Below are 140,232 nucleotides of genomic sequence, written 5' to 3'. Positions count from 1 at the left end.
ACAAAGGTGGGTGAGGTAATATAATTTATTGGACCAACTTCTGTTGGTGAGAGAGACAAGCTTTTGAGCTTACACAGAGCTCTTCTTCACCCACCTTGTCTCCCGTATATCATAAGAACAGCCATACTGGGTCAGACCAAAGGTCCATCTAGCCCAGTATCCTGTCTTCCGACAGTGGCCAATGGCAGGTGCCCCAGAGGGAATGAACAGAACAGGTCATCCTCAAGTGATCCATTCCCTGTCGCTCATTCCCAGCTTCTGGCAAACAGAAGCTAGGGACACCATCCCTGCCCAATCTGGCTAATAGCCATTGATGGACCTATCCTCCATGAACTTTATCTAGTTCTTTTTTTAACCCTATTTTAGGCGTGGCCTTCATAACATCCTCTGGCAAACAGTTCCACAGATTGACTGTGCGTTGTGTGAAAAAATACTTCCTTTTGTTTGTTTTAAACCTGCTGCCTATTAATTTCATTTAGTAACCCCTAGTTCTTGTATTAGAAGGAGTAAATAACGCTTCCTTACTTACTTTCTCCCGCCGATACAGCTTCCGCCTCCCGCCGATATAGCTTTCGCCTTACTCTATAGGTAGAGTAATTACGTAGACAGGAAAGCGCTCACCCATCAATGTAATGTGTCTTCATCAGACACCATAAATTGGCGCCGCTGCCATTGATGCGATTTAGCACGGTAGTGAAGACGAACCTTGAGACAAGGTCACTGCCTGTCTCTTAAAGCAGTAAAATACTTGGACAGCATCAACTTAAAAATCACACTTTTCTCTGAAGTCTCTTTTACTCACCACTGAGTAACTGAAAGAGGTTAGAGGAAAAATGTTTTGCAGTTTTTTCAGTTTGCTTGCTTTCTGCATTTGACAACTCTTTTAGATTAAGTCCTTTGTGGGAGTAGCCTTGTACATATTTCTGCAGAGCTAAGTACAGTTGGGCCCCAGTCTTGATTGGGACTCAAGTGCTAATACATTTTTTTTTAAGTCAGTCTTTTTGCCCTGTTGTGGTGGTGGAAATGTGAGGGAGTAGGTTTATAATATTGCTCGGGCATGTAGGAATGAAATCAGGAGGGCCAAATCGCACCTGGAGCTGCAGCTAGCGAGAGATGTCAAGAGTAACAAGAAGGGTTTCTTCAGGTATGTTGGCAACAAGAAGAAAGCCAAGGAAAGTGTGGGCCCCTTACTGAATGAGGGAGGCAACCTAGTGACAGAGGATGTGGAAAAAGCTAATGTACTCAATGCTTTTTTTGCCTCTGTTTTCACTAACAAGGTCAGCTCCCAGACTGCTACGCTGGGCATCACAAAATGGGGAAGAGATGGCCAGCCCTCTGTGGAGATAGAGGTGGTTAGGGACTATTTAGAAAAGCTGGACGTGCACAAGTCCATGGGGCCGGACGAGTTGCATCCGAGAGTGCTGAAGGAATTGGCGGCTGTGATTGCAGAGCCATTGGCCATTATCTTTGAAAACTCGTGGCGAACCGGGGAAGTCCCGGATGACTGGAAAAAGGCTAATGTAGTGCCAATCTTTAAAAAAGGGAAGAAGGAGGATCCTGGGAACTACAGGCCAGTCAGCCTCACCTCAGTCCCTGGAAAAATCATGGAGCAGGTCCTCAAAGAATCAATCTTGAAGTACTTGCATGAGAGGAAAGTGATCAGGAACAGCCAGCATGGATTCACCAAGGGAAGGTCATGCCTGACTAATCTAATCGCCTTTTATGATGAGATTACTGGTTCTGTGGATGAAGGGAAAGCAGTGGATGTATTGTTTCTTGACTTTAGCAAAGCTTTTGACACGGTCTCCCACAGTATTCTTGTCAGCAAGTTAAGGAAGTATGGGCTGGATGAATGCACTATAGGGTGGGTAGAAAGCTGGCTAGATTGTCGGGCTCAACGGGTAGTGATCAATGGCTCCATGTCTAGTTGGCAGCCGGTGTCAAGTGGAGTGCCCCAGGGGTCGGTCCTGGGGCCGGTTTTGTTCAATATCTTCATAAATGATCTGGAGGATGGTGTGGATTGCACTCTCAGCAAATTTGCGGACGATACTAAACTGGGAGGAGTGGTAGATACGCTGGAGGGGAGGGATAGGATACAGAAGGACCTAGACAAATTGGAGGATTGGGCCAAAAGAAATCTGATGAGGTTCAATAAGGATAAGTGCAGGGTCCTGCACTTAGGACGGAAGAATCCAATGCACCGCTACAGACTAGGGACCGAATGGCTAGGCAGCAGTTCTGCGGAAAAGGACCTAGGGGTGACAGTGGACGAGAAGCTGGATATGAGTCAGCAGTGTGCCCTTGTTGCCAAGAAGGCCAATGGCATTTTGGGATGTATAAGTAGGGGCATAGCGAGCAGATCGAGGGACGTGATCGTCCCCCTCTATTCGACATTGGTGAGGCCTCATCTGGAGTACTGTGTCCAGTTTTGGGCCCCACACTACAAGAAGGATGTGGATAAATTGGAGAGAGTCCAGCGAAGGGCAACAAAAATGATTAGGGGTCTAGAACACATGACTTATGAGGAGAGGCTGAGGGAGCTGGGATTGTTTAGCCTGCAGAAGAGAAGAATGAGGGGGGATTTGATAGCTGCTTTCAACTACCTGAAAGGGGGTTCCAAAGAGGATGGCTCTAGACTGTTCTCAATGGTAGCAGATGACAGAACGAGGAGTAATGGCCTCAAGTTGCAGTGGGGGAGGTTTAGATTGGATATTAGGAAAAACTTTTTCACTAAGAGGGTGGTGAAACACTGGAATGCGTTGCCTAGGGAGGTGGTGGAATCTTCTTCCTTGGAAGTTTTTAAGGTCAGGCTTGACAAAGCCCTGGCTGGGATGATTTAACTGGGAATTGGTCCTGCTTCGAGCAGGGGGTTGGACTAGATGACCTTCAGGGGTCCCTTCCAACCCTGATATTCTATGATTCTATGATTATAACAGCCAGGAATAGAAAATATTTTTAAAAAGGAAAACTTGGTTGTAAAACCACAAATTGTCAGGGGAATTCAAGGGCAGGTGTAGAATCTGAAACTCCTTCTAACTCACTTTTTGAACTGTTACCAGATCAAGTTGATGGTGATCTTTGAGAGCTTAGCAGGCATTACTCTAAGAGCTCAGCAGGAGTTCTAGGTGCACAAGGAATATGGGATTGGGACCTAGATGACTTGGAGGACACCAATCCCTTAAACTGATCCACCTGGCTAGATACATATGCCTGTTGAAGTCAGTGGGTCTCTGTGAGTGGAAGAGTCTGCCTGAGATAATAAATTTGTAGGAATGGGACCACGCCACAAGTCAGCTCTTTAAGAGAAGGATTTAAACACATCTTTTACCAAATGTTACATTGTACAGTAGATAAAATTTAGCAATTTAAGCTAAAGGACAGTGTTGACACAAGAACAAATGGCTATAAACTGACCATCAACAAATTCATGCTGGAAATTAGAAGATTTCAGCCATCTAAGCAGTGAGATTCTGGAACAGCCTTCCTGTAGGAGTTGTGGGGGGAAACAACTTAATTAGTTTTAAGAGAGCTGGACAAATTTGTGAGTGCAATTGTATGGTGGGGTTGCTTGTGATGGGTTTAGTGTGTGTGTGGGTGCTAGTTGGTGTGGATGGCCTGTGATATATAGGTGGTCAGACTTGATGATTTAGTGGTCTCTTCTGGCCTCTGAGTCTAAATTAGGAGGCTTATTGGTGTTTGTCTAGAACAAAAATGTGTTCGAAGTTTTCCATATTGACAGCAAGCTTCCCTAATTTTTATAGGTAAAAACACTGACACAGCTGTGTTTGAGGAGAAACAAAATACATAAACTATGTGGAGTTTTAAGTAAATATTAAGTAAAAACAATTGCCAATTTTGGGTCTACCAACCTTACCATTTTCCATTTACCTGCTTTTCAAGGTTTGAAACTTGCTGGCCAGCTCTGATGAAAGACTCCCATGGTGTTGTAATAGTCTTCAACCCAGAAATGCCCAGTCACCTGAAGGAAATTGAAATGTGGTACTCCTGCTTTGTGCAGCAACAGCAGTTACTAGATGGCCAGTGTCTGCTAATTGCACACCATAAGCCAGGCAGTGCAGGGGACACAGAAAACTTGTCTTTGGGTAAGAAGATGAAACAGAGGTTTTTAATTATCACTTAACTTTCAAAGCTGGTGACTCTTTTTGACTTTATGCATTTCTGTAATTTTTTCTATCTGAGAACCTGAAAGTGTAACCATGACATGACAGGTAGATAGGTAAATATATCCCCATTTCACAGATGGGAAAACAAGGTTATTCAGAGAGTTTATGGCTGAACCAGGAATAGATCTCCTGATAGCAAGTCCTAAATAACACTTCATCCCTTGCATGAGGGTTTCTAACTTTAATATGGTCCCTCTGTAGTTTTGTCTATATAGCAACGATTTGTAGAGTCATTTTAAATCAGCATTTTATGAGCACCCCAGGAGTAGCTCAATGAAATAAGAGATTATCTTCCTTGTACTTACAAAGGTGTCTTAAAAACTCAATGTTACATACATCTAAATTGAAGCCATCTAGTCCAAATGAGAGTAAACTGCTATGTCACTAGTGAAGATGGAAACAAAGATGGATTTGAAAAGTTAGGGACCTCATGCTCTTTTCTGTTGTATTGCATTACACCAGTATAACTGACTTAAGTGGCAGTGCTGTGATGTACACCGGTGTAAGGGAGAAGAAAATCAGTCCCCAGATCTTTTGATGGAAGAAGCTTACTGCATCCATGAGACAGAGATTCTATCAAAAGGTCCTGTTTTAATTTGGCTTTACAACAGGAGTTTCAAAGAAGCCATCTAGAAATGGTTAACATGAAGAAATATGGAGGAAAACATATTTCAGAAAATGACATCTAAATAAAAGATAATAGAACTATACAGTATCAGAACTTGCAAGGAGAGGCTGTAAGTATATAGTGCACAATAAAAACTAAAAAGCAATTCTGGAAAGTGTTGTGTGTGTCCACAATAAAAAGCATATAGAATAATCGGACCAGAAAAGTAAAGCTTCAAGAACTGTTCCCACATTACAGCAGATTAAACCTCCATTGACCTGTACTATACACTTTGTGTTTACTTTCCCCTCATTGCCGCTTATCTAAGATTTTTCTGAGTTTGGTAGTGCATAAGCAATTTATAATTTGAATAGTTAAATCACAGTGGGTAGATCTACTTGTTCCAAACATTTTTAAGATTTAAATGTAAAAATACTTTATAATTTCAAAGTGATTAAATAGTATCTTAAATGAATTGATTAAAATTCCTACATATTGGCTGGATTTCACTTTGTATCTAAATATGTGATTGCAAAATATATCCTTTCAGTTTTTCAAAGGATTTATCCATCAATGAACTTAGTTCATTGTATTACTGATGCATCATTTTTTAAATGTTATATGTTATGCTGGACAGCAGTATCTTAATGCATCTGGATTTCCAAATGCTTTGAGTAGGATAAACAGTCCTGTGAACTCAAGAAAACTGTAAATGCATTTGTATTAAAGTGAATATAGTAACCTTTATTTTTAATTTTTTGTGTGTAACTTCAAAGCTTCACCACTGAACAAACTGAAACTAATACACTCCAGCCTGGAAGAAGATCCTGAGGATGTCCGCATGGAATTTGTGAAATACTTCAAAAGCATTATCAGCTTGCTAAATGAGAGCAGAGACAGGGAAGAGATGTCCATTATTACCTAATGCTGGAAGAAATACTGAAGTAAGAGAGATACAGTACTTCTTTCATTATGGAATCTGCCCAATCCAGGAAACAGGAATTAATCTTCATCTCTGGCAAATGATAGTCCACAAACATTATTGAGTTTATTTTCCCAAAAGCAAGTAGATGCACAACTTAAGACTCCTCATGAGAACCCGCTATTGACTTCTAATGAACTGCTATCCCCAAGAATTGCATGTAAGTCTAGGAATTTGGGTAAATTAAGCTGCCTCCTGGCATTAGATGAAGAGAACAAGAATGTATTTTCTAATAAAACATTGATCTAGACCTAACTTTATTTAATCATATTTTTTGGTGCAGAGACTAAGGGAGTGGTCACTTTTTTTCTTTTCTTTTTTTTTAATTCACTCATTTTAAAAATATTCTTATCCTTTTCTATACAGTGCTTTAAAAAAAAGTCCCAGCCTGCCCGTAAAGTTTATGACTATCTGAAGCAGTTGCATGATGTGTCAGTGTCAGCTGTGAGCTTACATGGATAAGACATGCTTTTGGAAATCATTAGAAAGTAGTGGGAACATGGATCTGTGAAGTAGTTCGCTTGTGGAATCTCTGTTTAGTGTCCCCCACCTTTTTTCTCCAACGTGGGAAGCAAATATAATTTTATAGATTTGTGTTCTGGTAACAAAAATTGCAGTCTTTATCCTGACAAGTCTTTCTATCCAGTTCCAAAAAACTAAGGTAATGCTGGTGATAGTGTTTAAAGTCTGGCTGTAGGAGTGGGAAGGGGGTGTGCAGAGAGGGCATCACAGGTAATGCGGCAGCTGGAGGAGCCAAATGCCAATCACCAGCATTTGAGCTTTCTGATTGGCTGCGCCTGGGAGCCAATTAAAAAAAAAAAGTGACAAGATGCTTTAAAAACCTTAACAAGCCCGAAAAACTAGCCAATACGCAATGCACAAGCCAACTCGGCATAAAACAAATTTCTGCTTATTTTGAGCAGCTTTGGTGTCTCATCCAGTAGATCATCTTGCTCAAATCCAGGGGCTATGAAAGGCAAAGATTATTGCATTGTCTTGCCAAGGGAAAGATATTTATCAAATGTATATTATTTTCCCTTAGGGAATTTACTGTTTGATTTGTTTTGCTTGCATTGTCCCATTTCCATTCAGTGCGTTTGTTGTGAAAGACAGCCCTCTATTTCTCAGCAACTTACAGATATTGGCATGCTGCAAACTGAAAACATTTTGTTTAAGTGCATATCTTGTTTTGAAAAGGAAATCTAAGAATGGATTGTCATCCTCATTGAACTCTACCATTTGAATTGCTTTGCTCATAGTCAAATGAATGGGCAAGTTTTAATGTATTTCATAAAAACTGTCCAAAACCAGAATGCTCTACTTAGTTAAGTGATATTACCACAGAGATACATAGCAAAGGAAGAGATGGAAAAAAAAGACAAATAAACATAGGCAATAACTTTTTAGAAGAGACTTTTAAAAAGAAGAGTTAGTGTCATAGCATGGAACAGGAACTGCAGAAAACAGAGGCTTTATCTACATTGTCTTTAGTATGTCCCATTGTTGCAGCTCTAACTTCTTTTGCCACCTCTGCTTTTTAAAATCCATTGCTTATGAGAGCTGTATCTTATCATGCATACATCACTATTTCTACAAGTTATTTTGTCTGCTTTACACTATTATGCTGGGTATTTTTTCCAGTTGTCCTGAACTCTAGGCACATTAAAAATACAACAGCCCTTCAACTTTAGCAGAAAGCCTCTTTAATATCCCTTACTCCTGAGAGGGAGAATACTAATGAAGAGGAAAATCCTGCAATGTCAGTAAGTTCAGCATAAGTTAGCTGGGATGAGGGCTCTGATGTTTCTCACTGATGTAGTAGTAGGCTGTTGGTATTATGTTCACACTTCCTTTTTGAGCTCTTACTTTCATGATCTTTATAGTAAGTGTCCCATTGTCTTAGATAAACCTGGAGACTTATGTGTACCCATCTGCAATCATTGCCTTAGGGTGCATTTTCACACTTATTTTGAAATTTTCAATTTCATCATATTGCTAGATTTACTATGAGAGCTACTACCCAGCTGTTGGTCTGGAAGTCTAACTATTTGCTTCCCAAGCTTTCCTTGTTCTAAAATCTCAACCATGAATACTTGAAACCAGTCAAAGCAAAACCTCTGAGAAAGCTGCATTAACCATCCTTTCTTTGTCCAGCTTATCGAGAATGTACACAGGCAGATCTGTTTCTGGCCATAGTCTTTAAGTTTATAAAATGCTTATTTCACAAAGCCTTGGAAAATGCTAGGGTTGTATCCGAATCTCTGGATTGTGTATTAATTATATTGGATTACTTAAGAATTCCCAGTTATCACTCCGAGGGTTGACAGGTTCTTAGCCCACGATCAGGCCCAGTATTATTGAAATTAGCGTTCAGTTGCAACACTCACATTTTAGGAACCCTTCTGTATTTACAATAGTTTATTAATACATTTAGCACAGTCACAAACACACTAACCCAGCAAGGTAGATCGAGATAATACAGAATATACATCTGAACATCCATATACTCACACCATCCCTTGCAGAACAACCTGAAATGTTAGCCATTATCTTCCTCATCACCAGTGGCCATCATCCTGGCACCTCCCAAGAGCTACCTCACTCTCTCCTCCCACACCCAGGCTGGGATACAATTTTTGCAATATGTTAGGCTGATGCCACTATGTGTAATGCCATATTCAGTAAGGGTTTCTCCCTCTTCCTTATTTGTATTTCCTCCCCCTACTAATGTTGGGGTGCCCTTCTCCTATAGGTTAGTATAGGAATAATCTCAATTTATTATCATATACATCAGTTTGTTGTCATGGCACTTTTGTGGTTAGACATCTGCAGATGTTCTATCCTAAAATATCCAAAAGCTGGTGTTAGCTCATGTTTCTGTCCTTGGTTGGTGTCGCTATGGACGAACTTCTCCCTTAAACGCTCTATTCCCAGTTCCCCAAAACTTAGGGGTGTTGGTTAGGCCATTTCTGTGCCAAAGCCATAGGCCTCAAGCCTTTATGCTAATTGCTGAAGCCAGTGTCTTACAGGATATGGGCCGGTAGAGTCCTTGTGTTACTGATAAATAAAATAAATGCTAAAGCTAGCTCTATGGGCTACAGGGGACAGGATGCTTCAATTTGACAGTGACCAGCTCGTTGTGGTGTCTTAAAAATAAGATATCTTTATTTTTGCTTCAAAGTAGCGAGTAGCTTTTTCAGTTAATTTCATACACTGTTTCAGGCATTGCATCATCATCATATGCTGCAACAGGATCCATATAAATGTAGATAGATTCTAAAAGCTGCTTTTCGTTCCTCGTGCCTTGACTTCTTTTGGAGAACCTTCTCTCTGAATATCAAGCTCTGTGGATGTAAAACAAAGAATGAGACAGAGGTCTTAAAGAGCTCTTATAAAGCCCTCAACTCTTGCAGTTAACTACAAAAAAAACCTATCAATCCATGCTGTGCAAATCTGGGGATTGCTGTACAACTTTCTGCAGAATGTGCCAGTTTGTTCAGGCTATTGGCAAAACTGTGACACATGAAGCCAATGCCAGGGGAAAGCAATGTTCCTTCAGTGCGTGCATGTCTTGAGCTCTGTATGTTTGCAGTCAGTGACATAAGGTAGCTGAGAGAGGGCAGCCCTTGGAACATTCACAGATTAACTGAAGAACAGGTTTATTTCTTTTTGTGTTGGGCTATTCCCTCCACCCCTGTAGCCAGCTGTGCAATGCTGAAGATCATTAAGAAACTCCAGGAAAGGCTACCAGCTGAATACTCTGGGCCCCTATCATCCCTTCCACTTGTGAGTGTGAAGAGGACTCAAAACAGGTGAAAATGAAATGTTGGGGAGGCAGCAGAGACAGTGGAGCTGCAGCTGATCTCACAAAAGTCCTTTTATGGATATGCCACAGGACAAAAGGCTCTGTAGCATAGGAAAGGAAGCAACAGAAGATTATCACTCTCCTAATCATCCTCCTTCAAAGCTGCAGAGAATTTGCAGTATAAACTTTTTCCTTCTTCACATTGGAAACATTGCCACCACAGCAGGGGACTTTGGGGCAACTGTCCTCAGGAAGTCATGCCACCATGGGAAAGTGGAGAACCAGGGTAGTGTGAAGACAATGGGGCCCAGATCCTCAAAGGTATTTAAGTGCCAAACGCTACTGAAATCACTTTGAGGATCTGGGCCTGAGCCTCCAAGCAAATGCCACCATCCTCTGTGATGTCCCAAGATTCATGGGATCTTGAGACATCCTCTTATTTAGTAGGTCAAGTTTCATTCCAATTCTGTTTGGGGACAGCCCTTGCCCCCTGAAAATGATATGCAAGACACCTATGCAAGTTGAAATTTGCTGAGTTTCCTGGTCCATAGGTTTTTTTTTTCCCCTTGTATATTCAGCTAGTAGCTTTTCCTCCATTATTTTGTCAGCAAAATGACTCCAAGCCCCCAATCTGTGATTCAATGGGATGGATTTCAGCCCCTTTGATCAAGGAAATTCCCTATGTTGGCTTCAATGCAGGAGAGTCATTTTGCACCATAAATATGTTCCATTCTTCTGTTTGAACTTAGGATGAACTTATATTGCTGTGACTTGGGAGGGGCTAGTCTAGAATCAAGAATTTAGAGGCAGGTTTTGTTTTTCTGACCCACTCACAAACAGAATATTTAAAATGTTAACTTACGTATACATCCGTTGGTGATTGGTATGATATTGTAATCTTATCGTTCTACTGAAAGCCCTCAAATGCGCTGGCACTGAGCTAAGAAAACAGTCTTATTTAAACAGAAGTTGTGGAGATACTGTATTCTGTTACCATCTGCCAGTGAAGAATTAGTCACCTTAACAGCCTAAAAGAAAAGGAGTACTTGTGGCACCTTAGAGACTAACAAATTTATTTGAGCATCAGCTTTTGTGAGCTACATCCGATGAATGCTACATCGTGAATGCATCCGATGAAGTGAGCTGTAGCTCACAAAAGCTTATGCTCAAATAAATTTGTTACTCTAAGTTGCCACGAGTACTCCTTTTCTTTTTGCGAATACAGACTAACACAGCTGCTACTCTGACACTTAACAGCCTAGTGATTGTTTATTTTTGTTATTCAACAACATGGAAATGATTTCCAAGGATTTTTCCCTATAGGTGAGATTTTTGTCACCTATGCACTGGGATCCCAAGGAAGTGGTGTACCTTGCATTGCTTTGGACATTTAAAACTAGACTGGACAAAGCATTAGCACAGGGTAGGGAACAGTCCAGTTTTATTCAAAGGAATTTTCACTGTTGGGGAGGAACAGTTGAATTTTAAGACTCTAGGTTTGGACACAATGGGAGGGACAAAGTCTGTGGCCATCTACTTCAGTCTACGGATTTAAGACCTTTTCAATCTCCAGTCCAAGCCCCTCAATAATAATATATATATTGCTCATTTACCTCTTATGAGGTGGTTTTGGTACACACAGCATATTATACAGCTAGCTGTTCCTGTGATAAAGACCAGAGCTATAAGCATTGTGATCCAGATGTATGGCTCCCATGATGGCATGGTCCTTGTTTGCAACCAAACCCTGGGAGTAACAGAAAAGCACCATGAAATACATTGGAACCCATTCTGGGAGGCAAAAAACTGGGGCACTGGGACCGTCCCTCACAAGAGGGGCATTCCTAGTTTTCAGGGACACATGATATTTTTAACACATGAAAACATGGCCCCTAATTTATTTTCTTCATTGCACTTAGGTGTTTTCAGTAAAGGTGGGCCTGAACCAGACATCAGTTCCAAGCCTCTTTGAACTTTGGGAAATTCTAATCCAGATCCAAAATTCACAGCTGGAGCCCAGCGCCAGTAGTTAGGTTCTACTTACACTTACTCCATGAAAGCAGATAAATTCCATCAACCCAGCACAACAAAAAGGTAATGTGAACTCTCTCAAGCGTGCCTTACATTGAATAGAGCATTGTTTGAGGATGGGTAGGGAATTTGGCTTGCATAAATCCCAAACAGGAGCATAATACAAAATCCTCTGTTTTGCTGAGTTCCACTGTCCCTTCCTTATTTAGAGAAATGAAAAGCCTGTTCCTTTATACATTTCATGAAATCCATCCCAGGATTCTGAGAATTTATTCAGAGGGAGTAAAAGACACAGATACACCCTCCATTGCTATGTTACTGTTCCATGAGTTCCAGACAAAGCATTTATTGTGGTTTGGCAGTAACCATCTATTCCCAGAACCCTGGGACTGAATTGTTATTGAGTCATCAAAATAAAATCAAATTTAGTACTCATGAGCACCGATAGTTAAGTTCATCTTTGCAGCATGAGGCTGGAAATCTTGTAGACTGTTAAGAGTCTCCTACCACTTAGACCCCAGAGAAACCAGACAGTGAAGTTACATTGTTGTAAAAACACCAACACTAAGCGAGAGGCGAATCGGACCCCTGGCAAGTCATGAGCTCTGCACCAGTCCTTAGGGCAAACACCAATACTAGGGAAAGTGAGCAATCCATCACTGTACCTGTAATAATAAATATGAAACATAAAATAATTATATGGCATATAGAAAAAACTACTGATGTGCAAAAATTATGTGTGTCTTTTGGGGGATGTGTGATAACAGAGGAGGGGATCAATTGTGGCTCCTAAAGACACAAAGATTCTTAAATTCTATCTGCATCTGAGGTAATGAGGCTGGTACAAAAACCAGAAAGCTCTCAGGAGGCCCTTCTGCTGCTCCTTTGCAGATCATTAAAAGCAATATTCAATCAAAACACCATCAGGTTTCCATAGAACATATGCTCTGAATTTTTTTCCTCAAGGGTTGCATGGAAATGTTGCTGCAAAGAGTGCTGATACCTTCACAATACAATGGGACACTTCAATTCCTGGTGTAACTCTGTTGACTTCAGTGGTGTTACACCAGGGATGTATTTGGCTAAGTTAGTTTGAAGCTGAGTTTTGGACTTTTAACTCCTTTGTTTCATGACACATTTGGGAGTCACTAGGGAGATTTGTTAAAGTATTATCGTATCCACACATCTCTGATCACCTGGGACTTCACAATTCATGCTATGCTGCACACTATGGCCACTTTACAGAAGCAGTAAGAATAGAAGCCAAATCCTGCTATTCCACATGGAGAATCTCCATTCCCTGTTAACATAGGTGGCCTATGACACAAAATAGAGAAGTTTTGATTCCAGCCATTAAAGGGTACACAGACACTCGCCAGTTCATTACAATGCACAACAGTAGTCAGTTTCTACCGGTAAGTAGCCTGCTTGCTAACCCCAGCAAAAAATCAGTACATACTAGACAAAAAGGTTAGGGGGAAGATGCAGTTATTAGGAAAGGGTGTTACTGACAACACGTATTTGTGTGTGTGTGTATCTAAGTGGGAATGCGTGTGCCTATAGTATGTGGATGTGTGTGTGAGATGTGGTTGGGGATCACTGACCGACCTTTGGTTTATCACATCGTTTGTTAAATTCTATTATTCTAAGAGCGACACAGGATATTCCCCCCTAACAAATCTGATTATCTGCAGCCCTGTCAGAGTCTTGAGGAGCCATCCATTTTTTCCTCCTACCGTACCCCACGAGGTTGCATTTTAGCCACCGCCTTTCTGATGAATGAGGATGCAGAGAGCTCTGGTACAGAACCTTGGGCCTTGATTCCAGGCTGCATTCTGCATATGCCACTATTGTGGCGTAAAGGGGCCACAAAGCTGCCAGATTCACCCCTACCCTACAACCTAAGGGGTTGCCTGGGTGATGGCCTATGATACACATACCACTGGAACAGGGGTGTCTCAGGAGCTGGGTGGAAGAAATATGGGAGGTGGGGAGTGTAGCTAGACTTTTCTGCACTCCACCTATTTTGGGGTGTCAACTGATTTCTTGGGGACCATTGCAGACTACGTATCACTGACTAGACTATCCCCCAGCAATCCCTAAATTCCAGAGATGCAGAAGTGGCTTAATGACCCACCGCAGCTTTCGGGGCTACATAAGCAAGAAGCTTTCTGGGTTACATAAGCAAGAAGTTGGACTACCCTATGGGAGCAGATCAGTGAGCCCCTGGTCTCTTAATCTTGCTTTGGTCCAGTTCTTACATGATATTTCCCTTCTACCAATGAGACATTCCATCCTTTCCAAGTTTACATCAAGGAAGAGACTTTTTAACCTTTTCCTGGGCACTTTCATCTGATCTACTTCTTCCTTTAAACTATTCCTTACCTTCCCCATGTTTTCCCCTCATTTTTAAATGAATCATATACTTACATTAAGCTCATGCAAACCATCAAACTAAATAAGCCTGGAGAACTTTTTAAAAAGAGCGAAATTGGCAGGATTTCCAGCATCTTACCTACCAAACCAGTTGTATTACAGGACTGGAGGGTGGCCTGCCAAAGAAAGAAATGGGTTAGTGGGTTCTTTGGATTTTTTGTGGGGGGGCGGGGCTGGGTGCATAAGTGTATCTTTGTAACGTATAAGGAAGCTCTGAAAGAGGCTTTTGTTTGATTTTTTTTAAGGTTTTTTTTTTTTTTTAACATTTAGAAATTTAAATTTTGCCCACCCTACGAGACTTTATGGACATTACGAGAACTAAGAAGATGATGTCATCAGAAATATGATGCCCATGAAACAAGCTTAGTCAAGATGGGGAAGTAATTTTTATTCAGAATGTTCTTATTAACTTCTCTAACTCAAACACCTGAGAAAGAGTTGAAGAAAAAGATATCTGTTAAAGATCCAAAACTCTTGCCCCTTGAAGTGGGACCCGTGAAAAACCTCAGTCAGCGGCAAGTCATCTAGCAATCAAACTCCTGAAGCCCCAACTTGAAATTCCTGACATTTCTAAGGTAAAAACCGGGAAGGGAGCAGGGGGGAAGAGAAAAATAATACCCCAACATGCTTCAAGCCTTTTATATACAGCACAAAGAAGCAAAAAAGGGCACAGCCCTATTATTTTACTTTGGGGATTGTCGTCTTTAAAGTCACCTTTAAACAGTGCTGGGCCCCTCATTGTCCAGTGATGGAATTTCATTAATTAAAAAAGAAAAGATTATAGAACACCTATTTGCCTCCATTTATAAAGCTAAATTTGAAGGGACAGAGGGATGTTCTTAATACTAGATATAAGAAGAGTGGATACCAAAAAGAAGTGGTGAGAGTTAGGGGGTAAACTAAGGCACAGAGCAGCTGAGTGACTTGCCCAAGCTCACGCACGAAGTCTGTGGCACAGCAGGCACTTAAACCCAAGTCTCCTCAGTTCTAAGTTATTGCCCTAACCACTAGACCAGTGATACTCAGACTGAGGCTGCTGAGCTGCAAGTGGCTTTTTAATGTGTCTCCTGTAGTTCTTTGCAGCACATGATATGAAAACATTATGTGATTTAATTATTAACCAAACCGGATGTTTTTACTATGTCGTTAACCAATTGTAGTTGATAAAATAATAATGGGTCAGTCACTTTGCTATGAGAATTTTTATATATATATACAGTGACATTACCCAGGGTACAGTCTGGACTGATGGACAACTGTGTCCTTTAATTCTCCAAGCTGGACTGCCTTTTACATTGTTTGTCTGTGAGAGCAACCACTCCTGGTTTGCAATCACGCAGCCTCCACCGTGTAAATCACTCCCAGCTCTACTATAGCCAGCCACTCCTGAATTACACTGCAGGGCAACAACAGGAAACTCCCAGTACCAGACTTTCCCACAGAAATGTGCATCTTGTACTGCCCGACACCCTCCTGGACATAGACATATTCTGTCATTTATTAATAGAAAATGATGTGCACAAATCTTGTTATCCCAAATGGAGTTTCCCAAACACTTCAATCCAAAACACACTGGTTTAGATAACAAACAAATGTATTAACTACAGAAAGATAGTTTTTAAGTGGTATTAATACTTCTCTATCTCTACTGGAAATGCTTCACCTAATATACCCTAGGATTGCATTTGCCTTTTTCACAGCCGCATCACATTGATGGTTCATAGTCAAAGATTTTTTGGACTGGCATGTAGCTCCACGAGACCCACCTACTTTAAACCTTTGTGTGTAGCTTGTAGGGGGAAAGTGAGCAGCAGAATAAGAACGAGTGGGTTTGTATCCTTCCATGATCTCAGTTAAAAGAAAAATAGTACCTCTTGCTGTTAATATTAGTTAACAGTTAACATCTGTTAATATTGCTGTCAATATTGATACTTCACTGTAGTCAAGGAACTTCCCTTTTTCATTTTCTGTGCAGATCATTGAAATACCTCAGTGTATATATTTAAATGTTCAGACCATATGTTGAGAATATACGTTTCTTTTGAAAGTTTTGTTTACTTCCACTTCTTTCCACTGATTCACAGGAGGTTTATGTATGTATAGGCTTTTCCACAACACTCATTACCATTTTATTTGAGTGACACCCTGAGAATTAGGAAAATGTTACTGACCCTGTTTACAGGGTGGGGAAACGGAAAAACAAAACAAAACAAAAACTTTTTAAGTGACATGCCCAAGGTCACACAGGAAGTCAGTGTCAAAGCTGCAAAAGCTGACCCAAATTTCCTGATTCCCATGCAAATGCCTTAACCACAGGATCATCCTTCTTCTTAAGTGTCTTGATTCTTTGTGATCCTGCAGTTCCTTCTGGACACAGTTTCTCCAGCAATACTGCTTACCCACATTCTCCCACTCAGAACCTAAGTCTTCCACCAGCAGAATGAACTCTTCTATGAGACTTTGGATGCACCTCTCCAAGCACCTTCGGCCTTAATGGATTCCTTTTTCTTCCACCACCCTGAATACTGATGCTGAGTGCCTCTGAGATGCCCCAAGCCAGCGTTTTCAATTCAGCCCCATAGATTTTAAAGTGATTATATATTTTTCCAACCCAAACAATTTCTAAGCCCCCTACCTGGTTTGCATCTATCCTGCCAACCATGCCAATTTTGTATAAATGGTAAATGTGGCCTCTCCAGCACGGAGCATGTTTCCCAAAAAGTCATTTACAAAATCATTTTCCCATCACTCATATAAAATTGTAGGCACAGTTTCCCTTCCTACTAATGTGTATTCTTATCCTGGATGGGACTGGTTTAGTGCTGTTTGTCTAAGGTTTGAAATACCTAAAATCCTTGGTTTGAATCATAGTAGAATTGATTCAGCCCTTTGCCTTCTAAAGCAGATATAACTAGTTCTGTGTAGTTTATTTTACTGAGTACGTGCTACCTGAGCAATCTTTCCAACTAACAGCCAGTATCTAATCTCTCTTTCTTGGGTAAAGTCAAATCCTGATCTCAGCTACACAGTGCCATACATTCCACCCTGGGTATGGAACTCAAGCTATGTTCATTCTGCCTCTTACCCACTCACCATAGCTATACTGTACTATCTGTTTCTCTGTTGCTGAAATGGGGGACGATTGGAGATGTGACTGGGGAAAACTGCGTGTGGCATGAAATCCAAGTTTGCTCCACCTCAGCTGCGCGGGGTGTAGCAGTGGCACAAATGAGGGTCAGTGCCGGGTTTACAATGGCACCATGGAGCCGGGTCCATGCTCAGAAGGGGCCCCATGAAAGTGGCCAAATTGAGGGCTGCCGTGAATCTCTGAGGCGAGCAAAATCCGCCAATAAGCGCAGGACTCACCAAGGTAGAGAAGGAACTTTGTCACACTACATTTTCAGTGCTCTCACCACTACATCTGGGTACTGCAACCACAGGGCACAGCATTCCTTAGCATTAATCAAAGAGCTGCATTCTGTTTTGCAAGTCCATTGTAAAGAGAATAAGAAGGAACACACGCGTAAACATTCCTGGGAATGCTGAACACAACAAAGAGAAGAGCTGTCTTGGATTACAGCATTTATAATTTATACCAGCCCATCATATGTCTGGTTCTAGGCAGAATACGTTTGTGCTATTTTAGTTTGAACATTGTGCTGAAGTGGAACATTCTGTGTGTCTTTGATTAATAATAACCCCGTTGGTTATCCACCAAGCATTTATGGTTCTGTATTCGACTAGCATTTTACCAGCACTTTGCATGTCTTTTGGCAACAGGAAGGTGTATCTTTCTCTCAAACACCTGTTTGGGCTCAATTCTCTGCAGAGGATCCCCAAACCTATTTCACCATTTTTCTTTTTTCTTTGGGTCCTTTCTGCAGATTTTTGCCCTTTTCTCAACGTCATGTACTCTGAGTTCTCCCATAATTTCCTTCTTCTCACCCAATCATAAACCTATTGCAGAACTCTGTGCAAACTCTTCTTATTATTCTTTTCCTTTCTTGAAACCGTGAGCCACATCCTTGGGTCTAGCCCCGCTATGTTTGATGCAGGGCCTGAGGGGGTGAACAAAGGTGGTTTAAAGTCAATTTGCACTCCCACATTTTCTCAGATGCCCACTTAAGGCAGCTTTCCAGACTTGTGCTGCTCCCACAATGCAAAGGGGATGGACCAGAGGCCAAGGATCTGGACCCTGTCTTTACAGCATTACTTTTAATTATCAAGCCCACTGTCTACATGGCTTCAATACCACACTTCTTTTTTGTCACAGCTGTCCTCTTGTGTTCTCTCTGCAGTGGGAGTAAGGACCTTCTCCCACACTGTCACTTCCATTGGGAACAAACTCCCTGCCTCTTTGTGTCTACTTTGTTCCTTGATTCTTTGAAAACTCCATCTTAAGATGCAACTCTTTCCCCAGCCTATGACTTTTAGACCTCCTTCTCATAAAAACCAATCTAACCTTACTCCCTGCACCTCCAAATTGTCTCAATATTCAGTAATTCTTACTGAAATGTGGCCACTGTGCCATTCTTCACTCCCACCGTCTTATCTACAGGTGTTATCTCTGCAATATATTGTAGCTTACATAGCCCATGATATCTTGGCTGTAACTTGGCTGTGAAATGCAATGAGACACCTTAGTATAAATGCTATGTAGCAATAAATCATGCCTCTGATATTTTCTGCAGTTACTCTGCTTAGACACTTGAGGGTGGTCTTTGCATTTCACTCCAGATAAATTACTTTTAAAGTAAGAGTTCTCCCCTATGAGAACTATGCAGATTCCACCAGGGTACGATACAGTTACATGTCTAAGTTTCTAAGTTCTGTGGGAAGAGCATGTTTTGACTGCACAGCATGTGGCTGATGCTGCAGTGAGAGAGGCTCTGTGAAGTTACAGCAAATGCTGAATAAAACATTGTCACTGCGCAGTACATGAAAAGTCCCTAGGTAGTGGTTTTCACATTCCTTCTGAAATATTTTATTTGCTAACTGGTTGTTTATCAATCTTCTCCATAGTGACAAGAGAAGTGGAGGTGGCATATAAATGGGCTGAGGGACATTAAGTCTGCATGTAAATATAGGACGGATTGCAATATGTCTGGAGGAGAAATCTGCAAGAGGCTAAAACATGTACTGTGAAATCTTTCCTGGTGTCAATGGAGAAACAGTGCTTCTTAGTGTTTGTTTTATTGAGGAGAATGTAGCACAAAGTCAAGAGTGCCCCAATTCTAAACATTTCCTGCATGCGCTGACTTCATATTAAAATATGAGTCATTTTAATCTTTGTACTTTGTAGCCAAGTATTAATTTTTACAACATATGTTTGCCTTTGTGCATTTTTCAAGGGAGGTTTGAAGCTATTTGAAGCTGTAATAAATAAGCAAAGGGAGGAAAGGTGGTTTCATGGCAAAAACACAGGACTGGGAGTCAGAAGATCTGGATTCTGTTTCCATCTCTGCCACTGACTTTCTGTGTAACTTTGGGCAAGTCACTTTCTCTCTCTCTCTGACCCTCGGTTTCCCAGTCTGTAAAACTGAAATAATACTTGCCTCACAGGGAGTATTGGGGGGGAGGAAGGGGGTTCATTCAATTATGTTTGTGAAGCTCTTCCTCAGATGGAAGGTTCTATTGAAATACAAGATATTTTGTGTGAGTGTGTCTGAGACGTAGGCACAGAGAACAGACTCCAGGAAAATAAAGAGGTAGGTAGACAAACCTCAGGAGCACTCAGGAAAGGCACCTGTGGGAGGTGCCTGCCAAGGCTCAGGGCTTCTGCCCTGCTCCTGTTGAAGCCCTGTGCCCCGGCAGGTGCCTCCCATGGGACTGAAGCCCCAAAACCCCCCTCTCCCCACTGGGCAGAAAGCCCTAACCCCTCCACGCTGTTGCGTGACTGAAACCCCAAGCTTCCCCCCTTCAGTGAAGAATGGGGTGGGGGGGACCTAGGGGGCTCTGCAAGCCGCACTTTAACTATAAAAGAGCCACATGCGGCTTGCGAGCCACGGTTTGACCACCCCTGGCTTAAGCTATCCCTTGTCAGTTGTGGAAGGGACACAGTGGGAGTTATCATTGCATCGATTAACAAAAACTATCAACCCTCCAAAACAAAAGCCTTCATAGTCTTAAAATGAAAGTCTAGTGGCTACACACACTTGAGACACCAAATTTCACACGGTGCTTGCAATACTCCCTCTTCCTCTCGGCAAGTGGGCATTGTTAGCACTAGAATTAACAGGATATCTAATCTGTATGTGCCTCATAGGGTGATTAGATCTGAAAATTTTCCACAAATAAAGGGCCTAATCCTGTAATCCTTACATGAGTAATCTCACCTGATATTAATTGACTGTTCACCTGAACAAGGGCTGTAGCATTGGGTCCAGAACAAGATACACTAGGGTGACCAGATGTCCCAATTTTATAGATATTGGGGGCTTTCTCTTTTATAGGCACCTATTACCCCCCACTCCCCACCCTGATTTTTTACACATGCTATCTGGACACCCTAAATTACACTGGGGAAATGAATGCACTGGAAACTACTGTTAATATGATCTATTGTTTTGAAAGATAGTACAGCATGTAGTATGTACCAAATCTTCCAGTTTATCCAGAGTGTGTCTGATTGCAAAATACCCATCTTGTATATGTCCTCAAAATTTAACCCAGTGCCATTAACTTCAATGATCACGTTCATTTTTTTTTTTGAGAGGATGTATATAATGGTCAGAGGGGACTATTTGGGAGTTGGAATTCTGAAGTTCTGTTACTTACTCTGTGTCTAATTCAGTACACCTACCCTGAGTAGGTCATTTTGCTTTGCTCTGTGCCTCAGTTGCCCAACCTTTAAACTCAGGAAGATAATTACATACCTCTATTAGAGGAGTACTGTTGTTTTTGAGTCTCTTTAAAGTTAGGATTCTAACTAAATGTGTCTGTACAAGGTTGTCCAAAAGTGTATGTTACTAATGTGTACTTTGTTATGGGCCCATAATGAGTTTCTGATTCTGTGGTTATTTTGCAACAAGAAAAATTATTTGGTTACATGGTACATCAGAGTGTCCAATGAAGTAACCCCATGGGAACTAAAAGCTTTAGAATCTTAATATACACAGGTTTCAGAGTAGCAGCCATGTTAGTCTGTATTCACAAAAAGAAAAAGAGTACTTGTGGCACCTTAGAGACTAACAAATTTATTAGAGCATAAGCTTTCGTGAGCATACAGCTCACTTCATCGGATGCATTCAGTGGAAAATACAATGGGGAGATTTATATACATAGAGAACATGAAACAATGGGTGTTACCATACACACTGTAACCAGAGTGATCACTTAAGGTGAGCTATTACCAGCAGGAGAGCAGGGGGAGGCGGGGGGAAACCTTGATTATCACTACAAAAGGTCCCCCCCCCCCCCCCCCCCCGTAATAGCTCACCTTAGTGATCACTCTGGTTACAGTGTGTATGGTAACACTCATTGTTTCATGTTCTCTATGTATATAAATCTCCCCACTGTATTTTCCACTGAATGCATCCAATGAAGTGAGCTGTAGCTCATGAAAGCTTATGGTCAAATAAATTTATTAGTTTCTAAGGTGCCACAAGTACTCCTTTTCTTAAATATACACAGCTTTCAAATGAGATCATATTTATGAGCCTATCTAGATTTGAAGCCAATGCAAGCAGCCTAGATTTTTGCCTGCCAAATGTCATTTTTGGCTTCATCTGCTTTCCATATATTCAAAGAATTGTACCACATGGAACCCTTTAAACAATAAGGCGGAAATAACATAATTTTTCAATTGACCTTGAAATAGATTTTAACTAATAAAATATTTTTGAGTTCTCTAAGAAGTTACAGTTGCAAGGAATAGAATTGTTCAATACTGAATTCCCAACACTTTTGCAGGAAAGAGAGTTGATGATTTGGGAATTGTAACCAATACCCGCATGGCAAAGCTTAGACCAATCTAAATTCCCAAATAACATTTTGTGTAGAAGAGAGAGTTAAGGCCCCAATCCTGCAAACACTCACATATGTGTAACTTTACTCACACAATCAATTTCAATGACAAAACAATTGTGATGAGCAAAGTTATTCACATGACTAAATTTTTGCAGGAGTCAGTCCTAATGTTGTAAATAGACCATTAATTTACCACATTATTAGAACATTGTAGTTATTGAGGAAACAAATGTTTGAAAGTCAGGAAATTCTGAATGATGGTTAAACTGAAATTTGAAAGGTAAAAAATTGGCTAGTTCAGATCTAAGATCTAAAGTCTAGAAATATTCAGTTAAGGTACTCGCACCAACTTCTGTGCTGTTCCTTTCTTCAGTTTCTCAGGTCCTCTCCTTCCAGCCCTGGGAGAACTCCATTAGCTGCTACTTGACAGAATTTAAGCTGCTTAATGCCTTCTTTGAATGCTCCCTTTGGCTTCATTTCGAGTTGAGGATGCGTAGCTGCTCCTCCATGATGCCTTGTCCCCTGTATGTTCAGATTCTAAATCTTTCCCTTGTTGCATAGGTTTAAAGATAAAACATGACAGCGTTTTTATTTGTGGTTAGTCCAGTGAAAGATTGTCCCCTGGATCTTCACACATGAAATCATCTGGGATGCCTGAGCTGATACTCTTTGGATTTGTTCATTTGGTATCTGGGAGCACAGCATTCTCAAGGGAGGACCTCAACGCTGGAATTTACTTCCCCTTGGTGCAACAGAATCCAAGTTTGTTGACCTTGCAGGCAGATTGCAAAACCTGTCTTGTAACTCAGCCTTTCTCTGAGATGGGATGAACTAAGCTGTGGGTGTTCCTTTATCAAAGGGGCAGGAACTGTCATTGATTCTATATTTGTACCATGCCTAGCATAATGGAATCCAACTTGCTTGTGGCTTATAGGCACTATGACTATAAAAATGATAATAAATACTGGCTTCGAGAGCTGCTCTTGATGTGAGTTTTGGTGCTATGTGTAGGCTGATTTATGCCAGTTGAGAATCTAGCCTATCTGCATTGAAATCAGTGAAGCTACATTAATTTAAACCAGTTAAGGACTTGACCTTGTATGTCTGGATGACTACTCTAGTTTGTGTTTTGAAATGTCATGTTTTGCACACCCAGCACATTTATGATGGTTGCCCTGTACCTATCAAAGAATAAAGAAATAAAAATATTAACAAATTATTCTGATTTTTATTTATGCTTTTATTTCTCTGTAGAGCCCAAAGAAAATCCCACTTCTCTGTCTTGAAGCTTGTCTACACTGGAAATGCTACAGCGGCAGCAGTGCAGCTGTGGTGCTTCAGTATCGACACTATCTACATATAGACAATCCACCTCCCCAAGAGGTGGTAGCTAGGTTGATGGAAGAATTCTTCCATTAACCTAGCACTGTCTACACTGAGAGTTAGGTTGGCTTAACCACATTGCTCAGGGGTGCAGATTTTTCACACCCCTGAGATACATAGCTGTGTGAATGATTTTTCTAAGCTCCTTTCCTTCCCTCCTTCCACTCTGAGCCTCACCTGTAGACATCCACGGGGACTACACACTTTGGTTTAGTTTAGCTAGTCACTTGATGTTACTATTGTTTCACCAATAGTTGCAAACTAATATCTTTGGTTAGTCCATGAAGTTCAAATTTTAGGCAGGGAGGGTCTGAGGTGTTAGCCTCATCTCTAATCTGTACTAACATACAGAGTGCACTTTTTCAAGTCAACCATGTCTCCCTTTATCCTGTGTCTACTGCATGTTCTATGGATGCTGAAATATCAGTGTTAGGCTCTGAAGCTAAACAGGTTTGGCAGAACTGCAGTTTCTGACAAGAAAATCTGCCAGACCATGATTAATTCTGTGGGAACCTTCATCTTATCATCTTCTTCAGTGGTGGAAATAGTCAGTGACCTCCTGCTGCAGTCTGATTGGTTCATTAATATTGGTAATGTTGTCTAGAACTAAAAGTGTAGGATTGAGCCTCAGAACTCGAGCTCTACTCCTGGTTCTGCCACTGAATCACTCTGGGTCTGTTTTCGTGTCTTCAGCCTGCTATTAATATTTACCTAACTCACAGAGCTCTTGTTAAGACTCAGCTGAATCATGTTTGTAAAACCCTTTGAGATCCTCAGTGCAATAGAACTGCAAATTATCATAATTAAATGGGACATTTGGGAAGGCAAGAGGGAGTGATCCAATTGTTCTAAATTCCAAGACACTGCTATTATATACTGTGTAACTCTTGGCACCTGATAGGTTCTATCACCCTCCAAAGCAGACAACAAAGCAGAAGTATGAAACTTACTTATAAAGTTAGTCAAGCTCTAGATAGAACAGGAAAACAAAGTTCCAGCCCTTCCTCTTCTCCCAGCTACAGTATTAAACCCTGTAATGTATAAGCACTGTTCTTGAGCATGTCATAAGACCCACTAGGTGTTTTGATGATCTGGATGGTTGGAGGGATTTTACACTCATTCCTGATTAAGCACCTGCAGATAAATAAGGTTACAAGATGGAGATTATCTGAATTTCTGTTTGCAGCAGTGAGCGATTCCTTGAGGGTTTGAGCCTACAACAATTAAGTCAATGGGAATTATGCCATTTTTGGGTGCCTACCTTGAGACACATGAGACCAGATTTTCAGGTGCTCAGCACGCACAATCAGGGCCAGATTTTCAAAAGAACTCAGTGATTACTGTGTCAAATACTTGTAAAATCTGGCCTTTTATTTAGGCGCATAAACAACAGCTGAGCAATTTTGAAAATATGGCTCTATTTGTGCAGGCTGTGCTCTCCTGTCTTTAGTGAGGTGAGATGAAAGGAGCTCAGGGTCAAATGGGAGAGGAATGGCAGAAAGAAGCATTCTGGGACAAAACCTGCTGTGGGAAGAAAGAGTTGCTAAAGGTGAGGAAGGAGTAGGTTGCCAAAGGGATGGGTGGTTTCAGTAGCTATATTTTCATATCTGTTTGTGAAGCTGGATTAGTGGCCAGTATCCATATGTAAAATAACCCACTCTAGGCAGTGTATAGTATAAAATATGTTAATGTGCAGATGCAGAAAAGAAATGAAGTTCTATAATCCGAATCCATGTCCTCTGAGCACCAGACCTTGTGTCATAATATAGAATAGGTTAGTTTGTTCTGTTTGATCACAATAGTCTTTTAAAATAACTTCCTAACACTGAGAATGTGTTTTCCTTCTCCTCCTCTACATACAGTATGTTGCACTATTCACCTTCATCTGCAGTTTAGGACCTTCATATGGCTTCCCCCTCAGTGTCTTCCTACAGCTGAGGACATGGGGATCTACATGGGTGTTCTTCCTCTTGGGGATTTTGACATTCAATTTAATTTTCTATCACTTTATGGGCAAGAGCTGGCTTGCCAAAATTGATGTATCAGGTATTTAGGCTAAATTCAGCATGGATGTAATTGATGGGACTGCAGTGAAGTCTAATGTACTAGTAAAGGCAATCCTTTTAGCAGACCCCTTCTGAGTTGTGCCCACTTATGCTAGCAGTAATTTGGCCCTGGGTGTCTAGGGCAAGTTTTAAAGGAGTCATGGGGATTCACAGGGTGACTCCATTTTCTATTTAAAATAAATCCGACACTTGATTCCCTAGTGATACCAGAACTAATAGGTCAAATTTTATATTAGTACATGTTTGAATGCTTGGGTTTATTTTAATGTGGTTTCTTGACGAAGTGAGGATCCTACAGAACAAACCCATGACAAAGGCAAAAGCTTGTGGAAATTTGGCAGGTGACGCGCAGGGCGCAGCATCAGGCCATCGGTCGATCAAATCCTGTAGTATCCTTGAAGTAAACCAACAGCGGATACCTCAGGAGCATGGTGGCAAGAATAACCATAACAGTGCTGTGGAATGGGATCGCAGGGGCTTCCTCATCTGCGGCCCATCAAGCGCTGCCCCCGCCCAGCAGCTGGGATCCCAGACTATGACTGGTGGTCACAGAATTAGACCAGGGCCCCAAAGCCAGGCCCCAGCTTGATGGTCTCAGCTCCACCTCGGCAGCTGCCCCATCTCCCACTCCTGCCTTCCCACCTCCCCGGGTTCCCGTCCCCGGCTTGATCCCAGGGCGGGGCGTGCATGCCCCTACCCTCTTCTCCCGCCGCTCGGCCTCGGCCCGGCCCAGCCCGCGCGGGTCCCGTGCTCTCCCGGGTCAGGCCCCGGCGCCTGCGCGCCGCTCCGCCCGCCCCCTGCCCGCTGTCAGGATGAGGCGGAGGCGGCGGAGGCCCGGCCCGGCAGCTCCCGTCTTTCGCAGCGGCTCCTGGCGTAGCGGTTTCAGCCCCCGCGCCGCTGCCTGAGGGGAGCGGGGGAGGCCGGCGGAGCCATGGCCCAGCCCGGGGCTGCGCCGCACGCAGACGGTAAAGGAACCTCGGGGCCGGCCGCGCTCCCGAGGCGGGGCGGGCGCGGCCTGCGGAGCCCCGGGCTCGCCTGGGGAGCCGCACCGGCCAAGGGGGCGTGGACGGGGGGGGGCTGAGCCCGAGCCGTGGGGAGCGTGTCAGGGCTCGAGTGACAGGCCCGGGGCGGGGGGTTACAGGCCCTGTGGGGAGGGGGGCATTTCTCGGGGTAGGGGGTGACAAGCCCCAGGGAGATGCTAGTGCGGGGCGGGGGGGCATTTACTTGGCATGGGGGTGGGAGTGACAGGCCCCAGGGAGATGCTAGTGCAGGGGATGGGGCATTTCCCAAGATGGGGGGGTGACAGGTCCTGGGGGTGATGCTAGTGGGGGGGGCATTTCCCAAGATGGGGGGGTGACAGGTCCTGGGGGTGATGCTAGTGGGGGGGGGGGCATTTCCCAAGATGGGGGGTTGACAGGTCCTGGGGGTGATGCTAGTGGGGGGGGGGCATTTCTCAAGATGGGGGGGGTGACAGGTCCTGGGGGTGATGCTAGTGTGTGGGGGGGCATTTCCCAAGATGGGGGGGGTGACAGGTCCTGGGGGTGATGTTAGTGTGTGGGGGGGCATTTCCCAAGATGGGGGGTGGTGACAGGTCCGGGGGGTGGTGACAGGTCCAGGGGGTGATGCTAGTGTGGGGGGGGGGGCATTTCCCAGGATGGGGGGGGGGTGACAGGTCCAGGGGGTGATGCTAGTGCGGTGGGGGGCATTTCCCAGGATGGGGGGGGGGGTGACAGGTCCAGGGGGTGATGCTAGTGTGGGGGGGGGCATTTCCCAGGATGGGGGGGGTGACAGGTCCTGGGGAGATGCTAGTGTGGGGGGGGGCATTTCCCAGGATGAGGGCGAGGTGACAGGTCCTGGGGGTGATGCTAGTGCGGTGGGGGGCATTTCCCAAGATGGGGGTGGGGGTGACAGGTCCTGGGGAGATGCTAGTGCGGGGGGCGGCATTTCCCTGGTATGTGGAGTGACAGGCCCTGGGGTTGGGGAGATGCTACTGCACGGGAGGGGATATATCCCTGGGATGTCAGGGATGACAGACCCTGGGAGAGAGGCTCGTCCAGGGGGGAGAGCATTTACCTGGGGGAGGAGAGTGTGACAAGCTGTGCATGGAGATATACTGAGAGTAAGGTTATCTGGGCAGGGCTGTGTATGGAGGATGTTTATTCTGATGAAGAGGTGAGCCACTCTCTCCTGGGTACTTGTGCACGAGGTAAGAGTAATAGATCCTTCAGGGAGATGCTTATCAAGAGAAAGAGGTGATGTGCCTGGACATGGGGATAGGAAGTGCCAGGTCTTGCAGGGAGATGCTTACCTTTTGAATGGGGAGACATTTACCAGGGCAAGAGTGTATGGGGGAGCGACAGCACACCACAGGATGATGCTTGTCCAGCAAAGGGTTGTTTACCAATCAAGAACCCTTGCCTAGGTAATCACAGACCCTGCAGGATGATGCTTATACTGTGTTGGGCATTTACATGGGTAGGGGAATGGTGTATGTGTGGATGACCAACTCTGTAGGAACATAAGAATGACCATAGTGGGTCAGGCCAATGGTCAGTGTAGCCCGGTATGTTATTTCTAGCAGTGGCCTATGCCGGGTGCCTCAGTGGGAGTGAACAGAATGGCAATTTTGAGTGATCCATCCCTTGTCATCCAGTCCCAGCTTCTGGAAGTTGGAAGTTTAAGGGCACCCAGAGCATGAGGTTGCATCGCTGACCATCTTGGCTAATAACTATTGATAAGACCTTTTCTCCATGAACTGGTCAACTTGTTTTTTGAACCCAGTTAAACTCTTGGCCTTCACAACATCCCATTGCAATGAGTTCCACAGGTTGACACTGTGCTGTGTGAAGAAGTACTACTTTATGTTTATTTTAAACCTGCAGCCTATTAGTTTCCATTGAGTGATCACTAGTTCTTGTATTATGTGGTGGGGTAAAGGTGGGAAGCAGGTTACTTGGACAGGCATTTCCTGGTGGAGAGTGACATTTACTGCAGAGAGGGTCTTATCTTACGGACAGTGGCAGTATTTACCTGGGCATGGGAACAGGAAGAATTGCCCTGGAGAATTGGGAATTTGTGATAGACTTTGCCTGGAAATTTACACGGAGTGGGTTATGTCTGTTTTGGGAGGGGGAGTGACAGACATTGCAGGGAAATACTTGGAGGCAGTACTGTCTTTCTGTGCAGAAAAAGCATGGAGTGGGATGGGAGTGACCCTATACAGAGATGACTATCTTGAGATTGGTTATCAGTTTAACTGGACAGGAGGGTTATGGGGGAGGAATAAAAGACTGTGTAGACATTGTTCTGCAGGGTGGATATTTGGTGGGATTTATGGGACATGGATGGATAGACACCATAGGGAGCCACTTATCTTGGCAGCAGGGCACTTAACCTATGCAAGGATTTTCATAGAAGAGGGTAACTACCAGTTTATGGTGATGCGTATCTAGGGGATTACATTTTACTGGGGTGGGGTCTCCTTATGCAAGAAGGACCTTATCCTGTGGGGAGGAGAGCGGTGGTGTTTACCTGGTCAAAGTTTAAGTAAAGAGGCAAACTCTGGAGGAAGATATGTGTATAGGGATGAGGGTGTTTGCATTTTTCCCCTCTTCAAGGTGAATGGCATACTTCAGGATTTTTGTCCTTCTGAGAGGTGAGTGTGGGTGTTTACCTATTCAGATGGAGTTGTGTGGCAAGATTATTTTGTCTGTTCTTGAGTTGTGTGGAGTGGGCTACATTTTCCTTAGTTAAATTGCTGTCCTAGGAGTACTTGTGAAAATGAGTAGATATGAAGAATGTGAGAACGTTAGGGTGCAAATAATCAAGAAGAACAGTTTACGTTGAAACCTGCATTATTGGGCCCTTTCAAAATCTGTTACGTAATAAAAGTACAGTAATTTGTGTGTGTAAAATGATATATAAAATTAATGGGGATTTTTTTAAAGTGGTTGAAGACAAGGGATATTTCCAGTTAGAGGCGGCTGTTAGTATGGGTTTCACTGTGTATTCTCTGGGAAGGAACAGCAGCAGTGTTTCTCTTAAGTCTTTCCTTTGGTTATAAGATCTACCAACTTGTTGTTATGATTGCTGTTTTTGCTTTTTCAGAGTAGCCTGGTGGGGGTGTGCAGCAGACTCATGCACTGTGCAAATGCTTGCTGCTTCTATATGGGGAAAGGTAGTGTTGTGTCAGTCACTGTACCTACTGTTGTTTTGTTGCTTCTGAGCAATATTAATCTGGTGACAATAAAGGTGTATGAAGCTTTGGTGATTTGATAATTTGATCAGTGCTCACTCTTATGAGATGCAAACTTGTCTCCTCTGTTTTTCTCCAACTGCTCGAAGATGAGGACAGGTAACTAAGCTGTGGCTAGATGGATAGATGCTAGAAGTGGTTGCTTTGTTTTCATACTGTAGTAGTCAGAGCTGGAAAACAGGCTTGCTCTCCCTCTTCATTCGTCAGCAACAGAAGGATCATTCCCTATATTTTCTCCACCCTGATTGCGATTCTGCTGTTCTCAACAACTTGCCTGTTTTATTTTTAAATAGTCCACTGAAAAGTGAATCATGTACAACTTCTCCATTATTTTTGAACATGAGGAAAAATGTTGGAGGAAGGAATTATTTAGTATTTTATTCAGTTACTTACATTGAATGTGCTGCTTGGAAGGGCTGGCATAAACTTTATTGGTCTAAGATAGCTTAATACTTTGTTAGTGTGTGTGACAATACAGGAGAAGTGTATTTTTTTTCTTCAGGGAAAATTCCAAGCTTTTGATAATTAGTAATATTCTTTGCAAGCAGCTGTTGTACATCTTTTGTACATACAAAAGAAAGACACTTGTGTTGTGGTGTTCAGAAAAGTCTAAAGACTCTCTTGGAAACTGCATTTTAAAAACCGTATTTAGGGGCAACATATGAGTAGTTTATTTATCCCACATTATTCTCTAAACTCATAAAGAAACAGGTCCAAGAAGAAGAGAAGTTGAATAGCTAGAAGAAAAGGATAAATGTCAAATCTCTGCTCTTTGTAATTTGGCTTGGCAGAGAAATTGAATTACCTCTTTAATTCTTTTGTGCAGGCTAATAAAGTTTCCATGTGATAGCAATCACAAAAAGGCTAAATTGGCTGCCAGTGGTGTTTTGTGCAATGTTCTGTCAACTGAGTCTTTAGTTAATGATTTGAACCTGCTCTACAGGTAGGTTTGTGCTTTTCTTGTTTTTTCTTGGTCAAGGTATTTTGAAGTTTTAATGAATGTCTGTAGTGCTGTATAGATTGTTGGACTGTGTGACAGGAATGATAATAAATCAATGCCTTGTTGGTTGGTTTGTTGTTTGTTTGAGCATCCAGCACTCATTTTGACTTCATTCAGCGATGGATGCTGATCACCTCTGAAAAGCAGGCTATTGGTCACTAAACAAAACTTTCAGAAATAGCTTTTTTTGTTTGTTTGAATACTTAGGCTCTAACAAAGCTCCCGTATTCATGTCTGTAAGATACTTTGAAGAAAGTACTATTATATAGAATATAGATACTTATGAGTCCCCTTTAAGACTGCTTAATGTTAGTGTTGTAATGCTTTGTATAAATGCCTTGAACTTAAAAGTATAATAGCAAATGAAATTTGTTTCTCAGTCAGACTGCTTCTGTTGATAGTATTCCCTGACAAGGGAAAACTTACAATTTCAGTCAGTCATACTGAATGGAAAGTTCAACTACCAGGGTTAGAATGCAGGAATCTCTTGCTTCTGTGCTTAATCTGGTAGATACACTGTTTCTTTCTTGCATGCGATGAAGTGAGCTGTAGCTCACGAAAGCTTATGCTCAGATAAATTTGTTAGTCTCTAAGGTGCCACAAGTCCCCCTTTTCGTTTTCTTTCTTTCCTTGTGACCAGAGTGAGATTACATTGGCTCTCATTAGAGGAACCTGCTCAGCTGCAGGACGTAGGTTGTGAGAGCTCTTGTGACGTTAGTGCCATCGGTAGCAGTGCTGTCCCCCACACTGACAAACCAATTTGGGACCCTCACAAAAAATTTAGAAACTTGTGGCTGTAGTTTCCACAGATCACAAAGGCTGGACATAAGTCACTGTAAGTGGGAATCTCTGAGTAACCCATTGAAAAATCAGTGCCATACTTCAAGCCCTAATAATCAGTTACGTTTTCAAGGCTGTTACTTAAAGGAAAAGCGCTAGAAACCAGCCTTTTAAAATGGAAGGAGATTAGCACGGACACTTCGGTGTCATTCAAATGGGAGATTTCAGAGTAGCAGCCGTGTTAGTCTGTATCCTCAGAAAGAACATTCTTTTTTTAAAGGGGAGAGAGGACAGGAGCCTGAGTTTGGCTTCTAAAAAATAAAAAGTAATTCTGAGTTATAGAGATAACAGAACAAACTTGACAGATTTAAACCTTTTCCTTTGGTTGGATAGTAATTTCCAAATGATTGGGATTTTCCAGAAAAAAAAGTCTTTCCACTTTTTATGATATAGCATAATAGACTGGAAGTGATCAAGTATTTTTTGCCTAATAACATAAAAAGTTCTAAAGTGCATGTTGTGCTTTCACAAAAGTGCATGTGTCTTTTAACAGCTGTACACTTCTTTGATCAATGCAGTATATAGGCTTTGTGTTTAGCTGCTAAAAGGGAATCTGTTGTTCTTTGAAGGGAGGTAAAGACCCTGAATATGCATATTGCCAGCTCTAGAATTATTAGGCAAACGTATCTTTATTTTGTAAGGCAGTGTGACCCTGTTCTTTAAGTTCTTGATAATTAGCTTGTCTCGTGGCCTGAAGGCAAAATACAGTATGCATTGACCCACCACATAGATTGAATCTCTCTTTTGTTCTATACTGCTTCCTAGCTACCCGTTCCTTAACTCCCTCTGACAGCAGCACAGCTTTAGTAGGTACTCTGCTTCCCTGTTGGCTGGTGCCCCAAGATGCTGGTCCTTTCCCCATCAGGTGGGGTGGATTCTCAGCACAAAGGGAGAAAGTGGGTAAGTAATGATGACAGAATCAGAATGATCTCGCTGTTTCATGAGGGAATTGGAGGAAGGCATAGAACTGTGGAGAGCAGCCAGCCTCCATATCCTTCTACCCACAGAGCCAGATCCCTATGAAAGACCAGTCAGAATGGCTTCTGTGGCATGAGAACAAGGTGAAAGATGTTGCTGCAGAAGTGCCATTACTGATCCCTTCCTTGGTACCTTTCAGGGTCTTCCAGATTAATCCCCTCCACTTGCAAAGGGCATGATTTGGCTTCTTTAGTCTTTATCTTGTAGGAATAAAGTATGTACAGTAATGAGCAGACAGGGTTTGTATAACAGTTTTTTGTATTGTGAGTGAAGCCACCATATTTTTCTCCCAAAGTATCAATTTATCTAACTTAAGAGAACATGGTCAACCTATTGAGCTCCTAAGCCTGAGTCTCTAACCTGAATGAGAGTGTCCTCAGTCCAGGTCTGATTTTAAATCTGTGTCGTTGCCAATAAAAAAACCTACTTCTGGAAATTAATGGATTTTATGTGCATTTTTTAATTTGTAGGGTATGTCTATACAGCAAAAACAAAGTGTGGCAACACGTCTCAGAGCCTGGGTCAAACTTACTTGGGCTCATGGGGCTTGCACTATGGAGCTTAAAAATACCTCTGTAGATGTTGCGACTTGGGCTGAAGTCCAGGGTCTGAAACACGGTGAGGAGGATCTCAGAGCCTGGGCTCTCGCCTGAGCCCGGACATCTATACTGCTATTTTTATCACCTTAGCACAAGCCCAAGTCAGTTGACCTGGGCTCTGAGACTCACTGCTGCGGTGTGATGTTTGAGGGAGGGTCGGTGTTTTGGCTTTGTGGACATACCCGTAGACTACAGTGGATTCACAGGAAAGGTACAGTATGGGTAGCAACAGTGCAAATTTTACCATGTTACCGTACCAGTGTGGAATTGAAGTTTTTATATAGCCAAAACAAGATTTGCTGCGGAAAGGAATCTTATTTTTAAACTTCTAAGAGGCTATTGTAAACAGTGGAGAATTTAAAACAAACAAACAAACATGCAGGCTTACTCTGTCTTCTGATTGCCTAGGTGATGGTTTCCTGTTTTTATTTATTTATTTGCTTTAAAATATGTTTTTAAAAATATTAAGTGATTTCTTAAGGTACAGTAATGGTTTTAATTATTTGTACTACATTAGGGTTTCTTTAATAGAACAATATGAATCAAGGAAACTATAATATGTAAACATTTTATTTCAAAATTATATTTGATTTTACAGTTACTGAAATCCTCAGGCATAAGGCTGATAGCATTGATAAGCAGAACTTGAGTAGTATGCAGTCTTCTAATCAATCTAAGATAATAAAGTTGAAAGAACAGGCACTATAAATACTGACGTCTATATTTAAGGAGTATATCTTGGAATCCAAAGGTCTAGTATTTCTGTGAACAAGAATTATGAAACACAATTAGAGAATTGCCTTGAGTACCTGAAATAATGCCTACTGAGCCTAATAGTACTAGTCTCTTCAAATTTCTCCTTGTATAAATAGTATAAGTGTCATATAACCTTAGTCTTGGTATGGTCAGTAAAGCATGATGGTGAATTATGACTGGAAGCAGAATTGAGTCCTTGGAAATCCGTTTCTTCACTGATTTTGATGTCAAAAGAAGAACCAACAAACTATGCACATTCAGTTTGTTCTTATGTCTTTCAGTAAAAAAAAAAAAATGTATATATTACTTCACCTTTAAAACTTATATTTAATTCTTGTCAGTCCTGGAAACTGAAGTCCACTGTTGATCAAAATACACAGAGTAAATATACATTTGTATGGTGTTGCTAGTTTGCATAGTAGTTTCACAAGCATTGTTAAGACCTGCTTCCTTCTCCAAAAAGTTTGCCATCTACATAAGGTGGGTCACATCTTCACAACTTCTCTCCTTGTCCAGCCAGTTCCAGCCCCAATCTCCTCCTTTGAACAATACTCTGACTCTTATTGTCTTTTCCCACTGTCTTCTGTGCGCTGCCCCTTATGCTGGACTCCTCAACATCCAGCTTTGTCACTGAGGTAGGCTTTATTGTAGCCCTGTTTGAAGAGGACCGCGTTAATAAGTAGGAACCCTTTAGTTCTCACCCACATCATCCACACGGAGGAGTTACAGTGCATCACTTTGGTACTCCCTGCTATTTGCATCACTGTGGTCCAAACGGGGCAGTGTAGACATAGCCATAGACTCTTGGCCATCCGTTTTCCACTCTTCACAGTTTCTGACCTTTTACCCTTGGCAACCTTCAGCTTCCATACTGATGTCCTGTCAGACCTGTTAGCTCAGCCTCACCACCCCATTTGACCTTCAGTCCTGGATTTACTCTCTCACTGACCAAATGACCAGTCACTTTGACCTTGTGTTCACTAAATCCTGTCCCTCCTCTGACCTTTGTTTCCTCATTCCCTCTCGTCAGTCACTGCTTCATCTCCTTCAAACAATGCAACCACTGTTTCCCAGCCCTCTTGCAACCTTCAGTGCAGTCCATAGCTCCTCTGTCTCCTGCTCTCTCCTCCATTGACTCTTTTGTAGAATTCCTCCCCTCCTGTTTCCCCATCCCTTCCGCTTTGCCCCATTCTCATAATGACAAGGCCTGTCTTTCTAATGTTGGCACATCCTTAACTTCTGCTTCTTCCATTCCTGTTCCTTGGGATAAAATCCCAGGACCACACAAACTTCCTCTGCTGCACATTTGTTCATTTTTTTTTAATGTTGCCAAATAGCCCTGCTTCTCTAGCTTCATTGGTTCTCAGCTGCTTATTTGCTACTTTTGATTGCCTCCTGCCTCTCTGTAAAGTCTAAAGAAAAGGAGTACTTGTGGCACCTTAGAGACTAACCAATTTATTTGAGCATGAGCTTTCGTGAGCTACAGCTCACTTCATCAGATGCATACCGTGGAAACTGCAGCAGACTTTATATATACACAGAGAATATGAAACAATACCTCCTCCCACCCCACTGTCCTGCTGGTAATAGCTTATCTAAAGTAATCGTCAGGTTAGGCCATTTCCAGCACAAATCCAGGTTTTCTCACCCTCCACCCCCCCACACAAATTCACTCTCCTGCTGGTGATAGCCCATCCAAAGTGACAACTCTTTACACAATGTGCATGATAATGAAGTTAGGCCATTTCCTGCACAAATGGGCTATCACCAGCAGGAGAGTGAATTTGTGTGGGGGGGTGGAGGGTGAGAAAACCTGGATTTGTGCTGGAAATGGCCTAACCTGACGATTACTTTAGATAAGCTATTACCAGCAGGACAGTGGGGTGGGAGGAGGTATTGTTTCATATTCTCTGTGTATATATAAAGTCTGCTGCAGTTTCCACGGTATGCATCTGATGAAGTGAGCTGTAGCTCACGAAAGCTCATGCTCAAATAAATTGGTTAGTCTCTAAGGTGCCACAAGTACTCCTTTTCTTTTTGCGAATACAGACTAACACGGCTGTTACTCTGAAACCTGTAAAGTCTAACAGACTCTTCATGAAAAAAATTGACAGGATCTACCATCATCTCCTACAGTTTCTTCACATCATTTTCCTCTCTCACTGACGGTAAGGTCATTTGTTGGCTTTCCAGTTCCCCTGCTTCATATGTCTTCAGGATCTGGTTGTTTTTATCAATACAGATTTCAGTTTTCAGAGTAACAGTATTTCACTGACGTTTGACTGCAGTCCAGTCACATGCATGTTGTAAAGTTGATATTCATGTTCAGTAATTTCTTTTTGTAATAACTTTTCAGGTTTTCATTGGGAAAAACTTATTTAAGATGTAAAAAAACAACAAAGTTGGGAGTCGTTCAGTAGCTCAGGGGATATATGAAGTCTTTCACAGCTAGCTCTTACATTTCGACCCTAGGGATTGACCAAAAGACACTAGTAGCTGATAGTTGTTTGGTGTCCTATATTAAATAAGTTGGTAGTCTCTGTCTGTTCTAGTAAACATTTCACATAGCAAACCACCTGTTAGAGTGGGAGAGAGATGGTGGTCTGAGCACACAGTGTGGGAGAGAGATGGTGGTCTGAGCACACAGTCTGGAAGACTGGAACTCCTAATCTGAACTCTGAATTCATTGTAGATTTTGAGCAAGTCACTAATATCCCTACCTCAGTTTTTTAATCCTTAAATTGAGGCAATGTTTACTTCGGCACATTGTTAGGACAGGGTGTAGGAATCTTGCTCTGCTACTTATGCTCCTCTTGTTCTGTGGACACACTGAATTTTATTTTTCAGTGCTGGATCAATAACATTGTTCATAACAACTAAATTGTAGGGGCTTAACTTCAAAAGTTATGGGGTTTGGGTTTTGTTGTTATGTCAAAAAGTAGTAGACAGGGCAATCTCATCTCCGTGTGAGGCCATGTTTGTGAAAACTTAAATTATGCATGCGAAATGCTATACAAACTGTCTTCAGAAAGCATACATTATTGGATAAGTAGTTAGTACACACCTCATTGCAGAGGAGGAATAGGTGAAAAGGAGAATGGTGCATAAGTATAAATAAGGCAAAGAGAAACAAAATAAGTTGTTGAAAGATGATAGAGCCATTTTAATGTACGATATTCAGTAGAAGAAAGTTTTGGTAGTTTATGGGTGAAAGGGGAAAAGAAAATTTTGAGCTGATCAGCGTTGGTGATTTATAGCTATTTTACAGATACTTTTTAGAAGGTGGTCTGAACAGATCAGCTTAGTAGTGATGATGCCCTTTCTTGTATGCTTGAGTTTGCTGATCTTTTTAACAAGTGTTAAGATACTACCTACTGTGGTGGAAAAAGAGAGCTGAGAATATGTAAAATTCCAAAAAAAAAAAAAAAGTCATTCTTTCCAAATCAGTTAACTAGCTTTCACTTTAATTTTGTCTGAAATATTTCCATCTATAACTATTTTCCCAACACAAGTCTTGATAGGGTAAATTTGTATTATTTGTATAGGTGGAAATCATTAAGAGAAACACTGTCTCCTTAGAAATCGCATGTGGCCTGTTTATGTGTGTCATAGCAAAATCATACGCACACTCGTAGCTTAAGAATTCTGTAATTTAAAAAAAATGTAGGAAACAATACTTTGGAATTGACCACAGAGCATAAAAATAAAACATAATCTGGCATTTGTATTTTCTATATCACTTTATCCATAAAGTAAGGAAGCTGGAAAATTGCAGTTACACAACAGTAATATTTAATTATGTTAAATAGTCCTGTATTTGTGTTAAACAGTCCTAAACTGTATCTGAATTTTAAAAAAATGGCCTAAGGCCCATTGAACTCAGCCAAAAGACTCCTATTAACTTCAAAGGGTTTTGGATGAGACTCTGAACTAGCAGTGTGGTATTTTGTTTTTTAATACATAAATTTACCAAGCGGTAGCTTTTTGGGGGGTAGGGGGTGTGTCAAATTCAACTGTGGTGTTACTATGCTGAAATAAATGGAGTAACGCCAGGGATAAATTTGGCTTAAAATCAGCTTAAAAGTGATCTGATTATCTAGCAACTTATGTGGTATAATGTATGTTCTCTTTTTAGTAATTTTGTAAAGCCAGTTATAAGTTAGGTGAGTACATGTTTAAATCAGTCTTCAGGGGAGGTATATTTAAAAAAAAAGTGTAGATTTCTGCATTGTGCTGTACATAGGGCTATATGTTGAATCAGTGCAGAATGTGTGGGCTGGCTTTCAGGGGCTTTTTCACTGTGAACATATTACATCTGCTCTGTGATCTTGCTTAGGCTGCCAGTTGATTTACAGATGAAACTCAAGATAAACACTCAACGACTAGGTTCCTTGGGTACTTAGTCCCCTGATGCTGCGAAAGTTGTGATCATCGGAGTCACTTATGCAACCGTTCTCCTGATATACTCAGGAAGGGGCTGATGGTAGAATATTCTTGGGGCTGGTTTACACATAATTTTGCACCAATTTAATTATATCTGTTTAAAAATATATAGCTAAATTGATGTAATACCTTAGTGTGGAGACAGTTATACTGGAATAAAAGGTTCTTATATTGGTATGGCTTACATCTATGAAAATAAGCTATACTGTTAAGCACCTTTATACCAGTGTAACTGTGGCCACACTGAGGCCTAGTCTGCACTGGGGTGGGGGGATCGATCTAAGATATGCAACTTCAGCTACTGGAATAGCGTAGCTGAAGTCGACGTATCTTAGATCGACTTAGAATCACTTACTTCGCGTTCTCGCGGCGCGGGATCGACGGCTGCCGCTCCCCCATCAACTCTGCTTCTGCCTCTCGCCGTGGTGGAGTTCTGGAGTCGACGGCAGAGCTATTGGGGATCGATCACTACCCACCGATCCAGCGGGTAGTGTAGACATGTCCTAAGGGAGTGTGCCAGTTTAACTATATTGGTACAAAAAGCATGGTGTGGGTCTGAGCTTTGGCTTTTGCTCCATGGTACAAGACTTAACTGTGTTCACAGGTTTCTCCCAGAAAGACACACCTGAAACCCATCTTCATTATGATAGAGGCCATTAAGGATTTCATAAATCATGGTTGTAAGGGAGTCTGCTAGAGTTGGAAAGATCTTGAGAACTTTGTTTTCAATATTTGTTTTAAAAATACATGTGCTTAGCATGTGGGAGTGCAGTAAAAATCTGAATAAATAAAATTTCCCTTGTCAGAGGAGAATTTTTCTCCTCTCGACGGTTCAGAAGAGTAGAACTTGGAACTTCATCCTGTTTCTTATCAAATGTAGAAAACTTGCAGGAAGATGTATATTACTCTACATAGGTTCTTATACTGCAGTCATCATCATGGAATCTATGCACCTGCATTTGCCAGACGTGTTTTCCAGACCATTTTATTAAGTTGTATATCCACTGAGTAGTTTTCCTGAAGTAATAACATCTGGCAGATGCACACCTGTAAATTGATTTGCATCCTGTTGTTGATCTCACGACTGCTGTGTCAAAAAAAATGTAAATGCGTGGGGAAGGTGCCAGTTTGGTTTAACTGCTCGTGTTTTACATTAGTACAGATATGTAGGGAAAGGCGAGGTAATTGCCCTGCAGTCTTCCCAAATGCTGACTCCACTCTTCTTTCTCTTTATTTCTCTTGTCTTCACCTGTCACCTCACTTTCTTGCCAGATTGTTATTCCCCTCTTATTCCTTCTTTTTCTACTTTCTTTGCATTTTACTTTCTTCCTTTGCTTATACCCTTTTCTACTACTTCTGTCTTCATGATTCTCACTCCAGTTACCCTCTTTACTTTTGTTTTCTAAAGTTAATTTTAAAGGGTATTGGGTTCAACACTGGATTGCCCCTCCCCTGCAGAGTTAAGGAGACACTTAATCTACATGAAGCTTTTCTGATGAACCTCTTCAGAGTTTTGGGAGATTAATAGTTTTGGAGTAAATGTAGACTGGCCCAAGTCTACATTTAGATAATAAGTCTAGCTAAAATGGCAAAACTGCAGGGTTTTTTTGTTTGTATTTGTTTTGTTTTTATGGAATGATCTTGACTTGTATGTAAAATGACTTCCTCAAAGAAAACAAGCAGGATTTATGTATTATTTGAGGTGAGGTGACGTGAGTCGCTTTTTATTCACTCTTGTCCCAGAAGAGGATAACATTAATATATTGGCAGTCCAAGTGATAAACTATTTACAAGATCTTTGGTTTTAAGTCATTTTTCTATGCAAAGGAGTTGACAATAAACTTGTCCTAACAGAAAATCAGCACTAGGTTGGTTAGCTCAATTTTTTTCTTAAAATATAGAGATTCAGTAATGTTGCTACTTCAGACCAGTATTATGAAGGTGAGAAATAGTGCAGAAGCGTCTGCTTTGTGGTGACACTGTTATCAAAATCTTTTCCTAAATGCCTATGGATCTGAGGGACACTAAATCACCAGATATTGGCAATTTTTGATTAAATAGAATAAACTGTAATCTTCATTGAAACTTTATTTTATAAAACAGAACATTTTAGATTACATATAGAAAGAAGGGTGATAGAAGTCATTAAAGTGAGTAAATGTGAAGTTAAGACAATTAATCCTCTTCTGGGTTCTGTGGTTGGCTGATATAAACAATGAGATCTGGTAGCATAGTGAAGATTTAGTTGAAGACATTTATACTCCTGTGAATGATCATGAAATACAGACTGAGTTTAATATGTTCGTAGGCTATGTATACGCTTATGATGGGATGTGGAGTACACACATTGCACACACACCCCAGCCATGGGTATGAACAGCAGTGTAGACAGTGAGGCACTGCTTACGTGAGCAGAGTACAGAAACACCAGAACCTTAGGCTATATATCCTATATGGCTCAAAACACACACAAGCAGTGCCTCCAACACCTACACTGCTGTTTTCAACGGTGTAGTGTCCTGCTGTCAGAGCTTTTCCCTGCCTCCAAGAAAGGATCTAGTGAGGGGGCACTAGGGAAAGTCTCTGGCAGCTTCTCACTGTTGGAGCCTTTCCCTGCTGTCTCCCCCCTGCTAGAGCCTTTCATTTCTGGGTGTAGCTACAGTCTGCTTTTCCCTGCGGTATGTAGTTACACATACCCAACCTGTCGCCACCAGTGTAGTTGTGAAGCATTATACCACCTGACCATTTAATAGGGTTCACTTTAAAATATTGGGTGAGGTAGAGAAGGTTTGTATATTTGGTGATCTTGATGAGACTTGGCTTAGAAGAGAGCTTATTCTGCATATCTGTTTAGAATGTCTTTCTACTCAAATGTTTTGTTCACCTATTAGTGAGGTAGACCAGTCTGACAGAATAAAGGGAGAGGTGAACGCACTCTTTAGGACATTTAATTTCACATTAAATGAATATTGAAAAGCTTGGCTGAGGAAAGCTATTCAGTCTTAGTAATACAGGAAAAATGCTGTCAAGGTTTTTGTGTTAATATCTAAGGAAGGAGGGTTGACTGCAGACATTGACATATAATGGGATGGGGGGGAAATAATGGTGATTCTTTAATCAGATAGGAAATGAAGGAATTAATGATTCCAATCTCCACGGACTGATTAGCTTCCTGAAAATAGAAGTTGAAATATAGAAACATAATGCATAGCTGGCTTATTTTGATAGGCATTAAAAAAAAAAAAATCCAGGCCTTTCTACGCTATGTTTCTGGGGAAGTCTTTGACTGGGGGTAGCAACCATTTGAGTGCGAATTCATGCAGGCCACTTGTATTTTTATTACTGTGCCACTTGTGCCTACCCTGAGCTGGTTTGCACAACACGGTAGTTAAAAACCACTAGTGCCCTGCCTATACGAGCACTTCACTGATGGAAAAATCAGAAAAAGTGGGTGACTTTCTGAAAAATGCTCACGTAGACAGGACTTTAGCAAACATGGTTCGGCAGAAGGAGTATTAGAATCCTGTGAGGAAGAAGGCTGGAGCAGTAGTGGATGGCAGTTCTTGGAAAAAGACGTGGCAGGAATAAGAAGTTTCCAGTGTGGTTTCATAAGGATCTGTGTGGTGTCTTTGTTTAAAAAAAAAAATTTTGTACTTGTAGTAGAAATGAACTAGAGGCGAATTAAAGAAATATCATAGAATATCAGGGTTGGAGGGGACCACAGGAGGTCATCTAGTCCAACCCCCTGCTCAAAGCAGGACCAATCCCCAACTAAATCAAGTTTAACATGCCCACGGACAAAAGACATGGAATGTGTGCCCCCACTGATTTTACTGCTTGTTAAAGAGGGAAGCAATAAAAAGGAATTTACATGTGTATTAGAAAAAGAAATACCAAAGATAAAATGGGTTAATTAATAATTAAAGGGGGTGAAATCCATGAATGCATTACTGAACTGCCTGTAAAAACAAAGGTGCTTTTAGCAAGGAAAATAAAAGATAGAGAACTAGAAAATAATTAAGGCCCAATTCTGAAAAATTCTGTACATATGATTATCTTTATGCATGTGACCCATTGAACTCAGTGGAACATTACTCACTTGCATTAAGTTAAACATCAATGTTTAAGTAGACTACAGTTAAATTTTAAATTTTAGCTAAATTTAACCGGAGTCCAGAATGGTTAACAGGATGGTATTATAGACAAAGATGCTTTTATCTGAAAAGTGAAATGCAGACCTTTTAAGTAGAGAAAAGCTTGAGAGATATTTTAGGTCTTAGCTTGGTTTTTTATTTAAAATATATGGGGAGTATTAGTCAGAACATGAGCTGGGTTATCAGAACTGGCAGGAAATCAATGAGTGGGATCTGTATCTGGGGCTAGATTGGAGCAGTTGAGGAGGAGATTTGGGGTCCAAAACAGCAAAAGAGGCTGGGGATGCAGTAGGATGGAACAGGCAGGACTAAGCAAGAAATGAAATGGCCAAAACACCCAAAAAGAAAGGGAAATAAAGTTGGGGGAGGAGTGGTGAAAGGCTAGAACCAGAAATAGCTAAGTTGATTATTCTTTTCAAAATCTGCATAAACCACTTGACATGTAAAAAATGTTTTAAAATTATTTTACTAAAAATTTAAAATATGGTCAGTTGGACACCCAAGATATAAGAAAATAAAATTTTCAGTTCCTAGATACTTAATAGACAACAGGTTTCGTAACGCTAAAGGACATTTCAAGTAACCATCGATGCTCATGACTAGAACCGAAGAACTCTCCTTCATTTTGGGTCTCTTGCACATGAATGGGTTGCATTACAGCCACATTGCCACATAAAAAATAGTATTGCTGAAGATCTTGTAAGTTTTCTGTGTTGAATAGCAACCTCAGCTACACAAAGCAGGTACAGATGTTTCAGAGTAGCAGCCGTGTTAGTCTGTATCCGCAAAAAGAAAAGGAGGACTTGTGGCACCTTAGAGACTAACAAATTTATTTGAGCATAAGCTCTCGTGAGCTAGAGCTCTTGTGAGCTAGAGCTCACTAGCTCACGAAAGCTTATGCTCAAATAAATTTGTTAGTCTCTAAGGTGCCACAAGTACTCCTTTTCTTTTTACAGATGTTTTACTAAATGCACCTGTAAAGTGCCAATATACAGCATAAAATACTGTTTAAAATGTTTTAAGATTCTGAAATCACTGGTAAAAACATTTATGTAGCATTCTGTATTGTTACATTACAAATATTGCAACATATTATTTATTAGTGTTAAAGTATACATTCATGCAGGATTAATTTATTTAATCTGTATTTGTGTAACACTAGCCGATCTTCACTCTTTTCCATACTTCTCCCTTTACTGCTGAATTTTTTTTTGGCTTCATCTCCTTCCCTCCCCAATACTCATCCCATCTGTTTAACTTACCTGTCCTCTTTCTCTTGGGTTATTCTCCTACCCTCTCACTTTTTTCTACTCAAAACCCTCCTGTAGCATAAATCCATGCAAAAATAGAAAAGGAAAATTAAGAATGAGTCAAGATTGTAACACTGTTGCAAAAAAAGAAAACGTCTGGGATGTATTAGCAAGAGTGCTATAAGCAAGACGCAAGAAATAATTCTTCTGCTCTACTCCGCGCTGATTAGGCCTCAACTATAGTATTGTGTCCAGTTCTGGGCACCACATTTCAGGACAGATGTGGACAAATAGGAGAACGTCCAGAGAAGAGGAACAGAATGATTTAAGGTCTAGAAAACGTGACCTCTGAGGGAAGATTGAAAAAAATTGGGTTTGTTTAGTCCAGGTAAGAGAAGACTGAGGGGAGACATAACAGTTTTCAAGTAAATAAAACTGTTCAACTGTTCAAGGATGAAGGAGGAAAATTGTTCTCATTAACCTCTGTGGCTAAGGCAAGAAGCAATGGGCTTATATTGCTCTAAGAGCAGTTTAGGTTGGACATTAGGTAAAATTTCCTAACAGTCAGGGTAGTTAAGCACTAGAATAAATTGCCTAAGGAGGTGGTGGAATCTCTGTCACTGGAGATATTTAAGAGCGGGTTAGACAAATACCTATAAGGGATGGTCTGATCTAGATAACTTATTCCTGCGTTGAGTGCAGGAAACTGAACTAGAAAACCTCTCAAAGTCCATTCTAGTCCTTTGATTCTATGAATGGGGATAAATAAAAAGAAACAAGTGTTCAAAGACTGTATCTTCTAGGAGGAAATGCATTTCACTGATTCACTTTTATAAAAAGTTATATATTACTTGTATTATAATACAGCCTGTTCCAATTTGACTTTTTGAACATGCAGTGCTTTGTTTTAATGTTAGTACTATAGCATGACTGCTTGCAGGTATTACAGAAACACTCAAGATTCTGAGTGTTAAACAATAGGTACGTTTATCAATAGCCTATAACTTATTTTGTGTAGCATTGTTCATACAGAAGTGTTGGAGTGTTCAATTGTTAGTCTCTATGCACACAAGGGCAAAGGAGGGTCAAGCCATCAAGAACACTGTCCCCGATAATGTCACGGCTAACCTGGTGGCTGAACTTTGTGACTGTGTCCTTACCCATAACTATTTTACATTTGGGGACAATGTATACCTTCAGATCAGCGGCACTGCTATGGGTACCCGCATAGCCCCACAGTATGCCAACATTTTTATGGCTGATTTAGAACAATGCTTCCTCAGCTCTCGTCCCCTAATGCCCCTACTCTACTTGCGCTATATTGATGACATCTTCATCATCTGGACCCATGGAAAAGAAGCCCTTGAGGAATTCCACCATGATTTCAACAATTTCCATCCCACCATCAACCTCAGCCTGGTCCAGTGCACACAAGAGATCCACTTCCTGGACACTACAGTGCTCATAAACGATGGTCACATAAACACCACCCTATACTAGAAACCTACTGACCGCTATTCCTACCTACATGCCTCCAGCTTTCACCCTGACCACACCACACGATCCATCGTCAACAGCCAAGCTGTGCGATACAACCACATTTGCTCCAACCCCTCAGACAGAGACAGACACCTACAAGATCTCTATCAAGCATTCTTACAACTACAATACCCACCTGCGGAAGTGAAGAAACAGATTGATAGAGCCAGAAGAGTTCCCAGAAGTCACCTACTACAGGACAGGCCTAACAAAGAAAATAACAGAACGCCACTAGCCGTCACCTTCAGCCCCCAACTAAAACCCCTCCAACGCATTATTAAGGATCTACAACCTATCCTGAAGGATGACCCAACACTCTCACAAATCTTGGGAGACAGGCCAGTCCTTGCCTACAGACAGCCCCCCAACCTGAAGCAAATACTCGCCAACAACCACATACCACACAACAGAACCACTAACCCAGGAACCGATCCTTGCAACAAAGCCCGTTGCCAACTGTGCCCACATATCTCTTCAGGGGACACTATCACAGGGCCTAATAACATCAGCCACACTGTCAGAGGCTCATTCACTGCACATCCACCAATGTGATATATGCCATCATGTGCCAGCAGTGCCCCTCTGCCATGTACATTGGTCAGACTGGACAGTCTCTACGTAAAAGAGTAAATGGACACAAATCAGATGTCAAGAATTATAACATTCATAAACCAGTCGGAGAACACTTCAATCTCTCTGGTCACGAGATTACAGACATGAAAGTCGCTATTTTATAACAAAAAAACTTCAAATCCAGACTCCAGCGAGAAATTGCTGAATTGGAATTCATTTGCAAATTGGATACAATTAACTAGGCTTGAATAGAGACTGGGAGTGGCTTAGTCATTATGCAAGGTAGCCTATTTCCCCTTGTTTTTTCCTCCCCCCCCCCCAGCCCCCCCCGACGTTCTTGTTAAACCCTGGATTTGTGCTGGAAATGGCCCACCTTGATTATCATACACAATGTAAGGAGAGTGGTCACTTTAGATAAGCTATTACCAGCAAGAGAGTGGGGTGGGAGGAGGTATTTTTTCATGCTTTGTGTGTATATAAAAAGATCTTCTACACTTTCCACGGTATGCAGCCGATGAAGTGAGCTGTAGCTCACGAAAGCTTATGCTCAAATAAATTGGTTAGTCTCTAAGGTGCCACAAGTACTCCTTTTCTTTTTGCGAATACAGACTAACATGGCTGTTACTCTGAAAGGAGGGTATGTTGATCACATTTCCAGGTGGGGGACAGCTGGATAACTTCCTGCGAGTAACCTGCACCTGTGTGATAAAGTAAGTGGTACTGCCTGAAGATTGCTAAGAAAAGTGGTACAATGTTTCTAAAAATCTGACTGTTTAAATATACTCTAATTACATACTCAGAATGTTGCTGCTGCAGAACTACCTTCTGTAACACTACCAACTCCTGTATTCTGTTGCACAGCTGCAGGTTACATTTTCCTGCATCTTAATTCACTTTGGTGCATGCAATAATCTGCCCAGGAAATAAAATTCAGTTGTTATAATGAAGAGCTCAACTATTAAAAAAAAAAATGCCATTCTAAAAACAGAGATAGATACTTGCATCACAGATTTTTCAGTTGATGACCTCAAATAAAACTAGAAAAAAATAGCTAGAGTAATGAACATACTCTAGTTATTTGTCCAGGTCCGGTAATTAAAATGTCTAATGTTTGTGACTACAGGTGTATCCGAGAGAACCCAGTAACTTTAATCAAGGTTCTCTTTTGCTTCCAGCTTTTTTGGCTGTTAACCTTGCTCTCAAAGATTCAATATTAAGTTTTGTTTTCTGTGATTTGAGCCATTTTAACTTCAGAATAAGAATTGCTTGTGTCTTACTAGCTTGTCAGCAAGGACACTAGTGGATTTTGTAACTCATTCTAGAGATACATGCATGGAATAGTTTTTATTTTTTTGGAGGATGTGGTGGGGTATGGGGAGTGTAAGTTTTAAAAATGTATAGACTTAAATGAAATTCCAGGAGCCTGTTTTTCAAAATATCTGCATGCAAAGAAGTGACTTTTCCAAACTTTTAAAGATCTCTGCCGACACCTTATGGCAGTGGTGGGCAACCTGCAGCTCAGGGGCTGCACCACCACTGCCTTATGGGAAAAGATTGATCTTTATTTTTTGAGTTTCTCTTCTTGCTGCTAATTTCTTGCTTTCTCAGCCAAAATATCACGCACTTATGTCCCTCTCAGGCAAATGTGAGGTCACAGGAGATGAGTGTCTTGGTTTGGGGAATAAGCACAGGAGAGCTGGACATTATTTTCATTTTCTTTCCCTGTTTTTGTTATAGGGACATCAGCATGCAGACCCTCAGAAAATAACACAAATGGCATTGTCTGTAAATTAAAATATATTTCTCAGATCTTTAAAAATATATTTATGATCCAGTTTTCATGGTTCAGCTGTGGTTGTGTGGGTCTGAAATCTTGATGCCTTCCTCCACACTTCAAATATCGAGTGGAAAGTTTTGTGTTATTAAATTGTAAATAGACCCAGTGTGCTCAAAAATAATCTTATTGATAATTACAGGTTTCAGAGTAACAGCCGTGTTAGTCTGTATTCGCAGAAAGAAAAGGAGTACTTGTGGCACCTTAGAGACTAACGAATTTATTTGAGCATGAGCTTTCGTGAGCTACAGCTCACTTCATCAGATGCATACCGTGGAAACTGCAGCAGACTCTATATATACACAGAGAATATGAAACAATACCTCCTCCCACCCCACTGTCCTGCTGGTAATAGCTTATCTAAAAGCCATTTCCAGCACAAATCCAGGTTTTCTCACCCTCCACCCCCCCACACAAATTCACTCTCCTGCTGGTGATAGCCCATCCAAAGTGACAACTCTTTACACAATGTGCATGATAATGAAGTTAGGCCATTTCCTGCACAAATCCAGGTTCTCTCACTCCCTCACCCCCCTCCAAAAACCCACCCCCATACACACACAAACTCACTCTCCTGCTGGTAATAGCTCATCCAAACTGGCCACTCTCCAAGTTTAAATCCAAGTTAAACCAGAACATCGGGGGGGGGGGTAGGAAAAAACAAGAGGAAATAGGCTACCTTGCATAATGACTTAGCCACTCCCAGTCTCTATTTAAGCCTAAATTAATAGTATCCAATTTGCAAATGAATTCCAATTCAGCAGTTTCTCGCTGGAGTCTGGATTTGAAGTTTTTTTGTTTTAAGATAGCGACCTTCATGTCTGTGATTGCGTGACCAGAGAGATTGAAGTGTTCTCCGACTGGTTTACGAATGTTATAATTCTTGACATCTGATTTGTGTCCATTTATTCTTTTACGTAGAGACTGTCCAGTTTGACCAATGTACATGGCAGAGGGGCATTGCTGGCACATGATGGCATAAATCACATTGGTGGATGTGCAGGTGAACGAGCCTCTGATAGTGTGGCTGATGTTATTAGGCCCTGTGATGGTGTCCCCTGAATAGATATGTGGGCACAATTGGCAACGGGCTTTGTTGCAAGGATAAGTTCCTGGGTTAGTGGTTCTGTTGTGTGGTATGTGGTTGTTGGTGAGTATTTGCTTCAGGTTGCGGGGCTGTCTGTAGGCAAGGACTGGCCTGTCTCCCAAGATTTGTGAGAGTGTTGGGTCATCCTTTAGGATAGGTTGTAGATCCTTAATAATGCGTTGGAGGGGTTTTAGTTGGGGGCTGAAGGTGACGGCTAGTGGCGTTCTGTTATTTTCTTTGTTAGGCCTGTCCTGTAGTAGGTAACTTCTGGGAACTCTTCTGGCTCTATCAATCTGTTTCTTTACTTCCGCAGGTGGGTATTGTAGTTGTAAGAAAGCTTGACAGAGATCTTGTAGGTGTTTGTCTCTGTCTGAGGGGTTGGAGCAAATGCGGTTGTATCGCAGAGCTTGGCTGTAGACGATGGATCGTGTGGTGTGGTCAGGGTGAAAGCTGGAGGCATGCAGGTAGGAATAGCGGTCAGTAGGTTTCCGGTATAGGGTGGTGTTTATGTGACCATTGTTTATTAGCACTGTAGTGTCCAGGAAGTGTATCTCTTGTGTGGACTGGACCAGGCTGAGGTTGGTGGTGGGATGGAAATTGTTGAAATCATGGTGGAATTCCTCAAGGGCTTCTTTTCCATGGGTCCAGATGATGAAGATGTCATCAATATAGCGCAAGTAGAGTAGGGGCTTTAGGGGACGAGAGCTGAGGAAGCGTTGTTCTAAATCAGCCATAAAAATGTTGGCATACTGTGGGGCCATGCGGGTACCCATAGCAGTGCCGCTGATCTGAAGGTATACATTGTCCCCAAATGTGAAATAGTTATGGGTAAGGACAAAGTCACAAAGTTCAGCCACCAGGTTAGCCGTTTGATAATTGATAATTGATAATTTTTCTGTCTTAGTTCTGGAGTGATTGCTATATATTTGCATAACTAGTAATTTTAGTATAGATAATATTTTAGCCCTTTTGGGAAGTGTTCTATCCAACAGCTTTAGCGTGACAAGTCAATGAGAGAATATTTATTGTCCTTATGCTTTGTTTATATTACAAATTTTATTCATGTTGTATTAAGAGATTCTTATCTTCCAACAAGTGGTTCCTACAAGCACTAAGGATCCCTTCTTTTAATTTTTAGCTTTCTCTCACAAAGGAATCCCCTAAAAATAAAGTGATTTTGTTTTTGCTGCCCAATCACTATATTCCCTCTAATTTGTTGAGCCTTTTCTAATATTGATATATCCAGAACAGAATACAGTATTCTTAGGTATAGTCTCCCCAGTGTAGGGAGAGTCTACAACCTCCTGCTCATGACATGAGATATGCAGTCCAAAATCACATAGTTATAAAATAATCAGCTTTATTTCTATTTGTGTGTTGAATAAGGATTCTCTAGCCATCTCTTCAATAACATATCAGGTTGCAATGGATATTCTGGAATATTCTTTGTTTATAGGTAAGAAATGGTTGACGAAAGAGCTGATCCTTTTTTATTTCCTCTTTCAGTTTGACATGTCAAGTTAATTTAAAAATAGCCCTTAAAATAGAGAGTAGGGTAACTTATTGTTTTTGATAAATTAGACTTCCCCATTCTAATATGTGCTCACAGCAGTGTAGGTTCTGCTGCCTCAGAGGAATTTCATACCAATGCTATTATAAAATTTTGTATGTTTTGTGCCTCGTTTGTAACAGGAGATACTGTTTCAGTCAGGCAGAGTTCTGCAAGTGTTACCAATCCATCAGGCTTTGTTTACTATTTACTTCATCAGTTTAATTAAACACTGAAGATTGCATTTCTGTGTGTGGAAACAGGAGCTCAGCAGGAATGACGTACGACATATTTTCCATTTGAAAAATTGTCTGAGAAATAGAAGTATGAGTTGCATATAGATTTTTAGATAGCTATTTTGTCATGATAGATTTTAAAGTGGATGTTCAGTTGGGCTAAGGACCAGATGTAGTTTGCACCTGTAACTGTTGAATTACAGATTCAAGTTACGTGCCAAGGAGCCTGATCCAAAGCACATTGATATCTGTTCAATTCTTGTTATTAACTTAATTGGATTTTGGATCTGGGCCAGCCAGAATAATTGTACCTGTAGTCAGTCAGATGTATAGCTACTCACATTTCGGCTCAGAGTTTAATTATGGATGTAAATAGCATCCACAGAAGGAGAACCACCCTTCTTAAAACTTACTCCTCTGTGTGATAGCATCATAATATAAATGCTATAGTTTTGATAGAGGCTTAGAAAATAAATGCCATCTTAGTGTTCAGTATTTTTCCATACAACTACCTTTTGGGTTGAAATTTCATAGGCTTTTTCTTAGCCTAGGAGTGGCTTACTTGCATATAATAGATTTCCCCATGCTAATCTGTGTTCACAGCAGTGTGGGTTCTGCTGCCTCAGAGATTTAGTAGTTATGGAATTAGATATAAAAATTGTATAATGCTTGTCTAACTTAATTCCTCTCTGCTACCTGTATTAGATTAGAGACATAGTCAAAGAACATATTTTTTCAGTTAAATATTCTAGTTTTATTTTATAACCAGAAGTCTACAACATATATAGTCTTTATTCTAAAGAATCCCTTTATTCGTATCTTTCTTAGGTCTAGGTAACCAAAAATTAATCTCTTCCTAGGTGGCCAAAAATTAACAGAAATGAGCATTATCCTTGAATTCACAAAATTTCAATGCCAAATTGATCATTGTTTTCCTCTCTGGCTTTTTACCACTACATAGTCCTCATTACACCTCTTGTGTTGCTTAAAGGTACTTGATGTTGCAGAAAGTAGTGCATCTTATTGTATAATGTGCTATATTTAACACTTTTCTTTTTGGTGGAGAGTATGTTAGTGTCTGTGTGACATGTAAGGAATTTTAATATATTAGGTAGGGTATTGATTTAACTAGCTTGTGCTATGAAGAGGCTATTATTTCAAAGCAGTGACTCAGATTGTCTACATGGTAGACGCGAAACTTGTTCATAAAATGCTGTTGTAGAATTGAAAGAAATACTTAACAGAACTTCATTTGCTTGGTGGAATTATAGCATGAGAAGTATTTAGCATGTCTGTGGGTTTTATAATTTTTTTTTTGGCTGTTTTCAATTCGAATTTTTAAAGACTGATCTAAAGTGTGTAACATGAAACCTTCTGTTTCTTAAGGTACTGTACTTCCTGGGAAATTAACAAAATTAATATCTTGCCTCGTGACCAGTACCTGGGAGGCAATTATAGCAAAAATTCTTGCTTTACAGCAACATATGGTACTTTTTGTTTTATTTCTGAATTCTCTATCACAGAAGTTCTTTCTTTTTCTTTGTGGATTGTATTTTTATAGAGTGTTTTGGTATTTTGTGGACCACCTCCCCTACTATTTCCAGTAATGACATCCTTAAGGCAACTATAGTAATTGCTTGCATGGAAAAAATAATTTAGAAAGTACTTAATGTATTTTTAGCTATCTTAAGGCAGTAGAGGCAGCTTGAAATAAGGAGAAATTGCCCCATGAGTGGTCATTTCTCTGCATTCCATTTAATAAATGCTCTGAGGATCACCAAACTCTGCTCTAGCAGGGAGGAAGCAGTGGAGACAGGGAAGAGTATGACATGGTTGAGGGATGGGTTTCACCTTTTCATTTAGTACCTGATTTAGCTAACTGTTGTATACAGGCTACAGTTTTCCTTCACTAGTTACTAAACTCATAGCCAGTAACCTGTTTTAATTTTAACCCTTGATAAGTAATAAGTGCTTTGTGACTTCATACACAGGAGTGAGGGTGTGTGTGCAGAGAGAAAGTAAGAATACAACCAGATTCCCTAATAATGTCAGAATAAAATCCCTGGTGGTAATACAATTACTTAACATAGTTCTTGTTACTTGTCCCTTCCTTGTATGTAGTGAATTCTCCTTTCAAGAAGGATTCAGTATGACTCAAGAGTCAACCCGAAGAGTTATTCCTAGCTGCAGTTGATGCATGCCAGAACTCACTGTTGTAATGAGTAGAACTGCTGACTCTTGCTGGTTTAAAAAAAAACCAAAAAACTAAAAACCTCTGACTTGTCATTGGATAACACTTGAGCTAATGAGTGAAAAATATATTTTAAAATAATAAACCCTAAATCTTAAAGTTGCAACATGTGATTGTGTGGGATTCCTTAATTGTTAGTGACATACCTTACTTTTTCGTTTTTGTTCTAGCTGCTCTTCTGCAACGGCTAGCAGAATTGGAAAAAGTCAATGCAGAATTTCTGCGTACAAAGCAGCAGCTTGAGCAAGAATTTAATCAAAAGAGGGCAAAATTTAAAGAGTTATACTTGGCTAAGGAAGGTAAGTTCTAGGTTCTCTGAATTCAATGTAAAGCGTATTTTTATGCTAAGCCTTGAATAGTCCCTGGTTAGAGAACAATCTTAGTAGTGCTAACTTTTTTTTTTTTTTTTTTTAAAAGAAGTAGGGTTTAAAAAGCAAAGATTTTCTTGCGTTGGCAGTCGGTTGGTGGGATATCCTGGTTGACAGGTGGTAAGACACTGTTAAAGTCTCTTATTAGCCAACAGAAAATGTGAGTTTTCCTGCCAAACTTTTTTAAAGGCCAATATAAAGAGGCAAAGAGAAAAACCCTAACAATTATCTGGTTCCATAATTAAAGTTTCAGAATGTATCAGCCACCTTTCTTTGTAATCTAATTTATGAAGATTTTGTTGTCTGTAATTATCACACAACTGTTCTCCTTTTATGTAGAAATCTTGAAACTGAGAGTGAACGTAAGGTGAAAAAGAAAGAAAGAAAGATGTAATTTGTTTGACTTTAAAGTATATACACAAACTGATAGGAGTCAGCAAATCCATCTTGAAATGCACATAAAATTCCACAGTATTCTGCTTTTTAAAATAATGTGGGGGTTCTCAAACTCACATAGCATAGACCACATTGTGATAGCATCTTCTGGACACCACCCCCTCCAATTCACAATTGTGTAATATCCTGGAGGCAATTACAGTAATTGCTTATATGGAAGGAAACATAGGAAATTGTTTGATTTTAAGCTTCTGCTGATGGCTCTGGTCGTTGCCACTGTTCTGCTTTTACAGCAATGACCACTAGTGGAGACAGGCTGGTTCCTTCTTCTTTCCAGCTATTTTTATAGGCATTTAGGCTCTTGACTACAGTAGAAGCAGTAGCTGGAAGCAGGAAGATGGTGCCTAGCACCATGTGACCTGCCAGCTTTCCAGTGACCACCATTAAATGCTTCACGGACCACAGTTTGCAAACCACTAAGTTAATACAAACCTACTGGAGTAAAAGTGTTTTCATCCTATTAGACCAGTAACTAACAGGAACTCTTAGAGAGACATTTTCCATGTGTTCTGTCAGTTGTGGTCAGCTTATTACATAGTACATAATTGTATTTTCAATCTTGAATGATTGATCGGTCTGATTAATTGTAATGTAAGCAGCCAAACTTACATAGCTTGAATTTGACAGCTAAAAGTATTTATTTTTCATAACACTCTTTAAGGAAAATGTGAACCCCACTAGCTCATGTACCTGCTGTAGAAGAATGGAGAAAAGCAGCTATCTTCTATTTAAGTGCACGGTTGATCTACTAACTCCTTTAATCCTAACAGCTTTCTTGTCCTAAAAATATAAAAGAAAGTAAAGCCAAGAAAAATTGCATTAAAACTACAACTTGCTTATTTTTCTGCTCTCATACGCATGTACAGCTGACATACTGAAGACCAGAGCACAGAGTGTTTTTCTAGCTATTGGGACAAGGGAAATGAAAATTTAAAGACAAGACACTGCTGGACTGTGGTCAGCAACAGCAACCTCCCTCTCCAAACTAAAATAGTTAGAAATCACTTTTCCTCTTGGCATTTTCTTCACTTAGGTGATGGTGGCCTATGATGTACAGGAGGTCAGACTAAATGATCTCATTGTCCCGTCTGGCCTTAAACTCTATGAATGTGACTCGGTGTCCCTCTCTACACTGACTACAAAGCCATGTTTAACATCACATCACTTAACATGACTCCTTAAGGCTGTATTGTCATGTTCAGTGAACACAAGCCCAAAGTGTAAACTGATATTTAACTTGTTTTATTAGCTTATCATCATTGCAGTATCTCTTGAAGAAAATATTTTTGCAGCAGACTACAATGTTGTATACATTACATTTAGGAATACAAAATGGGCACTTAAAAATATTTTTACTGTGCTTTTTTTTTATGTGAAACACACAGTTCCATAAGACATTTCCATAAAGCATGCAAGGTCAGGAATTTAGTAATTTAAAGAGTTTTTGTTTAAATAGAGAAGGGGTTGAGACTAGAGTATTATGAGGTGTGAAAGAAAAAACAGAAGGATTGATTGAAGGCAGTAGAACTATAAACAAGTCTGATAAACTAAATATTGCTATAAAAGCTGGAAATAACTACACAAACGTTATTGGAGAAAGGAAGTCATAATAGTAATAGTCAAGGTGCCTTGTACTTTGCAGAACACAGGAAGCATTTTGTGGCAAATTCCTTGGATGCTGTGGCAGTTTGGCATAGCAGGTTTCTGCAACAGCTTCCTTTAAATAAAATCTGAGGTTTTTATGAATTAAGTATGAAAACAAATAATGTAAGCAAGAAGTCCTCTGTGTCTGTTTTGCTATTCAGCTCATTTTATACTTTTTTTTTTTTTAACATCTGCAGTTTTCAGTATGCCAGATTTTTTTTTGTACTGACAACACCTCAGCTGCATCATAGAAAGTATCAGGAGTGGGAAGGGGAAATGTCAGTTCTAGCAGTTGGGTAGGGTGAGCCTTTTTGCACTGGAGAAGCACGGGAAGCAGTTTGGTATTGTGGGATCAGTACACTAGCTGCACGCTTCTGCTAAAATTATCATAGTGAAACAGTTAATGCTTGACATAAAAATTCTTATCTTTAGGATTCAGACTTAATCCTCCAATGAGATGAATGGTATAGCTTACATCTTGCAGAGTTATTGTTTCAGGTTGTCTGTCTGGAAGATGACACATAATTTGTTTATGCTCTGTTATAGTTGAAAGTTATATTTGTAACTATAAGGATGAGAAGCGTGTTTTTAATGTAAGCTTAGATTCTTAGCACATTTGTGATAAAGGGTCAATTTTTCTGTAGATTCCATAGTTGAAGCATAATTGGGGTCCAGGTAATAATACTTTGCAATTCTGTAGTGCCCATAATAAGAGGATCACAAAGTGCTATACAAAGTGTAAGCATCTCCTAAAGCTCCCATGAGGCAGTAAGGTAGTGTCCCTCTTTTACAGATAACTTCTGTATTTCAGTTTATGTAAGTGACATATCCAAGGTTACAAAGCAAGTTGGTAGCAGAACCAAGCAATCTTCCTGACTTCAGTCCTGTCCTCTGACTTCCAGATCATGCTCATTCCCAGTATGTATACTTCCCAGCAAGTATTCCCAGAATGTGAGTTACATGACAGTGAAGTAGTTAAAAGTCCAATTAGCTTAATTGGCATATTGATTGATAGGTGATGTCTGCTTTGTAGTAGTGTCTTCAGTCTCTACACTGCATGAATGAGAAACAAATAAAAAAGGAACTTGAGGAACAGAGAACTCTGGAATGTTACTGAAAGATTTTCTTTAGCTATCATGGGTAAAGTTTTAAACTTCAGATTCTCTTGTTTTCCATTACTAAAGCATCAATTTCTGTTGTAGCAGATAGAGCTGCACTTCAAACTGAATTTATTTACAAAATTAAATGGAAATAATACTTGATTTCAGAGGACCTGAAAAGGCAAAATGCAGTACTGCAAGCAGCACAAGATGATCTAGGACATCTGCGGACACAACTATTGGAAGCCCAGGCTGAAATGGAGAACATCAAAGCCATAGCTACAGTATCTGAGAATACAAAGCAGGAAGCTATTGATGAGGTGAAGAGGCAGTGGCAAGAAGAAGTCGCTTCACTCCAAGCAATTATGAAAGGTAAGGTCAGAGGAAGCTAGCTAACTACTGCAGTTACAGCAAGGTAAAGTACCATATTTAATAGGTGATGTTATTGTGCTTGATGCTGTACAGCAGTAGTTCTCAGCCAGGGGTACATGTACCCCTGGGGGTAGGCAGACATCTTCCAGGGTTTACTCAACTCATCTAGATGGGTGTTTCTCAACCTGGGGGTTGTGGGACAGATTTATGGGGGTTGCAAGCAGGGCAGTTGCCTGGGGCCACAGGAGGCCCTTCGAAGCTAAGTTACTTGCTTCAGCCCTGAGCAGTAAGACTTGGGCTTCAGACCAGGCTCACAAGCGAAACAGAGGCTCAAGTATCACACTGAAATGTAAGTACAGTATATTCCAATTGATTTATTTTATAATTTTATGGTAAAAATGAGAAATTAAGCATTTTTCAGTAATAGTGTGCTGTGATATTTTTATGTCTGATTTTTGTAAGTGAGTAGATTCTCTGCTTTGGCATGCAACTTTGATTTGTCTTGCGTGCCCAGAGTCCTGAAAGGAGAACAGTAGTCTGGAAAGGCCGAGAACCACTGCTGTACAGAATGTGCAGTTTGTGCCTTGGAAGTTATATTAAGCAGAATGGTGATTTCAGTTTTTAGCTGACCAATTCCAACATTGTCAAAGGCAGCTTGGTTCTTTTTTCACTTAATACTGCAATATGAACTCTTGCAATATGGACTGGGAAATTCGTAGCAGGTACAGACCATTCTTCAGGGACTGAGATTATAGCCATTCCTCCTTCACAAAGACAAGTAGTGGTATATGTAACCTGGTTAGTCTGACAGCAGCTTCAGGATGACTTGAGTCTCTGCTTTGGCATGCAAAGTGACTTTGCCAAACATTTAAATGTCCCTCCATTGTCATCACATTGGCTCTTCCCATGTCTTGTGTCTAAATATGTCGTCATACTTTCTTTTTTCTCCTGCAACAATATAGAGTAGTTCATATAGATCACATTCTAGCGTGCTGCACACTCACTGATTTACTCTTGATAGCAACTACCTGTAAGGAGGAATATACACACAGTAATTTAGGACATAACCGCTATTGTGATAACTATTTTTGCTAGGAGTACACAAAGTAATCACAGTAGTCTGAGTCTCACCTGTTGGTTATAGGTATTGCAGAAACCTGCCTCGTTACATATTTACTCTAGAGAATACAGCTTTTCATGTATTTTGGTGTGGCAGGTTGGGCTGCTCTGCAACCCCGCCTCGTAGGCTCAGTCTGGTGCAGTAGGCATTCACTACTTTAGTCTGAACGTTGTGGCTGCCTGCCTAGACCAGGGTACCCATGCAGTAAGCTTGGCATAATCTTTCAACAGTGAAATAACAAACAAAGGATTTGGCTGTCTGTGCCTTTAATTAAAGAAAGAAAACCTCACATGCAAGCACTTTGTTGTAGCACTTGAAGGCAAGGCCCTGACCTCCTGGGTTAACACTGAGAAGCTTTTCCTCTCTTCCAGTCTTCCCCAGTTCTGCCACTGATGACAAGTAGGCAAGCCTTCTTAACTGGACTGCTGGCTCTTGATTGATCAGTATTTCCTGCAGGCCTGTGGAGGACTGTCTTGTTGGTAGCGTGGTCTGAGTGGACTTTCCCTGAGCAGAGAGTGTCAGGGCTCCGATGCCTGCTATAGGGAGCAGAGAGGATCGATACACCTTGTCACAGTTGGCAAGTAAACATAATTTGGCTTGTTAATACACAAATAACAGAACTAGACCAGTGGTTCTCAACCAGGGGTACAGTTACCCCTGAAAGTATGCAGAGATATTCCAGGGGTACCCATCTCATCTAGATGAGTATTTCTCAACTTGGGGGTTGCAGCGGGTTTAGGTGTGTTGCAAATGCAGGACCGGTATTAGGGGGTAGCAAGCAGGGCAGTTGCCTGGGGCCCCACACCACAATGGGCCCTGAGAAGCTAAGTTACGTGCTTCAGCCTTGGGGAGTGGGGCTTGGGGTTTAGACAGGGCTCACAAGTGAAACACAGGCTCAAGTGTCAAACTGTACTTTTATGTCTGATTTTGTAAGCAAGTAGTTTTTAAGTGAGGTGAAACTTGGGGTACTCAAGACAAATCAGACTCTCGAAAGGGGCACAATAGTCTGGAAAGGTTGAGAACACTGAACTAGACTATTATAGAAGACCCTAGAATCCCAACCAAGATCAAGGCTCCATTGTGTTAGGTGCCATACATACAGATATTACCTGCTTTGAATAATTTACAGTCTAAATAGACAAGCAGAGTTACCTGAGAAGGTTTAGTCTTTTCTGTGTTCTGGGGATGTGGAAGTAATTTTTGTTGTTCCTTTTATTTAAGGGAATTTTGGTTATTTGCATAGTGTTTAGATTGCTGTGGGTAGATTTTGTAAATCAAAATAGAAATAGCATATTTTAAGCAATGTGACTCTTGGCATGAATATAGGAGGCTATTTAAATTAGTGATGTTAATAGAGACTAAATTTTAGTTCCCTTGGATCTGTTGAGTTACTGGTAGCTTTCTTGGCAAGGTGCAGTTCATTGCAGTTTTCAGAGTAACAGCCGTGTTAGTCTGTATTCGCAAAAAGAAAAGGAGTCCTTGTGGCACCTTAGAGACTAACCAATTTATTTGAGCATGAGCTTTCGTGAGCTACAGCTCACTTCATCAGATGCATACCGTGGAAACTGCAGCAGACTTTATATATACACAGAGAATATGAAACAATACCTCCTCCCACCCCACTGTCCTGCTGGTAATAGCTTATCTAAAGTGAGCAACAGGTTAGGCCATTTCCAGCACAAATCCAGGTTTTCTCACCCTCCACCTCCCCACACAAATTCACTCTCCTGCTGGTGATAGCCCATCCAAAGTGACAACTTTTTACACAATGTGCATGATAATGAAGTTAGGCCATTTCCTGCACAAATCCAGGTTCTCTCACTCCCTCACCCCCCTCCAAAAACCCACCCCCATACACACACAGACTCACTCTCCTGCTGGTAATAGCTCATCCAAACTGACCACTCTCCAAGTTTAAAACCAAGTTAAACCAGAACATGGGGGGGGGGGGCGGAAGGAAAAAACAAGAGGAAATAGGCTACCTTGCATAATGACTTAGCCACTCCCAGTCTCTATTTAAGCCTAAATTAATAGTATCCAATTTGCAAATGAATTCCAATTCAGCAGTTTCTCGCTGGAGTCTGGATTTGAAGTTTCTTTGTTTTAAGATAGCGACCTTCATGTCTGTGATTGCGTGACCAGAGAGATTGAAGTGTTCTCCGACTGGTTTATGAATGTTATAATTCTTGACATCTGATTTGTGTCCATTTATTCTTTTACGTAGAGACTGTCCAGTTTGGCCAATGTACATGGCGGAGGGGCATTGCTGGCACATGATGGCATAAATCACATTGGTGGATGTGCAGGTGAACGAGCCTCTGATAGTGTGGCTGATGTTATTAGGCCCTGTGATGGTGTCCCCTGAATAGATATGTGGGCACAATTGGCAACGGGCTTTGTTGCAAGGATAAGTTCCTGGGTTAGTGGTTCTGTTGTGTGGTATGTGGTTGTTGGTGAGTATTTGCTTCAGGTTGCGGGGCTGTCTGTAGGCAAGGACTGTCTTGCCAGTTGGAGAACACTTCAATCTCTCTGGTCACGCAATCACAGACATGAAGGTCGCTATCTTAAAACAAAGAAACTTCAAATCCAGACTCCAGCGAGAAACTGCTGAATTGGAATTCATTTGCAAATTGGATACTATTAATTTAGGCTTAAATAGAGACTGGGAGTAGCTAAGTCATTATGCAAGGTAGCCTATTTCCTCTTGTTTCCCCCCCCCCCCCCCCCAGATGTTCTGGTTTAACTTGGTTTTAAACTTGGAGAGTGGTCAGTTTGGATGAGCTATTACCAGCAGGAGAGTGAGTCTGTGTGTGTATGGGGGTGGGTTTTTGGAGGGGGGTGAGGGAGTGAGAGAACCTGGATTTGTGCAGGAAATGGCCTAACTTCATTATCATGCACATTGTGTAAAAAGTTGTCACTTTGGATGGGCTATCACCAGCAGGAGAGTGAATTTGTGTGGGGGGGTGGAGGGTGAGAAAACCTGGATTTGTGCTGGAAATGGCCTAACCTGTTGCTCACTTTAGATAAGCTATTACCAGCAGGACAGTGGGGTGGGAGGAGGTATTGTTTCATATTCTCTGTGTATATATAAAGTCTGCTGCAGTTTCCACGGTATGCATCTGATGAAGTGAGCTGTAGCTCACGAAAGCTCATGCTCAAATAAATTGGTTAGTCTCTAAGGTGCCACAAGGACTCCTTTTCTTTCATTGCAGTTGTGGTTAGTTCTTTGTTCAATGTGATCAACTAAAAGGTATGACAGGTCTCCAATGCAAACTACAGAAGCATATAGCATATCAGAGGGCAAACTAAATACTACCGTTGCTGTCTTGGATTGCTTGTGCCCAGTTTAGAGGCCCTTAAATAGTTAGTTATTTTAAAATAGATATATCTTGTAAAATTTTTCTTTACGTGATAATTTTGTTTTAGAAGATCATTGTCGGACTCTTTTTTTTCTCAGAATAGAGATCCTTTTAAAATACGGACAGTTTACTTATTTTATTTAAAAACAAAAACAAAAAGCCAAAAACAAAATCCTGAATTCTATATTAAATTTTAGGATGATAGGAAGTTGCCTGTAGACCTGTTTAAATAGTGGTAAAAATTCTGTAGTTTTACTGATTTTTTTTCTTTCACTAGCAGAATCCTGTATGATCTGCAAAGATTCAGAAGTTCTGTTGATTCATGTTTTTGTGTCCCTGTAAACATTTCCGGGAATGGAATCTAACACGCTCTGAGGACAAAGTCAAGTCTATAATGTAACATATCTCAAGATACATGTACAAGATGTAGCTTATTTCTAGATCTCCCTGCTCTTCATGAGGTTGCAATACTGCAAAGACAGTGTGCTCAGCCTCTGTGGGGGGGAGAGAATCATTTGAATCACTCCATAGTGATGCTTTTGGCCAGTCCTGTAAGTGGAGTTTCAGACAGTCCTCAGCCAGAAGGGTTGTATCTATAATACAGGTACTGGGGAACAGGGAGAAGACAAAAAATGAAAAAGATATAGCCTTGAATGTCACATAGAATTGAAAGGATTGCACAATGCAAACAGCAAGCTTTGCACAAACATTCTAAATTCTGAATGTAAGATAAAGACTTCCTTAGAAACTGCATAATTTGTTGTCTTACACTTTATAACTTACACTGATAATGAAAGTTTCTGTAACATTGCTTCGTAGAAACTGTTCGTGACTATGAGCTCCAGTTTCATCACAGGCTGGAGCAAGAGCGAGCTCAGTGGGGCCAATACCGGGAAAATGTTGAAAGGGAAATAGCAGAGTTGAGAAGGAGGCTATCTGAAGGTCAAGAAGAGGAAAATCTAGAAAATGAAATGAAAAAGGTATGCTGAAATAAATCTCTAAATGTAAAGTGAGGTAGTAGACCGCTGTTAATGAAAATGTTTCTACTGTTTCAGAGTAATTAGATATACTTTAGAAAGAGCAGTAAGGCCTAGTCCTGCAAACACTTACTTATTTGTTCCCATTGAAGTCAATAAAACCTGATTCTGCAGTCGTTCATGCAAAGTATTACTATTTTATTCTCAGCCCTGAACTTGTAACTGGGACTACTGGAAATCTGCTTGGGGAATTTTAAGATATGGGGGAGTCCTTGCATTAGATTCTGTGGAAATCTTCACAAAAAACTGTAGTCCGATAAGTAAACTCAGAACTGTTTCGTTTTTTCAAATATATTGTTTCAGATAATAAATAGATTTAGTCTTTGTCATACATCAGTGATTTGGAATCTTAAAATATATTCTATAAACCTCTGCTGGGAATGACCAAGGGTGCCAGACTTCAAGGTGTCTTTTAAAGATTAGATTAATCTTGTTTTAAATAGCATTGCCTATCGTATTAGTTACTCTTTTCTAAATCAAATATAAGATAAGATTTGCATAACAGGAAATCTGCCACTTTATCCTTACTTTGAATGCCTGTGAGAGTCAGACGGTAATATTTTTCCTCCGTTGATAGCAGTTTTATGTTTAAAGCAAGCAGAGATGAGGAAAAATGGCATCACTGAGAGTGATCACGTTAGATAGGCTATTACCAGCAGGAGAGTGGGGTGGGGAAAGAGAAAACCTTCTGAAGTGATAAACACCCATTTTTTTCATGGTCTGTGTGTATAAAAATATCCTCACTGCATTTTCCACTTTTATGCATCTGATGAAGTGAGCTGTAGCTCACGAAAGCTTATGCTCAAATAAATTGGTTAGTCTCTAAGGTGCCACAAGTACTCCTTTTCTTTTTGCGAATACAGACTAACACCGCTGCTACTCTGAAACCTGAAATATCATGGATTCAGGACAAACACAGACACATGGTACTAGGGAAGTCAGTCATTGGCCTGGGTGGAAGATGAATCAAGTACACAAGGTTTTATCTCAGAAGAATGTTAACAGAAGATGATTGCCCTAATATAAAACAAGTGGTATCTCTGAAAGAAAAATCTAAATCTTACTGGAGCCTTTTGGGAATTCTGATCTCCGACATAGGCATGCTTTAATGGTCTAGAGTATGTATTATCCAGTAATCCTGCGTATCGCCTTCCACACCTCATCCTCTTTCATTCGCTGTCAGAGAAGTAGCTCTGATGGTATATTTTCTGCTCCCGCAGCTGGTTTGTTTTAGGGATTTTCCTAATTTAGTTCAGGGAATGGTGCCAGAAAAAGAGCATAGCGTCCACCAGCTGGAATGTAATGATTCATTTGGATAGCAGACCTGTTCTGCTATCTTCTTCCCTGGATAGCAGACCTGTTCTGGTTGAGTCAATCAACATGTCTGATAAGATTTTCATAATAACTGAGTAGAACACAATCAGTCCTATCCCAGAGAGAAATCCTTTTTTCCTGTGTGGAGCAAAGTTTCCTCTCTCTGTATGAAGTGCCCACCAATGGGGAGATGAAGACCAAGACTTACATTGCAAAAGTCAGGTTAGTAGTGTGGCTCCTACACCCAGAAATATCTCATTCCCTCACAAGTCAGTTTGGTAGGCTTATGATCAACCTCTTTTGTCTTCTGGAAACAGTAAATAAAATGTCCTGCAATGTCAGGACCTAGGATGTAAGGCAGTGAATGACACATATCAAAACTGGCAGAAGTCCCTGCTATGTCTGCCCACCTTTTTCACCGCTTCCCAGACAGTACAAAAGATAGGAATGAGCGAGCAGTGGCAATACTCTTTGCCTTTCTGGCCAAAGTGGTTATGGTACTCAGACTAGGTTAACCTAGAATTGGATCTTTTGATGTCTTTTTCTCACAGAGGTCTTCTATTGTGAGTCAAATCTTCAAACCAGGATCAGATAGGTTTTAAAATTAATTCTTGGATGAAGTTAATATTATTCTCATGAACCCCCAAAAAGCAGTCAAATGATATAACTTATTCAACTGTCTCGTGTAAAGTCCATAGTTTTAACTGTAACGTAAAACCAGTGAAACATAGCCTGGAGTTCTCCAGGAGGGCTTTGTTGTGGTCAAGTCTCTGTAATATAAATTCTCAGCATGTTCAAGAAACACACAATTTTGTACAGATCACATCATTAAACACTTCCATAGGGCATGAACCAAATTCCAACCATTTTCAGGCCCTAAAGCACAACCTGGGAATCTCATTCTGCTCCTTAGAGTGCTACACAGATTAAACTCTTGTGGGAAGTATTGTCATTCTTCCTATGCATTAGAACAGGCCTCCCAATAGCTACTATCTCCAATCAGTTAAGCTTTTTGTTTTGTTTTAATTTGAAGTTGTGAGCCCTCACTAATGGGCCCCAGTACTCTACTTTGAATTAAGACAGGTAGGCATTAATTCCCTACGTAAATTCAAGAAATATTCTGGTTAAATATTCAAGACCAGTCCTTAGGAGCTCTGAAAAATCTCATGGCAGAGTAGTCATGTCTCCCCTATTGAGATGTCTTGGATGGCCATAAGTTAACCAAATTCTGCCTATAGGTCATCTAAATTTATCCAGTACCACTTACTTTCTTTTGGCAGAGGGTCTTCTCCATGCCTTTGTGCCCAGGCAGGGATGGAGAAGATATTCTACTTCCTTTTGGATGTCCATATTTAAAGGATAATCCTGCTTCCCATGCTTGGGGCACACTACTATGAAAATCCTCTTGTAATGGTTCTGAAGACTTTAGCTCAAAGAAGAATGGGAAAAATCTGTGCTTACCTGAAAATTTTCCTTACTATAAATAATAGGATCCACGGATCCGGCTCACTTTGGAGATAAGCAGTCATCTAGAATAGAGATGGAAATTGACATCCAAGGAGTGGCATTTACCATGCTTTGCAGTAGAGGAAGTTGTTTTCTTCCCCACCCCTTCAAAGTATAGTTAACACAATCTGTAATGTAGAAAAGTAAATATGTGTGAACTTTGCTGTGGAAGTTCTCAGCTGGAGGGAATTTCAGAAAGTGGGGCATTCCCCTGCTGCCAGTACCTGACAGGTCTTCTGCCCCAAGCTGTAAATAGGTTTAAGTGCCAATTGCAATGGATCTGTGGACTTCATTACTCTAAAGGAAATTTTCAGGTAAACACAGATATATTTTCCTATTCCCTTTTGTTTGTGTGAGGTCTTTCAAACTTTTCCCTTTTTTAAAAAAAAGTAGTGATATCTGATGGGAAAACTTTTTTTTTCGGGGGGGGGGGGGAGTATTAGAAATAATTCACACTGTCAGAAATTTGGAAGGGTTCATTATTTTTCTTCTCTTAAATAGATTTGCATAAAAAGCCTGGGGTGAAATTTTGGGACCATTTAAGTGAGTGGGAGATTTCACCACAGGGTCTTTTTTCCTAAGATTATCATCTCACCTTGCTTATTCAGCATCTGAAGTACAGTTGGTGTGATTCAAACTCAGCGTGTTGCAGATAAATTGAACGGATGTGGCAAAGAATGTGAAGAGAAGAAATTTTTCAGTTGCTTATATACCAGCACTAAGAGTCTGAGTAACAAGCATGGGAATTCAAAAATTATCATGAAGAAATTTTGATGTAATTTACATTACCGAAACCTGCTGGGATAACGTGCATGATTAGAATGTTCAAAAGAGGAAGTTACTCACCTTATGTTGTCACGAGGATTCTTCTAGATGTGTGTCCCTTTGGGTGCTCCACTTCAGGTGTCGGTGTGTCCCTGCAGCACAGATCGGAGATTTTCAGTAGCGGTGCTCAGTTGGGGGTCACTTGTTATAATGTGGGTAGGAAGGATAGAGTGGATTTAAAAAAAAAAATTGAGGGCTTGGTACTCTACATTAGAGACACTGTTACCTGTTTCTGAGTCATTACTAACTCAGAACCATAGGATTATGAATGCATAGGGATCAAAGTGCTAACTAATAAAACCCCGTAGGGGACGCTGGTGGGGATCTGCTACAGACCACCGAATCAAACTGGAGAACAAGATGAGTTACTCCTTCAGAATTTGTCTGTAATGTGTGGAAAGAAAAATTTGTGGTGGTATGGGGGACTTCTGTTTTGGAGACATGCTGGAAGTCTCATACAGTTAGTAGTGAAACATAATTAGAGTTTCTAAAAAGTATACATTTTCTAACACACACACATTGCACCAACATGAGGTAACTCTGGTTTGGACCTCATTATGACAGATAAAGATGAATCCATCACTGAACTGTAAATTCATGGTTGCCTAAGTACCCGTGATCATGACTGTGGTTTATATTCAGTGTGGACAAACAAAGGACCATTCCAACAAACTTCACTGGTATTAATTATATTCCACCCTTAATTTTTTTTAAATTAACTGAATCCCATATCAGCTTTTCCATTATTTTACATTATGTGTAAAATCAGTACTAGGCCCAACGTTTCATCAGTGATCTGGAAGTCAGTGTAAAATCATTGCTGGTAAAATAAATAAAGATTGGTGGAATGATAATGATGAAGATGGAACAGTCATACAGAACAACATGGATCACTTGGTAAACTGGACCCATTCAAATAAAATGTGTTTATACAGCCACATGCAAAGTTATTAATCAGGAACAAGGAATGTAGGCCTTACCTAGAGAGAATGGTAGACTGTATCCTGGAAAGCAGACACTCTGGAAAGAAATTGGGTGTCATGGCAACTGAACGTGAGATCCTAGTGCAATGCTGTGGCATATACCTATGTCTATGGCATTAATGAGACCAATATTGGAATACTGTATCCAGTTCTGATATCCACACTTTTTAAAAGATGTTGAAAAATTTGAGATGGTCGAGAAAAAAACCACAATGATTCAAGGGCTGGAAAGAATGCCTGGTAGTGGGAGACTTAAAGAGCTCAGTCTGTTCAGCTTACCAAAATGAAGATCGAGTGGTGGCTTGATTACAGTTTAAAAATACTCCTTTGGGGAGAAGATACCAGGTACTAATGGGCTCTTCAGTCTAGCAGAGAAAAGTATAATAAAAACCAGTGGTTGGAAGCTGAAGTGAAATTCACGTTAGAAATTAGGCACAAATTTTTAACAAACTGTCAAGGGAAATGGTGGATTTTTCATGTCTCCATGTCCTCAAATCAAGACTGATTTGCTGTAGCAGCACAAGTTATTGGGCTCAATACAAAGATAGTTGGGTGAAATTTAATGACCTGTTTTGTACGGAAGGTCAGACTAGATGATCTAATGGTCCCTTCAGGCCTTAAACTCTGAAGTTCTACTTGTATGAGCCTTGCAAAGCATTCTTTCTTGTGGTGTCTAATAAGTGCAGAAGAACAGAATGTAATCCCTGAGAGCAAACTTCTTCCACAGGTTAGGTACTGTATTTTTAATAAGAATTAAGTAGGACCTTCAACTTTCTCTAGAACACCCAGGATTAGGCTTTGCCTCCGTTTATAGTAGTTGCAGATGTGAGATTGACAAGAAGACCAATGACCAAGCAGGTTAGACGATCCTGGAATGCACAACTCAGTGTTAGTGTTGAACTGACCTTTATATGTATCTTACGCACACTTTAAATCTGAGCCTAAATGCTTGCTTCTAACCACAGAGAAGGGAAAAACTCTAGCAAAATCAATCCCATTGAAATTTACATATCACTTTCCATCTTTCCACTTGATTGCTGCTGAACAGTCCAGTTTTACCTTTGCTGACCTCCCTTTCTCTTCCACTGAACTCACCAGGTACATTAACAGAGATTTAAAATTGTCCTTTACTTTGTGTTCAGGACTCAGCCATGAGAAATTAAAACTTGTAATGAAAGGCTGTTGGAGATGCTAGTAGTATTTGGAAAAGAGATGTTAGAGAACTTATTAAAGTCCTGAAAAAATATAGATTGTCTCTTAATATAGGCCATAGTGAGCAGCTATGAGGGTTTCAGATCCACTGAACAGTACAATTGAGAGAAATGTTCAGCGACTTTATTCTTTGAAACTTTGGAGTTTCAACTCCTGTTCCTGGTATTTGAGGAACTTTATTGCCAGGCTGACTGCGTGCCGGTGAGGCATATCTGCTACACATTGCTAGTTTCTCCTTATAGGCAGTGAATTTACTATGTTTTTGTGGGGGTGGTTTCTCATTCTTGCAGGTTTTGGTTTTGTTTTTTTTTTGGTTGTTTTAGTCTGTTTTAGACCGGCAGAAATGGCAGTGGCGAGGTGCATTAGAAATGAGTGAAGCCTGAAGAAATTGGAATTTTCTTTCAAAAGAGAACATGCCAAAACATATTTAAAAAAAATTAGGATATTTCATTCGCTATTTTTATAACTTGCAGTTGTGTTCAGAACAAGTGTTTGTCAACAAATGGACCAGAAAACAGGAATTTGGTCCGTGGTAGTGCTGCCTTGGCATCTACTGCTACATAAAATGTTCTCTTTGAAGCTTTTCTTTTGAAGTGCAGTTTTCATTTATCCTTATGCCAACTGCCTCCAACAGAAGCTAGAGGAAAAAATGAGGTTCCAACCTTCCAATCCATAAACAGAAACCCAAAATAAATGGTGCATCTAGATTTTTTTTTCCTTTTTTGTAGCTTAAACAATAACTCTATATTGTTACTTATGAATTTTTGAGTCTGAAGAATTCCATTGTATAATTGCTGCTGATTCTGCTGGAGCAGTCACTTTGTAACTTGGAAAAGCTCCAGTACGCACTTGAAAGAATGTCGGGGCACATAAGATGTTGGGATATCAAGGCCAGCTTCCAACCTACATACTTCTGAATTTGAAGTTACTTACTTACTGCATTGTCCTATTTTAATTCTTACTATTTTTTTACCTGGCTCTCTTTTTCCTCTTCTTCCTGCTTTCTCATGAGTCTTTTCTCATCCTCTCATCCAATTTTTTAACTTTTTCAGCACTAACTGAAAAAAAGCCATGTTTTTGACAGCTTTGTTTTGTACAATTTTGAAATACGTAGTGTGGTAACACTGAAAATTGCTTGATGCTTTATCAGTAATTCTTGAAATCTAAAAGTAGCCTTCCCAAGCCCATGAAACAGTTATACGGTATTACTATATGTTACCTGCGCCTTTTGAACTTCAAGAGTCAGTAAACCAATAGTCAGTAACTAACTTTGTGTTGCAATTGCATGATCTCTGTCTCTTTCTCTCTGTATTCTACCTAGCATCATCTTGGTGAAAAGGCTATGCTTTTTAAATACAGAATAACTCTATGTACACGTTTTAAAACTTATGATCATTCTAGTTAGGCAGGGGAAAGATGTACTAGCTTTCTCCTGTAAAAGCAGACACATGGCCAAATTCATCCATGGATGTACAATTACATTGCTTTCAACAAATGGGATAAATTGTATTTTGTCCTAGAGAACACTTGGGACTTGCTAAATATATAGTTATATAACAAGTATTGTAAACAGAAGTATGGTTTGATTTTTGGCGTATTGGTTTTGTTCATTTCTCTTGTGGAAGAAGACTGTTTTTGTTGCAAAGTAATATGTTGCATAACACATTACGAACTGATTTCAGGCCCAAGAGGATGCTGAGAAGCTTCGTTCAGTCGTGATGCCTATGGAGAAAGAGATTGCAGTTTTAAAGGAAAAACTAACAGAAGCTGAAGAAAAGATAAAAGAACTGGAGGCTTCAAAGGTGAGGTGAAATTTTACTCTATAGCTGCAGAGAGAATGTGCATCTTCCATTATGGCTGTTTTATTGATACACACAATTTTGTGGCAGATACACAAATAAGGATGTAATGTGAAGTGGGAAATGCACAATGCCCTTGTCTTGCAAATAAAATATTCTAGACTATACATATTAATTTGTGTTTCTATTTTGAGGATCTGATAACATGTAAAAAATATTCATGCTTAAACCTGAGCTCATGTAGTTTAGATTATCAGAAATATCAGTAATTAAGCTCCATACAGGTGGATATAGTCTGTCCTCTCAAGCAATTAGGTGTCACTACATTATAGGCCATTTAAAGCCACAAAGGAAGTTTTGTAATCGGTAGTGTTTTTAATCTTCTAGAACTAGGACTTCCCCTCCAGAGGTTGCTAGATTTATTTTCTTATCCTATGTATAAAAGTAAGGCATTATCTGCAGAATTTTTTTTACATCTTACATTGATCTCTTTGCAGCAACTCCTAGCATTTTTTCTATAAAGTTTTACGTATCCAGAATTTTTGCTCCATCCGTTAGGCTAGAAGACATGTTTAACCCAACTTTCTTAAAAAAAAAAAAAAAAAAAAAAATCAATCAAAGGAAATAAAGAAATGAGCACTCTATTGCCACAGATTAGCTGCATTTTGTCTACTGTTTATGGGGAGGGGAAAGTGGCAATTGAAGCATTTGTTTTTCCATCTTAGAAATCAAATATACTGAAATTCCCAAAAGATCCAGAGTATTCAGGAGCTACAAGAAAGGTAAGTAAAGTATTAGCCTGCCTTGCAAACTTACAGTATATATTCATTTAAAAGGATAATGGATGTCCCTCAAATACAGAACAATATACATCTTTTTTTTCTTGAAGAGGGGGAAAAAGCACACCAGTCTGACTGGGAGACCATACTCATCAGTGATTTGTGTTTCTCTTCCTCATGTTCCTCACGGATTCTTTCCAGTTTACAGGCTTCGTATCCAGAAAATGATTTTTTTTCATAGCCCAGATTTTGTCTGGGCATAAGATTCTGCTTTTTCCCTTAGAGCCTCACATTTGATTTGCATTGCTAGACTGAAGTCAGGGGAAATGTGAATCCATTCCTCTCCCTCTTATAAATTCTTGTTTTCCAAGATACTCAGGACTTCCTTCATAAAGATTATGATAGTAGCATCTGGAGTTATTCTTTTCATCCTGTTCTCTTACAAGTATTCAGTAGCTTCTGTCTAAACACAATTGATCATCTACATTGTTCAGGATGAGCAATTTTGGTAGCAGCTTCATCAGTGTTACAGGAATCAGTGGGATACCCACAAAATAGGTACACGAGCCTGAATTTTGTAAAACTTGTAACTGGTTTTTTTTTTTATGATGGGCTTCATTTTGTAAAGTATTTCCCACCAAAAGAGGTGATAGTTGACACCATTAATGCCGACGTTCAGCTCCATCGTTTTGTCTACCTTAAGTTCTCGTATTGGATGTTTCAGTCATCCTTCTTGCACCATCAGGAAGGATTGCAGTTTGTCTTGCGTAGCAAGTAAGTCCTTGCCAGACATACTTCTCTGACTCTTTGATCCCTTGACTCCACTTACCTGCCTCACAAATATGTTGAAGTTTTAGTTTCAATTTCAACTATTTCTGTTGTTCATAAAGTGCAAAGTATTATTTAGACTCTAGGTTGGCCTGAGCCTTGGCAGATGGTATATAACGAGTGATTGTTTGGTTTTGGTTTTTTGGCCTGTTGAAGGCCCTCAAATCTATCTGGGAGCTAACATAGCAGTTTTCCCAAATTTGAATGCTTTTCAAGCAGGGGTCAATCAGTGAGAGCAATCTCTGTCTCCTGTTTTTCTACCCCTCCCCATGTCAATCTTCCAGGGGTTCTATTTCCCACCCCACAGAATGAGTAACCCATACCAAAGTCAGTGGGAGTTATTTGCATCCTATTGTGAGAGAATGTGGTCCCAACATTTATGGTATGTTGCAGCAAGAAGATGATCTTGGAACTGTACTTCTGGCCATCTGTCACAACTTCCATGTCATGTCATGATGTTACCTCTAATGTTGTGGACGGTAGGGGTAAGCTCCTGGGAGCCCCTCCAGAGTTGTCTGGTAGCTTTTGATTTCATGTTGTGTTAGGATGCTATAGTTTTCATAAGAAATCAAAGAATTATGACTGCTTAGTTCATTGCCTGCCATTCTTAGGTACTTTTTACATATGGTCCCACCCTTGGTATCTGCTTGCCTTGCAAATCCTGAAGAATTTAAACTCCAGTTGTAATAATTTATTATTTTAATAGTGTATGTGTCATGGTACTAAGCAAACTGTATACCAGACCCGGAACCTTGCTTAACACTGTTTAATGTTAAAAAATGACTGGGTTATATTAACACCTTTGACCCATATATTCCACCTATATTAATATAACACGTCCTGTGAGTTAGGGAAATACAAATTTTTCCCTATTTTGTAGGTTGTGGGATGGGTCTGGAGGCACAGACTAAGTGACCATGAGACCCTTCTCATATGCCATAGCAGAGAACATAAGAACGGCAATACTAGGTCAGACCAAAGGTCCGTCTAGCCCAGTACCCTGTCTTCCGACAGTGGCCAATGGCAAGTGCCCCAGAGGGAATGAACAGAACAGGTAATCATCAAGTGATCTATCCCCTGTCGCCCATTCCCAGCTTCTGATTTAATTGGGGATGGATCCTGCTTTTGAGCAGGGGGTTGGACTAGATGACCTCCTGAGGTCCCTTCCAACCCTGATATTCTATGATTCTATGATTCTGGTAAACAGAGGCATGGGGCATCATCTCTGCCCATCCTGGCTAATAGCCATTGATGGACCTATCTTCCATGAACTTATCTAGTTCTTTTTTGAACCCTGTTATAGTCTCGTCCTTCACAACATCCTCTGGCAAGGAGTTCCACAGGTTGACTGGGCGTTGTGTGAAAAAATACTTCCTTTTGTTTGTTTTAAACCTGCTGCCTGTTAATTTTTATTTGGTGACCCCTAGTTCTTGTGTTATGAGGAGGAGTAAATAACACTTCCTTATTTACTTTCTCCACACCAGTTATGATTTTATAGACCTCTGTCATATCTCCCTCCCTTAGTCATTTCTTTTCCAAGCCGAAAAGTCCCAGTCTTCTTAATCACTCCTTGTATGGAAGACATTCCATACCCCTAATAATTTTTGTTGCCCTTTTCTGAACCTTTTCCAATTCCAATTTTTTTGAGATGGGATGACCACATCTGCATGCAGTATTCAAGATGTGGGTGTACCATGGATTTATATAGAGGCAATATGATATTTTCTGTCTTATTATCTATCCCTTTCTTAATGATTCCCAACATTCTGTTCTCTTTTATGACTGCTGCTGGACATTCATAGAATCATAGAATATCAGGGTTGGAAGGGACCTCAGGAGGTCATCTAGTCCAACCCCCTGCTCAAAGCAGGACCAATCTGCAATTAAATCATCCCAGCCAGGGCTTTGTCAAGCCTGACCTTAAAAACTTCTAAGGAAGGAGATTCCATCACCTTCCTAGGTAACCCATTCCAGTGTTTCACCACCCTCCTAGTGAAAAAGTTTTTCCTAATATCCAACCTAAACCTCCCCCACTGCAACTTGAGACCATTACTCCTTGTCCTGTCCTCTTCTACCACTGAGAATAGTCTAGAACCATCCTCTCTGGAACCACCTCTCAGGTAGTTGAAAGCAGCTGTCAAATCCCCCCTCATTCTTCTTTTCTGCAGACTAAACAATCCCAGTTCCCTCAGCCTCTCCTCATAAGTCATGTGTTCCAGACCTCTAATCATTTTTGTTGCCCTTCGCTGGACTCTCTCCAATTTATCCACATCCTCCTTGTAGTGTGGGGCCCAAAACTGGACACAGTACTCCAGATGAGGCCTCACCAATGTCGAATAGAGGGGGACGATCACGTCCCTCGATCTGCTCGCTATGCCCCTACTTATACATCCCAAAATGCCATTGGCCTTCTTGGCAACAAGGGCACACTGCTGACTCATATCCAGCTTCTCGTCCACTGTCACCCGTAGGTCCTTTTCCGCAGAACTGCTGCCTAGCCATTCGGTCCCTAGTCTGTAGCTGTGCATTGGGTTCTTCCGTCCTAAGTGCAGGACCCTGCACTTATCCTTATTGAACCTCATCAGGTTTCTTTTGGCCCAATCCTCCAATTTGTCTAGGTCCCTCTGTATCCTATCCCTGCCCTCCAGCGTATCTACCACTCTTCCCAGTTTAGTATCATCCGCAAATTTGCTGAGAGTGCAATCCACACCATCCTCCAGATCATTTATGAAGATATTGAACAAAACCGGCCCCAGGACCGACCCCTGGGGCACTCCACTTGACACCGACTTCCAACTAGACATGGAGCCATTGATCACTACTCGTTGAGCCCGATAACCTAGCCAACTTTCTACCCACCTTATAGTGCATTCATCCAGCCCATACTTCTTTAACTTGCTGACAAGAATACTGTGGGAGACCGTGTCAAAAGCTTTGCTAAAGTCAAGAAACAATACATCCACTGTTTTCCCTTCATCCACAGAACCAGTAATCTCCTCATAGAAGGCGATTAGATTAGTCAGGCATGACCTTCCCTTGGTGAATCCATGCTAACTGTTCCTGATCACTTTCCTCTCATGTAAGTGCTTCAGGATTGATTCTTTGAGGACCTGCTCCATGATTTTTCCAGGGACTGAGGTGAGGCTGACTGGCCTGTAGTTCCCAGGATCCTCCTTCTTCCCTTTTTTAAAGATTGGCACTACATTAGCCTTTTTCCAGTCATCTGGGACTTCCCCTGTTCGCCACGAGTTTTCAAAGATAATGGCCAATGGCTCTGCAATCACAGCTGCCAATTCCTTTAGCACTCTCGGATGCAACTCGTCCGGCCCCATGGACTTGTGCACGTCCAGCTTTTCTAAATAGTCCCTAACCACCTCTTTCTCCACAGAGGGCTGGCCATCTATTCCCCATTTGTGATGCCCAGCGCAGCAGTCTGGGAGCTGACCTTGTTCGTGAAGACAGAGGCAAAAAAAGCATTGAGTACATTAGCTTTTTCCACATCCTCTGTCACTAGGTTGCCTCCCTCCTTCATTAAGGGGCCCACACTTTCCTTGGCTTTCTTCTTGTTGCCAACATACCTGAAGAAACCCTTCTTGTTACTCTTGACATCTCTCGCTAGCTGCAGCTCCAGGTGCGATTTGGCCCTCCTGATTTCATTCCTACATGCCTGAGCAATATTTTTATACTCTTCCCTGGTCATATGTCCAACCTTCCACTTCTTGTAAGCTTCTTTTTTATGTTTAAGATCTGCTAGGATTTCACCGTTAAGCCAAGCTGGTCGCCTGCCATATTTACTATTCTTTCGACACATCGGGATGGTTTGTCCCTGTAACCTCAACAGGGATTCCTTGAAATACAGCCAGCTCTCCTGGACTCCTTTCCCCTTCATGTTAGTCCCCCCAGGGGATCCTACCCATCTGTTCCCTGAGGGAGTCGAAGTCTGCTTTCCTGAAGTCCAGGGTCCGTATCCTGCTGCTTACCTTTCTTCCCTGTGTCAGGATCCTGAACTCAACCAACCCATGGTCACTGCCTCCCAGATTCCCATCCACTTTTGCTTCCCCCACTAATTCTTCCCGGTTTGTGAGCAGCAGGTCAAGAAAAGCTCCCCCACTAGTTGGCTCCTCTAGCACTTGCACCAGGAAATTGTCCCCTACGCTTTCCAAAAACTTCCTGGATCGTCTATGCACCGCTGTATTGCTCTCCCAGCAGATATCAGGAAAATTAAAGTCACCCATGAGAACCAGGGCGTGCGATCTAGTAGCTTCTGCGAGCTGCCGGAAGTCTCATCCACCTCATCCCCCTGGTCCAGTGGTCTATAGCAGACTCCCACCACTACATCACTCTTGTTGCTCACACTTCTAAACTTAATCCAGAGACACTCAGGTTTTTCTGCAGTTTCATACCGGAGCTCTGAGCAGTCATACTGCTCCCTTACTTACAGTGCTACTCCCCCACCTTTTCTGCCCTGCCTGTCCTTCCTGAACAGTTTATAACCATCCATGACAGTACTCCAGTCATGTGAGTTATCCCACCAAGTCTCTGTTATTCCAATCATGTCATAATTCCTTGACATCACCAGGACCTCCAGTTCTCCCTGCTTGTTTCCAAGGCTTTGTGCATTCGTATATAAGCACTCGTATATAAGCACCTGCTGATCGCCGCTCAGTGCTGAGAATGAGGGGCGATGTTTTCAGAGAACTATCCACAATGACTCCAAGATCTTTCTTGAGTGGTAACAGCTAATTTAGACCCCATCATTCTATATGTATAGTTGGGATTATGTTTTCCAATGTGCATTCCTTGGCATTTATCAACATTGAATTTCATCTGCCATTTTGTTGCCCAGTCACCCAGTTTTGTGAGATCCTTTTGTAGCTCCTTACAGTCTGCTTGGGACTTGACTTAACTATCTTGAGTAATTTTGTATCATCTGCAAATTTTGCCATTCACTGTTTACCCCTTTTTCCAGATCATTTATGAATATGTTTAATAGGACTGGGCCCCCAGTACAGACCCCTGGGGGACACCACTATTTATCTTTCTCCAAACTGGCCATTTATTCCTACCCTTTGTTTCCTATCTTTTAACCAGTTACCAGTCCATGAGAGGACCTTCCCTCTTATCCCATGACAATTTACTTTACTTAAGAGCCTTTGGTGAGGGACCTTGTCAAAGGCTTTCTGAAAATCTAAGTACACTATATTCACTGGATCCCCCTTGTCTGCATGCTTGTTGACCCCCTCAAAGAATTCTAGTAGATTGGTGAGTCATGATTTCCCTTTACAAAAACCATGTTGACTCTTCCCCAACAAATTATATTCATCTGTGTCTGACCATTTTATTCTTTACTCGAGAACCTTTTAGCTATTATTATTTTTATTTCAAAATACGTTCAGAGAACTTGTCCCCTTTTTTGAATTTCAGCTGTTCTGGAAGAATTATTGCCAGATGGTAACTTTGCCACTACAACTGTAGCTATGGACAATGCTTGGCCTTGGGACCGAATGCAAACTCCAATGAGAAACTGCTGAGCTTGAATTAATATGCAAACTAGATACCATTAACTTGGGTTTGGATACAGACTGGGAGTGGCTGGGTCATTACACATATTGAATCTATTTCCCTATGTTAAGTATCCTCACACCTTCTTGTCAAACTGTCTAAATGGGCCATCTTGATTATCACTACAAAAGTTTTTTTTTTCTCCTGCTGATAATAGCTCATCTTAATTAATTAGCCTCTTACAGTTTGTATGGCAACTTCCACCTGTGTGTGTGTGTGTGTGTGTATATATATCTTACTATATGTTCCATTCTATGTAGCCGATGAAGTGGGCTGTAGCCCACGAAAGCTTATGTGCTAATAAATGTGTTAATCTCTAAGGTGCCACAAGTACTCCTGTTCTTTTTGCGGATACAGACTAACACAGCTGCTACTCTGAAACCTATATACTTATGTACTGTGAACATAAATGAGGAAATAATTTACATAATGATCTAAATATGTATTGTCCTTGCACAATAGATCATCAGTTATTTGTTATTCCTATAAATAAAGTTGAGCTCATCAGCTACACATAATCACAACAGTCAGTACAGTAATATATATAACAAAAACGAAATCTGTATAATTGTAACCCTAAATTTGTATGGGTTCCCCCCCTTTCACTTACCTTCCTCAGGTTAAAGAACTGAACCATTACCTGGAAGCTGAGAAGTCATGTCGGACAGATTTGGAGATGTATGTGGCTGTTCTGAATACTCAGAAATCAGTCTTGCAAGAAGATGCTGAGAAATTACGGAAAGAACTTCATGAAGGTAACTATATAACAGCAGTCAGTCTGACTTTTGCCTATGCTAAAGAATTGGAAGACAATGTAGACAAAACTTTTTCTCTTGGTTTAATTTGGCTTACTGACCAGATATTTTAAATACTAAGGCATTTGAAGTTTCTACCCAACAAATGATTCTAGTCCTGTTACATATATTTTCAGAGGGTGATCCACTTATTTTCACCAAAGAACGTGTTGAACTTGTACTAAGTTCTGATGGTATCACAGCCTTTGCTCTCATTGTAATCCTGATTTTTCTGGTATCCCTGGGTAGAATTATTAGTAATAGTAATATGTGTTTCTAGTAACACAGTATGCCAAGCGTTGTTGAAACACAGAAGGACATGATCCCATCTCTAATTAGCATACACTCTTATGTCAGAGTTTTACGAGTAATGGGAGAAGAGGATGTATGCCTACATGCACATTTGCATTGAAATAATGTGTCCTAGTTAAGAATATTATTGTCAGTAACTCATGCCTCTAACCCAGGGGTGGGCAAACTTTTTGGTCTGAGGGCCACATCAGGGTTCTGAAACTGTATGGAGGGCCGGGTAGAGAAGGCTGTGCCTCCCCAAACAGCCTGGCCCCCTCCCACTACCCATCCCCTGACTGCCCCCCTCAGAACCTCCGACCCATCCAACCCCCCTTGCTCCTTATCCCCTGACCACCTCCTCCCAGGATCCCCCTCCCCCTTACCATGCCGCTCAGATAACCAGGACTGGCAGCTGTGCTGACCGGCTGCCCAGAGCGCTGGCGGCACGGCGAGCTGAGGCTGCAGGGGAGGGGGGACAGCAGGGAAAGGACCAGGGGATAGCCTCCTCGGCCAGGAGCTCAAAGGCCAGGCAGGATGGTCCCGGGCCATAGTTTGCCCACCTCTGCTCTAACCCTATGAACTCTTGGGACTTAAGAAAACCTCATATGTTTCAATTATTAAACACAGATTAACTTTTTTTTTTGCATAGAGTCCTTACAGTTACTTTAATTCATAAGACTGTTTAGAGAAAAAGTAAAATGGTCTACCGTTACAATCCACTTAAGAATAACTCTTTTTGCTTCCGGAATAGTCTGCCATCTGTTAGACCAAGAGCGACAACAGCATAACCAGTTGAAACATACCTGGCAGAAGGCCAATGACCAGTTCTTGGAGTCTCAGCGTTTGTTGATGAGGGACATGCAACGGATGGAAATCGTTCTGACCTCTGAACAGCTCCGACAAGTTGAAGAACTGAAAAAGAAGGATCAGGTTTCTTGTGTCTTCACTTTGTTTATAGTGTGACATTGTTGAGCTAATATGGTATAATAGTTATTAAATGTACAATCTTTGGACAGGAGAACACATCATTTTGGCTCTTAATTTAGGCTATACTTTGTAAAATATATTAGTTATACCTTCTAAGAAATTATTAAAAGGTTCTGTTTAAGTTTCTGAAAAACTGATAGATAAATACTGACATACCAGTATACGGGTAAAGTTGTATGGCAGTGCCGCCAAGTTCATTACATGGAAATTTAAGAGTGGCTAGAGATTAAGCTTGGAAGTCACCTCCAGTATCCAAGGACTGTGTCAAGGAAATTGGAATGGCGAGTTTTGACTGCCTTTTATTTTTTCTAAACAGTGATTGGACCATGAATAAATTAAAAGAACTTTATTGCAAGTGCAACTTGAAAGAAATGTTAAATTTTCTTATGCTCAGGATTTTGTGTGTGCTTCAAGGTCACAATTTAAAAAAAAAATGTCCTTGATGTTTGTCATCTTATATGGTTTCTTTGCATTTTTCAGTGTTCCTAAGGCAGTTAATTTCATCTAGTTTTGTTCTGATTTCCATGCTTTTTTTAATGGAGTTGGTACCATTCAGTGTGTACAGGCATATTGCTAGCAAGTTCCATAGGATAACCAGCTTAAACAGTTTTGGGTTTTTACCTTTTTCATGGTAGTTGACATACAAAGGGAAGTAAGTAAACAATTCCTTTTGGAACAAAGCTCACTATGGATCCGTGAATCCGCCACCAATAGTGAGAGAGGTGCAACTCTCCCTGGGATAAAGTAGAAGCCTTCTCTTGTAAAAATCATACTTGTTTTTCTCCCATCAGTATCCCTCCCAGTTACCTTCCCTCTGCAGTTTGATTTATTAAGGGATTCATGTGATGACCACCAAGTTCAAATTCCTGTGGAATAAGCCAGAAATGAATCCTGTTTAAATGCTTTTTTGTTTACAACTTGCTTCTAGGAAGATGATGAACAGCAGCGACTTAGCAAAGGGAAGAAACAGAAACAACAAGATCCAGATGATGAAACAAAAGTAGTATGCTCTCTAACCCATGAAGAATCCCTTACACAGTTCCTTAATGAAGAGGTAAAACAAATGAGTAGTTATAAACAACTTTGCGCAGTATGCGTTTCCTAGGGTGTTCAGTGAGCACCCTTGATAAGTATGTATTTGTTTATCCTCTGCTGGCTATAATTCCTACTAAACGGTGACTATTTTTGAATAGCATTTGTTGGAATAAATACTGAACTACAACTCTTCCGATGGATAACCTTTTTAGAATTATAACTTTGTATTTTCAGTATAACAGAACTGTTTTACATTATTAAAATTAGAAAGTGTACATCAGAACCTCTACTTTTGACCGCCCTCTGTCTCAGGCCTCCTGCATTAAAAACCAGCAAAATTATGATGTGAGATTTTCCTCTCTCTGCTATGCTAACTGGTACCTGGTGAATTTCATGCTAATTTTGTGTCAATCAAATTAGTCTTTGGCCACAAACTAATCATTGGGACAGATCTTCAGCTGGTGTAAAATGTCGTGGCTCCATTAACTTCAGTTGAGCTACCACAATTTTCCCAAGTTGAGGATCTGTTCCCATGTGTTTAGCAGCCAAAGGGAAGCTGCCCTATCCAATCCAGAAGCTAGGACTCTGCACTGAAGTTTTGTTGCATCTTCTTGAGCTGGGTATCCCAGGATTAAGTAGCCCCTGTTAGACCAGCCAAAGACGAGAAATACCATTCACAACAATCACCAATTTTTTGGTATATACTGTGTAAATTATACTATTACTGTATATTTTGTGTAGAGTGAAATTATAATATTTGAAATTGCCTCAACTTTTCATTTGTGAAAAGCAAGTAAAATTGAATATACAACCTGAAATTTAGAAACGCTATAAAACTAGGCTAGTTGAAATGCATTTTTTTTCTTTAAGTGTTTCTTTAGTCTCTCTAATGATTCACTGACCTTTCATCTTTTGGGTGTGCAGCTTAGTAGGGACAAATTTATGTTTAAAAAAACCTTTGTTCCATGCTATAAAAGCTTATATGTAAGCCCTGAAAAATGGATTTGGGACTTTGCATGGCCTTGCACATGCTTTGAGAGAATGTAGGCCAGAGAATGTTGAGAGAGTGACAGAGTTTTTAATATACCTTTACAGTGTTTAACAATCTGCTGTTTTGATAACCAGGTACAAAATGTAAAATACGCATCCCAAACTAGTCTAAAATGCAGACAGATGTTCCAGACCTTTCTGCCATGCAAAACACCCCGGGCTGTCATAATGAAGTCACAAAATCATGTTTCTTTTTTAAATTGTCAGTAGTATTTGATGATTTGCACTTTTTTTTATCTCAGAAGTATTGCAATACACCAGCAATTCAGTAGCCCTTTTTGCTGTTAACAAACTTGTTTTTAAAATAATTAAAAATAAACTTATATAAAAATATACTTTAAAGAATTGACTTAAAACTACAGAATTTTCAAATTCACTTTGCCTTAAACCAAATTGTTATGAATAAACACTGCAGTGCACACATGGTTTGAGAGCATTACTGTTCTCAGATTACTTGTAAGGCCTAGGTTTGATGTGATGAGTTAAGGATAAAAAAAATTTAAATTTGAATTTCCTTGTCTTGGTCTGTCTAAAACTGAATGCAGGTCCTTAATCTACTTTTCCCCCTTCTATGCTGGCTTGAATGCATTTCTCTATTGGATGGTACAAGGCATGGGTTCTAGAAGAGACTGCTTAGTAAGAAAAAGAGTCAGTGATTTTTTTCAGTTTCTTCAAATAGTGAAATGATGCCTTGGAAATTAGTTGAGAAATCAACTGTAACCTAATCATTGAGACTTAGCTTTATCTTACATCTTCCAATAAGAGTGCTAGGTTTCACAGTCTTTATTTTATACACTGTACAGCAGGCCATCAGCATTTGTGTGCCCAAATCAAGAATCTGGGAACCAGTGAAAAGAACATTCAGTTTATGAACACTTTCTTTTAATTTAATTCCCTGGGACACAATATTTGCTACTGCTTTTTTTTTTTTTTTAAATAAACAGATGCATTTATTTAGCATTAGCAATCATGCCTACTGGAATATCTTAAGTATTTTATGCTCTGAATAGAGAATATGGTTTGCTTGGATATATATAGAAGGTAATGACTCCTACAAATCAGTCATGTCATTCACACAATTCGATATACTTCAGCTGTAAGCTCTCTTCTGTGGAACATTTAATAGGCTTTACAAGTCATGGATCATTTGCTTGTGTGCACAAACTGTAGCATCAGCCTAATTACCTTCTCTGTATCTTTTTAAAATGACATGTAATCTACACAGAATTCCACCTCTTGGTTACAGCGTAAACTCTTTAGGCATGCTTTTAGGCATATCATCCTCCATCCATTTTAAGCATGTGTTGTGTTGCATTTCCTACAAAATGTAACATGTGAAAAAGGAAGCTGCTATTTTTCAGGAAGTCTTAGACAAGCTTTAAATAATGAATCAATACATACAAAAAAGCCAGCATTAGACTTTTTTTTTTAAAATGTGTGAAACATAAATTACATTGAAGGTTTTCTCTATTGCAAGGGTCCTTGCAGAAAAAAATACCTAAGGGTAAACAATAACGTCATTAGTCAGATTAAAGTGTTTTAGCTTTACTCTCTTCGATGATTATTCAAAATGGAATTTTTAAAAACGTTTAAAAGAAAGATATTCTTAAACATCGATCAGTTAAAAAAAAACCTTGGTTAGAAGTTCTCCAAAAACTTGCATATAGGGATGCAGTTTACTGTCAGACAGACTTTTCTCTTGAGCTTGTACGGCTACTGAAGAAAATGACGTGAAAAAAACCAGATGGAGCACAAGTCATTGATCAGAATTTGAGCCTTATACACAAGTGTTTTTTAGAAATTCTTTGTTTTAAAAATACATACCATAGTTGCATTACAACTTTAAGAATACTACTGATTAATTTTGTGTTTTAAAAATGTGGCGATAAAATGTTTTCCTCCAATAGTTGTAATAACATTACCCAAATTTACATCCTGTCCATTCCTGCCTAGTTTTATGTTAACAGCATGAGCAGAATACTTCATGCCTAACACATGGACTTGAGTCTCTACAACATAACTCATGCTATGGCATATTTTATTCCATAATAGTAGTGCCTACTGTGCCCATCTTATTTAAGAAGCTATTTAGTTTCCATCAATAACTTCATTTCAAATTTGCATTCAAGCTAAAGCTTACATATTGCAAATTCTTTTCAGATACAGATTTTTTTAAAATCAGAATTTTGAATTAAATGACAGTGGTTAGTTCTTTTAATTTACACATTGCCTTATGTTCAGTTTTTCAAAATAGGAAAGAATGAGAGTCACTCCATGGACAATTCTGAAAAATTACTGCTCTGTATCCACACACATGTACTTTTGCCTTAAGGGTTACTAAATAAAAACCTGATTTAGATAGGTACACTTTATACTGAGCCCTGAATGCTACCAAAAGTCAGACTTTTACAGACTGTTAGAAGGAACAAGTTCCTCCATTTAGACAGCCCACCTGGCAATCCTAGAAAGAGCTGTTTCTGGAACAGATGCCAAGAACATCTAGAAGAATTTACACTGAATGATGAAAAAAAATAGTAAGACTCTGATTTTCTGTGCTATTTGTTTTACATCTCTAAATTAAAAGCAGAAATCATCAAATTGTAATTCTTCTGGGTTTTGTGATTAAGAAAATACATTCACAGACTCCCAACTCTAAGGGGTAGATCAGAGAATAAAGCTAACGTGGTTTGTAGAGATGTTAGACTCCTCAGTGCATGCACACATTTAATTCCACCCTTATTCAGGTTTCCAGTTTATTTTCTGCATGCATATATTTATATATGTTGCAGTAGTTTAAGAGGAGAAGCACGTTCTTAATTAAAATCTCACAAAAATATTGAGCAAGGAGGACAAAGGGATATTTTGTATAAGACCATTTTTTACAAGCAAAGGAAAAAAAACATACACCTGTTATTATACAGTTGACTTTAGTTAATAATCATTTCACAGTAATTGTTTTAATGTTAGTGATGTTGATATCAAGCCCAGTTTTGCTCTAGAAATAGATGTTTGTGCTAGCTGGCATTATTTACACAGTGGAATTTTGCTTTCACTAATATACAGAATTTTGTAAATAACAAATATGGTACTATGTTGTGTAGCTTGTTTTTCATTGCTAAGTGAGCTGGCAGAGAGGTGCACTTCCTAGGGAAGTGGAGCTCTGTTAGCAAAACAATGCTGGGGAAACTCTGTTGCCACATATACCATTTTGATTCTGAATCTTTATTTTTCACTCTTAATTTCAGATGTCACAAATGTTCTCCCCAAAGCTAATTTAAATCAGTAGCTATCGTGTCAGATGTTTGACACCCAGTATTCAATTTGTTTTGCTATAACTTCCAGTGCAAAGACAGGAATTTGGCTTACCTTCTCTTTTTTCAATTGCAGGTACATTTAAATAGCACCCATGGATCAGTCCATTCATTAGACACAGACTTGCTATTATCTTCTGGTGAATCTTTCAATAAATCAGACAATGATCTGTTTAAAGATGGACTTCGGAGAGCACAGTCTACAGACAGCCTGGGGACATCAGGATCTTTACAGTCCAAAACTTTAGGATACAACCACAAAGCAAAATCTGCTGGGAATCTGGATGAATCTGATTTTGGACCACTAGTTGGAGCAGATTCAGTATCTGAGAACTTTGATACTGCCTCTCTTGGGTCTCTGCAAATGCCAAGTGGATTCATGTTAACCAAAGATCAGGAAAAAGCAATCAAAGCAATGACACCAGAGCAAGAAGAGACTGCTTCTCTTCTCTCCAGCGTTACACAGGTTGTAGAAAGTGCTTATGTGTCTCCTAGTGGTTACCGCTTAGTTAGTGAGACAGAATGGAATCTACTTCAGAAGGAGGTAAGTAGCCTGTTTTGTCTTTTCTCTTCCCTCCCCAGTATAGCTTCTGTGTTCAGTGCTTCTGAATCGCTCTGGAGTGGTAGTATTTAATCCAGCAGCTACCAAAGTCTTTACATGGGAAAGGAACTGGAGAAGGAAATTGACTAGCTTCAGAGGGGTTCTGATTTAGGAATCTGACTGTTGCTTCAAAGATGGTTTTGACCCTGAAAAAGTAAGGGAAAAGATACAGAGAAAAGATGAGAAATGAAAAGGAGAAAAGAAAATACAAAGCAACTGTGAGATGTGGGAGCCAAATGTGGTGCAGGACAGGATGAAGAAGCCTGATAGGAAACTGTGGTGGGCCTAACACTGATCCACTTATCCACCAAGGGTTATGCAGGAAACAAAGTTTAGAGGTGAGTGACCAAAATGGTTGTAGCCAGTTAGGCTACAATATAATCAACTGGAGACGTTTTTTAGGGACTTGCTCCTGTAAGGAACAGATTTCCCTGAACTCCATGCAGCAGATTGAAATTGACACATTACCGTTCTAGTTAATTTCACTGTGAGCTGACCAAGGCAAATACCACTTTGGGGAGTTCTATCTGTCTGTTCCTTTAATAACTGTATATGGTGCCAAATTAAAAGCCCAGGCTTCTTCTCCTGTCGAGGAGTGCAGTTGTGTTCAGCAGCTATGCCCACCATCTCCACATAGACTAAAATGTAAAGGAAGAGGGGGCTAAGAAGAAGCACTAAGAGAATAAACTGGAAGAAAGAAAGGTAAAAATGCAAGTACAAAAAGGGGAGAAGAAAAGGCAAGACGGAAGCAAACACAGGTGGAAGGATTGCCAGAAATGAAAAGATGAATGCTAAAAGGAGGACAGGAAGAAAGAAACAGGGCAGATGCAGTAGTGATTGTTACACTGGTGATCCTAGTATCGCCCTGTGAGAATTACTGGGACACTAGAAATCAGAAGGGCTATTAATAACATACGTAAGAGAACCGCTCTACACAGACAATAAAGCAATTATTTTTTCCTTTAGCACCTAATCTGTTTTGAGGTGAGGAGGGAGACCCTACATTATAATGATTTCATGGGTGAATCCAGTCCTCTATAGCCTTCTGAACATATTCTTGCTCCCTTGGCATTTGGATGACATTTTACTCCAACCCTTTCTTGGAATTCTGAGAGAGATACTGTTTCCACTTAATTCTGGAGGCAGGAATACAGTCTACACAGGCAGCTATGAATGCAGCTCTGTGTGGGCCGTGAGGGGAGTGAGAAATACATATGAGATTCCAATTCACAGCACTGACTTGTAGCTATTGCTTTAGTAAAACACTAGTCTGAATCCCTAATCAAACCATTAAAATGTAAAAATGTCAACATAGGTCCATCTAGTTCAGTATCCTATCAGACATTGGGCAGTAACAGGTGCATCAGAGGAAGGTGACAAAAAACCGCTAATTAAAGCTGGTTGGTTGTCATAGCAAAAAGCGGGGAAAGTTATGAGGGGGGAAGGAAATGACAAATGTATAAGAAAAACGCCAAAAGTGTTTTATTCTTTTGGAAAAAATACTTATTTTACCATTTTTTTTAAGCCATTCAGACAATAGGACATTCTCCATACTTCACCTTGCTGAACATATATAGAGCCAAGCCTATTAAAAACATGAGGGAGCCTTGGTTGATCGTGTATTGCTGAGAGTTACAATGTCCATATGTGGAATCTTGGCCCCACTGAAGTCAATGGCAAAGCTCCCCTGAACTTCTTCAGGGTCAGGAGGTTGTCTTGCTATGAACGCACCCTAAAAATCATGAGGCCAGATCCTCACCTGGTGTAAATTGGTGTCGCTCCATCAATGGTGCTATGCTAATTTATACCAGCTGGGAATCTGGCCTGTATTATGTTTTTATGAAAAACTTGGAATTATGGAATCTGTTCATAGGGGAAGTTTCTTCCTGACCACATGCGTATGCCCAGAAGGATAAGTGTTTATACCTCTTGCAATTTTTGTAAAATAAAAAAAAATGGATATTATTCTTATCCATGTAAAAGTTTAATTTTTTTAATCCTGCTAAGCTTTTGGCCTCAGTGCTACCTGGTGGAAGTGTGTTTCACAGGTTAACTATGCAAGTGGGGGTTTTTTTGGTTTGTTTTTTTTTAGTTGTCTCGTTTTTATTGACTACCTCGATGTTATGTAAGAGTAAATCATGTGTTCCTATTTCATTCTCTACCATTTATTATCAAGTATATCTCTTTCACATTCCCCCTTATTAGTCTCCTCTCCAAGCTTAACAGTGCCACTCTGTGCGATCTCCATGTTGAAGTCTTTCCATTTCTAACCATTTAGATCATTTGTCTTCGGGTCCCTTCTGTTTATATTGCTCTTTAGGCATAAAATAATTTTAATCCTGCTGCTCCATGACTTCTGTTATTGTCTCTTCCAGAAATTATCCATACCCATAGCTCTTATCTGCAGCAACATTCTATGATTGCACAACATGAGTGAGTCTATATATCACTCCGACATTCCTTCTAAAGTCTTTATGGCAAGTAATAACTTTGTGTCCTCCAGGTGCAGAATGCAGGAAACAAGCTGGGTAGACGTTGTGATATGTGTTCGAATTATGAGAAGCAATTACAGGGAATCCAGATTCAGGAGGCTGAGACAAGAGATCAGGTCAGGGTTTTTTCTTGGGCCGTACAGAGATATCGCAGCTGTAGAAATGGCCAAGAATGTAGCCATTAACTATCTGCCATTTTATCATATTAACTTTTTTTCAGGGATTTAAGTTAACCTACTTCAAATTCTGGGAAACTCATTCCAATTTAGTGCTGTAATCCAATTTGCTGCAATTTCTGTATGAAATCATGCGTGCTTGCATATGCATACTACTTAGATATTTGCCAAGTAGTACGCCACATTACATGGTAATGCTCTCTCATGCAATGAAAGACCTCGTGTTTTACCAAAAAGTAAAAATGCATTATGCAGTCATCCTGAATGAAATATCCTTGTAATGATTTTTTGGACTGATCTGAATAATTCTTTAAGTGCTTTTCACTTTATAAATTCTATTGTATTAACTGATACCCTGAGAATTGCTGCAGCAAAGGCAAAAGTAGATGATATGTAATTTTTGTGCCAACAGCATAAAATAATTCTAAAGCATCTATAATGAGTCACCCCCTGCCTGTGCACTGAAGAATTTTTAAGACTTCAACACTTCCCTCTGACTTCATTCTGGGTCTGAATGACTCAGTCTTCAGAATCATTAAAGGGTATCCTTTTCTTATCCTGAGTAGTAGAGATCCACTTGAATATAGTTTTATATATTTCATTATGGATCTAATCAATAAGGCATGCAGAAAAACAGCAAAGAAACTCTTGTGACTCTCAGTTGTAAATTCAGAATGTTTTTACACTCTCTGTGTTGGGGAAACAGATTTGCCCTTTAAAGAAAGGTTGCTTCCAATCTTTTGGTCTGCCCATGTAGGTGAAAAAGCTGCAGGTGATGCTGAGGCAGGCTAATGACCAGCTGGAAAAAACAATGAAAGATAAACAGGAGCTGGAAGATTACATGAAGCAAAGCACTGAAGACTCTGCCACTCAGGTAAAAAAAAAAAAAAAAAAAAAAGCTTCACTGTAGCAAAGAAGTGGATTCTTCAAAAGGAATGTGTTTGTATTCCAGTTCTTACTTTTCAGATAGTCTTCTTGATTGTTAGGATCTGCACACACTCCCTACTCTAGGAGCTACTGAAATGAAAATTTCCAGGATTGCTTGTACTACAGAGTACTGACCTTGTCAGGATGATCGTATAGAAGCATCTGGCATATATCTGTATCTCCTCTGTTGCCCATTTTAGATTTAATGTTGCTTCTGTGGGTCCATTTAGTTATTGCTGACTTCTTTCCATCATCCCCTTGTTCTTGAAGCATGTTGTTAGTCCTTCTAAAGCCATGTTAATTCAACATTCAGGTTAAATTTCACAAACCGGATGCCAAAAAGTCAGCTGTCACTTCAAGTCAACTTGCAAAATGAACTTGTTTTGTTAATCTATATTTTATGGTCCAAAATTTGATTTCTTTGTTCTTTCAGCAAAGACTTTTTAATGCATCAATAAGATGCATTTGTTACAAGCCTGTCAAATATTCTATTCAAGAGGGGGCTTGAGAGCCATTCCACTAGGGATGTGGCTGCTTCTTTGACGTAAGCTGTGCATATACCTATGTCAAGGTTCCTTCCCCACTCTGAACTCTAGGGTACAGATGTGGGGACCTGCATGAAAGATTCCCCTAAGCTTATTCTTAAACGCTGCCACCACCAAAGTGTTACACAAAGAACAGGGGAAGTGCCCACTTGGAAATGTCTCCCCTCCCCCTCCCCAAAATAACCCCCCAAGCACTACACCCCCTTTCCTGGGGAAGGCTTGATAAAAATCCTCACCAATTTGCATAGATGCACACAGACCCAAACCCTTGGATCTTAAGAACAATGAAAAAGCAATCAGGTTCTTAAAAGAGAATTTTACTTAAAGAAAAAGTAAAAGAATCACCTCTGTAAAATCAGGATGGTAAATACCTTACAGGTTAATCAGATTCAAAACATAGAGAATCCCTCTAGGCAAAACCTTAAGTTACAAAAAGACATAAAAACAGGAATATACATTCCATTCAGCACAACTTATTTTATCAGCCATTTAAACAAAACAGAATCTAACGCATATCTAACTAGATTGCTTACTAACTCTTTACAGGAGTTCTGACCTGCATTCCTGCTCTGGTCTCGGCAAAAACATCACACAGACAGAGAGAACCTTTGTTTCTCTCGCCCCTCCCCCAGCTTGGAAAGTATCTTGTCTCCTCACTGGTCATTTTGGTGAGGTGCCAGTGAGGTTATCTTAGCTTCTTAACCCTTTACAAGTGAAAGGGTTTTTTCTCTGGCCAGGAGGGATTTAAAGGTGTTTACCCTTCCCTTTATATTTATGACAACCTATAATTCCCTTTGTACCTTTTAATAAGTGGTACTTTCTAGACTCTCTGGAGCATTTCCTAAGAGAACAGCCAACCTAGCATTGGTCACTTGCAAAAATTTATTTTAGACATGATCCTCGACCCAATGCGCAGCATTTAAGTCTCTTAAGAGTAGAGAGTCGTAGCAGATCCAAAATATAAGCATGTAAGGTTCTGTGCACCTAGCCTTTTCTAAATCTCTTTTGTGGATATACGCTTCCAGCTAGATTCACAGAGAAACTTAGTCATGGTGACACTGAGCATTGCCACATCTAACTTATACGTGCCTAGAGAATCAGTGGTATTCACAAAGCCTGAGTTTTGTGCCTGAGCTCCCTTCATAATGAATGGGGGGAGATGGACACCTCAGAATGGGATTCACAAAAGCCAGCATGCTAGATAGCTCCTCACTTAAGCTAACCAATGGGAAATGCCAAGCCAACGGATGTCTGCTAAGCCCCACCTCTCTCTTGGAGATAAGCACCTAAGTTCGAGGTAGAAGAGGGGTGCCTCCCGCTGTTTGGGATTCTCAGCTGCAAATCCTCTTTTAGCATTAGGTGCCTGTGCCATTTTTGCACAGAGGAGTACTCACGTGAGTACCCTAACCACTGGGCTGAAAGCAATGAAGCTTTCCCCCTCTTGGAAATTTTATGTAAGCTTATCTGTGGGGCTTGATCCTGTAGGCAAGCTCTGAGCATGCTTACTGTATCGGGCCCCATAGGTGAGTTGGGCAGATGAACACCTATCGTCCCCTAGTTTGTGCATCGCACTGGGCTTTGGTGTCCAGACAGCTCAGAGGCAGAAACATAGGTGCTTAGCACTTGCATTTTTGCAGTAAAAATTCCTGAGTGAGGTTAAGCACCTACCAGGCTCGGCAGCAGCTGAGCATGAGTTTTGTGAATCCCAGTGGGGCCTGAGTCTGGGTTTTAGGAGTGTAAGTCCTTTTGTGAATCTAGCCCATCATACCATTTAACCTTATCGGCACTTGACAGGTAGCTAATGCAATTGAGGAAACATCCATTTAATGCTTATTTGTTTGGGCAGGGAATGACTATAGTTGATCATAATACACAGCAGTCTTTTCTGATTCTTAAGATGAGAACCTGAATTGGGAAGTTTACAGACTGAAACTCCCCATTTATTATTTTTGCTCTATTTTCACAGCCCTGCCATAAGCCTGGTATTTTCAGGCTTTTTAAACTTTTTTCTGTGCCTGTAATGTAGAGTACTGTAAACTCAGGGCAATAATGGAGAAACAGTGTGTGCATAATTTTGGGTGCTACTTCCCTGGAACTAATCCGATTTTTTGTGTGTTTTATCCTACTAATTAAATGACAACCAGTGGACAAAGTCTTCTAGGCATGGAATTAAATGTAGATAATAGTACTCTAGCTTTCAGTACAGTTCACTCTTTCTATATTTAAGGGAATATCAAATCTAAATAATGAGCACTTTTTTTTTCCTTACAAGCCATGGAATAAGATTTAATTTTATTTTATAGTCAGAATTCTGAATCTCTTGTTTTATATTTCAAAAAGTACTGTATGTCCACTGAAAACCTTCTTTTTTTTTTTTTTTTTAAAGAAAGCATTATCTTTCTAACCTGGAAAAATAGATCTATTTTTTTTCTGCCTTAATTGGCTCTGAAGTGTCTACATTTGGGAATGATCAGAATTAACTACTATTTCCTTGTTAGTTTTCAGTAGAATTAATGTACTATTTGTAGAAAAACACATCTTAATTCAGTCTGTATGAATTAGAGTATCTCTTTCAAATGATGAGCTTTTGATCCTTGAGCCAATGAAACAAAACCTGGTCTGAGTGAATATAAAGCTGTAATATGTGAAGGACATGTGAGGGGTGAAAAGGGGGAATGGATGGGTATTCAATATACTCTCAAAACCTGCTTAATCTGTTTCAGACACTTAACTATATCTTTGTTTTTTGGAAGATATCTTCACTTATTATTAGATCTCAGGAGTCTGAGACCTTACTCAGTGAATTACAACAGGCATTTTCCCAAGCAAAGAGAAGTGTTCAGGAGCAAATGGTAAAGAAATTTCACTTTTAAATACCTTTTCAAGAATATTGTGTGCTCAGTCTTGCTGATACACTATTTTTAAACATGTAAATGAAAATTAATGGGTTTGTTTATCTTGCTGTCTAACCATGTCAGGTGGGAGAAGACAACCATGCATTTAACATGTAGATATTTATGAACCCCTGTAATGCTAAACCTAAAGCAGTTTGTAATGTCACGGTCTGCACACTTCTCTCATCAAGGTCTCTTCCATACTTGCACAGACCATCCCCCAAACCCACTGGCACTTGTCTTCCCCACCATTGCAAAAAGCTGCTGTGGTAGAAGCTCTTCTGGGAGAAGTTCTGGCTCGGGAGTCCCTCATTCTCTGCTGCACAGGAAAGCCCAGGAATGTAGGTTTCTGATGTGGTGGAGCCAGGGGCCGCCTCCTCATACTTGCCTTTTGGCTGATGAATGGATCTTGCTCCCTGTTGCTCTCAGCACTTGAAAGGAGGAAAGACCCACAACCCTGCAGCAGCATGGTGAAGCTTCTTTCCAGAAAGAGACCAAGTTTGGTCTTTAAATATAGCCACCTTATCTGTGTGTCTCAGACCTTTTTTCGTGTGTATATGCATGTTTACAAAAAAAAAAAAATTTTAAAGTTGCAAAGTCAAACACTCAGAAGTTAGGAAATGCCAGAATTCAGGTTGCATGTGCAACCTTAATTGGCCCCCTTATATGCACATTGTGATAATCTCTAATTACATGATCTCATACTACTTTTTCCACAGGACCCCAGCCTCCTTCAATGCACAGAATGGATGGTGCTCATTTTAAGCAGCTGTTTAATATTTTGTGCACTCTTTGTTGTTCTGTGTGTGGCACCAGGCCTTATTTACTGCACACTATTCACACCCTGCTCTGAAGGTAGAATTAATAATTTCCTCATGGGCTTTTGTATGACACTAATCATAGAATCATAGACTATCAGGGTTGGAAGGGACCTCAGGAGGTCATCTAGTCCAACCCACTGCTCAAAGCAGGACCAGTCCCCAACTAAATCACATATAGGATCCAAGTGCTTCACAGACATTAAGGAATTTATTTTCACAATGCTCCTGATGAAGGGGTATTAGCCCAATTTTACAGATGGGAAATTGACACACAGAAATTAAGATCCAAAAATTCCACTAACTTTTGGTGCCCAATTTGAGATGCCTAAGGCCAGTTTTTTTTCCTTCAGAGCATAGCATTATATGACACTTTATATGTTCAAGCAAGCTGCCGTGACATCACAGTTACAGCTGTGAATGCTCAGCACTTGTGCAAATCAGACTCAAAGGTCTCAAGTCAGGCACCAAGAAACTGAAGAGCACATTTGTGTCCACCTGTGAAAACTTTGGCATAAGAGATGTGCGTGGCATCACATAGGAAGTCTGTGACAGAGGCAGGGATAGAACCCAATTCCACAGGGCATCATTCAACAGCCTTAACCACGAGACCATCCTTTCTCTTCATGCAGTCCCCTGCCTCAATCCTACCCAGCTTCCTCAGCAAATGAAGCAGAGGTCTTCCAGATGAGTCTCCTTTGCTAACAACCCTGATTTATCTCCAGAGCAATGAATGAGATAGATCCATTAAGAAAAAATTATATATTATCCTGTAACTAGATGATATCATAATTTGGCCCACTTGTGTGTATGCACTGAGGTTGCACAGGCAACCGAAATTCTGACATTTCCTGCCTTTTGGAGTGCTTGGGCTTTGCAACTTGATTTTTAAAAAATAGGAAGTTATATATTAGAAGAACAAAGCAAATGAAATAACAATTTCAATCGTGTGGCAGCATAGCAACACCAAATGGTTAACCAGCAGAACTTCAGGATCCACCTCAGACTTTTGAATAGGAGGTGCTATGAAAGCCCACCTGTAAATATTCAAAGATGGAACTTGGTCTCTTTATTAATATAATTAATTAGGTAGACAGAAAAAAAAAACACAACACATGTGTCCCACACACCACCTTGTCCACTGGCTACAAGAAAACTGCAAGATACATAATAGGGCTGTATGTATGGCCTGCTCTTTTACTTATGACTGACTGCTATTAAGCTGTTAAATTAAATTAAATGTATCTTTTATGTAGGTAATTGGTAAGTGTTAAATCTTTGTCGGTGTTTTGGTTTTACTTTTTACTAGTACTGGAATAACGAAGGCTAACCAGGGGGAGTTGATCCGTACTGCCATCCTCCTTCACAGAGAGTTTAATTTCCCTGAGTTCCACTAGTTTTGGAAGCACTGTGACAAATTGGCTGTGAATAGACCCGAGCATGATTTTAAGACTCTAATTTTGCATTTTCTCCTTACATTGGAGGCTGTCCTGATGCAGTCGAGGGAGCAGGTCTCAGAAGAGTTGGTGAGACTGCAAAAAGATAATGAAAGCCTTCAGGGAAAGCATAGCTTGCATGTGTCTTTACAGCAAGCTGAAGATTTCAGTCTGCCAGAATCAATGGAGGTAAAATATTTTGAAATGATTGATTAAAATATTTAAATGAACAAAATGTAACAGTAGAATTAAGTGGAAGAAGTTACGTACTGGTCTGGTAAAACTGAGAAACAACCGGATTCTAAATTTAAGGTCTTGACTCTGCAAGGCATTGTGTGGGGGTGGCAGAGGGGTGCACAGATTAGTTATGGTTCATCTGAAGTGTGAGAGGTGGCTTTGTGTAGGAGCAGTGAAGGTTAAGAACTGGCATAATCTTTCATACTGAGCTATAATAAATCTCAACACCCCTACATGTCCACTCCCTTACACTCAAGCATAGCAGGTAAATAGTGGATTGGGGCATGAAGAGAATTAATGTGTGTGAAGAGAGAGATTTCTTAATTTACCTCGACCACGCAAATTTTGTTGTACTTCTTTAAAATCTTTTTGGGGATGGGGCCTGAGATGCTGAGACAGAGCAAAAAAAACCACTGGTAATTTGACTTTCTATCTGTGACTGGTATCAGTGTACGTTGCTTTCTATGTATGTGAAAATGTTGTAACTGAAATTTCTTGCTAATCTTCAATTCAGGAACTCCGTGAGCTGGTATTAAAATATCGTGAAGACATTCTTAGTGTACGGACTGCAGCAGATCACCTTGAAGAAAAACTGAAGGCAGAAATTTTATTCTTAAAAGAACAGATTCAGGCTGAACAGTGTCTAAAGGAAAATTTAGAAGAAACTCTACAGCTGGAGATAGAAAATTGCAAAGAAGAAATAGGTGAGAAGGGGCAAAATAATCTAGAAAGAGATACCTGTGTGGGAAAATAGATTCTTGAGGACTTGTTTTGGGGTAACTTAAGTCAAATTTATCCACATTATCATCAGAAGAATTCAGTCCAGTGTCCCGTTTGGCATGCTTTTGGAAAATGCACAAAATAGTAGGGCAGTCAATTAATCACAGTTAACTCACGCGATTAACTAAAAAAAAATTAATCACGATTTAAAAAATTAATCGCGATTCATCGCCATTTTAATTGCACTGTTAATAGAATACCAATTGAAATTTATTAAATATTTTGAATGTTTGTCTACATTTTCAAATATATCAATTTCAGTTACAACGAAGAATACAAAGCGTACAGTGCTCACTTTATATTATTTTTATTACAGATATTTGCAGTGTAAAAATGATAAACAAAAGAAATAGTGTTTTTCAATTCCCCTCATACAAGTACCATAGTGAGGTTTTTATTTGATAGGGAATACTACTAGCATGGTGGTTTTTAGTGGGAGATGCTGGTTCTAGCTCATTATTGCTGAAACCGCCTCTTTTACTTGCTCTGTTTTCTGAGGGTTATCAGCCCTCTGCTAGAGGGGAAGCAGAATCTTGCAGCTAGATGAGTAAAAATGAGAAGATGATGAAAAGAATAAAAGTTATGTTTAAGTTAATAAGTGCATATTAAAAATGTGATTACAGAACAGGTAACTGATAGAAATAAACCAAAACACAGAAAAAGAGAGGTAATTGTTTATATTGATATACCATCCAAAGTGTGTTCATTCAGGTCTCATTGCTGGAGCTTTTTTGATGCAAGTCAAAATGTAGGTACAGGGAAAAGGGTGCAACACAGTATTTTTGTTTGGAGTGAAATTAAATCTGTTTTGCCAGCCTTGCCTTCCATGCTGTTAGTTTTATTTACAAACAAGGAGAGGGGGTTTAACGCTTCCCTAACGTGTAGCACATAAAAATGAAATGGTTTCTTTCTCCTCAAATGTTTAAAAAGTAAGGGAATCAAAAGACAGTTCTGTACCATACTAAAATTCAACTAAGACAAAAGGCAGCTGAGTAACCAGATGGGAAGTGGTATGTGCTACTCCAGGAGAGCAAGAAGTAACTTGGGCTCCCCGGGTTGGCAGAAGCTGGGAGAAAGAGGAGACACTTGGCCCTATTTTCAGGGCAGGTTGCCTTTTTCTAAGTGTTCAAGTGGGCATGACTTTTTTTTTTTTAAATGTTGCAATTCAGTTTTTCTCCTTAATCCATAGCTCCTGGGGGGAGGGGGTGTGTGTCAAGATTCCTTTCTTCTAACAACTAAAATTTAGCATTTGCTCTTAATCTCAGAAATCCTTCTCCTGGTGCTAACATGATAAAAATAATGAACTGTGCTTGATGCATATTAGAGATGCATGTAACCTGCACTGACTGGGTTACATCAGGTACATATTTAAGTCCCTCTCTTGACCCATTGTCACATTCAGTGTAACTCACACTTACAGTTCTATCCAGAACTCTGCATTATTAACATGTTTACTTATTTCAAGGCTGGACATTTAAAGTGTGTACAAGACACAGCATAGCAGACCAGCGTTACAAAACAAAGCTCTAAATCTTCTGAAAAAGCACACATTTTTGCAGTTTCACAATAAATTAATTTCATGATATTAATGGTACCTTAATAACAGCACTGCATTCTCTGGGAGACCAAAATTTAACCAGGGAGGGGATGTCACTCCCCAAACGTTTCTGTGTGTTCCAGACACAATAGTGATGGGTGTGGCACGAGAACATAGATAAAATAGGTCGGGTTGAGGAGAAGGCGATTGTCCCTGCCTCTCTCTGTTCATACGATAGGGCTATGTTGGCAGCCGCCTTAAAGGAGATCATTTACCTACCAGAGGAAGATTGCCATGGTCATAAGCTATTGAGAGTTATAAGGGGGAAAATGGTAACTCCCAGAATGAATGAAGAGAAATCTTCAGAACTCATCCTTGCCGGGATCAGTTGGATTACACATTAGCCTTGCAGAGAACGCTGGCTGGGGGTAAACCATTCAATATAGTAAAAAGAGCTTCAGATACATTTACCATGATATAACATTTCGATTTTTTTTTAATGGGTTGATGAAAGTGAGGTGTAAAATCTGGAGAAGCTAGTGCCTTAATGAAGTGAAAATTTTGTTTTTCCTCTGTTTTGCAGCTTCCATTTCTAACCTAAAAGCTGAATTGGAAAGAATAAAAGTGGAAAAGGAACAGGTAAGAGTTCAGTTTGAAGATCATTTAAGAATTTTGCAGACTTAAATGTGGAAAATTTAACCTGATAAAATGGGCAGGAAGGAGAATCCCAACAAGGTGATTCATTCTCACTGTTCTAGAGTCTCTGTGTCAGTATCAGTCCCTCTCATGTGAGAGAAAATAAGCTGACTTTCCTTGCTGGCTCTGCTTAGTTGTTACTAATCAAAATATGTATTTTGTAAAATGACTCTGAATGAGGATATTATCTGACAAGTCACTCATGTCTAGGGAGGTACAAGCAGGATAGTTGGGAATTATTGAACCACATTGAGGCCTTCATGTCCCTGTAGCTGTGAAATAGTAGAGAATTTACTTCCTTCCATAAAAAGGAAGGAGTGCTTATTCTGTGTAGGAGAGTTTTCTGGCCACAGTGTACTTTGCCAGATTGTTGCAAGTTGAGAACTTGTATGCTTCTGGATTTTGAGGAGCAGCACTATCATTTAAAAGAAACAAATAAGTAGATGTTTGGCACTCTGAAGGACAGAATTATAATATGGGCAACAGTGTAAGTGTTTTGTAACCTTAACAGAGGCTCTCCTAATGCTTAAAATCGTATGTACTTTCTATACTAATCTTAATAAGTTAAATGTTGTTTGCTACAGGCATTTCCTTCCAGTTTCAGAAAAGAAAGGGGTGATGGCATGTTTACCTGGGAGTTTCTCTACAAAGGCAGTTACACTGACCTTTCTATGTAAGGTTTTGAATGCCAGACACCTGTGGAAAAAGAAAATTTTAGAGGCTTTCAGGTAATTGATTTTCTCTGATTTCACAGTTGGAGTGCACCTTGCAGGAAAAACAGCAGCAGCTGGAGAGTCTTCAGGAAATGAAAAACACTCTTGAAGAACAGCTAAAGAAGGAGACCACTGCAAAGGTAACTGTTATGTTGGTGGCTCTGTATGAAAGTAAGTTTTGAATTTGTACAGACACTTGTGTTTTGTCAAGCATAGTGTTCTGAAAGCTCACACTTCTGGTCAAAATGGGTATTGCTAACAGTAAAGGATGAAACAGAAAGGGAAAGAGTGGATCTCAGGAGATGTCCTGAGTGTGCAAGTCTCCCTAGGGAAGTTGTTGAAAGCTCTATTCCCAGTCATTTTAAAACTGGATTAACCAGTCTGGGTCCCCTGAGACTCTGAATATTTGACATTTCAGTGTTTACTGTAAGGAACAGTACTACACTGGCAGAGGAATGAATTAATTGTGGTCTGATTTCTATACCACCTTGATCAAAACCCCAACAGAAAATATAGTAATCTAGTTGTGAGAGAATCATGACCCTCCATCTACTGTCTGATTTCACCATCAGAAACTTGAAATTTTACTTGGAGACATGTGGAAATAAGGTGGTATGGAAGGGTTTTTTCGTACATTAATGAATTAATTGTCACCGTCCTCATACTCTTGGAAACTGGGTATTAAACCTTTTTTTCAGATAGGGAAACCTGAGGCATGGAGAGGGTAAATGGCTGGTCCAACTTCAGGCAGAAAGACTGTGGAATATACCCAGATCACCTGATTCTCAGACCCATACTTAATCAGAAGGTCCATCCATGCCCCTTTTGTATATAGTTTAAGCACATCAATAACTTGTCTCTTTCCAGACTAACCTTGAACAGTTGATGTTTGAAGAAAAGAACAAAGCTCAGCGACTGCAGACTGAATTAGATGTCAGTGAGCAAGTACAGAGAGACTTTGTAAAGCTTTCTCAGACCCTTCAGGTAAGAGATGTGTAATCCATCTGTCCCAAGTGTTGCATTTGTTCATGCCCATATGTATTCTGTCACCCTTGTAATTGAGGTGCGGAGCGACATAAAAACTGGGACTATAAACCAACTGATAGTATTGTGAGCAGTAAAGAATTATTAGTCTAAGCCAGGAATCCAGCTTGTTTTAGACACTAGCTGAGCTCTTAGTTAGCCTGGATCTGACTGCCAAGATGTAGTGCCAATCTTTAAAAAAGGGAAGAAGGAGGATCCTGGGAACTACAGGCCAGTCAGCCTCACCTCAGTCCCTGGAAAAATCATGGAGCAGGTCCTCAAAGAATCAATCCTGAAGCACTTACATGAGAGGAAAGTGATCAGGAACAGTTAGCATGGATTCACCAAGGGAAGGTCATGCCTGACTAATCTAATCGCCTTCTGTGATGAGATTACTGGTTCTGTGGATGAAGGGAAAGCAGTGGATGTATTGTTTCTTGACTTTAGCAAAGCTTTTGACACGGTCTCCCACAGTATTCTTGTCAGCAAGTTAAAGAAGTATGGGCTGGATGAATGCACTATAAGGTGGGTAGAAAGTTGGCTAGATTGTTGGGCTCAACGGGTAGTGATCAATGGCTCCATGTCTAGTTGGCAGCCGGTGTCAAGTGGAGTGCCCCAGGGGTCGGTCCTGGGGCCGGTTTTGTTCAATATCTTCATAAATGATCTGGAGGATGGTGTGGATTGCACTCTCAGCAAATTTGCGGCTGATACTAAACTGGGAGGAGTGGTAGATACGCTGGAGGGCAGGGATAGGATACAGAGGGACCTAGACAAATTGGAGGATTGGGCCAAAAGAAACCTGATGAGGTTCAATAAGGGTAAGTGCAGGGTCCTGCACTTAGGACGGAAGAACCCAATGCACAGCTACAGACTAGGGACCGAATGGCTAGGCAGCAGTTCTGCGGAAAAGGACCTAGGGGTGACAGTGGACGAGAAGCTGGATATGAGTCAGCGGTGTGCCCTTGTTGCCAAGAAGGCCAATGGCATTTTGGGATGTATAAGTAAGGGCATAGCGAGCAGATCGAGGGACGTGATCGTCGCCCTCTATTCGACATTGGTGAGGCCTCATCTGGAGTACTGTGTCCAGATTTGGGCCCCACATTACAAGAAGGATGTGGAGAAATTGGAGAGAGTCCAGTGAAGGGCAACAAAAATGATTAGGGGTCTGGAACACGACTTATGAGGAGAGGCTGAGGGAACTGGGATTGTTTAGTCTGCAGAAGAGAAGAATGAGGGGGGATTTGATAGCTGCTTTCAACTACCTGAGAGGTGGTTCCAGAGAGGATGGTTCTAGACTATTCTCAGTGGTAGAAGAGGACAGGACAAGGAGTAATGGTCTCAAGTTGCAGTGGGGGAGGATTAGGTTGGCTATTAGGAAAAACTTTTTCACTAGGAGGGTGGTGAAACACTGGAATGCGTTACCTAGGGAGGTGGTAGAATCTCCTTCCTTAGAAGTTTTTAAGGTCAGGCTTGACAAAGCCCTGGCTGGGATGATTTAGTTGGGGATTGGTCCTGCTTTGAGCAGGGGGTTGGACTAGATGACCTCCAGAAGTCATAGAATCATAGAATATCAGGGTTGGAAGGGACCTCTGGAGGTCATTTAGTCCAACCCCCTGCTCAAAGCAGGACCAATCCCCAACTAAATCATCCCAGCCAGGGCTTTGTCAAGCCTGACCTTAAAAACCTCTAAGGAAGGAGATTCCGCCACTTCCCAGCAGCCAGTAGGGAGTTATTGCATTAAATGGAGTTGTACAGAACTACATAAATAGTAGCTCCATGTTTCCCTAACATTGCAGAGACCACCTCATGATTTTCCCTCAGTGTATAATTTAGTCATAGTGATTCATCATGATGTAAATATTCAAGTGCAATGTCAGGAATTTGCATAACCACTCCTGGGCTGTTTATTTGCTGCTTTTTAAGCTATAGCACATGATAGATTGTTATCCCTATCACTGAATCATGTGTTTGATCCTAAAAGGAAGAAGCTATAGTTGAGCTCAGGAAATCACAAGTTAGCAGAAGAAAGAGATTTTAATACTTACGGATTTTTGGGTAATCTTTCATGCAATGGAGCATGGTTCAGTTTGCATTGCAGTTTCTTATCCATCCAGCCAGATCTCTCATCAGGGGTTTACTAAGGTTCAGTCCTGTATCCTTTAACTTCATGTACCAACTGTTCCGTAAAGAGTCACTTACAATTTATAAAGTTTTATTTTTAAGTCACGTTTCCTAGTTTAGCTAGTAAACAAAATCAAGAATCTTTGAGCGCCCAATAAAAGAACTCAGCATGTTGCTTGCTGGAGGTGGTCCCCATGGATGGGCAGAGTGGGTTGTTAACACTTTCTCCTACTTGTTTCTGTAGGACTAGGCAGTACAAATATGAGACAACTAAGCTAACATTCTCTGTAAAACTGCTTTTTACTTGCTGTCGTCCTTTTACAAATCCTTGCACTGCTTTGAAAATGCATCGGCTCAATTTCCATAGTGAAAATTTACACAGTTCTTGTTTCAAAATATTCATGTAGCTCCAAAGAGCTACAGTAAAAAGTAGTCGCTGTTACTATGTCATTTGCCACTGTCTTCCTGATTCCAGCTTTGTTTGTATGGTTATGTTTGTCACAGGCTTCTGCCTGTGTTTCCTGTGGCTGGACTGTCCTTGTTATGTCACTCCAGTCCCACAGCTATTCGCCTCTTCTGTAGGAATAAGCGTGCCCACTCTGACATACTGAACGATTGGTAGAATAACTAGTCAGTGTTTTATGTGCTGGCTCCACTGTGTGTAATACAAGCCCTGCTGTATAATGTATGAGGATTTTAGTTTCTCCTTGATAGTTGGCAAGAGTTATTTCCTTTCCTCTCCTTGCCGCTGCGGGGTCTGGATGCACTTCTTTTTTCTGTGGACTGATGAGTTCGATACAAGCTCTGGAGAAAACAGGCCATGTCAGTGGTTGATTATTGTATATCTAAATCAACTAGCCACTAGTTGTTAGGAGTTCCTGATGCTAAGAACCATCATCCTGATGCTAAGTCCTCTTGATGCCAGGTAGCCCTGGATCCAAATTCCAGGGAGTAATTTGATACGCAGAAAACATATTAAATACTTACTACAGATTGTCAAGGCAGGGATCTAATAGATGTCTTTACATATTTACATAAGTAAAACAAATTAATTATTTAATAGCTCATTAGTTACACTAGCTTGGAATCACAAGGCCTAGTCTAAAGACAAGAAGAAACCTTATTCAATGAATGAACATGTTTATTGATTTAATTAATAAATAATAGGGGTTAGTTATCTGCTTGCTTTACACTCAATTAGAAGGCTTACAGCTGCTGCCATAAATTAATTTCCCTATTGTCGCTCTACATAAGAATGGCCATACTGGGTCAGACCAAAGGTCCATCTAGCCCAGTATCCTGTTATGCAAAAAGTTTTGTTTTGTTTTAAAGAATTAGGCAGGCACAGACAATACTGAAGGGGGTTTATTCACGGTACCGGGAAGACTGACAAGCAGCTTCAAAAATATGGTGCCATAGTGGCCAGTTATATACATTCTTTTATTAATTTACAAATATCTAGTGGGCTGTGAAGGGAGAGTTAGCATTGTTCTAAAAGCTGAGTTACTGGTTGGGCATTAACCATATAAGCTAAGCTATCAAAAATGACGTCGCTGCTTTTTAGCAGTTTCTGTCTTTTTTGCTAGCTAAATTTTAACTCCTTCCTAACACTGTCTTCCGACAGTGGCCAATGCCAGGTGCCCCAGAGGGAATTGAACAGAACAGGTAATCATCAAGTGACCCATTCCCAGCTTTTGGCAAACAGAGACTAGGGACACCATCCCTGCCCATCCTGGCTAATAGGTTCATCAATGGCTATCTTGCATGAATTTATCTAGTTCTTTTTTGAATCCTGTTATAATCTTGCCTTCACAACATCCTCTGGCAAGGAGTTCCACAGGTTGACTGTGCATTGTGTGAAAAAATACTTTTTTGTTTGTTTTAAACCTGCTGCCTATTAATGTCATTTGGGTGACCCCTAGTTCTTGTGTTACAAGGAGTAAATAACACTTATTTACTTTCTCTACCCCGGTCATGATTTTATAGACCTCTGTCATATCCCCTCTGAGTTGTCTTTTTTCCAAGCTGAAAAGTCCCAGTCTTATTTATCTCTCCTCATATGGAAGCCATTCCATACCCCTAATAATTTTTGTTGCCCTTTTGTGAACCTTTTCTGATTCCAATATATCTTTTTTGAGATATGGTGACCACATCTGCGTGCAGTATTCAAGATGTGGGCATACCATGGATTTATATAGAGGCAATGGGATATTTTCTGTCTTATTATCTATCCCTTTCTTAATGATTCCCAACATTCTGTTCACTTTTTTGACTGCACATTAAGTGGATGATTTCAGAGAACTATCCATAATGACTCCAAGATCTCTTTCTTGAGTGGTAACAGCTAATTTAGACCCCATCATTTTATATGTACAGTTGGGATTATGTTTTCCAGGGTGCATTACTTTGCATTTATCAACATTGAATTTCATCTGCCATTTTGTTGCCCAGTCACCCAGTTTTGAGAGATCCTTTTGTAGCTCTTTGCAGTCTGCCTGGGACTTAACTATCTTGAGTAGTTTTGTATCATCTGCAAATTTTGTCATTCACCGTTTACCTCTTTTTCCAGAGCTAAACTGGCATAACCTCGTAGCATAGACTCAAAGTACAACAGCAGAAGGGGTTTTTCCATTGCTTTAGGAACTTCTCCTCCCCAAGCAACAGTAGCTAGGTCAGAAACTTGGCTTTTCCACATGTCTAGCTCTTAGCAGAGTTCTCGTCTTTGATTTCCTACACCTAAATGGGCAATCTGTATTTTATTTTCCTGTGGATTGACAGGATTTAAACAAGATTAGATCCCTACTGCCACTACTCAGTTTTTCCCCAGAAATATTTACCTTGTTTAAACACTGGAATTGTCAATCGTTTTGTGAATTGCATCAAGATGTGTATCAAATATAGAACATGCTGATGTTTGGAGTAATTCTGTAAGTTCAATGTAGACGAGAGCTCCTTTGCCATGTTTTGATGTCCTGGGCATCTTTACCAGTCATTCAAAGTATTGCACTTGCATGGTTAACATTTAATGGGGGATGGAGGTATGTGAATCGGCTCAGTGAAGAAATAAAGTTCCACACATAAGGAAACAGTTGAATGGTAAAGTAACTGTACATGCTTTTGCCCCTTTTTCACTTGATCTTGAATGAACATACTTGAACCCTCTCTTCAGGCATGCATGGCATAAAAAAGCACTACTGGGTAATAGTGAATATCCTAAGGGAAGAACTCTAAAACCATGGCAGAAATGGGAGAGGAAACCATTTCAGATTCTCTGTAGGGGTTGGCATCAACTAATGCCATCACTGACTAGAGGCTTACAAACTAACTGGCATGGGCTTTCCAGAGATAGCAACCAAGTCCGTTACTGTTGACTGAATTAGACCCTTGACAGACCACAGAGCAGGCCCACTGTTTCTCAGTGGAGAGTACAGTCCCACTGTTTCATGTGCAGAAGTGGGCAGTGTGGATATGCTGACATAGCATGTCGGAACAGATAGCGTCCACACTAATACCGAATCTTCCGGTTTGAGAAGTATTGAACGCATTTTACGAGCTCATTGTATTCATTGCTTTTTGTAGGTGCAGTTGGAACGGATCCGGCAGGCAGATTCCTTGGAGAGAATCCGTGCAATCCTGAATGACACAAAACTGACAGACATTAATCAGCTTCCTGAAACATGACACCCTGATGGGCAGGGCTCCAAGGCTGCCTTCGGGGCTTTTAACTCCTCTTTATAGCAACATTAATTATTTAACTCTAACTGAAAGAGCAGATGATGACAGAGGGGCGCAATGACTGAGTTTGTTTCTAGAGGGGAGAAGGTTTTGCACAGGGCAGGAAGAGAGAACCAGGGAGCCTTGCAGTGTAGAAGAGCATTTTCTAATGGGAACACTAATGGGTGCAGTGGTGTTTTCCATGGTAAGTGGAAACAGTCCTTTACATTCTGAAAAATATTTTTTTTTCCTTTTGGCCAACTTCTTAACCTAATATATAGAGATCTGGAATATTCCCCCCAAATACTGTGATCAAAGTAGCTGCTGGAAATCCTGTTGTCCCTCAAAACACATTGAAGAGCAAAGTGATTGAAGTTTTTCTGTTTTGAATAGTCAGTAACAGTATTCAGCTAGCAGACAGCCTGAGGTGTAGTGTGCTGTATGAATATTTTATATTAAAATATGAATTTATTAGCAGGACACTGGATATTGATCTTCTTTCCTAACTCAGTGCTTTTTTTTAAACTTTTAGTTTTTGTTGAACAATCTGAATGCTGTTGAAATGTGATGGATATGAGTGAGCTGTGCGTCTCAGGAGCGGATCAGTAAAGAAGGGACTGCAAAGTAAAATTCTGGGGTTAAAGAAATGCACTATTTAAAACCTCTTCTTCACAGGTTTCATTTAAAAAATGGAACCATAACTGATCCTTTCTCAATTTTAGAACGGAGGTGTTGCTAGTCCTATATTTGTGTTAAGATTGTTAACAAAACTCTGTGTACCATTTAAGCAACATATAGGGCATTTGCACATCATCTCTGCTGGGGTGAACGTCACTCTGTGTGAACTAGCTTTTACCCAGTGTAAATTGTAGTTGAAAAAGATGATTCTGAATTAAGGAAAAATTCAAAGTCTCTCACATGCCACATGTAGGGTGGGTTAATAGTACATGCAACACGCATCAGTCTGTATCGCATAGCACAAAAGCAGCCTGAACTGCGTGATGCTGCAGGTTTTGTTCAAGTGCAGTGCATCTCAAATATGGTGTCCAGATATTGCTTAAAACAGAGGCAAATAACTCAAATCCTACTCTGACCCTTAACTACACACTAAGGTAACACTATGCAACGAGACTGTGATGTTCTACACGGGTGCTAGGTTTGGGTTTCTTGTCATACAAAACAGTATTATAACATGACTTTAAAAAAAAAAAAAAAAGAATTCCATGCAGGAGATCAGATGATGATGGCTCATCTGCCACTGTACTACTAAGTGTTGCAAATTCTGAACATTTGGACTGGCCCCTGCGATAACTGAACTAGCTCTAACCTTTGAGAGGAATGGACGTTGTCAGTTGATCAGTGTTTCAGCCTTTACTAAGGAAAAGGTTAGTAGGAATATACTTCCTGAATATTAACATTGCGCATCCACCGTTCTTAAGTGGGCATATACACTATATTGTGTGTACACACTTGAAACCTTGGGCCTGTGTTTGGCAGCAGGAGTCACAGGAAAAGCAACAGTTTCTATCCCCTTAAATTAGCTAACCTTCTACAATGCAGTGGTGGTGGTGTGGGTCCCAAGATAAAGGTGGGGTGAGGTAATTTTCGTTTTATTGAACCAACGTCTGTGTGTTGGTGAGAGCTTGTTTCCACGAAAAGATATTACCTCACCCACCTTATGTTGCTGATGTTCTACTGGTGCTTAAACCTGGTAGCAGTGCTTTAAGGAGGGCAGCTCTTTTATGTGAACTGGAATAAATAGAACATTAAATTCTTTGTAGCACCTAGTAGCCTGGCACAAAAATAATTAACTTTTGAGGTGAGGTTGCTAGGCTGCATATCCCAAACTGGAAGAAAGCAAGGAAATAATCATTCAACATCTTTTCTGCACTGAGTCACTTCCTCTTCTCAGCCTCAACTCTGCTCATTGTTTTCACTGAAATGGCTTTCATGTACTGTATTTCATGTAGCTGTGATGCCTTGCTGCAGTCTTCAGGACAAGTGAGTGGGTGAGCGGTCATAAAACTAATATAGAAATTACAGAATGGAAACTTGCATGTTGGTGTACTAAATTTTTATAGCCTGGAAAGGTGGCTGCATGTAGAACTAGGATGAGAGTAGGGGTACACAGGCTCTGGAAGGGGAACTAAATGATTAATCTTTGCTTTTACAGAGTGTATTGTGATTCAGTTCAGCAACCTCACTTCAGGTTTTTGTGTTTCACAGACAGCTATGAATACTGATGTATTATTTTCCAGTCTCACTTTGCTACTCCATGTTCCCTTTCCCTACCTTGATCTTCTTTCAGACTATTAGGTACCAGTGTTTAAAGGTAGAGTGTAGTATGGGCATGGGCTCCTTACTGCACACTCTGCCTCTCACCCTATGTGCAGGATAGAGTGAGTCCAAAAACAAAAGGCTTCTAGCTTTTGTCAAATGGCAAAGATGAAGTGGTTGACTGCAGTTCCAACAACTAAGCTTAGAGAACTAGACTGTCAAAAAACGGAGGCCCTATAGCTGAGCTGCTGTTAGACTGTGGGGATAGTGCTGGTTTAGCCAGAAGAACCCAAAGGTGTGAGAAAAGTAAGACACTAAAATTTCTTCAGGAAAAGTCAAACACAGAAAACTCAGGTGCCCTCTGGAGAGCTGTCTGCCAAAGGTGGGGACTGAATTCACAATACAAAGCATCATCATTTTGGCATGAGTACCACTGTATCAGGAAAATTATCCCTCTATTATAGAAGCTCCTGGAATCAATTTGATGTGAGGGTGGTTAGTTTTACTGTTCTAGCTAACATGCAACCTAGTACACAGCAAAAAAATGTAATTTAGAAAATGGACTGTTCAGTGTAGACTGTAAAATGAAAAATATTCAGTGAGTTTCATAAACTATTCCTAATACTTGTGTAGTCTTAATCTGTGCAGCTAGAATGTTTTTTGCAGCATGTCTAGTACCCTCCTTTCCTTAAAGGCTTTATTTTGGCACTTCTGCATGTGCCCTTGTCAAGTAGTGCAGTACTACTTCTTAAACCTTAGCTTGACCATGTCACTTTTAGCAGAAGCAGGGCAGAAGTCAAGCATCCATAGTCAGTCCCTTGAAGTCTTCCTGAAGTAGACATACAACTGGCCTCTCCATTCTCTTTTGATAAAGGCAAACTGAGTGTTTGGAAGTGAATACTGCATTTCAGTGGTATCCTGTGCAATTGTGGATGTAGAATTCTGCTGTCTACAGAATTCAAATGTAACCATTTGTTAACTGTATTGAAGGTGTGTCCTTATGAAGAAAGTGTTCCAAATTAAACAAAAGCTGCTGAAGTGTGTGCGCTTTTCTGGTGTTTCTAATCTGCTTTCTGCCAGAGGGGGCCTTAGAGCTTTCCTTCCTGAAGTAAAAATCCCCTTCCTAAATCTTGCTTTTTTTCCCTATCCTGATTCACACATTGGATAGCTGTAAGCTTAAAATGTTTAGTTCCCTTCTCCTTATGGAGACAAACTGAGCTTGTAAAAGGGTCTTTTCTTATCAAAAAAGTGTTTTATTCAATATTGAGCCTTTACAAAATATGAAATAAAAAGCATATTGTGCACTACAAACAGTTGTTACTGATAAATAGATGTGGATTGTGTATTCTTCCCCCTTAAAATATTCCTTGCTGCCAATGTCAAAAGCATTTCAGCCCTTCTAGTGTGGGGACTTAGAAGTTCACATGGCTTCTGATGTCATTGATCTGTTTTACCATTTCCCTTATGTGTTCTCCCCTGCAAGAAAGTAGACATGAATTGAATTGTACAATGCTGTAATTCTGAGGGGGTGGATGTGACAGGTCCTGCCTTGGTTGGAAGATACTAAAAGCCATTCTTTGCTGAAAGAGGGAGGTAGTATTAAAGGTAAGGCTTTCAAAGTGCTTTAAAAAGCTCATACTGAAAGTAATTCTTCTTGAACTATTTAGCTGGCTAGCATCTCATAAAAGCTGTTGGTTAAGTGTGAGGCCAGCCGTATCTCATACATCACTGTTTGGCTTCATAGGCTCCATTTTATGCCCCTGATGACAACCGTAAAATTATCCAGTAGGGTTGCTGTGCAAGATGGAATAGAATCCAGCTTTACTAAGTCTTAGGTGCATGGGCTCCACAACTACACGTACATACTGAAATTGCCTAGGGAACACTATTCCTTGGTTTAAGAAAACAAGTTTTCCAGAGTCTAAACTCTTTACAATTGACCTAGTATGTTTAAATGACACAGCAGCAGTGCTCCAATAAAAATGCAACTTGAGGGAAAGTTCAATGAAGACTTTCCAAGTTTCACCACTCAACGATGACATCACACCCATGAATTTGTCCATTACCTGCTCAGCTTTCTAAGCTGCACCAAGTCTTTAGATTTACCCGTAGTTAGTTGACTAGCTGAGGGTCTCTCTCTACGTGCCTGCAGCTCCTAGAGACAAACCTGAGGTACCCGCCCAGCGAAGCCACCACCACATTGGCGCAGGCTAGCCACTAGAGTATGTACCCAGGCTCCAGAAAGGCTCATACAGCCCCAACTGTCACTGTTCAGGTATGTCTACACAAGCTGCAATCACACCCTGAGACTGCTGTAGTGACAAAATGACTTAGGGTAACTAAGGCTCCCAGCAGGATAGAAGTTTTCAGGGAAAGGGGGAAGCAGCTGAACCCTCAGGCTGGCATGAACTCTTCCCACATGCTCCAGTCTTTTTAGATAAATAGTGCTCTCTCTAACGTAAGCTCAGACCCATCTATTTCTGGTCAAATCTTCAAGGTTTCTACAGAATAAAACAACATAAGTTAGCAGCTATTTGTAATAAAGCAGCTCCCAGCTTTGAAGATAAACCCTTAAATATCAGTATATCTACCCTAAAGGACTCTTAATGGCACTGTTTGGAGTTTAAACTTGTGATAGACCGCTTTCAATGATGGGGAGTTAAATACACTCACAAAATCAACCCAAAGCACAAGGAGCCCAGATTGGAAAAAAGTTAACTTACTCTTCTTTCAGAACTGTCTGGATGCACTTGCTCTGGTAGGCACTGAGGGTTATGGTAGGTTTTCGTGGATTGATCCCCTTTTCCATCTTTCTCTGCTGATAATCCTTTTTCATTTTCACCTAAAAGTAGCATGAATAATGGACTCCTTAGAAACCTTATGAAACATTCAAGAGTTCACTGTTTCATTGCATATGATAGAGAATAGGAATTGAGCAGCAGCAGACCAAGTGTATCCTAAAAGCACGTACAATACATTGACAATTTGCCCATAACTGCAGAAAACATGATTCATCCTGTCCCTGCATGCTTCCTTCCTGCCACATTTTCCTCTCCACTCTCTATCTTCAATTTCAGTGCCACCTCATGCTTACCTGTTTGATAGCATTTCCTAAGTGCTGCAGTTGATCATGTATTGCCTGTAACTCTTTCTTCATGTCTCTCTCGCTATCTGACAGAACTGGAAGCTGAGAGTGAAAACTGCGAAGCACTTTCTTCATCCTTTATACACAAAAAAAGAGTGAAAGGTAACTTTAAAACTTCTGTACATCACCATTTATGTACTAGGCTGTTTACTATTTGTAACTGCTGTCCCCCCCCCCCCCACTGTGAAGAATTCTTTTGGGATGTCCCCTATGTTTTGCATTTCTTAGATACTTAATATCCAGTTTCTCCTTCCTGCGAGAAGGATGTAATCTTTCTACAAGTCAGTTATTCTCTGCTGCTGGAGGCTTCTTCTGTGCCCCCTTGAACCATTAACATTGCTGAACTTCACCAGCAGAAGGTGTGGCCATAACACTAAAAGGTTCATTACTGGATTTGAAACTCACAATACACAGCCAAATACATTGGGCCTCTTTTGGTTACATTGACTTTGCAGGTACTGTGGAAAAGCCAAACTGACAATTCTTTCCCCATCCCCCCCCGCCCCCCGTGGCAGTGTTCTGAACCTCAGTAGCATCCAGCACTGATGAGGAAAAAGGCATCGGTCTCTGTGCTCACCTATTCATAATATCGTCTTGTTTTTCTTTAGCTTCCTCATACTTCTCAGCCAAGCGCTCGGCCATTTCTCGCAGGCTGTTCCTTTACACAAGTCAGAAACATTCAAAATTACGGGAAAAAAACATTCCACGTACTTGTTTGAAAAGGGGCTAGTGAAGCTTTGAAGAGCTGGGCTGGATGTTAAACCTGTGACCCAGTCTAACTCTTCTGTGGGGTCTCTACAACAGTGCAGGTGTCTAAATGTGGTTAGTCCCACTAAAAACCTAATCAGCCCACTGGTTAAAACTTTTCTGAACCATTTAATTCCTATACACATGAAAGCAATTAACATTTCATGATTTAGTTAAAACTGACGGAGCCAATTAAACAGGTCCAACTCACCTTTCCTCTTGACAGTACTGAAGATCTTCCAGTTGTTTATTTTTCTGTGCCCTCAGCAATTTCACTCTAAAATGATAGTTGAGTCAGAGGCCAGTCCATTCACAAGGGAATGTAATGATTAATGGTCTCCAGAGACACGTAGAACAAAAAAGCCAACAAAACTTGGACACTCTGGAGAGTTGAAAGTAGGTTAGAAGAGAAGGGATGCCTCTAAAGAGGAAGAGAGTTCAAAGGGACAAGGAAGAGTTATTCATTGTAATTTCTCATTTTTAGTACTTGTGGCAAAGCTGTTACCATGGTAAAGGTCTCTGTAGATCCCCAGGCATGGAGGCAGGTTGATTCTGTACAACAACATCCATTTGGCTAGTAGGTTTCAAGTACTTAGAGCAGGGCTCCCCCCCTAATGCTTCCTTTCAATATTTCCTTGCACCTACCATCTTCTGTAAAAGTACAAGCATTATGCTGACATTTGTGTGGTACTCCTGTCCTGTAACTTGAATCTATCACTTCTGGAATACAAGCTTAAATGTGCCACATGTTTGTGAAGCCATGTTACCTTTGCTGGATCTCCTCTTTTGCCAGATCCTGTTTCAGAATATATTCTTCTCTGAACACTTGTGTGGCTCTGCTTAGAAGCTGAAGACATTCCTCTGGGGGAGGAGATGCATCTTTGTCAGCACACCTTAAAACACACAGAACAAGCTATTTGTGTACATGCAATCCCACTAACAAGTGTTTTTTAAAAGGTAGATTCTCTGCTAACCAGGGAAGTCCTCTCAGAAGTCTGTTTGGGGTGGGAGGCACTAGCAATAGCAAACTGAAGTCTATGGCAACCCTCCCCCCATATCAGTGTCCCAAGACACAGATAAAAAGTTCTAGGGTGCACATTCCTTCTATAATGTAGTCTCCTCCCTCCTTTCGAGTCCCATAGAAAAAAGTCTCATACTTCAAAAGCAATGGGTTAGCAGAGCTGCGCTGCAGGATGCTTCGGATATGCTTCTCAAATGAATGCTGTGATTTAGCTAGGATACGGAGAGGTGAGACCGTAATTTCAGTGTCCTCTCTGGTACACAGGAGCGGAGGGGATGCCGGATGGACTGTCGTTCTGCCAAAACAACACGCACATCTAAGTGATACCTAATGACACAGAACTTTGCTTACAGTATATTTTTCTTTAAAATATCAATGGAATTTAAAAATTCTTAAATGACATCAGTTTGAGACACATTAGGGAAAACCCTCTATCTACTGGGGTATTAACAGAACTGCTATGAACCATGGCCTGTGCACCACTCATTAGCAGAGCACCAGATCCAAAGGGTCTGATGGGAACAATCATGGAATTGTTTCAACTCTATGGCTATGGCAATTCCAACTGAAGTCAAACATGGCAGAGTGAAAACCTAAAATGGTACTTGTATCTACACAGGGCCAGAGACAGCAGGCTGCCAGACTGTCATTTAAATCACAGCCAGGATTATCTTTGATTGCTATACAGTACTTGGATATCCCAGTGAAAAACACTTTAGAAAAACGTAAATGAGAAAGTCCTCATGGAACTAGCTCTTCTTTTCAAAGCAGAATATTAGTTTGGTATTTGAACAAGATCTGGACACAAACTACCAAACCAAAAAAAATATTCTCTAAGAATAATTTAGCTTGAGCCACTTTATTTTTCCCTTATGTTTAAAGAAACAATACCAAAATCCCCACACTTTGACAGTGATTTTGAGGACTTCTATTCTCTCCTTCATGCACACACAACCCCGGTAGACTTCACAAACCCAGTGGAGAGATTAAGCCCCTAAATGCAGTCTGACAATTGCATATACTGCCTCAAATGTATTTAGCTCCGGGATGTTGCCGGCCCTAATGTTTGAAACGCACTTTGAAATCATCAGGTGGAAAGTACCATGAAAAAGAATTATAGCAGTATTTCAAGAATCTTTTGCTAATGCTTCTTGGCCCAACACAAAGAGTGATTCTATGGTGTCCTAAGCATTGCAGGAGTTCTACGTTTATTACATTACTCCTCAAAATGCCCCATAAAACTTCATCGATTGGACCATTTCTGGATGAGCTGGCATTTTCTTACCATAAGAGTTATTTAAAAAGAAATAAGCTGTCAAGCTCAAATCTATTTTACAAGCACTGTCGTCACCTGCAGTCACCTGGTAACAAGGTGGCACAGTTAAAATGTGCAGCTTTGGTCACTAAAAAAATTAATCCTGCAAAAAAAATGGAAAAGTGGATCCCCACCCAACATTGATGCCTGGTCCAGTGATAAGGCTGCCTTCACAGCTAACAAACCACTGGCATTCTGCAGAAGGGGAATGCCTGAAAAATTAAAAGCAATTTGGGCTGATTTTAGAGGTCTATGATTAATGCAGACCATGAAGACAGATATGTTGCTTCCCTTCCTTTCTGTCTATCCTAACCCGCCCTTACTTACTTTGTATATTATAACACTTGTACTTTGGTATATTTGTTGTATTTGGAACAAATTAAAAATAATAAATATGAGAAAGAAGAGCAGAAGTCAGAGTTAAACTGGCAAGAGGAACAGAAAACAAGTCTTGAGACACTGAAGCAGTAACTGATAAGCATTTGTAAGAATGCTTCCAGAACACAGGTTAACTAAAGACAAGGGAAAAGCACGAATTTTAAACCAATTAAGTAAGAAAACTACATACAGAAGAGGCCTCGTGATACATTCATAGGTGCTGGTGATGCAGATCATTGTGGGCCCTAAGATGTCAGAGACTATCCAAAATCCTCTAATTGGAGCAGGTTGCCTGGGGAAATAAATAGATAATTCAAAACACCTTTTGTCAGTGCAGTAAGAATATATCCAGAAAGTTGTATCCATCTACATCCATCAACTTGGAGGCCAAATGTTTCACTGAATTAGGACATCTTTCTTAAATAAGGTGCACAAAATACTTTTACAGCTAAAGCACACTTGCACTCTCTCAGATAAGCATCTTATAAGTAATCACCATTTTCTCATGCAAATTATATAAGATATTAGCCTTCCGCTGACTATGAAATAAAACCAGCTTGTGGACTCATCCAAATACATGACATCGCATAATTGGCTCTTTACCCAACAGGTAATATCTTGCACCAGATTAGGGATGCTTTGCTGGCTTGAAATTAGTTATTTTCATTGGCTGCGTCTGAGCTTTAACATTCCATAAAAACACTGTGATGGAGAGTCTAAAAGCAGTATGTGTTTTAGTGTTCAGGTATGATAGAAAGTCCCATTAAATCCCTAAGTCTTGCACTAGGGCAGCTAATGTTGGTGACAATCTCACAAATTTTGTTGGTTGGATGGGTGGGGTTCAGACACTACCAAACTGGGAATTTCAAGCTTAATTCTATATTAGAATGCATTTGGGGTAAACACTCAACCCTAAGATACCAACTCTTGGTACTCGGAGTTTAATCATTTGTGATTATTTGGATTCTGTCAGCTCAGCCAACAAATTAGTTTATTCAGGAGGAATCTTGAGAGTTAATACACATAACAGAACATTTATTCACTCAAGGGAAATGGAGGACATTCGGTTCCTACCTGCATGGCAATGGCTTTGTACAAAGAATATGTTCCACAAAGCACTTCTGTTCTGCTCCAAGTTCTTGTAAACTGTCCTTGTCTTCCTCATCTACAAAGACAGGAGATTGTTTCAAATGCATTATGTTCAAGATTCTTGAAATTACAAACCACTTTTTCGGGGGAGGTCTACACATTCTCAGATACCAGTTACCTTCCACAGAAGGAAGTAGCCTGATAAACGAAAACACTTCCCCTCATGTGGAAGACCATTTCACTACTCACCTGACCCAAGGAATTTGTGAAGTTTGTGGAGCCACGTTAGTCCAACACTGTGCACACCAGCTTCGTGTATACAGTGATATCTAGAGGGACATTTAGGATCTGAAAATTAAGCCGTATATATGATTAGAACAAAACAAAAAAAACGACAAAATCATTCCTGTACGTCTATATTCAACTAGTGCTGAAGGTTCAGCACTCGACTCAGATTGGCCCTTCATCTATTTTGTATTAATGCTTACACTGCAAGAGCTACCCAGTCCCCTTTTCCTGCACTCAGTCCAACCAGTTGAATCGGTGACCTTTTTTTTCGTAATTACAGTTTCATTTATAAACAGATCATAAAGGGATAATAAAATAATAGGTGTTCTAAGCATGTTACAGATATGCTTAGTAGAGGTTACAGGTAATTTTAAGACAAATATTGACCTATTGGACTTTATAACAATCATTGCTTAACCCTTTATAAACAATGTATGGAATCTTAGTGCAACCCGTGCCAGTTTACTCCTAACTTTATTAAACAAATAAAGCCTGGCTATACTTTATACCCACCCAATTTTCAAGTTCTCAGCTATATAACATAAGCCTTGCAGTTTGTCATTTGTCCTCACGCTTTAGCAGCACACACGCTGCAAGTGTGCAGAAATGCATTTGCACCCTGTAGTTATATATTTAGTAGCAGAAGGCTTTAAACTCACACTCAGCACAACCTGCACTAAAGAGGAAGGAAACATTAGATAACTTCACCCCACCCTTTTTAATGGTAGTCATCAGAAGAACAACAACAAGTGCAAAGACGTCTTTGGTCCATCAATGGCTATTACCCAAGATGGTCAGGGACGCAATGCCATGCTGTGGGTATCCCTAAACATCGAACTGCCAGAAGCTGGGACTGGATGACAGGGGATAGATCACTCAGAATTGTCCTGTTCATTTCCTCTGAAGCATCTGGCACTGGCTACCAAAAGGATACTGGACTAGATGGGTCATTGGTCTGACCCAGTATGGCCTTTCTTATGTTCTTTTTAAGTCTAAAGAGCTGCAACTCCTACCTCTGGGGCTATGTAGAGACAGCAGGTACTGAATGCTTAGACTCATTTAAAAAGCAATTTCAGCAGCATCATTGTGTTCTCATGAGACTTCCTTTTTAAAATTAGCAATAAAAAATTTTTTTTAAAAAGTTCTGAATCCTGTTAACAGATGAGGTAGCTTCAACAGACTCCAAGGAACTGTTTTCAAAACACTGCTCTGAGTACAGCGATAAGGTCTACATTACCTAATATATCAAATTTTGAAAAAATGAATTAAAACAGCAATAGTATTGATTAATTGCACCCTTACCTCTGTACAATTTAATTGGGCAAGAGAAGTCAGATTCTAAAGGCTCTTCCTCTTCTCCTGATGCCAGTTTCAGTGCAAGTTCCAATTCAACACATTCAAACACATACAGAGAAGGAATGAGGTCAGATCTTGGGTCCCAAGACTTTTCTGACTGTAAAAAGTATTCGAATGCATCTGTAAAACATCTTTCTAGCAAAAATACCATTATAATAGCAAGAAGAAGAAAATGTTACTTAGCATGGGAAGGGTCTTTCCAGCATTTAAATAAAACACATCCTTGTTTCCTGAATGGCAGCCCCTAGCAGTCACTTCTTACAGCCTGCAGGGAGGTGCTGAAGAGGCTTTCCAGAGCAGCTGCTCTTTTCATAAATCAAGCAGTGGGTGGTCCCTGCCTAATCCCCCTGAATTTATGATACTCTTCTATCTTTAGTGTCATCTATCATGCCTCTGCAGCTAGTGATGTCAGCTTCTCATCAGAGTTAATAATTTTAAAAGGAGATATTTTTAAAAGACACTCGCCACATTTCTGAGAAAACAAATAAGCATCAAGCTGTAGTTTGGTTTATTTAAACCGAAGATTCAGACTAAACATTCATGTTGGCCCCTTGCTAATCAGACCAACATTTAGGCTAAAATAATACCTAATGATTCTATTTTAACTTTAATGTTGGTCTGATTAGCAAGGGGCCGACACGAACATTTCTTTTGAATGTTTCCATCCAGGAAATGAGGATGTGGGACAGAAAGATGGACAGAGAACACCACAGGAACAAGTGACATGAGAGAGGTCCTAGGAAACACCACCCTACCGTTTGCTCATCATCCTCTTCTCCCTCCAGTACCACACAGTGATAAAGCATTCCTGACTCGGTGGCAATCACCAAGATGTTGGGAACACAGGGCAGGCACAGAACAGCACAAGCATCGTAGCCATAGTTATCTTCAGCTGTGGGGTGCATGGGCAATGGGCCCAACAGCTTGCCAAGTTTTCCAGTGCTGCAATGAAGAAATGAGGAAGTGCTTACTGGAAGACTAAGGCCCAAAGTTTCCAAAATTGTCTCCAGTAATCCCCTGCGAAAGAATGAAAGCCAAGGACAACAGCTAGGGGAACACATACGTTTACTAGTTTTTCTTCCTCAAGTTTGGCAACCTGAAATCCAATCTAATGAAAATTAAAGGTCCTGGGCTACATGCACTGCATGGTGCTCTCACACAAAGGAATGAATCTTAGTAATAGTCTTTTATTGTCTCAGACTAACAAACTTATCAGCCAAAGGAGTCAACAAACAGTGCCACACCCCTTTACGAAGGGCTGTACAACGCGCTTAAAGAGACAAGCTTATTTTTTATGAACAAATGTCAATATCTAAGAATTTATTTTTCAGTGTTTCATTTTTTTATTGTAATGCTCTCAGGTTGGGTTATGAAAAGGACTAGGCAGCTTCACTTTTGTTTATAGGCAGTTTCTCACCAATTTTGATTTATTTCTCACGCACTATGAAGATGTGTGCTGCAGTGTTTGCAACCTAAATATAAGAAATATTTTTTAATTTTAATTGCATATCTAATTAAATCTAGATTGCAATTTTTAAGTGTCCTTTCTATTGGTCTTAAAGGTGCATATCCCTTTCATATAACCTAACTCAGCATCTCTCAACCTATCATTTGATTGGAATCCTATTCTAGCACCTTCCTAATGAGACCCAGGCTGCAAGTCCCTAAGATCTCAAAAGGGGTTTGGTTATTTGAAGCACAGCCTCACTCTGAGTTATGGGAGCTCCTGCTTGTCACACACGAGGAGCCAAAAACCTCAAGAGTCAATATGGTACCTTTAGAACAGCTGATTTTTAACAAAACTCTAGTTTTCCACCCAAATTTGATCGGAGAGCGTCCCTTTTAAGTACTGTGACACACAAGTGGGTTACCAGTAGTGGGGATTGAAGCCAGGACCTCTGGATCTAAAACAATGAGCCTCTACTACCTGAGCTCAAGCCAGGTCTATTAGCTTAAAGACTAAAGACTGAAAGCTCTATATGGTCCAACCATTAGAGTGGCACAAAGACTGGGTTACAATATAAAAAGATGGAATTCAATAAGCATCTGCTCCTGAATCCGGCACAAATCTTGATATAAAATATAGATCAATCTGCACAGAGATGAAACACACGCATAAGTGCTACATGAATCATATTTTAAACAAAATTGGTCATTGTACTTTAAGTCCCTACCTTTGTAAGAGGCTAATATATGTGAGAAAGGTCTCCCCATTTTCATACAATATGTATAGTGGATATGCCAATACTTCTTCTCTCCCTCGCTGCCCAGCTATGTTCTTTGGAACAGATACCAGAGGCCCAAAATCAAATGCCACTGCAGTCTCTCCTAGTGATGCTGTGTATGCTCTCCTGGGGAAGGAAGAGAGACAGACCAAAAATTACAGTTAGTGATGACTGACTGCACACAATTATTGGCCTCATTTCAAGTAGCATTTACTGTTACTGTCAAGGTTCCTTCCCCACTCTGATCTCTGGGGTACAGATGTGGGGACCTGCATGCAAGACCCCCAATCTTATTTTTACCAGCTTAGGTTAAAAACTTTCCCAAGACACAAATTCCACCTTGTCCTTGAACAGTACGCTGCCACCACCAAGTGATTTAGACAAAGAATGAGGGAAAGGACTACTTGGAGTTCCTGTTCCCCCAGAATATCCCCCCAAGCCCTTACACCCCCTTTCCTGGGGAGGCTTGAGAATAATATCCTAACCAATTGGTTACAAAAAGTGAACACAGACCCAAACCCCTGGATCTTTGGACACCGAAAAAAAAAAATCAGTTCTCAAAAGAAGAATTTTATTTAAAAAAAAAGAAAAAGTAAAAATCCCCTCTGTAAAATCAGGTTGGAAGATAATGTTACAGGGTAACAAAAGATGCACAAAACACAGAGGAATCCCGTCTTGCCTTAGCATCAAAGTTACAACAAAACAGGGATAAACCTCCCTCCAGCAAAGGGAAAATTCACAAGTTGAGAAAACAAAGATAAACTAATACGCCTTGCTTGGCTGTACTTACAATTTCTGTAATATGAGAGACTGGTTCAGAATGGTTTGGAGGACATGGATTGATGTCCGGTCCCCCTTAGTCCCAAGAGCGAACGAACACAGAAACAAAGAACCCAAAACAAAGCCTTCCCCCGCCCCCCCCAGATTTGAAAGTATCTTTTGTCCCCATTGGTTCCTTTGGCCAGGTGCCAACCAGGTTATTTGAGCTTCTTAACCCCTTACCGGTAAAGAGGAATTTTAGGCTACCCTTATGGTTATGACTGTTACATTAAATAAATGTGATTAAGATTTTACAGTTATGGATCGGTCCTTTAGCCAACAGTATTTTCTGCAATAGAAATCTAAAGACGGGTACTGCCCCTCTCTTCAATTAAATGCATATGCTAGAGTCTCATTTCCGGGCTCCAGGGACTCTGACTCACGGGCTGTTTCAAAAGAACACTGCATATGGCATCTTCCCTCCCACCTCCACTGAGCCTACTGATTTCTTACTCCATTTCTGAAACTCAGCTACCAGCCAGCCCAAATATGTGGCACTCAGAGAGGTGAGGATGTAGTGGTATTTTCAGTGCAATATATTAAGCCATGGCTTGGCTGTTGGAGAGCAACAAGTTTCTCCATTTCAACTAGGTCAGACACAAGATAGGAAGGTAAGCTCCACCTATTACATTCTCTTCCCAGAAGCCCCTTTTTAACCTTTGTTTAAGACCTTATATTAACTTTAAAATATTTTGCTTTTGTTGCTCCCTCTAAAATGGTGAGGTGGGGAAAAAACAAGTTCAGCTACTTTACTGGGAAGAGGAAATAAAAAACAAGCTATGGAAAAGAAGGAAATAAGATTCCCCCTGTGAATTTATCACAACACTTTACACCATCTTTTCTCCAATCACTTTTCCATCTCTACAAAAACACATTTGGTACATCAGCAAGTTTATCCTGTTGAGAGCATTTCAAAATCTAAAAACTGCACAAACCCTTTATTGAGCATTAAACTCTCCTCCTCAGCATCTGAAAGAGCAATCACCTTCACAGGTGTCTGTGGCACCTTCAGACTGTAAATCCTAGAAGAACAATGAATACTTTCATTAAGTCATTAACTTCATACATGACGAGTCAGTACATCAGTAGTTACCATCCTGAACTTTTCTATACTATTTTTATGTTGTAATTCCACTAATAAGCATACTTACACATAAGACAACATAGTAAACAACTAGTTCTTGTACTAGAAAAAACATTCAGAAGAACAAACAGAAATAGGTTTACCTTATAGTGTTATCTGAAGTCAACAGCACTACATGAGGTTCTAATGTCTCACTGGGATACCAGGCCACATGTTTTAGGGTCAGGGATGTCAAACTAGTGAAGAACCTTTCAGCAACAGGAATGGTGCTACAAAAACAAATTTACACCGTTATAAAAGGCACACCATCAAAACAAACTGCTTTTATCTTATAAGCATTTATAACCATCACCATAGACAGATGTTTTAATCCTGACTAAAATATGTGTTAGCATAAAGAATGGTTCTCTCCCTATCCATTCAAGTAACTAATGAGTGGACGAAACAAGTGCGTTAACCCTTGAAATCATCTATTAGATGTACTTGTCAGAGTGCTGCTTCTATTCTAACAGATGTTTGGACCCATATATCTATCACACCTATTTATAAATCAGGAACAGAATAGTTTCATTGTATGATCACTTCCACAAGTGTTTGAAGGGATATGCAACAACTCAAAAATCCTAAATTATTGTGGTCATGTTACCATGGCCACAAAATGCAGGCATAAACAATGACATGTTTAACCCAAACAGATGAGAAGAATCAGCAGCCTGAAGCAACACAATGTGTCAGCTATACAGCAGCAATGGTAGAGCTGGATCCCAGAGACTGAGCCTTTGTGGCCTGGGGTCAAAACATCCCACGTTGCATGACACTGCTTTTTACACTGTAAATACAAATACATGGAAGACTTATGATCCCCCTTTCAAACACAGTTTTCCCGTTGCTAATTTGGTACAAGTAAAAGGTGCTATTCTATTTCACTTATTCAGGTTGAAGTTCTCCATTTACACACAAAATAATTAACATGTGAAGCAGTAAGGCACGCTAACGTTCCTGAGCCAAAGGAAGCAGCACTAAGGAGGTCAAGTCTCCCTGTCTATTCAGTCCTTAGACTCTTCCAAGACTGCCAACAAAAGTGATGAGGATAGGATGATAGTTCAAGTGATAGAAATTCCAAGTCACAAAAAAAAAAAAAAAAAAAAAAAAACTTTCCCCTGGGGCAGGTTATCCCATAACTACCTCCCCACAGGGTTTCTTGTGCCTCTCCTTAAAGGATCTATTATTGGACACTATCAGAGACAGGGCAGTAAACTAACTGGACCACTGCCTATATTCTCATGCAATGCGAATATTTTGACCATTAGGAATGAGGATGAGAAACCTATTCTATCACACCGTTTCTCCGGTATCCCAATTTGCCTGTGACGCACACTGACGATTTGAAAATTGTGTCTTAGAAGGTCCTCTGTGACAATGCTCATTGAATTTGTGGAGGCTCTTAGCCCCATAATCCCAACTAGCTTTTGACTCAGCTGAGAGCACGTACTGTACCTCTCTCAGACCAAGGTCTCTTATCAGACCAAGGTACTCTGCTCCTTATATATGAAACTCTTCTTTCATATTTTCTGCTCTGTATCTTACACTCAGCACATATGTTATATCTTTTTGCACAATTTTATTTGATTGGAAAAGATCAGAGGCTCACACATGAAGAGTGTCAAAACAGAATGTGGTTAAACGTCTGACTGAAATATAACCTACCTACAATTAACTGTTGGTTTTCCACCTTCAAATTCTGAGTTCTTTCCCCAGCGCTTAGGCAATTCCAGTACCATCAGCCCTTTAATGCCTATGAGCGCCACATGATGCTGGGTGGGACTTAACAGGGTTTCATAGACCTCAAAAAGGGGTGGATTTATGCAGACCAGGGTCTGAAATTTAAAAAGTTTCAGTAAAACACTAATACTAATAAATAGGTTCTTAAAAAGTACTAAATAGTCATGACAGGTTTCAGAGTAGCAGCCGTGTTAGTCTGTATTTGCAAAAAGAAAAGGAGTACTAGTGGCACCTTAGAGACTAACCAATTTATTTGAGCATAAGCTTTCATAGCTAGGTGCCACTAGTACTCCTTTTCTTTTTGTAAATAGTCATGAGTTAACATTATATTAATTATTTTGGAAACATTCACTGACTTGTAAACAGATGGGACGGGACAAGACAGGGAGGGGCCACCCCCCTCAGTTCCGGCCCAGCCCCCCTAGCTCCACACACCTCAGACCCACATTTCCCACACCACCTGGTACTGGCCCAGCCCCCCAGGCTCCATGCCCCTCAGACACCCCACACCACCCGGTACCCAACCCAGCCCCTGCACTCCTCAGACACCCCCCAAACACACTGCCTCCGCGGATCCTGCCCAGACCTCCTGGCTCCGCGCCCCTCAGTCCCCCCAGTACCTGGTACCGGCCCAGCCCCCCTGGCTCCGCGCCCCTCAGACCCCCTCCCCTCCAGTACCTGGTACCGGCCCAGCCCCCCTGGCTCCACGCCCCTCAGACCCCCTCCCCCCCAGTACCTGGTACCGGCCCAGCCCCCCTGGCTCTGCGCCCCTCAGACTCCCCAGTACCTGGTACCGGCCCAGCCCGCCTAGCTCTGCGCCCCTCAGACCCCCTTCCCCCCAGTACCTGGTACCAGCCCAGCCCGCCTAGCTCCGCGCCCCTCAGACCTCCTCCCCCACAGTACCTGGTACCAGCCCAGCCCGCCTAGCTCTGCACCCCTCAGACCTCCTCCCCCCCAGTACCTGGTACCAGCCCAGCCCGCCTAGCTCCGCGCCCCTCAGACCTCCTCCCCCACAGTACCTGGTACCAGCCCAGCCCGCCTAGCTCTGCGCCCCTCAGACTCCCCAGTACCTGGTACCGGCCCAGCCCCCCTGGCTCCGCGCCCCTCAGACTCCCCAGTACCTGGTACCGGCCCAGCCCCCCTGGCTCCGCGCCCCTCAGACTCCCCAGTACCTGGTACCGGCCCAGCCCCCCTGGCTCCGCGCCCCTCAGACTCCCCAGTACCTGGTACCGGCCCAGCCCCCCTGGCTCCGCGCCCCCCAGACCCCCTCCCCCCCAGTACCTAGTACCGGCCCAGCCCCCCGGCTCCGCGCCCCTCTGACCCTCTCCCCCCCAAGTACCTGGTACCGGCCCAGCCCCTCGGGCTCCGCGCCGCTCAGGCCCCGCAGGCTGAGGGTGCAGAAGGCGCCGAGCTCCGCGTCCCACAGGAACAGGTCCGCGTCCAGCCCGAAGATCAGGCTGCGGGTCGGGCCGGGCGGGCTGGGTCTCTCCGCGCTCTGCTCCCGCAGCCGGCACAGCACGGCATGGTGCGGCAGCGCCGCCCGCCACTCGTCCGCCGGCTCCCCCTCGGCCGCCATCGCCGCCACCCCGGAACGGCGCCGCCCTCCGCCAGCCAATCGCCGGGCAGGGGCCGGCTGGCTCCTCAGAACTACCGCTCCCAGCGTGCACCTGGCGGGGGCGCAGAGCGGGACTACAAGTCCCAGCGTGCACCGGGCGGGGGCGCAGAGCGGGACTACAAGTCCCAGCGCGCACCACGCAGGGCCGCGGCTGCGCTGGGTTGTGCGGGCGGCATGGAGGCGCTCGGGCAGCGGCATCGCGCTCTTTACAAGGGGGCCGCAGCCCCGCCCTGGAAGGAGACCTACCGCCGGGTGAGGGAAGGGTCTCCCCCCCCCCCCGGTAGAACGCGGGGGAGCCCAGCGTTCGCGCACTGGGTACATTGTAACGATTTCCCCATCCCGCGGCGGGCCGTTCTGCGCGCTGCCGGCCGACCCCCACCGGAGCCCCGCTCCTGGATCCCTCCAGCCGCTGCCCCGGGCTGGCTGCAGCTGAAGGGCGGGGGGGCCGGGGTCCCTCCCCTGGGCCTGGCCCGGTGTTTTACTGGCCGAGGTTGGGAAGGATGCGAGATCCAGGTGGCAGGATTCCCATGCCCACAGGCTGGGAGCGGAGCAGCCCTGGCCCGGGTGGGGAGACCTGTTAATAGGAACAGTTACTTTAGTAGTGTGGGTACAGTACCATTGGCACCATCTTGCAGAGCGGGAAACTGAGGCACGGAGGGATTGCGTGCTCAAGTGTAGGACTAGAAGCCAGGGCTTCTGACTTACCAGGCCAACGTTTATGCGCTGGGCCGTGCTGTCTCCCTAACACCATTTTCGAGGCTAGGAGTATGGGCGTGTACCCGACACGGGTCACCCATCCCTGATGCCTGTCCCTTATGTGGCGTGAGGGAGACCCTGGTGCCCGTTTACCTTAAGTGCACCAGGCTGCAGCTCTTTTCCGGCTCCTCCTGCACTTCTCCCCTGACCTTCTCATGCATGTACACCCTATATGTGGCCCCACAAAATCACAGGACCTTCCTCTTCAACCTCCTCCGAGCGGTGGCCAAAGTGGCCATCTACCACACCAGGGAGAGGGTTTTGGCTGAGGGGGTTCTCTGCAACCGTGGGGCCTATTTCCAATCCTCCTCCTGTTCACGCATCCAGGCAGAGCGCCTCTGGGCGGCTCCCTTGATACCTTCGAGGAGCAGTGGATGCTCTCTGCTCTGGTGTCCCCTTCAGGTTCCCTTTTTTTGACCCTTTGACCTTCACACCTGCCCTTGTTATTTTTTTCTGTTGTCCCCCATAATCATTTAGTCCTGGGCTCATTGGCTCCTCCCCCTAGGCTGGGGGAGGGCCCTTTAGCCATGGGTGGGCTTGCATCAGCCAACCTCCCCAGAACCCAATAGGACCCTTTTCAAACAGATATAAGTTGGCAACTGCTTTGCTTTCAATGGCACCCTGAAAGCGACCTAGAAGGAAGAGTTGAATGGTGATCTTGTGTGCTTAGTGGCAGTGGGGGGAGACAGGAGCTGTTCTGATGGGCAGCTGGTGAGCCTGAAGCCCTGTAGGGCTCCAAAACAAGTTTCCTAGCTTCCTACTGCCAGTAGGACAACCTTGAGAAATAAATATGGTCAGGCTCTGATTTCAGGTCAATTCTCCTACTACCAACTTAACTTCTACCTTACCATCAACTCCAGATTATTCTTAAAAGAGAGAGAAGGGAATGGGGACAGCATATACAGCTGGCTGATAGCAGAACAAGTAATTTCTAGCCAGAAAAAGCCAAAGAATTGCCAGCCAAGTATGTATCTGAGTTGAGGTCTGGCGACACACATAGGGGTTGTCATAGCAGCACCATAAAAATTTGGTCCCTGTGTATTAGAGACTGGGCAGACAATACAGCTGTTTCCCTTGACTTACTTTCAGAATGGAGAAGTGAGATCCCATCTGCCCAGCCAAACTGGATTAAACCTGAGCTCTTGGCCTCCTGTAGACCTATCTGCTAATGGTCTAGGAGCCTGACTGCTCTCTGGTTCTGCCTACCTGCTCCAGCTGGGACTTCTCAAAAACCATGTTACTATTCCAGTCCTGTAATTTCTCAGTTTTTTTCAGTTACATCCCTGAGCTGTAAAATCAGTGTCTGGTTTCCCCTTGTCCATCCAAAAGAAGAGGCATGACGCTAATGAATCCTGCATCCTCTATTTTGTCTTCTCTCAAAGCGCTGTGTGGAGAGACTTAAAAACAGTCGTGCCAAGCTGCTGGATAGATACCGCCAGGCTGGGGAGAATGTGCACTGCCATGCGCCAGGTGCTCTTCTTGTGCAGGAGGTGATGGAGGAGGAGTGGCAGGCCTTGCAGTCAGTGAACGTCAGCCTGCCCTCCCTCAGGAGAAAGGAGGCGCTGTCACAGGTCAGTGAGCTGGATTCTTGCGCATCATCTTGGAGACTCCCTATGCGTGGCTTCCCCATCGAACGACATTATAAACTGCATCTCCATCCTCAATCAGAGAAACATTTATTATTAACATTTATAACACTTCAGTCCCTCTAATGGGCCTGATCATTCCTGTTATGTGCAGGCCCTTACACTTTCAAAAGCCTGTTTGCTTTAGGGCTCATCTTTAAACTCTCTGGGCTTCTCTCTGCTAATCAGGTGCTTCCCATCTCAAGATAATGTACATCTATTGTTATTTATATCTAGTACCCTTCTCCCCCACTACCCAAAAAGGTACGTAGCTGTAATGCCCTGCTTTAAGGATCTCATGCCTCTGGCTGGTCAGGATTTGCACAGCTCCAAAGTTGTGAGCTGCTTCAGCCATATGAGTGGAGGATCCAACATCAGGAGCTACTGCCACTCAGTCCCTTGTAGCTAGGAATGGGAAGTTTCCTTCAGCACCAATTGCATGTGAATCTTGTGATTCTGGGTGGTTGGTTGGTTTTTTTGCCTGGTTTTTAAAGATTAGTGTTATTTGTCCAATTTCTTAGAATGACACAACTACAAATGGATATAAAATGTTAAGGTTTGACGTTAAAGGGAATTGGAGCTGTATTTCCTTGAAACTTCTATCTAGCTTTAAAGGAGTCTGGAAACCTCTGCTTGCTAACTGTAAACAACCCATGGAAGTTGAGTGACTTGTTTGATTACACTGGATTGTTTTAATGCAGTACTGTCCTGCTGATGTTGTGAAATAATGCTCCCCCACTTGCCTTAAAGAGAGGAATACTGATCGATGTATGTTTCAGGTGTTGGAGGACCCCGATGAACTAGCAGTACTGGAGGAAATCCAACAAGAGTTGATCTCACAAGGTAGCTTTTCAAAAAACATATTCTTGATATTGACACATGCCAATACCCTACGTGAGTCATTTTTAACCTTCCTGAAATCCTAGTCATCCATTTATTTGAAGCTGAACTTTCTTCTTGGTTTGGAAATCATGTGATTTCCAAAGGACTCTTTTAAAAAGATCCATGATCTCAGATGCTTTAGGATCCTGGTAGGTGGTTGGATGTGATTGGTAGTTTTGCTTTGTTACAACTCCAAGAGTTGAGTTAAATCATGGGATGTGTGAGAGGCCAACGAAGAACATGAGCTTGGACTGTTAGCGAGAGCTTTAGTTCCCTTGTGAAGGGTTGGAAGGTCCATTGCTGGATAAGTAAAAATGTCCCAATATTTCCATTAAGAACAGAAAACATGAAGGTTATCTGTGATACAGAACAAGTGTTCTGAAACCTGATAATATATAAAATATTTGATTTTTGCCTCTCACCCGAATTTGACTTTCCCGTGAGCAGTCAATGACCAAATGACAGTCGTAATGGCACACAACAGATCTCCTTTTGTATCCTCTGAAATAAGAGTAGTCTGAACACAGAACCGGAATCCAGAAGCTTCAGGTTCTGACACATCACGATCTCTGTTTCCCTATCTATAAAATAGGAGGATGTGAGGTGCAGTTGATTAATGCTTGTAAAATTTGAGATCTTTGGATGGAATGTGTAGTAGGCAATTAGATTAGGATCATCTAAAGGTTTTCAGTGGGCAACATGAGTAAAGATTTTAAGTCAGAATCCCCTAATACTTTTGCAGCTGATCCAAAGAAAGACAAGTTACAAATAGTGACTAACCCAGATTTCTCTCTGCCTAGCCATAGCAATTTCATATTGACATTTGCTTTAGGTCAGTAGCCAGTGACAATTGTGGGTTTTTTTTTTTTTAAACAGAACAGTTGACAATAGAAGAATATGAACGGAGTCTGCAGTTCGACCAGGAGTGCCTCAATGCAATGCTTGACAGCTTGGACACAGGCAACAAGATTATCTGTCCAGTGTGTAAAAGGTGAGGTGTGTTCCGGTCATCAAATGCTATATGTTAACTAACTCACCAGCCAGTAGATCTTCTGAATTCACCCAAGTATGTGATGTTGTCAAAGCTTAAACATCTTTTTATGCATGCTTTGTAACAGCTGGTGATTGGCTGATGAAGTCTAGCTTCATTCATTCATTCTTGCTGTAATAAGTGAGAGATAAGTGAAGAGATCCAGTTATCACTGGAATGCAGCGAGCTGTGTAACTCAGTAGGCCTTTAACAGCAACATGCTGTAAGTTAAGGCCAGACCTCATATTCTGTGTGTAACATGACTTGAACACCTCAGCTTCATGCCTCTCTTCCATACCATTCATTGCATGAAGCATACTGTTGGGTATGCTGATGATCAAAATAGCCTTAAGTGGTACAGGGGATTCTGCAGTGAGTTGACAGTCATTCTCTGGCTGGAGATGCAGTTTGGCCTCTTGCATGGAGGAGAAAAAAAAAAAAAGTAGACCTCTTTCTCTAGTAAGGGTTTGATTGTTACAGTTACTCAGAAGTCACAAATCCGGTGTGTGAGAGATGCTTCCAAAATCTAACTTCAGTCTTGCTGGAATTCAGTGTTTTCTCTTCTAGTTGTCAGTCAAGGTTATCACATTGTGTTCTATTTCTAGGAATAACCTGACTGTGCTGAGTCATTTGGTTTTATGCCAGTGTGGATTATACATCAGCGCACAGGTAAACTAGAATTTAAGTGGTGTAGCGCCTCAGAGTTCTGGGCAAAGTTGCCTCTCTCGTGAATGCTGGTGACACAGAGCATTCATGTTTTTGTGCCCCCCTGTCTTGGTCCTATTTTGCACCCATACAAGCGTGATGGGAAGATGGCTGTGCAGAGCTGTGGTTCTCAAACTGTGGCCTGTAGAGCCCATCCCAGAAGTCCATTGAATGGAATGATTGGAAAACCAAGCAGCAGGGGCCTGGGAGAAGATATGAGCCTATACATACTCTCTTCTATTAAGCAGCATATAGAATTAAAAAAAAGGCAAAGAAACCCAGTGTAGTAGCAGTTTGCATCTGAAGTGAATTATCCAGCATGTGGAGCTGTGCAGTCAGAAATGCTAGTTCTGAGTTATGTAAACTTGCTGCAAAGTGAAAAGGAGGACTTGTGGCACCTTAGAGACTAACAGATTTATTTGAGCATAAGCTTTCATGAGCTACAGCTCACTTCATCGGATGCATTCAGTGGAAAATACAGCAGGGAGATTAAAAGCACAAGATGAGTTTCTTAATCTATTTCTGTCTCAGGGTATGACAGAACAGAAGCTCCGGTCACTTCTAGAAGACAGTGTAACAGAACATGGTCATCAGTGTCTTCACAATCCTGAGTTCTCCATCACTAGTGGAATGGAGGGAGAAACCAATCTTCTCATGAGCTGTCCGGTGAGTCTAAATTGCCAAGGGAGTCTTGGGGAAGCACCCAATTCACGTGTGCTTCTCCATGTAGTAGGCAAAAACAAATCAACCTATTCAACTTAAAGGTTGTGCTGCTCCCCCTTCGACACCCCCATCCCACAGACACCCCTTTCAGGAAGCTTCTGGGTTTGCAAAAACACGGCATTTTTGTGAGGAACATGACAGTATGGTTTCATTCCATTTTCTAATTTGGCTAGTTGTCCTTTACATGTATGATATGCAGTATGTGTTTCCCATGGCGTGTAACACAAATGGAACTATTGGGTTAAGTAATTTCTCCTGAATAAACAGGCTCTTTTACTAAAATCAAAGATGTCTTTATAAGAATATATATTTTTTAAAATACAAGTTACTCTTCATCTTTGTTTCCTTTTTTCTAGTTGTCTCGCCTTAGACAACCTAGTGATACGGACTCATCTGTTTTACTTTCTGGTTCTCCCGCACTAGCAGTGTGGCAGAGTTGGATTGCAAACACTGCAAGGAATACTTAAATTTAAATCCACAAGACTACTTTTCATTTCAGTAACAAGCTGTGAAACCATTTTGATGTCAGCGTACTGAAAGCTTGTTTGTAGAAGTCCCAAATGTTAGGCTGAAATCAACATAACTTTTAGACATAGTAGGGTCCCCTCTTGAATTTCTCCCTGTGCATAGACCAAACCAAGGCTTAGTCGGAGGTACCTCTTAGCATTAGTGCCCATGAGGCTTGACCTTGTTCTAGTGTTGCAATTACTGTTGTATAGTCTATACCTGTAAGTGACTGGGCCCTTTCTTTTCTAAAGGTCTGTGACTCTTGGACAGTCCTCCTGTAACTACAACCCTGCTGGGGTTTCTCTATGGAAAGAATACACTAGTAAGATCCTTTCTTCAGCCTCTAAGCAACTTGGATGGCATCCTGCACATCTTTTCTTTTTATATTTAACTGTATATAATTTTGTACTTTAATACTGGATATCAAGCAATATTGGCTTAATCTGCACTTTTGATAGCTGAATAAATATTTGAAATGAGATGTGGCTGTTCATATAAATGAGGCAAGCCTCCCCACAATCTTGAAGTCAGCACAAGCCTTCCCATAGCTTACTGCTGCCTCTCTAGCTTTTCATTCATTTCCTGTTCTGCAGAAAGAACAGAAGGGGCTCTGCCTGTCTCGGCTTGTGTAGTTACATGTGACATAATTTAGAGCAGGAGGTGCCTGCTCCACAGTTGATGGAAAATTTCAGTTGTGAAATGTAAGTGAACATACACAAAGAACAAAGGTACCATTTTAGACAACCTGGCACTTACAAAAATTACACTAAAGTCTCCCCTCTCACTGGCTCTGATGTCCCCATCATTGCTACTACAGCTGAACCCCAGACCTTTATCATAGGAAAGGCTTTAATACATACCAGGTCCAAACAGTAAAAGCATATGTGCAAGTGAATAGAAAGTGTGATATAGCGCATCTTTAACCTCAACCTTGAGCCAGACACAAGCTACGACTAGCATGCAGTGACAAATGTGAAATGACAAAAACTCATCACTTCCTTTGGAGTGTATAGGGTAGTAGTTTAAAGTAACAGTTACGATACAGTAGTGCCCTCTTTATCAGAGTAGGGCAGTCACATCTTATGTTTTCAGAATCATTGATGTGACAGATCCATGCTCCTGGGGAATATGTCTGGTAGTTTTCAACAGGACTGTGATAAGGGTAAACAAAACAACCTGGATGCACTCTTGATCTCAAATGCTTCGGTTATAGCACATCAGCCCCAACCATTCTAAATAAAGATCACTGTAGTTTTGATTTGGTGTTGACTGAGTGAGCTAAACAGCTGGCATATAGAAGAACTCATGCAAGTACAGCTAATTGAGCTGCCAGCTGGGTTATGAAAAACCCAACCCAAGGATGGAGGGTTCCTATGTTTATTTAACTTGTATTAAACAATGTATTTGAAAGATTAGATACTAGAAATGTTAAATTCCAATTTTAACATGTCAAGGAAAACAAACATTGATAAAAAATGTTAAGTAACCAGATAAAGGGTAGTGCTCCTCTGAAATACTACAGAGTCTGTGCATGCTTAACATTAACCAATATGAGCTGGGCCTTCCAAGTTGTCAGGAACTCAATCTAGTTCCTGTGATCAGAGTTTCCTTTCAACAGTGCAGTCAAATTAATCCAGCGAGCCTAGTTTTACTACATCATATTTAGAATCCACTGATGCCAACTATTTATCCAAAAATGAGGAATAGGGGCAAGGGAGAGGCATCTTCACAATGCACAAGTCTGCCTGCAAGATTTGTCACGCGGTTATCTAACCATTAGGAAGGGGCCTGAGAAACCAACTCCTATAAGATGAAAGTCAGTGTTGGCAGCTCTGTCATCAGTCTGGATAAGATCTGAACTATTCATCTAGAAACAATATGCTTCCCCTCCTGCCTTCAATCACCTTCTGTGTTAAGGCAAATTAGTTTAACAGTAATATTTTATAGACTACCATAAATAAAATGCAGTCTGTAAATTTTAAGAACTCAACTTCCCCGCGACCGGCAGAAAGCATCTGTGACTTTAAGTATTTGCCTCTGACCAATTTACACCACTTCTTAACCAGCAACAGTAAAGCAGAAAGAAAGGTTTTTTTCTTGAGCGGATTTTATTCTTCATGTCATTATATCATGTTTCTTAATTGTACAAAAATACCCAAAAGGGTGTGAGAATGACATAAAACGTAAAATCCAGGCTGCAATATAAATTAAATTTGAAATGCAATCATTGAGAATCATTTTGTTTTCCATGATGTGTTTATCCCACTTCGAAGTTTTAAAACTTACTGGTGGTATCAAGCTGCGGGTAAGAGCACTGCTACAGGGTATCCAGGGTTAAAGGCTTTGACTTTTAATTTCCCATCTACTGACATTTGACAAAGCTTTTAAGGTCTTCAAGGAATCTAATGTACTCCTGGTGCTCCAGTGCAGTGCTGAGCTCAATTAACTCATCAGCAAATGTGTTGTCCACTCCTCGGTCAGCCAAGAAATCCATTAAGTGGTCATACAGAGCCTGCAAGAAATTATTAAACAAAGGATTATTATAGATAAGCATTGCTTTTAAATGCCCTTTTGTATTTCATTTTCCACTCGGAAGAAGTGAATGTCTTTTCCCAAAATGGATAAAACCCGTTCCCTTCCTTACAGCAGGCCTGAGCTAGGAGCAAGATTTAAAGGAGACCTCTAATGGATGGATCACATTTATTTTCTACTAAACTGCACCCAACTGTAATACTGAGATGGTGTGATGACAATGTAAGCTAGTAAATCAAGTCTGTTGAAGACCATCTGCATCACCAAAAAGCCTTATATCCCATCCAAGATTCTCTTTGTAATGCTGTGTATTTAAAGTTCGGACACAAGTTATGTTCAATACTGTCTGGCCAGCATGGTCAGAAGACTGGTACCAGAGGTACAGACCTGCTCAATTAAGATTCAGTTCCTTTCCAAATTATACATTGCATTTTTTCATATTCATGTATTTTTAGAGTTGCAAGTAGACCTGTGTGATAATTCCACCCCAAAGAACACATTTTGTACTAAGCAGTAAATGCAAACCAGGGATGTAGAAGACCTTCCCCTTTGCCAAATCTGATTGTGTATGTTTTAAAAAAACCCAAACCTAACCATCAGCATCTCAATCTCTGGCATTATCAGTAGGACTGTTCCAACCAGAGAGTCACACTTCTTGATACAGGCCTGAGCCTGCAAAAGGACTTGCACATACCAACCCTTCCTCCAACATGGATTTCCAGTTAAATCACTGGCATTTAGAGGGTATCAGCAGGTGCCTGGTGAGGTTTTTGGTAAACACACACAATATATGCATAATAAAATGTGCCAGTAACACACAGACAGAAGAACATGCATGAGTGTCTGCTAACTTTACTTTAAATCATCTGTCAATTTTTCACACAACTGGGATAATTTCACTAACAGATACTCAGTCCATTCTACAGATGAGCCTGCAGACCTCTGACTTCAATTTATCTTAGGTACATAAATGGCCCCCATCACAGTAGTATCTGAGCACCTCATAGATCTATATTCATCTTCACAGCATCCCTACAAGGGATAGCAGTGTTGTTATCCCCATTTTACAGATAGGGAACTGAGGTACATAATTGCCTAAAGTCACACAGGAAGCCTGGGGCAGAAGTAGGGAATTGCTAGGACCCTAACCACTGGACTCTCCTTCTCAAAGAGAGCTCCTCACCAAGAAGCAATCCCAAGACAGGGTTCCTGGTGACTATATCAACATCTAGAGAGAAAATCAAGTGGGATGAGTTAAGCTAAGCTCTAATGCAGTCTAGCGTGCTACGCGGGTTTTAGCTGCACCTACCCAGTCAAGAGAGTCTGTGCTGAGAGTGTAGTTGGTGTCCTTCCAGTCTGATTCTCCAGTGGGCTGAAAGCTGACCTCCCGAATTGAGAAAATGTCACTCTCCTCCTCTTCCCCATGTCCAATCTGACACAAGAAATGAGATCTGTGAGGAAGAATTGCCCAAACTGGAGAGCCCCTTCAGCCATTACAATTTGGATTAGGAACGTTATTCAGCTGGTAAAAGCTATGGAGCCTAACATCATATGACTGACACATGGTAAAGCTGTGTACACTTGCAGTTTTTTCTATTAACATATTTAGGAGTCCCTAGTTCGCCTCTTGCTGTGTACATGTGGTAAGGACACTTGCACAAAGACACACAAGTTGCCATAACGGATTAATCCACCATTATTTGTTGCCCATTATCCTGTCTCTGACCAGTGGCCAGTACCAGTTGCTTCAGAGGAAAATGTACAAAATCTTCTAATAGACAATTCTGGAATATCCCAAGAAGATGATTCCTTCTAAATGTTGTCAACTAGAGTCTGGCTTATACTATGAAGCATTAAGATTTATATCCCTTCTAAGGATTTTATTAAGGTTTTTTTTTTTTGTTTGTTTGTTTTAAAGTCAAATGCAACTGCAATGTTCTCAGCAGAAAAAATGTCTAATTTATTTTGGAATTCTACTACTCTTGGTCTCAATGACACCTAGTGACAATGAATTCCACAAGTCAATTATGCATTGTGTAGAAATATATTTCCTTTTATAAGTTTTGAATTGCTGTCTTTCAAGTTACGGTACACTGCTAAAGATTGCTGCTCACTTCCTTCTTCCTACTTTGTTCAGCAGAAGCTATTAGAACAGAGGAAAGCAAGCAGCTATACTTAGGGAAGTGAGATCAGGATATACAGAGTGGAGTGGAACTTCCCGGCTCTGCAAACACTTAAAACCTTTTATTGTGTCGCACTGAACAAGATGGTAATAGGACTGTCTATAGATTATGGAAGATGATATATGTTGTACAGCAAAATCTTGCCTGATCAGACAAGAGGAATAAGATGGTGGCAAAATCATGCCACAGTCAGGAGGATAATATGTACAGAATCAGAGTGCATTGTCCCACTCAACACAATTACCAGTGGTTCACTTCCTCCAAATCATGATACCTACCTCATCCTCAGGATAGTGGCAGTCAAGCACAAGAGTCTGTTTGGGGTCATCTTTTGTTACTTCTACAACAAAGTTAGGAGTCGATGTAAGTTCAGGCTATGAAAAGTAAGAAGAAGATCACGTTAGCATTGGACTCCACCTATGCTAGGTAACTACTTTCTACACGAAGACCAGTGGGAAAAGCAGGTAGTGCATAAGCCAACTGCTACAAACCTCAAACCGGTTTGTTTTTAAGACACTACAGAGATTCCTTGAATATGTCTAATATCAGTGTTCACAGCAAAGCAAGTTTTTACTTCAAAACCATCACATCACTTACTTTAAAAGTGGTAAGTGATACTATTTACTAACTACTGTAATACCGGCTGATTAAATCCCACCATCACCATAAATACAGATGACCTTATAAAAGATCAAGGGGTGTGTGAATATATTTATGGATTAAGATTTTTTTTTTAACTGTACTTCATCACAGCAAGTTGCAAAGGTAGCCATAAGTTCAAACATCTGAGTCCCTTCATCTTAGCTACAAAGGATCCTCTTGTATGAGCACATTTTAGGCCTACCAGGTGTCTTTCTTCCTTTGATATTGCAATGAGAGGGTAGTTAAATGGTAGACCAGGCAAAAGCCTAATGTCCTGCTCTACTACAGTGTACTTATTGAAAGGGTATATAAAGGCTGTACATTTACCTCCTGTTCATCAGCTTTCTGTCCTTCTTGTGGCTCTTCATCAAATGTTGGTGGAATGCTGTTGTTAATGTTGAATGTAACTGTAATCCTTCAACACAACATAACAAGAGGATGAGATTAAATACCAGATAAAAGCCACACTAGTTGAACAACTGATACGGCTCTATTCCTGCTCACAAAGTTTCAGGTGCTTATTCTATCTGTGATGTCAATAACGGGGCCTGAAGTACATTATGTGCTTCACTGAATTTCCCCTGCACTTCGTATGGTGTGCTACTCTTAAGGATAAATTTTAAGATAAGACCACTGCACAAAGTTTAAACCCCATAAGTTCCCTGTATTTATGAACGAATGTATTCTCAGTTTACTAGGTTAAATTCATGTTTCCTGTTCCCCCCTAGAGTGAAATGGTGCCATGAATCCTGAGAAGACACAGGGCAAGCCACAATGGCACATTGCTCTACAGGATGGAAAAATAAAGTGACTTCAAAGCTTTTGTAATCTCCACTTGGCCTGGATGACAGCACAAAGTGACACTGGGAAGCAGTACTAAGTTAATAGCTTTTCATTAACACAACATCCATCATGGACAAGACGTGCTTACCCTGCTTCACTGGAATTTAACCTAAGTCCTTATGTTCACTGACAAGATCAAATATCAGTTCAGCGAAAAAACCCATCTCACGCTTACCTCTCACCAGCTATTTTCCGCAACAATTTGGCTTCAGTGCCATGCACTTCTAGCTCCCACCCTCCAGACATCTTGGGCAGGGATTTATGTTTCTGGATCTTCTTCTCCTCTTTAATTTCATCTATCAGAAACTCTGCAAATGCTTTGTCCCCTGGGAGGAATAAAAAGAGATGAAGATATTAAAACACCTGGGTTAGAGAAATATTGTTCCCTACTGGCTAGAAGAGAAAACGAAGTTAGGCCTCCAGGATTCTATTTCTAGTTTAGTCACTGACTTGACCAAATAACGTCTGTGTACCTCAGTTTATCCTGGTATAAAATAGTGATGGTGGGGAGGTAATACCACATACCTTATACTAAGATTACAAGGCCTACTAGTTCATAAAAGAGTTTATAATGTTCAGCTGAAAATGTTCTTCACTATATTGAAGAGGGCAAAGAAATAAAGTGTGTGCAGAGTGATGACGTGTTAGAGCTCGTAATTTGCCAAAGGGGCTGAAGTTCTGTACAAAGAGTTAAATAACAAGTCATTACTAAAATACATTAAAAGCTGTTCTTTCAATACATACAAGTATTGATACAGGTACAATACACGAGGAAAAAAGCACCTAAATTATTAATGAAGAGAGCACAAGAACTTGGATGAAATCACTGGAGTCTTAAGCAGGGTTCCTAGTGACTACAATGGACCTCAGGCATCAGAATCTGCCCTACAGGGCCTAAGTGTGAAATCAGAGGGTAATAATCCCAATGTACCTCCATGACTGAGACTTGATTACAATACAGATAAATACCTGTTTTACCATCCATCCAAGGAGCTCACACTGCTTTGCAAACATTATGTTTCATAAACCCCTTCCATAAGGCAGGTGAATTATCCTTATTTCACCACTGGGTTTGCTGAAGTTAACGCGGGGGAGGGGGGTTGGGGAGGGAGAAGAGAGACAGGACTGACACATAACAGAAAAGTTAAGTTTCAGAGTAGCAACCGTGTTAGTCTGTATTCGCAAAAAGAAAAGGAGTACTTGTGGCACCTTAGAGACTAACCAATTTATTTGAGCATAAGCTTTCGTGAGCTACAGCTCACTTCATCGGATGCATTCAGTGGAAAATACAGTGGGGAGATTTATATACATAGAGAACATGAAACAATGGGTGTTACCATACACACTGTAAGGAGAGTGATCACTTAAGGTGAGCTATTACCAGGAAGGGGGGGGGGGGGAGCCTTTTGTAGTGATAATCAAGGTGGGCCATTTCCAGCAGTTGACAAGAACGTCTGAGGAACAGTTGGGGGGGGGAGGGGAGGGTGGAATAAACGTAGGGAAATAGTTTTACTTTGTGTAATGACCCATCCACTCCCAGTCTCTATTCAAGCCTAAGTTAATTGCATCGTTTGCAAATTAATTCCAATTCAGCAGTCTCTCCTTGGAGACTGTTTTTGAGAAAAGTTAAGTGACTGGCCAAGGTCACACATTTTGCCAGTGACAAAGACAGGACCAGAATCCCACAGACCCAACTCCCAGTTCTGCTAGAGTGTACATAAATCTCCCCACTGTATTTTCCACTGAATGCGTCCGATGAAGTGAGCTGTAGCTCCCGAAAGCTTATGCTCAAATAAATTGGTTCGTCTCTAAGGTGCCCCAAGTCCTCCTGTTCTTTCTGCTAGAGTCAGACATCTGCCACCCATCCCCACCCCGCACCTGGATGCCCAGGAGACTCTGGGCCTAGGGACTGCTGGCATGCGGAGGACACAGGAGCCCCGGGACACGGTCGCGCCCCGAGGGCACATACCGGCTTTCAGCTGCGCAGTGCGACCGAGCGAGAGCCCAGGAGGAAAGCGCAGGCCGCCGCCGCCAGGCAGGGAACATCCTGGACACACACAGGGGCCGCTCACGGCGGCGGATCTTCCGAAGGAGGGAGCCCGGGCCCTCCACCGCCCCGGCCCGGCGGCCAGCCACGGGCCGCAGCTCGGAAGCGGAGCGTCCGCCGGGGCGTGTGACCTGCGCACTGACCGCCCAGGCCAGGCAGGACGGGCCCAGGAAACCCCGCTCTTCTCCCAGGGCCCCCCCCCCCCGCGGCCCGCCCTTACCCTCGGTGTGGAGGCCGCCGCAGCCGCAGGACACGCCGGCGGGCGAGGCCCGCTGGGGCCGCAGGAGGCCGGGCCGCTGGGTCCCGGCGGCGTCCCCGCGGAGCAGCCAGAGGCTGCGGGTGAAGGGGCGGGCGTCGCAGAGCAGGGCCGCGGGCCGCCGCAGCAGCGGGGCGGGCGGGAGGCGCGGCGGCAGCGGGCGGAGGGCGGCGGCGGCGGCGCGGAGGGCCCGGGCCAGCAGCATCCTGCCGGGAGCGCGAGGCCGAGTGAGGCGGGGAGGCGGCACGTGCGGGAGCAGAGGACAGGCGCCGGCCCCTCCCCCGGAAGGGCAAGACGTCATCACCCGGAAGCGTTTCTCCCCCCTTTGGGGGGGGTAGGCCTCGGCCTCAGCGCCGCGTGGGCACGGCCTGGGGGCGGGTCCCGGAGCAGCCGCCGCCGCCCCCAACCCCTCGGCCTGGGTGGGGCTGGAGCGCCCCTGAGCCCCGCGTGCGAGGCGCTGTACAAATGGAGCCAAGAGTCCCCGCCCCGCGGCTCCATTTAAGAGCGTCTGGCCGGCTGGAGTGGGCCCACGCGCTACCTATGGCGAACCTCTGCCTTAAAAGCTTCCGGCAGCCGCTCGCTCAGCTGCGCCCTGGGGTTCCCAACTTTGGCTGGGCCTGTTCCTGGAGGTTTCATCACATGACATAATCTTCCCTAAACAATTAACCCTACAGCGTCCATGGAGAGCCAGAGGCCCAGGAAAGCAGTGGACGCATCATAATCCCATCCCCTTGTCTCCATTTCGGCCTTTGCTCACACAGGTAGCCGCTGAGCTTGGTTCCCACCGCCGATGTACCACAGGGGTGTGAAGGCTGAGCCACAGGAATTCTTTCTTCCCGCAAAAAGCCAACACCCGATTTCAGCACAAAGCAAGTGTAGGCTGCAGGAGAGAGTAACCGTAGCCACAGTTTTCAAAAGTGACTAGTGATTGTGGATGCCAATTTGAGATACCTTCAAGTATAGGCAAAAAGAAAAGGAGGATTTGTGGCACCTTAGAGACTAACAAATTTATCTGAGCATAAGCTTCCGTGAGCTACAGCTGTAGCTGTCTCACTGAGCTGTAGCTCACAAAGCTTATGCTCAAATAAATTTTAGTCTCTAAGGTGCCACAA

The 140,232-nt window shown here is 41.2% G+C and overlaps 5 protein-coding genes across 11 annotated transcripts in view; 3 read left to right on the top strand and 2 right to left on the bottom strand.

Annotated features, from left to right (window-relative positions):
- Positions 1-6,018, top strand: part of IFT22 (intraflagellar transport 22) — a 6,983-nt gene extending 965 nt beyond the window's left edge. Inside the window, exons 4-5 of the mRNA XM_077836510.1 lie at positions 3,901-4,103; positions 5,568-6,018. Of these exons, the coding sequence (XP_077692636.1) occupies positions 3,901-4,103; positions 5,568-5,716 (352 nt within the window). The 3' untranslated portion in view covers positions 5,717-6,018. The remainder of the gene's footprint in view (positions 1-3,900; positions 4,104-5,567) is intronic.
- Positions 6,019-26,196: 20,178 nt separating this feature from the next.
- On the top strand, positions 26,197-105,728 carry RABEP1 (rabaptin, RAB GTPase binding effector protein 1). Of its 4 annotated transcripts, XM_077836504.1 has the most exons (19): positions 26,198-26,427; positions 52,977-53,105; positions 56,543-56,746; positions 62,045-62,205; positions 69,785-69,904; positions 70,627-70,683; positions 77,690-77,825; positions 78,907-79,085; positions 80,071-80,196; positions 84,615-85,082; positions 87,643-87,747; positions 88,565-88,681; positions 92,033-92,131; positions 94,476-94,616; positions 95,179-95,368; positions 97,565-97,620; positions 98,432-98,530; positions 99,258-99,374; positions 105,114-105,728. In XM_077836504.1, exons 1-19 carry the CDS (start codon positions 26,394-26,396, stop codon positions 105,213-105,215), a joined length of 2,640 nt encoding a protein of 879 aa, XP_077692630.1. In that variant the 5' UTR covers positions 26,198-26,393; the 3' UTR covers positions 105,216-105,728. The 4 variants fall into 4 exon arrangements, with proteins under 4 accessions (XP_077692632.1, XP_077692630.1, XP_077692633.1 ...); XM_077836506.1 differs by lacking the exon at positions 87,643-87,747 and having other exon boundaries at positions 26,197-26,427; XM_077836507.1 differs by lacking the exon at positions 52,977-53,105 and having other exon boundaries at positions 26,199-26,427.
- Positions 105,729-108,757: 3,029 nt separating this feature from the next.
- Positions 108,758-124,361, bottom strand: NUP88 (nucleoporin 88). Of its 3 annotated transcripts, XM_077836508.1 has the most exons (17): positions 124,114-124,361; positions 122,700-122,869; positions 121,136-121,261; positions 120,844-120,930; positions 119,039-119,215; positions 117,620-117,806; positions 116,811-116,961; positions 115,470-115,568; positions 115,206-115,296; positions 114,322-114,423; positions 112,575-112,733; positions 112,185-112,310; positions 111,629-111,694; positions 111,248-111,328; positions 110,620-110,746; positions 110,249-110,367; positions 108,758-109,001 (listed from the first exon to the last, which is right to left on the bottom strand). In XM_077836508.1, the coding sequence occupies exons 1-17, from the start codon at positions 124,348-124,350 to the stop codon at positions 108,938-108,940; spliced, it is 2,169 nt and encodes a 722-aa protein (XP_077692634.1). In that variant the 5' UTR covers positions 124,351-124,361; the 3' UTR covers positions 108,758-108,937. The 3 variants fall into 3 exon arrangements, 1 of the variants encoding a protein (XP_077692634.1); XR_013348249.1 differs by lacking the exons at positions 108,758-109,001; positions 110,249-110,367; positions 110,620-110,746 and having other exon boundaries at positions 111,249-111,328; positions 111,629-111,838; XR_013348250.1 differs by lacking the exons at positions 108,758-109,001; positions 110,249-110,367; positions 110,620-110,746 and having other exon boundaries at positions 111,249-111,328; positions 111,629-111,838; positions 112,185-112,278.
- A 151-nt stretch (positions 124,362-124,512) lies between these two features.
- Positions 124,513-137,454, top strand: RPAIN (RPA interacting protein). 2 transcript variants are annotated; one of them, XM_077836957.1, is made up of 8 exons: positions 124,513-124,641; positions 126,528-126,716; positions 127,550-127,613; positions 128,529-128,643; positions 129,288-129,351; positions 129,919-130,053; positions 130,869-130,939; positions 136,703-137,454. In XM_077836957.1, the coding sequence occupies exons 1-7, from the start codon at positions 124,564-124,566 to the stop codon at positions 130,896-130,898; spliced, it is 675 nt and encodes a 224-aa protein (XP_077693083.1). In that variant the 5' UTR covers positions 124,513-124,563; the 3' UTR covers positions 130,899-130,939; positions 136,703-137,454. The 2 variants fall into 2 exon arrangements, with proteins under 2 accessions (XP_077693083.1, XP_077693082.1); XM_077836956.1 differs by lacking the exon at positions 136,703-137,454 and having other exon boundaries at positions 130,869-131,096.
- C1QBP (complement C1q binding protein) lies at positions 132,707-139,453 on the bottom strand. The gene is made up of 6 exons (XM_077836955.1): positions 139,085-139,453; positions 136,993-137,143; positions 136,302-136,389; positions 135,611-135,706; positions 134,459-134,581; positions 132,707-133,129 (listed from the first exon to the last, which is right to left on the bottom strand). Exons 1-6 carry the CDS (start codon positions 139,419-139,421, stop codon positions 132,980-132,982), a joined length of 945 nt encoding a protein of 314 aa, XP_077693081.1. The 5' UTR covers positions 139,422-139,453; the 3' UTR covers positions 132,707-132,979.
- Positions 139,454-140,232: the final 779 nt, after the last annotated feature.

This window comes from Eretmochelys imbricata, chromosome 17 (genome assembly GCF_965152235.1).
Source record: "Eretmochelys imbricata isolate rEreImb1 chromosome 17, rEreImb1.hap1, whole genome shotgun sequence".
NCBI lineage: Eukaryota > Metazoa > Chordata > Testudines > Cheloniidae > Eretmochelys > Eretmochelys imbricata.
The sequence above is the reverse complement of the archived record's forward strand: the minus strand, read 5'-3'. Positions and strand labels throughout refer to the sequence as shown.

Excerpts from the sequence above, each read along its gene's own strand:
- C1QBP (XM_077836955.1), bottom strand. The coding sequence starts at position 139,421 with ATGACGTCTTGCCCTTCCGGGGGAGGGGCCGGCGCCTGTCCTCTGCTC. Across the intron at positions 137,144-139,084 it reads CGGCGGCCTCCACACCGAGG|GGGACAAAGCATTTGCAGAG; the intron begins GTAAGGGCGGGC and ends TATTCCTCCCAG. Across the intron at positions 135,707-136,301 it reads AGAAAGCTGATGAACAGGAG|CCTGAACTTACATCGACTCC; the intron begins GTAAATGTACAG and ends TACTTTTCATAG.
- RABEP1 (XM_077836504.1), top strand. The coding sequence starts at position 26,394 with ATGGCCCAGCCCGGGGCTGCGCCGCACGCAGACG. Across the intron at positions 69,905-70,626 it reads AAGAACTGGAGGCTTCAAAG|AAATCAAATATACTGAAATT; the intron begins GTGAGGTGAAAT and ends TTTCCATCTTAG. Across the intron at positions 92,132-94,475 it reads GAAGTGTTCAGGAGCAAATG|GCTGTCCTGATGCAGTCGAG; the intron begins GTAAAGAAATTT and ends CTTACATTGGAG.
- NUP88 (XM_077836508.1), bottom strand. The coding sequence starts at position 124,350 with ATGGCGGCCGAGGGGGAGCCGGCGGACGAGTGGCGGGCGGCGCTGCCG. Across the intron at positions 122,870-124,113 it reads AGGGGCTGGGCCGGTACCAG|ACCCTGGTCTGCATAAATCC; the intron begins GTACTTGGGGGG and ends TTTAAATTTCAG. Across the intron at positions 110,368-110,619 it reads TAGGAAATGCTATCAAACAG|GTGAAAATGAAAAAGGATTA; the intron begins GTAAGCATGAGG and ends TGCTACTTTTAG.
- RPAIN (XM_077836957.1), top strand. The coding sequence starts at position 124,564 with ATGGAGGCGCTCGGGCAGCGGCATCGCGCTCTTTACAAGGGGGCCGCA. Across the intron at positions 124,642-126,527 it reads GGAAGGAGACCTACCGCCGG|CGCTGTGTGGAGAGACTTAA; the intron begins GTGAGGGAAGGG and ends CTTCTCTCAAAG. Across the intron at positions 128,644-129,287 it reads ATCTGTCCAGTGTGTAAAAG|GAATAACCTGACTGTGCTGA; the intron begins GTGAGGTGTGTT and ends TTCTATTTCTAG.